General features: G+C 39.6%; 12 protein-coding genes, 1 long non-coding RNA gene and 5 pseudogenes across 20 annotated transcripts in view; 11 read left to right on the forward strand and 7 right to left on the reverse strand.

Annotated features, from left to right (window-relative positions):
- LOC149097131 (uncharacterized) overlaps nucleotides 1–5,344 on the forward strand; it is a 5,667-nt gene extending 323 nt beyond the window's left edge. Inside the window, exons 1-4 of one of the 4 annotated variants that reach the window (XM_089280260.1) lie at nucleotides 1–80; nucleotides 2,977–3,119; nucleotides 3,681–3,806; nucleotides 4,130–5,344. The exon at nucleotides 1–80 is cut by the window's left edge and continues 323 nt beyond it. In XM_089280260.1, coding sequence (XP_089136386.1) covers nucleotides 3,013–3,119; nucleotides 3,681–3,806; nucleotides 4,130–4,235 — 339 coding nt within the window. In that variant the 5' untranslated portion in view covers nucleotides 1–80; nucleotides 2,977–3,012 and the 3' untranslated portion in view covers nucleotides 4,236–5,344. Of the gene's footprint in view, nucleotides 81–1,542; nucleotides 1,996–2,407; nucleotides 2,457–2,976; nucleotides 3,120–3,680; nucleotides 3,807–4,129 lie in introns of those variants that run through there. The other 3 variants (XR_016204329.1, XR_016204330.1, XR_016204328.1) reach the window with 3 other exon arrangements.
- Nucleotides 5,345–8,492: 3,148 nt separating this feature from the next.
- On the forward strand, nucleotides 8,493–10,097 carry LOC149097132 (E3 ubiquitin-protein ligase TRIM33-like). The gene is made up of 2 exons (XM_089279835.1): nucleotides 8,493–8,841; nucleotides 9,388–10,097. Exons 1-2 carry the CDS (start codon nucleotides 8,493–8,495, stop codon nucleotides 10,071–10,073), a joined length of 1,035 nt encoding a protein of 344 aa, XP_089135961.1. The 3' UTR covers nucleotides 10,074–10,097.
- Nucleotides 10,097–11,797, forward strand: LOC149097133 (uncharacterized). Its single transcript, XM_089280323.1, has one exon. The coding sequence runs from the start codon at nucleotides 10,101–10,103 to the stop codon at nucleotides 11,271–11,273; it is 1,173 nt and encodes a 390-aa protein (XP_089136449.1). The 5' UTR covers nucleotides 10,097–10,100; the 3' UTR covers nucleotides 11,274–11,797.
- A 178-nt stretch (nucleotides 11,798–11,975) lies between these two features.
- LOC149097134 (E3 ubiquitin-protein ligase TRIM33-like) lies at nucleotides 11,976–13,006 on the forward strand (annotated as a pseudogene).
- A 2,124-nt stretch (nucleotides 13,007–15,130) lies between these two features.
- On the forward strand, nucleotides 15,131–17,137 carry LOC149097135 (uncharacterized). Its single transcript, XM_089280198.1, has one exon. It carries the CDS (start codon nucleotides 15,211–15,213, stop codon nucleotides 16,837–16,839), a length of 1,629 nt encoding a protein of 542 aa, XP_089136324.1. The 5' UTR covers nucleotides 15,131–15,210; the 3' UTR covers nucleotides 16,840–17,137.
- A 2,381-nt stretch (nucleotides 17,138–19,518) lies between these two features.
- LOC149097136 (E3 ubiquitin-protein ligase TRIM71-like) lies at nucleotides 19,519–22,120 on the forward strand (annotated as a pseudogene).
- Nucleotides 22,121–30,393: 8,273 nt separating this feature from the next.
- Nucleotides 30,394–33,896, forward strand: LOC149097137 (E3 ubiquitin-protein ligase TRIM56-like). The gene has a single exon (XM_089279722.1). It carries the CDS (start codon nucleotides 30,431–30,433, stop codon nucleotides 31,490–31,492), a length of 1,062 nt encoding a protein of 353 aa, XP_089135848.1. The 5' UTR covers nucleotides 30,394–30,430; the 3' UTR covers nucleotides 31,493–33,896.
- A 1,547-nt stretch (nucleotides 33,897–35,443) lies between these two features.
- On the forward strand, nucleotides 35,444–40,439 carry LOC110052866 (E3 ubiquitin-protein ligase TRIM45-like). 4 transcript variants are annotated; one of them, XM_089279723.1, is made up of 3 exons: nucleotides 35,444–36,538; nucleotides 37,160–37,302; nucleotides 39,047–40,439. In XM_089279723.1, exons 1-3 carry the CDS (start codon nucleotides 35,512–35,514, stop codon nucleotides 40,136–40,138), a joined length of 2,262 nt encoding a protein of 753 aa, XP_089135849.1. In that variant the 5' UTR covers nucleotides 35,444–35,511; the 3' UTR covers nucleotides 40,139–40,439. The 4 variants fall into 4 exon arrangements, with proteins under 4 accessions (XP_089135849.1, XP_089135850.1, XP_089135852.1 ...); XM_089279724.1 differs by having other exon boundaries at nucleotides 35,444–36,465; nucleotides 37,093–37,302; XM_089279726.1 differs by having other exon boundaries at nucleotides 35,446–36,631; nucleotides 37,259–37,314.
- A 1,939-nt stretch (nucleotides 40,440–42,378) lies between these two features.
- On the forward strand, nucleotides 42,379–57,426 carry LOC110052923 (microcephalin-like). Its single transcript, XM_089279977.1, has 17 exons — nucleotides 42,379–42,620; nucleotides 44,262–44,523; nucleotides 45,798–45,883; nucleotides 46,739–46,774; nucleotides 48,033–48,264; nucleotides 49,135–49,191; nucleotides 49,760–49,800; nucleotides 50,524–50,614; nucleotides 51,373–51,582; nucleotides 52,522–52,740; nucleotides 52,997–53,655; nucleotides 54,156–54,193; nucleotides 54,346–54,508; nucleotides 54,963–55,040; nucleotides 55,442–55,582; nucleotides 55,990–56,080; nucleotides 56,651–57,426. Exons 1-17 carry the CDS (start codon nucleotides 42,561–42,563, stop codon nucleotides 56,740–56,742), a joined length of 2,556 nt encoding a protein of 851 aa, XP_089136103.1. The 5' UTR covers nucleotides 42,379–42,560; the 3' UTR covers nucleotides 56,743–57,426.
- On the reverse strand, nucleotides 57,317–58,550 carry LOC149097138 (uncharacterized). Its single transcript, XR_016204257.1, has 2 exons — nucleotides 58,082–58,550; nucleotides 57,317–57,753 (listed from the first exon to the last, which is right to left on the reverse strand). It is a non-coding gene; the product is annotated as an uncharacterized LOC149097138 (long non-coding RNA).
- Nucleotides 58,551–66,934: 8,384 nt separating this feature from the next.
- LOC149097139 (E3 ubiquitin-protein ligase TRIM71-like) lies at nucleotides 66,935–70,076 on the reverse strand (annotated as a pseudogene).
- Nucleotides 70,077–73,195: 3,119 nt separating this feature from the next.
- Nucleotides 73,196–74,394, forward strand: LOC149097140 (uncharacterized). Its single transcript, XM_089279917.1, has one exon. It carries the CDS (start codon nucleotides 73,277–73,279, stop codon nucleotides 74,219–74,221), a length of 945 nt encoding a protein of 314 aa, XP_089136043.1. The 5' UTR covers nucleotides 73,196–73,276; the 3' UTR covers nucleotides 74,222–74,394.
- An 8,166-nt stretch (nucleotides 74,395–82,560) lies between these two features.
- LOC149097141 (E3 ubiquitin-protein ligase TRIM71-like) lies at nucleotides 82,561–85,644 on the reverse strand (annotated as a pseudogene).
- Nucleotides 85,645–92,443: 6,799 nt separating this feature from the next.
- On the reverse strand, nucleotides 92,444–95,566 carry LOC149097142 (E3 ubiquitin-protein ligase TRIM71-like). The gene has a single exon (XM_089280073.1). The coding sequence runs from the start codon at nucleotides 95,331–95,333 to the stop codon at nucleotides 93,090–93,092; it is 2,244 nt and encodes a 747-aa protein (XP_089136199.1). The 5' UTR covers nucleotides 95,334–95,566; the 3' UTR covers nucleotides 92,444–93,089.
- Nucleotides 95,567–96,394: 828 nt separating this feature from the next.
- On the reverse strand, nucleotides 96,395–118,908 carry LOC110069285 (large ribosomal subunit protein uL15m-like). Of its 2 annotated transcripts, none has more exons than XM_089279869.1 (4): nucleotides 118,773–118,908; nucleotides 112,541–112,698; nucleotides 111,550–111,706; nucleotides 96,395–96,735 (listed from the first exon to the last, which is right to left on the reverse strand). In XM_089279869.1, exons 1-4 carry the CDS (start codon nucleotides 118,869–118,871, stop codon nucleotides 96,529–96,531), a joined length of 621 nt encoding a protein of 206 aa, XP_089135995.1. In that variant the 5' UTR covers nucleotides 118,872–118,908; the 3' UTR covers nucleotides 96,395–96,528. The 2 variants fall into 2 exon arrangements, with proteins under 2 accessions (XP_089135995.1, XP_089135994.1); XM_089279868.1 differs by lacking the exon at nucleotides 96,395–96,735 and adding an exon at nucleotides 108,579–109,891.
- Nucleotides 105,636–108,518, reverse strand: LOC149097143 (E3 ubiquitin-protein ligase TRIM71-like). The gene has a single exon (XM_089279867.1). It carries the CDS (start codon nucleotides 108,516–108,518, stop codon nucleotides 106,272–106,274), a length of 2,247 nt encoding a protein of 748 aa, XP_089135993.1. The 3' UTR covers nucleotides 105,636–106,271.
- Nucleotides 118,909–129,541: 10,633 nt separating the features above from the next.
- LOC110069296 (monocarboxylate transporter 9-like) lies at nucleotides 129,542–141,981 on the forward strand. Its single transcript, XM_089280603.1, has 3 exons — nucleotides 129,542–129,794; nucleotides 140,370–140,953; nucleotides 141,586–141,981. The coding sequence occupies exons 1-3, from the start codon at nucleotides 129,638–129,640 to the stop codon at nucleotides 141,970–141,972; spliced, it is 1,128 nt and encodes a 375-aa protein (XP_089136729.1). The 5' UTR covers nucleotides 129,542–129,637; the 3' UTR covers nucleotides 141,973–141,981.
- LOC149097144 (uncharacterized) lies at nucleotides 132,730–139,959 on the reverse strand (annotated as a pseudogene).
- Nucleotides 141,982–142,212: the final 231 nt, after the last annotated feature.

Here is a 142,212-nt window from a genome sequence, read left to right on the forward strand (position 1 = left end):
TTCGGTTCAGTCTTCACAACTTTTGCTGCAAGTTTCTGCCTGGGAGATTTACACTGGCCGCAGTGAGTCGCCAACTTGAGGTAAGTGACTTTTGTTCTGGCGTTTGCTATGGAAATTATGAAGTTGCCTCGGCGAGATCAGCTTATTTTCAATAGGAATCCTTTTTAAAGTCTTCCTTATTTGAAGCCATGCTGTGAGACATTTTATAAATTACATAGTTTTAATCTCGCTCATAACAATAACGCGTGAGTGGCTTTGTGGAGGTTGTTGTAAGTTCCACATTGTAAACAAATCAAGTTTTGTCTCGAGTTTCGTCGTCACGTTTAAAAAAAAAAAAATTTATTTGTAAACACTGCCGGGCGAGTTTTGAAGTTTTCTCTGTGTTAGTTGGCACAACCGCTTCCTAGACTACAAAAATTTCTTAAACCAAGATAGGTCAACAAACCATTTTAAGTCGAAGCGAACAGGATTTGCTAAATTTACTTTTGACGTTCCTATGTGAATATTTACATCTTGTGACGACAAAGTATTTCCACGTTTTGTTAGTTCAACTTATTCGGTTTGGCGAAATGCTTGGGGGGGAATTTCCAGGTTAATTTGGTTGAAGACTGGTAAAGCTACCGCCGATAAAATGACTGCAAAGCTACATGTAAATTAAGCCGTCGGCAAAAATACCCACTGTGATATTCAAATCTATGCTTAAGCGTGAATAATTGTTAAACTTTAACACTGCAAGCTTACACGAATTTTCTTCTTCCTTTCTTTTATTCGGTCATCCTTCATTGAGAAGGGATTTGCTGTTTGATACTCAGCTGTAATGATATGCATATTGTGTTTATCATGTAGATTTCCTCGTTTTATTTTGTTGTTGTCCAGTTAGTTCGGTTTGGTGAAATGCTTGTAGTCGAAATGTCGAGTAGACAATTATACATGTAAACCCTGTCGGCGAATAAAACTCTACTTCGATTTTGATTTGCTATTTCATTTTATTAGTGCCACTGCTTTTGGTTGGGGGTACATGACCCCTATTTTCCTAATGAGATATTATTCCCCAGTGTAGTATTTACACTTATGGAAATGTTCCATAAAAGTGAGATAGTACTGATTAAAAAAAAATGCTAAGAGCTTTACTCGGTAATGAAGAGTGAAAAAGACATTTACATACTTAGAAAAAATTTAGGGCGTACAAGTCCTTGCCCTGACCATTTCTTGGTAATAAAAATAACTTTTACATATATACATTCAAAATTTAGTTGGTGAGAGTGCATTCCTCACTCCACTGACCCTCTCTCTCTGCTCTCTTCCGCACACTAATTTTTTGATTGACTAACTTATTAACCGAATGTCACTGACTGTTTTCTTTGTTGTGCTTTACTTTTTTGCTCATCGAAGAAAGTTTCAGTTTCTTCCTGGCTGTTTCCTTTGTCCTGTCCAGTACCAATTCGTTTGTGATATAACTTTGTGAATTCTCTATTCTCATAAAATTTTATCTCATCGGGGTAATAGAATGCACTCTCAGAGTGTTTAATCATCATTTTCAGTCGATACAATTTTCAGGAAAAAAGCAGTGGTTTTCTTAATTTCCTTTTGCTTTGTTTTAGGACCTTTTAGCAGGCCGGTAATTGGCCCATAGGCATTACCAGAGAATAATTTTCAAGTAAAGAATTAGATTCATTTCAGTGTTAAGTATTTTTAAATTTTTAGAAACAATTTTGACAGAGCTGTTTCAACAGTTTCAGTTAAATTGTGTTCCAGTTAAACAGCACTACATGTAGCAGTGTTATAATGAGTGTGAACTTTATGGAGGGTTTTAAAGGTTTATTATTATTTTTTTATGATAACAGAAGACAACAAAATATACATGTGTATACAGTATAACCTGATGTTGGTGTTGGTTGTGAATTGCAATTCATATTAGTCATCCTATTACAGGTGAGGGGAAAAAGTTCAGAAAGTTCAGAACGTCTCTTCCACCAGCACACCTGCATTCTACAGGTGCAATCATTGAGTTGTTATATATAGATATATATATATATATATATATATATATATATATATATATATATATATATATATATATATATATATATATATACATACACACACACAGAGAAATGTAAAGTTATGAACTTAACATTAAAATCTGACATTTGAATGCCTCCTTTGCTAAAGTTAGTCACCATTTAATTGTTATCACTCCCTGTGAATTCATAGAGAATTACCACCTAATGTAGAAGTCCTGTCTTCATTAGTGAGGGAAAATGACACTGCAAAAAGTTACAAAAAAAGTTACAATGAAAGTAAAAAGAATTGTGAATGTTGAGCATGACTTGGTGTACATTGTACATCATGTAAAGGTATGTTGTGAGTGCCAAAGGCATAACATTTCATGCATTTGCCTTTTCAGGACAAATTATATAACAGTGACATTTTAAAAGATGTGATCAGAAAAATAATGAGTATTGTCCAGGCAGTACCAGTTTATGGACGGCATATGCAGACAGTAAGAGGAGCTGTAAGCATTACCAGGGAATTAAGTTAGTTTTATGCTTATGACTTCTTGTACTTGGATTTTGTGTCATTTCGTCACAAGAATAGGTAATGAAAGATGCATAAGTTGATGCAATTTATTTTCAAAGGCAAACTTAAAAGTCTGCCTATGGTGGATACCGGTTGTGTGTAAAGTGAATGTAAAGCAAACACACTGTTAAAGATGTACGTGCATGTTGATATTGAATAATCTGAAATTTCAGCGAGTTTGAAAATATATTATATCTATGACAGTTCTGAGGTGAGGGCTGTTACATGTACATGTAAATAGCTCATGCTCGATTTTTTACTTGTTATGATTTAGCTGCCAATATGTTCTGTAAATTAATTTTAATAGTCATCTGTTGGTGTGCAACGATAGAGATAGAGATATTTAACCAAATAATGTACAGTGTAAATTAATTAACCAAATTATGCTGTTTTCAGTTGACCATTACACTACTACATGTACATTGCAATGTGATGTTGAAGCGCACAAATTTACAAACATGCCCAGTGTCAACTTGTCAAATGTATGAACTGGCCAGCCAGTCTAGATTACAAAACTTTATGAAAGTTGGCCTTACCAGGTAAGATATATCTTAAAGCATATTTTTTAATTAATGATTTCTCAGACATTGTTTTCTTCAAGAAAAGATTCATACCCCACATGGAGGTTTTTTTCTTTAAGAGCTCCCTCCTCCTGTTACTTTAGAATTTCTAATAACTGGCCATGAATGGGTGTTGGGTGTGAATATCTTCTGTAACTGCACACTCAGATTAAGTCAGCAAGAACATCAGTATTTATCCTGACAAAGTCTGATTTTCAGTTATATGTACAACCAAACAGCCTGGACGGCCCTTTGATTGGCACTGTACACATTGTTGTACTGCAATGTTCCAGTTTCTTGTTTAAAGCAAATTGCATGTGCGTTCAAAAGCAAGTCGCCAAGTTCATAACAGTTATATATGTTTGCTTTGCATCTCAGGGCAGAACTGCCACTGTAAAAGTTTTGGTACCATCCCCCTAGCATTTGATTCACTACTGTAGACACTCCGTAAACAACTAGCAATGAAATACACTGTATATCAATGAAAGGAATGTCATCTGTTGGTTACAAATTATAATTGATATGTCTTTGTATGTTCAGTGGTGTTCAAGTAGCAGCAAAATACAGTATGATTACATCCCTGTTCCTGTCAGTCAATACACGAACAGTGTGCACATGGACAGCCTGGATTAAAACATCAAAGATTTTCAAAGCAACCATGGCCAGGTGAGATATTTCTAAAGAAATATAAATTCAAGGTCCTTATGACTGCTTACAGGGATTGATTTTTATTGTAAACAATATCTTACTGAGTGTATTTGTCTTGTGTACTAGTTGTTGTAGAACACAGAGACCACTGTTATGACAGAGATATTAATGTGTGAAAAGTTCCATAAAAAAATGCACTGGGAGCAAATTAAATCATCATAGATGGAGCTTCTGAGAGATCCCCAATATTAATGGAACATACATTGTATATACATGTAAAAGAGTTCAATAATTTATTCCATAAGATTGTAATGCTTTGTTTGGTTTCTCTATATTCACAGACAACTTGATGCCTTAATAATTTCTGCACTAAGTTCATTGAACAAACTGACTTGGAAGTTGAGTTCTGCAACCCATACTGTGTGTAGTAATATCATACAGCTGTAGCTGCAACATTGTGACAGATAAACTGTGTTACATTATTAAGAAACACCTATGATAAATGTATTAACTAATTATTTATAGTGTCTGTTAAATTAATCAGTTTTTCTTAGAGATCATTTACTCATCATGTCATGGTTTATTTAAATAATTGCTTTCTTGGCTTAAAAATGATATTTATTGTGCTTGGTTTATGTTGCTCTTAAATCAATTTTGTGATAACCTGCATTGGGCATGGCATAAATTAATATTTTGCCAACACGAAATGGAGAACTGAGTCTTAAACAAAGTTGCAGGATTAGTATTTTTTGTAGAAAGAAAGAGTTGAGAAATTTGTGACATTCTACCAACAGCCTTGCCATTTGCAATGTCCAATAAGGTTAATTTGTTCCCTAGTGTTGTACAAATAGTGTTCTCTAATTTATAAATTATTTCAATCTGTTGTTTAAATGATTGCTTTATAACCCCATGTCCAGCTTTGGTGCATGCAGGATACTATTGATGTATTGTTTATCCATTTTGCTGTAAATTATCTTTAATTGATGTGTCAATCAAAACATCTTTGATATGCTAGCTTTTTCTGACAAATGTACCTATGCCTCATAATTTTTGAGTGTGTTTGGTTGTGTAGTGCAGACAAAATACACGTACATAATATAACTTACTTATAGCTTACTTATAATTCTTGGTATAATTTAATCATAGCAAAGTTAATTAATGGAACCCAATAACAGCTCCTGTAGTCCACAATCTCAGTCGAGAAAAAGAACAAATCACATCGGAATTGAATAATAAAATTGTTATCAGAAGCCAATGCAAGTATTCATGATCAGCAGCAAAATATCATATTTATCGTTCATGCCAGAGTGATTTTGCTTATACTTGTACTTTGAGAGATGGTGCAAACCCTTTCAGCAGGAGGAGACTCCATACAAAAATGAGGAAAGCTAACTATCTTTGGGGATCAAGTTAGAAAACAAAACTTTTTAACTTTTTACATGTGTATACTACTTTGGTATTTTTGTGAGATTTCAACAACAAAAAAAATGTGTAAACTTCTTTTGTGCGGGAGTCCCCATGTTAACTAAGAAAGAATATAATGATTAATAACAATGTCTTGCCTTTCTCAATAAGAAAGAACAGGAAATGCCACCAAAAAGCACAGAAGACAGTTCTGTTATGTGATCAACATTTTTGGTGGCTTCCCTGAAATGCTTGAAATCATGGCTCTATTTTCATCATCACACCATCTTACACCTCGATCTGCTGATGTAATCCTAGTTCGGGCTGAAACTATAAAATCGCTCGCAGTTTACTTCACACACATGTACTTGTTGGATTATTTTCATCAGTAACAACATTCCAAAAACTAACTGACGAGCTCCGCCTTTAGGCTTGGCTAAATCTATATTATGTAACAGGGGTACCTCCCCTAGGTGTTAGGGAAAGATGAGAACGCCCGCTGAGCCTGGAAATCGAGCCTACAATCTTACCCCTCTAAAACAGTCAGTGGTCTGTTGGCAAGACTGACTAGTACCTCAAATTTACGTTTGGAAGTAGATCGTGGGATGAAAAAGATTAGCGACGTCAGGCCCGGGTTGTTCGAAAGGTGGATTACGCTATCCACCGGATAAATTACTATCCAGTGGTTAGGTTGGTTTGTTTTGTTAACACTTATCCACTGGATAGCGATGGATAGCGTTGTATCCACCTTTCGAACAACTGGGGCCAGGTGAATAGACCTCGACGACAGTTCAGAGGCATCAGTGAAATGCAAGAAATTATCTATAATCGTACATCCCACAACATTTTAGACATTTACCAAGTAATCTGACTTGAGTGCTGAAACGTTTGTCTAACTCCTTTTGATTTGTAGGTCAAGCCACCCTGACCACATTTCGTAGAATCCTCTTAGTCCTTAAGAACGGTGCTTACTAAATACAACGGTTTTTGCGCCAGGTTAGGACCACGAGGGAAAAGTAAATCTTTGCAAGGGCTATTGGAATCCACAAAGAAAAATAGGGGTAGCCAAGCATTTTTTTTTTAGATAATTAGTCTTGAATCTCAACAAAAATGCTGACATCAGCATTTTTCTGAAAAAAGAGGGAAAGGATATTTCTTCACAGATTTCCTTAGAATTTGCCTTTACATACAGAAAAGCACACATTTATAAAGATCTTAAAACTGCATGGTAAATGGTAAGATAAAAACCATTTTTGGTACGTTTTGAATGACAAAATCGTTGAAACAGCGCTTTTAACGTCTCTGACAGCCTTCCTCTGGTTCAGCTAAAATACAGTCTAAATACCTTTTCCTCACAACCAGAAACTAATCACGTGTTGAATAGGCTTGCCACTTCCATTTCATGTAGGGGCAACCACGCGTTTTTAAGAGTTATTGATCTTTTCTGAAAACTTTTACGGTGCTCGTTTCATTTTTTCCTGTCACCTCCCTAGTAAGTAAAACATTTGCGTATCTCGCACTTGTTTTGCGCGCGCACTACGCCATCTGCCAGCACATGCATGTACCGGTTAGCTCAGTGGTAGAGCACCGGACTAGAGTGCGGGCGGTCGCGGGTTCAAACCCCGGCCGGACCAACACTCAGGGTCTTAAAATAATTGAGGAGAAAGTGCTGCCTTTGTAATGACATCTGCAAATGGTTAGACTTTCTAGTCCTCTCGGATAAGGACGACAAACCGTAGGCCCCGTCTCACAACTCTTCATAATTAAATCTGCGGGACGTAAAAGAACCGACACATTGATCGGAAAGAGTAGGGGACATAGTTTCCGGTGTGGTGGTCTATCTCTCATCTGATGGTTAAATGCTCGGAGATGTTAGCTGCATAAGCTCCTCTGAAATCCGAGGGGAAAAAAAGTAATGTAAAATGTATGTATGTATGTTGGATTTATGTATAGTTTTTCAGCTGAAAGACGTTAACAGGAAAACTGGTGCCGAGTCAACCTGTCGGAGAATTCACCCTCCCTTAAGTCTGTCGCATACTATACCGTATTCAAACTGACAAGAGTTCGATGGCTTAGCGGTGGCTTACGCGTGATGCATAAGCCCACCAAAAATTCATCGGGGACGAGAGAGGGAGGGTCTGGCGCACAACTACGGTCAATTTGACTGAAGGTCAATTCGTCATGTTTTCAGCGTTTATCCTGATGTCTCATTCATCTCAAATAAAATGGACTCATTTCCAAGACAAATACGTATGGCCAATGATTTGAGAATTAAATCATTTATCAAATCAATAGTCAACAAGTGCGACAAAATGATATGGTGACCACAAAGCGTTGCAAATTAATCGCGAACAAAAGTACCCAAAGCCCAAAAGAATTCTAGACGCTAACCTAGTAACGTGACGACTTAGTTAAAGAGAAAAGGGTCCCAGGGATAACACAATTTAGAAGAAACCAGCGCCGCCAAGTCAAAAGTTAATGGTACCAAAATAATAATGAAACAAGCCATCAAACCTCCCGATCAATAATAAGGCCAGAAGCAAAATAATTGATATTTTTTCATATAATTGTTTATTTTTGTTTAGCAGTTTCTGTCTTCGCATGTCACCGTGATCTAAAGATAGCTCAAGTTAAAGGCGCGCTAGCAAAGCATAACGCGTACTTTATAAACAATATATTCTCTTCAAGGTATATAAAATATCCACTTTACCTTAGTTTTCAATTCAAAAGTAACATGTTCTAAAAGTGACGACAAAATTCGTGTTTAGCACAGCGAGATAGACATGAAACAGGAAAGAGCAGGCCATTTTCGATATATTTAAATTCTAACTTGGCTTCGAGGCCGGCTTGGAGGAATGAAACAAAACAAATCACATCAAGGTCGAGGGATGAATAATCATTTTTTTTTGTTTTATTCACCCAGTCCTCGGAGCCATACACAATCTTAATATGTCAAAAATTGCCTATTGCAAGTTATCGTATCTCCTAATCTCAGTTTCAGACATTCTGCCAAGCACCTGATCTTTAAAGTTAACATGTCTAACTGAGCCATTTTGATCGCAGTTCTTAAACTCCTTGGCGCTTGCTGTGTCATTCTTAGTTAAAAAAGCGTGTCAAAACATGTCTCATACCATTGTCTGAGTGGCCGATATTATCATGCTAAAAAAATACAACTAATTACAAGACTTTATTCGTGGTCTGCCTGTAACATGTGGTAATCACAGACACTGGCCAATTCGTCCAGCCGTGTAGAGTACATTTCCTTCGGTTTTGTAGAACCGTCTTCGTTTTCCTTTAATTATGGATATAAAAACCTTGCTAAACAATCTTCATGAAGAATTATCCTGCTCTGTGTGCAAGACCACATTCACAGACCCAAAAATGCCGCAATGCTTACACAGGTTTTGTCTGAAATGCCTTAACGGGATTCTACGAACGAGTGGCCACCATGATATCATAAAATGTCCAGAATGTCGAAGAGAGAGTAGAGTCCCTAGAAGTCAAAATCTGAAGGACCTGCCAACCAACTTTCGGATCAATAGTCTGCTTGATGTGTTAGCCATCAAAGAGTGCGATACAGTGGGTGTGAAATGTGGAAATTGTGACAAGAAAAGCACACAGAGTTTTTACTACTTCCAGTGTTGTGAAGGTGAATTAATCAACATGACACGAGCGTGGGACAAAGAAAAATTCTGAGTCCCCGACAGGAATCGAACCCATGACCTCCCGAACACCGAGCGGGCGCTCTATCCACTGAGCTACGAGAACTCATGGAGAGCAAGGTCATTTAACTGAGTTCATATATGATAGGTGTCCTGCATACTGCTAGGATCAACGCTATCGAATTCATCGTGAGTAGTGATTAATTCACCTTCACATTTCATTACCGAGCTTAAAATTCACCATCTTTATTAACTTATCACTACTCACGATGAATTCGATAGCGTTGATCCTAGCAGTATGCAGGACGCCTATCATATATGAACTCAGTTAAATGACCTTGCTCTCCATGAGTTCTCGTAGCTCAGTGGATATAGCGCGCCCGCTCGGTGTTCGGGAGGTCATGGGTTCGATTCCTGTCGGGGACTCAGAATTTTTCTTTGTCCCACGCTCGTGTCATGTTGATTACTTCACCTTCACATTTCATTACCGAGCTTAAAATTCACCATCTTTATTAACTTATCACTACTTCCAGTGTTGTGCGAAGCCAACTGCGTAATCCTCCATAATGGAATCAAAACTAATAAAAAGCACCGAGCTTTGGCGCTGAAAGACTTTCAGGATGAGGACTTTGAGAATGTCTTAAAACGCCCAGCATTTTGCCAAGAGGAACACCACGAGAAAGAAGAGCTAAAGTTCTTTTGCAAGATCTGTGAAATTGCTATTTGCAACGCTTGTGCTTTGTCAGACCACGAAGGTCACACCAAGATACTGTTGGATGAAGCTGCAAATAAAAGCAAGAAACAAGTCAAATCCTTCATTGAACTGCAAAAGAAAGAAGCAAAACAGAAGAGGAACAAAATAACTCAACTTGCCGAAGGCTGCAGCCAAATTCAGGAACAAGCTGCAACCGCAACAAGAAACGCGCAGAAATTTAAAGAAATGATGTTCACACTCATCGAAGCGAAAAAACAGGAAATATTTAATAAATTAGAAAAACAAGAAAGAGAATCAATCCAGCGGCTGGTAAATCAAAACGGTAAGATTGACCACCAACTCAAAATGTCCGAGGCAGCAGCTGAACAAACCGAAACCCTTTTCCAACAAGGTACAAGCGCTGAGATTGCACAGTTAGACAAGTCATTCGATGCAATTTTTCAGAAGGGAGCAGCGTGCAAAGAAGAAGAAAGCGTAAACCAAGCCCTCGAAAGCCTTCGTTGACTCATTTTCCTAGAAAACACAAAATTAATGGACAAAATAAACAGTGAGGGAATTGGCTTCTTTAAAACTTTCCTTACCGCAGAAGGAAACGGAATCAGTGAAGTAATTGTTGGCCTTGAAGCACAGTTTGTTCTGTCAACAAGAAATGCTAACGGAGAACAATGTTATAACGAGCGTAACTCTGTAACAATAGAAATCAGAAATAAGCAAGGACAGGACTGTGCGACGAAAGTACAAGTCCAAGACAACAAAGATGGAAGCTACAAGGTGAAATATTTTGCCAAACAAACCAGAAAGTGTGATTTATCAGTAAAGGTAAATGAATCTCACATCCATGGTAGCCCATTTGGGGTTCAAGTCAAACCTAAACAATTTAGACCCGCCTTATCATTTGGACAGCAAGGGTCGGATTCTGGAATGCTTAGCTTTCCTTGGGGGGTGGCAGTAAATGAACGAAATGAAATTGCAGTGACTGATAATGGTAACAACAGACTTCAGATATTTAGTAGTGATGGAACTTATTTAAGATCGTTTGGTACAAAGGGAAATAAACAAGGGAACTTTAACTTTCCTTCCGGGGTAGCTTTTGATGAGAAAGGAAACATTGTAGTTGTAGACAGTAGTAACCACCGTGTCCAAGCTTTTAGTGAGCAGGGTGAGTTCCTGAGCCAGTTTGGTGAAAAAGGGAGTCTCGATCACCAGTTCAAGCATCCTCACGGTTTATCGTTTGACAGGGAGGGCAATGTTATTGTTGCTGACCGAAATAACAAACTAATTAAGGTATTTTCTAGTAATGGCCAGTTTACACGAAAAATTGGTCTAGAGGGCTCTTTCACTGATCCCTTTCACTGTGTCCAGTATGAAAAACATTTCATAGTCTCAGAGAGTGATGAACATTGTATAAAGGTTTTCGACCTTGAAGGTCGTTTTCTGTACAAGTTTGGAAAGAAGGGAGACGGGGACGGGGAGTTCGATGTCATTCGTTGCTTGTCTGTTAACAAGGCAGGACACCTGATGGTCTGTGATCTATGGAATCACAGAGTTCAGGTGTTTGAACTGAATGGAAAGTTTATAGGAAAGTTTGGAACAAAAGGCAACAGTATGGGAGAGTTTAAGAACCCAATCTCTACAGCAGTTCTTAGTGATGGTAGGATAGTTGTGACGGACTATGAGAATCATCGTATTCAAATTTTCGAGTAGATATGATTTCTCTATCCTAAAGTAAGAAAGTGTTGTTGATATATATTTGCCTCAATATTATCTTTGTCTAAACTAATATTATCTTTGTCTAAAGTAAGCAAATTACCTCAAAAGAGTTTGTGGATAGTTAGATTTATCTTGTATTTCTGCCAATTGTCAAGGAAAGCGACGATGTATTAGCAATGAGCACTTTAATTGGAAAACTTAATAATACAAAGTGACATTTGTATTTCCTTAATGACCCGTTGTTCAATAACCGTCATCACTGTAACGTGCCATCTAAGGAACGTGTACTAGATTACACTGATCGGATAGAGAGTTAAACGAAAATGTTTTTAAAAAATTTGTTATTATCATATTTAGTTTCTCTTAACAAGTGACTCAGTATTGTTGAATTGGCTGTAGTTTAGTGGTTTATATTCTGGAACAGAAGTAAATGTTTGGCTTATTTAATTGCCATTAGCCTAGTATGCTAATCTGTAGAAGTAACGAGAAAAAGTGTAAATAAATTGTAAAAAAATATATTCTATATCTTGTTGATTAACATTTAATACGTTTTATCTACACCCATTATATACAGTATCCAAGCACTTCGGAAAAAACAACTTGGAAGACTTTGAACACCGTTTGGAAGGCAAATTTTCCAAAATGATTGACGTTGAGACTAGCAATAAATCTGCGTGGTTACAATTCAAGGGAGTGAAGAGCAAGAGAAAATTTGCCGTTTGCTCAGATATGTACGAGAAGCTTCGGCGATAATTAAGTAGTTTCGTAAAATATGCACCAGCCTTAAAATGTAAACAAAAAGAAAGGAGTTATCCACTATCGTGCAACTTTGCAGACAGTTTCCCGAGCAGTCTGTGAAAGGTTGGTGGACATGCAATTTTAATTTGTGGATGAAGCTATTTTCGACACAGGTATTAAAATCATTCCATTATTTTATAATCGTTAGAAATAAGACAGAAGTATGTCAAAACATATCCAATACCACTATTTGATTGGTCACTGTTCTCAGGGTAATAAATTCAATTCCGATCACAAGATGCCAGTCATACTTGGACGCGTTCTCACCGCCAGCCCTTTTCGTTGTTTTCGTTTTCCGCCTTTAATCATAAATAGAAACAACTTGTTAAGTAATCTTGAGAAAGAAGTAACATGCTGTGTGTGCAACAACGCATTTACTGATCCAAAAACGTTGCCATGTTTACACACGTTTTGTCTTCACTGCTTAAGTAAGGAGATTCAAACGAATGGCGACCATGATCTCATAGCATGCCGAAAATGTCGAAAAGTGACTAGAATCGTTAAAGAAGGCCTTCACGAGCTGCCCACTAATTTTCGAATCAGTATATATGTTAGGCATCAAAGAATCCAACGCTGCCGCTAGGCAATGTGGAAATTGCGACAAGAAGAGCTCCCAGTGTTTCTACTGCTTCCACTGCTGTGCCTTCTGGTGTGAAGCCGACTGTATAAGTCTTCATAATGGCATCAGAGCCAATAAAGAGCACCGCGTGTTGGCGCTTAAAGACTTTAAGGACAAAGACTTTCAGACCGTTTCGAAACGTCCAGCATTCTGCCAAAAGAAGCACCGCGAAAATGACGAGCTGTTGGAGTTGTTTTGCAAGATTTGTAAAACTGCAATTTGCAAGTCTTGTGCTTTAAGGGACCGTTCATTTTTTATGAGGGAGGGGGGGCTGGTGGGATTTGGGAAGCACCATTTAAAAATCGCATGACCCCCCCCCCCCCCCCTCAGCTTACCAATTTTTTCACATGGCCCCTCCTTATAGCGGTCATTTTTTGGGATGACCCCCCCCAAAAAAAAAATTGAACAAACAATATTTAGATTTCAACTTTTTTAATATTTCTCTATTATCCCCCTACTTCACGTTATTGTGCTCACTATGAAGACAATATTTACAATCTCTGTACGAGAGAGAGCTGTTGTTTAAAAAACAAATCAAAAGAAAGAGAAGTCAATTTCGGATCTCCTAGTTATGGCTCGCCCTGAGCGTGTGGCATTTGGCCTCTCATTGGCATCTTCCTCATCTGAATTGATGAATGCAAGAATGACGTCTCTTGTGTCATCTTCTCCCCCAGAGTCAATGGCATCACTGTCATACTCATCATTGTCACTTTCATCCGTTTCACTGCTGTCAGCACTTGCCCTGTTGTCATTTTGTGTCAATGTCCTGGCATTTCTCAGTGTTGGTTGGCCAGCTCTGAGAGGACTCTTCTGCTACAAGCATGAATGTCTTACAATTGCCTTTACTTTCTCACTCTTGCTGCTTTTCAAATGCTGATTCAGCCCGTGGTGGTTTGAGTACTTGTTTAGTTCTGGAACACGTAGCTTTTTAAGCTTGGTTAGATCTTCGCACAACTCAGTCCAAGGATAATCCTCCTCCCTACTTAACTTTGCCTTTTCTTCTGCTCTCTTTTTCCTTTTAAATTCCAGCACTTCAAGATGCTGAAGATAATCCACCACAAACTTCGATTTGACAATAAACTTATCTGCAAATAGAGCAACGCTCTCTGGGTCAGATAAAACCAGCCTGCCACTTCCATGCTTCTTCTTTATATTGTTAACTGAATCCAATCGGGGAAAGAGCGCATTACTACATGAGCATCATGAAAGAGGCTCGTTCCAAAATGCGCAATAATGGCGAAAGCGACGAGTCGTTTAAGAAAAGGTTTACAACTGAACGATGCAGGCAGTTTGACATCTTACATGCAAAAGAAGCAATTTTTCTAGGTGCGGATGGCTGTTCAGAAAGGGCGAGTGAGTTTTTCATGCAAGGGTACCAGTTGAAGCCCATTGATGGAAGAAAACTGAACTTCTCCATCAAAGAGCACAGAGCAATGGTGGAAAAGTTGAATGTCATATTGAAAGATGTAAAGGAACACAATTCCACACTCTTTCAGTCCAATGGGCTTGCTTTAAAGCAGGGCGAAGAATTTGCCCACAGTTTTAATGTAAAACAGATCAAATGTACAGAAGCTAAGTTGACGAAGGTCACGCAGGACATGGAAGAACTAGAAAATAAGAAGAGCAATTATAACAGCATATTCAAAGGCATACTCAAACAGCACATCAACAAAAGGAGAAGGAAAAAAGAAAACCGCAGAAAGTCAAATGAAAGAAAGAAGAAGCGGACTGAAAACAACGTCCAACGAGTTTATGGAATCTGTGTTGAAAACCCGCTAGGAAATGATCTTCCACAATGCCTTGTGTACCCTCCTAGAACGGCCGTCCCGGAAGAGTGTCTTAAAGTTGAGGATGTTGCCACGTCGATATTTAGAAGAGATGGGCCATACATCGCACAGCTCTTGGAAGGGAATTATTTCACCGATGCTGCAAGCAGCAGAATCACCACCAACCTTGAGCGGAAAGTCAGAGATTATGTTTACACTTTCATGTACCCTGAAGAGTACACTCTGACGGAAAGCATTGCTGCTTCTTGCAGCATTGGTGAAAGAGACTCCCATAGCAGCACAAGCGGCGACGAAGAACTCGACGACAGCGGAGATGAAGATGAGTGCCAGTGAAAGTTGCATTCGAAAATAACAGTGTTAAATACTTCTTTTCAGTAGCTACAAATGCTTTTTGTCGCCAAACGTTTTTTTAAAGCAGAAGGAAAGTTTGTAATAAATTTTATATCCTGCCTTCTATGTTTATTCTATAGCAATCTTTTTGATATTCAAACATTATGCCATTTTAAAGTTTTACTAAAATATTTCACGTGACCCCCCCTTTTTCCCTTATTTTTTTGGGATGGCCCCCCCTCGAAGGCCATTTTTTTTCGCATGCCCCCCCCCCCCCAAATCCCACCAGCCCCCCTACCTTATAAAAAATGAACGGTCCCTAACCGATCACAAAGGTCACGCCAAGATACTTCTAGAAGAAGCGGCAGATGAGCGCAAGTTAGAAGTTAAATCTTTGATGAAATCGCAAAGGGAAAAAGCGCAATGGAAGAGAACGAATGTACTCACTAAACTTGACGAAAGCTGTAGGCAAATTAAAGAACAAACTGCTACAGAAAAACAAAACGCACAGACGTTTGCTGAAAAGATGATCACACTCATCGAAGCGAAGACGCAGGAAATAATTAATACAGTTGAAAAGCAAGAAAGGGAATCACTCGAGCATCTGAAAATTCAAACGAGCGAAATTGAAGACCAAGTGAAAAGGACCGAGGCAACAGTTAAAAAAACTGAAACGCTTTTACAACAAAGTGTAAGCGCTGAGTTAGTACAGTTAGAAAAGACGTTAGATGCAATCTCTCAAGAGGAAGTCATGGGAGATGAAGGGGAACGAGTTGACAGTGCCCCTGAAGGCCTCCGCCAGTTTATTTTCGTAGAAAACACAACCTTAAAGAAGGAAATGAACACTCAAGGGATCGGCTCATTCAAAACAGTTCTTAAGACCAGTGCATATACATCAAGGGCTGCGGGACCAGGAATCACTGAAGTGATTGTTGGGCTTGAAGCCCAATTTGTTTTGACATCAAAAGGTGCTGAAGGAGAACAATGTTATGACGAGCGTGATTGCATAAAAGTGGAAATCAGAAATCGTCAAGGAGAGGACTGTGCGACGACAGCCCGAGTCCAAGATAACAAAGACGGTAGCTACGAGATCAGTTACTTTACCAAAAAAATCGGAAAATGCGACGTGTCAGTAAAGGTGAATGGAGAACAGATCCATGGCAGTCCATTTGTGGTTACAGTCAAACACAGACAGTACAGACCCGTATTATCCCTTGGACAACAGGGCTCGAATGCCGGAATGTTAAGTACGCCTTGGGGCGTGGCAGTGAATGAACGCGATGAAATTGCAGTGACTGATAATGGTAACAACAGAGTTCAATTATTTAATAGTGATGGGACCTACTTAAGATCGTTTGGTAGAACGGGTGATAAAAATGGAGAATTTAACTTCCCTACCGGGATAGGCCTTGACAAGAATGCTAATATTATAGTGACAGACTGTAAAAACAGGCGTGTTCAATGCTTCAGTAGCCAGGGTGCACACCTAAACACGTTTAGTAGCTATGAATATCTTGATCACCATCTGAGCAGTCCTTATGGTTTATCCGTAGATAATGAGGGAAATATTTTTGTCGCTGACAGACGGAATAAACTAATTAAGATATTTCATCCAAATGGTCAGTTTTTGCGTAAGATTGGCGGGACTGTCTTTACCTTTCCCTTTCACTGTGTCCAATATGAAAGCTATCTCGTAGTGTCAGACAGCGAGGAACATTGTATTAAGGTTTTCAATACAGCTGGAAAATTTCTTTACAAATTTGGAAATAAGGGGGAGGGAGAAGGAGAGTTCATTACACCTCGTTGCTTGTCTGTTAACAAGGCAGGACACCTGATGGTCTGTGATCAAAGGAATCACAGGGTTCAGGTGTTTGAACTGCGTGGAAAGTTTGTTGCAAAGTTTGGAACAAAAGGCAGCGGGATAGGAGAACTTGATAGACCAATGTCTACAGCAGTTCTTAGTGATGGTAAGATAGTTGTGACTGACGGTGGTAACAATCGTATTCAGATTTTCGAGGAAATATGATATCCACTCACCTAATACTAATGCGAGTTTTTCTTACAACATTTCAGATAATCATACCATAAGGCAGTTTCCTATATATGCAACCGTTATTTTAGTAAAAACTCCTTAACTACTAGAAAATAATATGCAGGTTAAATGCATTTATTCGATGTTTGAATTTTTGTATGCAGGAAATTTAGTAAAAGCGTTTGGGGTTAAGAAATATCAGATATTTTTGGCCCATTTAAATAGCTCTTATATACTTATTTGTATTAACTGAGGAACAAATGTAAATTGAAAAAATGTTTTCAAAACCTTACTTGACTTGTGAATGGTTTATAAAGACAATTATTTTAACGGTAGGAGCATACAACCCGATATGGATATGACTTAATTATTTCTCATCGCTATTCGCATCAGTCCCTTGGTAAGCGAGTATAAATAAGATGTCTGCGTCTCATTTCAGCCCAGTTCGCGTAAGAATCCTTCGCTTCGTAACCTCACGTGTTGAACCCTCCGGATGATCAAGTTCTCGTCCACGCTGTTTCAGTGCACAGTTCCTGATACTAAGGACTTCTTTACATAAGCCCGGTAACCGGGACGAATTTTCTTGTCTTTTCATGTGGGAAATTTCACAACAAAGTGTAAGCGCTGAGTTAGTACAGTTAGATAAGTCGTTAGATGCAATGTCTCAACAAGAAGTTATGGGAGATGAAGGGGAACGAGCTGACAGTGCCCCTGAAGGCCTCCGCCAGTTTATTTCCGTAGAAAATACAACATTAATGAAAGAAATGAACACTCAAGGGATCGGCTCATTCAAAACAGATCTTAAGACAAGTGCGTATCGATCAAAGGCTGCGGGACCAGGAATCACTGAAGTGATTGAAGGACGTAAAGCGCAGTTTGTTTTGACAACAAGAAATGCTGAAGGAGAACAATGTTATGACGAGCGTGAGTGCATAACAGTGGAAATCGGAAACTGTCAAACGGACAGGACTGTGCGACGAAAGCCCCAGTCCAAGATAAAAAATACGGCAGCTACAAAATCAGATATTCCGCCAAAGAAGCCGGAAAATGCAATGTATCGGTGAAGATAAATGGAGACCATATCAGTGGCAGTCCATTTCCGGTTCAAGTCAAACAGTTCAGACGCTATGGACAACCAAGAATATTCAGGTTCAGACAGAGCAAAATTTATATTTAAAATGCTAGGAATGCACCCAACACTGAGATTTGATAGAAAATAAAGTACAATAAAATCACGCGGTGTTCTTCAATAAGCTGTTTATACTATTTAAAAGTATATAAATATGAATACCTTACATACCTTTCCTTGTTTTGAAAAATGAATCAAGCAAACATTAAAGATAAAAATAAAATAAAATAAAAAAGTTCAGGGCATTTATGAATACATCATTGTTACCGTACTAGACATACACATCTGTGTGCTGCCTTGCGCAATTATAATTATAAGAATGTAATGAGAATGTTTTCTGTCTGAAACCAAAAGAAAATTACATTATTCAGCTTGGGCATGAAAATTTCACATTCTGACAAAAAAGGACCGTATTAGAACTGAAGAAACATGCCTATAGATCTTGCGTTTGATACGGCCAGAGACACGCTCGTCATGTCCTTTACGGGTCTACTGATTTCGAGATTTTAATTTGCTCTCATTCAGGTTGTTGGACGGTACTTAAAGCATGTTTTGTACTCCTCAACTCCTGAACGAGGGCAATTAATGAAAGTTTCCCAGTTTGGTTGAGAGGTTACAGATTAAGGTATACTTTTCTGTTTACTGCGCCCCGCATTTATGAGTTTAATGCGCCCGTCTTTCAGACGCCACCCTCTGTTCACTAAGTAGTGCCTTGGGATTTCATTTCGTCTTATTCTCAGCATTTATGTCCTATAAAGTCTCATGGTCTCATCCACCTCAAAAATAAGTTACTGAATTCATCCAAGACAAATATATGAAGTCAACAATTTTGAGTATTAAGTTTTTATTAACTGAGTTAATTCAAAATTAGCGAGTGTGAAGAAAAGCAGGCAAGCAAGACGCAAAAGCTCATTAACGAAGCCCCAGGTTAAGAGAATAAATAATAGATGTGTTTTTACCTCGCATAACTGTTTAGTCTAACTCCTATAATTCCTTTCTTTTAGACTTAAAATAGCTTATGGTTCATCACATACCTCTAAATGGCTCAGTGATCTAGGTCGGCCTGCCACAAAGTCATTCGACTCAAAAAGCACATTCTGAAACTTTTAAAAACAACACTGGGATGCTTAACAAATACACTCGGATTAAACAACTAGCTCTCTGCAAGTAAGCTAAAACATCAAGTTTACTTCAGTTTGCTATTCAAAAGTACCATATTGACAACAGGTCAGCTCTTCCGATTATAACTGTCGTTAAATTAAACAAGATGAGTGTATTGTATGGTAAAATGGGCCCCTGTAAAACAGAACACAACTATCGATTAAAGGGCGTTTTAAGAACGCTTCAGACATTTTGCTGCGCAATCTGATCTTGAAGAGTGTTTAACAGCTTGAAATAACAAGTCAAGTTAACTTAGTCGAAGATCATTGAGCCTTTGGTGCTTGATGTAATTATTCTTAGCGTTATACCAATATGTCAAACTGTGTCTAATACCGCTTCCTTATTGGTCAAGATTATCAAAAACAAACACTCCATCAGATCACAAGACTTCATCAATTAGTGGAGCTTTTACAACTCCAAACCTTCGTCGCTTTCCGTAATTAATCATGGATATAAAATTCTTGCTGACTAATATTTATGAAGAAGTATCCTGTTCTCAGTGCATGACAACATACACCAATCCAAAACAGCTGCCATGTCTACACAGTTTTTGTCTTCACTGCTTGAACGGGATTCTACAAACGAGTGGCCGCCACGATATCATAACATGTCCAAAACGTCGCAGACAGAGTAAAGTCCCTAGTGAAAGCCTTAACAAGCTACCTACTAGCTTTCGAATCAACGGTCTTCTAGATGTGTTGGCCATAAAAGAGCATGCTACGACTGCTGTGAAATGTGGAAATTGCGAAAAACAAAGCTCCAAGAGTTTCTACTGTTTCCAGTGTTGTGCATTCTGGTGTGAAGCCAACTGTATAAGCCTCCATAATGGAATCAGAGCCAATAAAGAACACCTCGTATTGGCGCTCAAAGACTTTCAAGACGAAGACTTTGAGAATGTTTTAAAGCGTCCAGAGTTTTGCCAAAAGAAACGCCGCGAGAAATACGAGCTGAAGTTCTTTTGCAAGATTTGTGAAATTCCAATTTGCGACGCTTGTGCTTTGACAGACCATGAAGGTCACGCCAATATGCCTTTGGAACAAGCTGGGCATGAACGAAAGTTGCAAGTAAAGTCTGTGATTGAGTCCCTAAAGGAAAATGTGCAAAAGCAGAGAAACAATATCGCCGAAATTGACAAAACCTGCTTTCAAATTAAAGAGCAAGCGGCTAACGTGAAAGAAAAGGCGCAAAAGTTTGTTGAAGCAGTGATCTGTGTCATTGAAGCAAAGAAGCAAGAATTCTGTAATCAAGTAGAAAATCAAGCGGCTGAGTCAATCCAACGTCTTGGAGTACAAAAACACGAGGTTGAAGATCACACGAAAATGACCGAGACAGTAATTGAACAAACTGAAACACTGTTCAAACGAAACACAAGCGCTGAGATTGTACAGTTGGACAAATCAGTAGATGCAATCTGTCAGGAACGAGTCCTGGATGATGAAGGAGAAAGAGATACCTGTGCCCTTGAAGCTCTTCGTCGATTCATTTTCGTGGAAAACGAGACATTAACAAACAAAATGAACACTGAAGGAATTGGCTCTTTCAAAACATATTTCAGCAAGACAAGAGCGCATCAATCAAGGGCTGAAGGAAAAGGAACGAGTGAAGCTGTCGTTGGACTAGAGGCACAGTCTGTTTTGACAACAAGAAATGCTGAAGGAGAACAATGTTATGACGGAGGTGACCGTGTTACAGCGGAAATCAAAAATGTTCAAGGACGGGATTGTGCGACGGAAGCGCGAGTTCAAGATAATAAAGATGGCAGCTACAAAATCAGTTATTTTGCCAAAGAAACTGGAAAATACGACGTGTCAGTGAAAGTAAATGGAAAACAGGTCCATGGCAGCCCATTTGTGGTTACAGTCAAACCCAGAAAGTACAGACATGTATTATCCTCGACTGCTGGAATGCTATGTAAGCCTTTGGGAGTTGCAGTGAATGAACGTAATGAAATTGCAGTTACTGATAATGGTAACAACAGGATTCAAGTTTTTAATAGCGAAGGGACTTACTTACGAACTTTTGGTAGAAAGGGTGATAAAAATGGAGAATTTCACTTTCCTTGTGGGATAAGCTTTGACAAGAATGATAATATTATGGTGGTAGACACTAATAACAGCCGTGTCCAATGCTTCAGTGAGCAAGGTGAGCACCTAAACACGTTTGGTAGTCATGGAAATTTTGATCATGAGTTGAACTTTCCCCATGGTTTATCCATAGATAGCGACGGAAATATTATTGTCGCTGACAGATTTAATAAACTAATTAAGATATTTCATCCAGATGGCCAGTTTTTACGCACAATTGGCGAAAAGGGTTCTTTCACCTTTCCTTATCACTGTGTCCAATATGACAACTATCTTATAGTATCAGACAGTGATGAACATTGTCTTAAAGTGTTTAACGGGGATGGAACATTTCTGTACAAATTTGGAAAAAAAGGGGGAGGGAGACGGGGAGTTCAATAGGCCTCGTGGCTTGTCAGTTAACAAGGCAGGACACCTAATGGTCTGTGATCTATGGAATCACAGGGTTCAGGTGTTTGAACTAAGTGGAAATTTTGTCGCAAAATTTGGAACAAAAGGCAGCGGGATAGGCAAATTTGATTGTCCATTGTCTACAGCAGTTCTCAGTGATGGTAGGATAGTTGTGACTGACTACGGTAACCATCGTATTCAGATGTTTGAGTAAATATGATATCCACTCACCTGTGACTTAATACTAGTGTTACCCTCAGGATAATCATACCATAAGGCAGTCTCCTATATATGCAACCGTCATTTGAGTAGAAACCACCAAGTACTAGAAAATAATATGCAAGTTAAATGCATTTATTCGATGTTTGAATTTTTGATTGCAGCAAATTTAGTAACAGCGTTTGGGGTTAAGAAATGTCAGATATTTGTGGTCCATTTCAATGGCCCTTATACGCTTATTTGTATCAAGTTAAGACAAAATGTAAATAAATTGGAAAAATGGTTTTCAAAACTTTGCTTGAAATGTGAATGTTTTATTTATAAAATAACTGAGATATTACGCACGCTCTGATTGGTCAATAGAGCTGTTAAACCTATGTTCTATTGTACCGGTAAACCACGGTTCCCGATCTATGGCAGCTCTAGGCAGGAACTAGAGCACTCGGAACTCTAGCGATAACAAATGTAATAAACAGTTTTACCTTTAACTGCCTGAGATATCTATAACACGAATATCTTTTTATTCAACATATACATGGGTATTTGCAAGGAAAAACAGGACCAGAAGTTGGACGTCATATAAAGTTTTTTGTCTTTTCCACGGCAAAACTTTTACGCCGACTCCGGTTACGCTTGAGATTAAGATTAAGGACGTTTTAAACACTTATTTCGGTGCTTTCCACGGTCTGTTGAGGACGAAGTCAGCTTGTCTCGACTGATGAATTTGGGTTGTCAAAAAAGCAGGGAAAAGATTTCTCTCTATCAGAAATTTTGAGTTTAAACTCAATGCATGCATGCATTACACGATAAATGAATTTGATGTCCATAAACTTAGCTTTCAAGCAATAGTTTTCATTTAGCAAAATACAGAGAAACACGGACTTCATAGCCTTCAGCATAACTAAAAAAATTCTGAATAAATTTCGGAACCAGCGTTCCGGCTTCTGTTACTAACCTTTATTCCATTCGCAAAACTTTGAAAGTGATCATTAAACACTGCGTTGAATCGCTTCGCCAAGTACGTGAAGTTTGGACTACTTGCACACTTTTCGTACAGCCTTTTACTTTCGTGAAACCGATTCCACTTACGAATCCCTACATTTCCCCGTCAGAATACTTTTGAGTTAAGTTTCGATGAAGGTACTTGTATCGGCCTAAAATATTATAACAGTTGGAGCTTTTGCTAATCAAATTAATGCTTTAGAAACAGCAAGACATGAACTATGAGCTACCCAAAGTATATTGATAGATATCATCGCGTTGACCTGTATGAGGGAAAAGAAAATGTACAATTTTCGGCCATTTTCGACGGCGCAGGCAGCTAAAATGGCGATTTTCGGACTTTCCTCGATTTCGAAAAACCTAAAGCGCTTCAGGACCCTTGAATAGTATTTTCGAAAACAACTCACTTAGAGGTTATTTGGGCAAAATATGAAGAAATCCGAAATTTCGTGACTGTCATCTCATTCTCGGTATTTACAGGAATGGGCTCTTAATATGCTTTTTGCCTTTCATCGATGCCTTTCATGAATTTGATGAGAATAAGCAACTTGATCACGAAAGTACAATAAATTTTCCTCTCATTGACATACTTTTTCCATAGTTATTTCATAAAAGCGATAGACCTCTCTTTCTATGGGTTTACCGGCGCAATAAACCACTTGGGATGCTGGGAGAAGACTCGAAAAGCATGTAATTCACTCGCCTAACGGCTCGTGATTTACAAGCTTTTCTCGTGTTATCCCAACATCCCGCGTGGTTTATTGCGCCAGTAAACCCATAGAAAGAGTGGTCTATCGCTAAACAATAGATCGTTTTCGCCGTCCACGCAATAAAAAATAACGCGAAATCCATCCAGTGGAAAACGCTAAGAAATTGTGATGTTATAGAAGATAACTAAATAAGTCACTACTCCAATTTTTAGGCCTGTGCGTCTCCCCAAACTTCAGGTATTCGTCGAAAAGTTTCGCAGAAATTTACAGAGTCCAGTATGAAAACGCCATGTTTGTAGATCCGTGGTACACCGATATGGCGGCCAGAAAATAGTGTAAACATCTGGAACTTACTTTGGCTATCTAGGCGACTGATTATCAGCATTGAACAAACAAATGTTTACATAAGCCCTTTTCCTGATGCTCTAACTTGTAAAAAGGCTCAAAAATCATGAGATAAGTATATATTTTTCACCAAACTCGATCGTAGCCTTTTGTCACGCACCTCCATAACCCTGAATTTCAAAATGCTCTGGTTTCCAAACGAAGCACGCTATGGAGCTGCGAAATTGTTAACAGATATAAATATACCGCCTCTTATGCCTGATGAGGATAAAAGTTTTAATGGCTCCTTAGTTCTGGATTTTAGAAAGTGATGACGTCACTTGAAAACGAGCTATTATTTAAACGGTAGGAACGTATACAACTCGATATCGACAGGACTTATTTCTCATCGTTATTCCTGATCTCCTCTTGTATCTTACCAAGGAAGACGGTTGAAATAAAAAAAATCATGACATGAAATCAAAGGTACTACCAAGATAACTTAAATTTCTTTTCCTTTGTGCTGCTCTTGGAACCGCGGATATAAACTACTCACCCTCGATCTCCATGTAAATATGTTTTAATGTTCACAGTTAAATTGCTCGAATATATTTCATTTAATTCACTGATTACAAATGTGAAAGAAAGACTTTCGGTAATGTTGCTATGGAAATAAGATTGACGTCATTGCTAAGACCGTCTTGAATATCAAATGTAACGCTAAAGAATTATCAGGCTCTAATCATTTCTGATTGTGTCAGAATTCATCATTTGCTATTGTAAACAAATGTGAAGATCATTTGTGTTTCATACGGACCGTTATTGACTGTTACAGCCTTTGCAGCCCGGAGAGGAGGAGGTTCCCCCTTATATGGCTATATAGGTATATGTGCGGCCCCAAGGGGTAGGGCTGTCAGCCGTTTTGGTCATAAACAGGGTATCGATTTTGGTCATTTTGGTCATAAAGAGGTTATGGTTTTTTCGCTCTAGTCTTGAACTGGGTATGTTTTTTTAGAAGAAGCTGCTTTTTCAGGTCATCAATAAGGTAGAAAAAATCGCAGATTTTGGTCACAAATAGGGTAAGGGTTTTGGAAAGCGGGCCGCACAACCCCCACCCAATTTTTCTAGGAGTAACCCCCCGGGCCTTGCAGGCCACAGCAGAATAATATTGTTATTTTGGTTTCAGAATTTCCAGCAGTACTTGTGGCATGTAAAAGGCGCCTGCACCTTAATCTGCCATCAACAACACTGATGAGAGGTTCATCCAACATACTAATATGTCTAATATATCAACACTTACATTGTGTTACACGCATCAATCCCATACAACATGAAGTAAAATTCATCAACTTAGCGTGACATCTTTGAGAACTAAAAGACTTTAGAGACGAGGAGCTTAAGAGCTATTTAAAGCGACCGGCATTTTGTCCAAAGACAGGTCACGAAAAATTTAAAAAAAAAATTTAAAAAATTTTAAAAAATTAAAAAAAAAAAAGGTCACAAAAAGTAAGAATTGGAATTAGAATTCTTTTGTGAGGCAGTTCTTGTGGAATAACCGTTCATCACGGTCACGCCGAGACAACTTTAGAAGAAGCCGCAAATAAACGAATGGTACACGTAGTCTGTCACTGAGTCTCGGGGAGAGAAAAATGTAGAGAAGTAGAGGAGTAAAATCATTAAACTTGACGGAAACCGTGCTAAAACTCAAGAAAAAGCCAAGAACGCGAAAGAAAGCACAGAGGAGTTTGCTAACAAAGTGACTCGCTGTTATCAAAGTCAAGAAGTAAAAGCTCTGCAATGAAGTTGATAGTGAAACAGAAGCATCACTTCAACGTCTGGAAGTAAAAAAAAAGGCCAACATAGGCAAAGGCTGAAATCATGCGACCAAACAAATCTCCAGAAAAAATATTTTAACAGGAATTAAACCAAGACGATTTAGATAAATGGAACGTTCCCGCAGATTTCATTTCCTGGAAAATAAAAGGTTATCAGATATTGTCAGCATTGAAGGAGTCGGGTCCCCTTAGACTGAAAGGAATCAGTCCAGCGCCAACGGAAACGTAAACAGTGAAGCTATCGCTGGTCTTGAAGAACCGTTTGTTTTGACAAGAATCGCTGGAGAACACCTCACGAAGATAGTGATTGGGTAACATCAGAAATCAGGTACTTTGAAAGGGATGTCAACGAGACGAAAGCACCAGGCCAAGAAGACAATAATAACTTTACAATAAGCATTTTGCGAAAGAAACCGCCGAAAAAAAGCGTTAAGGAAGATGAAGATTTTCACGGCATTCCTTTTGCCGGAAAGTTCAAACACGTAAAAACTATCCCGGCATAGTCAATCGAACCCGATCCAACTGTATTTCAATCCGGAACTCAATCAAACTAAATCGACCTAAATCGAACTAAATCGAACTCAATCCGCATGAGTTGAGTTCGATTGAGTTCGGCAATCGAACCAAGTCGAACATTAACTCACACAAAAAAATAATTGGACAAGCGAAGTAAATCGAACGTTTGATTTCTGAACTCTTGATATTTTGTAGAACTGGTGTCGAAAATTAATAGCAAAGTTTTTCGAGGCTCGAATTACTTCAGTATGACACGCGTTTTTCGCGTTTTCGAGACGGCATAACAAAATCTTTGTTCAAGCGAATTTATTCACCGAACAATTGGACGCAATCCATTGCATTGTGTTCGATTGAGTTCGGCTGCCGAACCCAGTCGAACACAATCTAATGGATTTAGTTCGGCACGGTTCCATTTGTTCGACTGAGTTCGATTGGTTCGGAAATCGAACTCACACATAGCTCGGTGTTCGATTTGGTTCGATTGCCGAATTCAATCGAACTCGATCCATGGATTGAGTTCGATTTCCGAACGTTCGATTGACTATGCCGGGAAACTATTGGACAAAAAGGTTTGTCTGATGGGCAGTTTCACTTTCCTTGGAGGGTAGCAGTAAATGAACGTGATGAAATAGTAGTAACTGACATAAATAGAAAACGCGTGCAGATATTTAGCAAGGGTGGAAGTTACCTAAGATCCTTCGGAAGAAAGGGTAATAAGCAGGGATATTTTTCCTATCAAGCTGGGATAGAGTGTGATAAAAATGGCAAAATTATTGTTGCGGACAGTGCTGCTAGCAAACGGTTAAAATTTTCAGTGACGAGGGCATTTTCCTGCGCCAGTTCGGCAGACGAAGTCTTCATCGCCCTCTTGCTTTATCTTTAGGCAGTGATGGGAATATTATTCTTGCCGATAAGAAATAAATGAAAGGTGGAAAGTGGGTGGTGCCATACCTTTATATTGAAACTTCTTGATAAAGGCATTTAGAGCGTTTGTTACATACAACAGAGTTTGAAACTTCACGGCTGAAAAGATGATTAACATTTTCCCCGTTTTTAATTTTTCCAGACATTTGTATTCCCGTTCAGCTTTTCTTGCAGGTAACGTCTTGATGGATAAACAGTGCATGGCATTTGTCTAGTGACAGTAAATGTTATAGACGATAGGAATTAAACGAATTAGGTTGCAATACATACTGTACAAGAGCGTAAAGGTCTTAAAATCTAGAAGTGAAAATAAATTGTTACAGTACAGTCATTTTCTTCAACATTGTTTGGCTTGTGATGCACATGCAAATGTTTCATGGCCATCAACTGGAAGAGGTTGTTGTTCGATTGAATCATAATCTGTTTACTGAACGTTTCTCGTCCTGTAAACGGGTCCAGTGCCGAGTTATTTCCTCTTCTGAATATTTTATTTATTTTTGTTTCATTGTCCCTCACGACGCTACTGCCTAAAGTCGGACACCTCTCACAACAACTGGCTGGATAATTAGCTGATCAACGAGCTGAATTTTTTTTTCTCTTGGCGCTAGATGATTGTCCATAGACCTCATGATTTGTCTGCCACCGAACAGTTGTCACGCTGGACATTATTTGTTTCTGCCCCGTGCAAGGGCCAGGGCAACGTAACAGCACAGCGTATCTTTTACGACCTATAAAGCCTGTATGCTGGCTGCCTGTATGTTAACTGTCACGTTATTCTCCCTTTGGGAATGCATCTATATAGGGCCAATGCCATCAATCGACGTACATAGAATATTAGCTTCACTTCATATTATAAACTATACTATAGATAGGACCCTGCGCGCGCTCTGATTGGTCAAAAACCCATGTTTCATCAGAGTATAAAATATAGAAAAAGCGTGTTTTATTGTTTTTCGGCACATTACCTCTTTATCATAAAGCAAATGAAGAAGCCTAAGCCGTGTATTACACTGGGATAAAACACTCCGGACATTAGAGAACACTCCAGAATGTGGCGAGCGTGGCCATGTTCTTGGGTGGATTAAAACATCAGAGAGAGCAACTGGAACTCAAGTTTTATTCGTACACGACGAAAACTTCTACCTCACAACATGGACTCGTGCAACTCAATATGGTGCAATACATAGCCTCAACCTGGTGTTGAGCTTACAACTACTTCCGGTCTACATAAAACACTTCCGGTTTACATAAGTTGTAGAGAACACTCGCCTGCGGGTCGTGTTTACTACATTTCCCTCGTGTTCTCAAATGCCCGTCGTGTTTTATCACAGTGTAATACACGGCTTAGGCTTCTTTATTTGTTAAGTTTATTATGAACTTCATCGTCTATTATGATAAACTCCTTCGCGAAAACAACAGTCCTGCGACTAGGCTCAAATTGCATTGCACATAATTTGCAGAAACTTTCAAGTTGTGTATTTTGCGGATAACTTCCAAGAATTTGCGACCCTTGACGCAGTTTATGAAAAAATATTCAAGCTAATCATTTTTATTGAATCAAGGCAGGAGTATTTTTTAAAAGGACTCATTTATAAGGGAAGATGCGGCATTCTGTTTTGCTATTTATTTTGGTTTCATGCTCGTCTAGTTCATGGCACGCAACATGATTTTCTTATGCAGTCAGACACAGTTTTCTAAAAGAATTGGCGATTGCTAAGACTGCTAAATATATTTGAACTACTAGTGAAATAACTGGCTAAACTATCGTCATGCAGATTTTCCTTAGGATTTACCAAGAACATTAGTTCGTCAATAATCCCGCGCAATTCCCCGCACAATCGAAGGTTTAATTCTCCCGCACAATGTGCCTCCAAATTCACACGTTACTTTTTTTTTCCTGCTCCCTACCAGAAAGCCAACTAACTTGGAGATAAGATATTTAATTCAAGTTACCGAAAGTCTTATCTCTACAACTTTCAGTTGGAGATCGATATATTTTACGCGGTGCAAGAAACAAGTCGGCATGTTTTTAATGAGCTACGAGTCCAAAAACGTTTTCGTATTTAGCTCGTTTTATTGCAATATGATTTGTTTTACTGCAATGTTCTAAATAATAACAGCAGTAGCCACATACCGTCATTGACTGCCTATTTTTGCCAGTGTTTTCGTAGATTGAACTCATACCGCAATCGACTCAGTTGTTATCTCACGAGAACGTTTCAAACGTGAACGTTGCTTACCGGGCTGGCTTTTAAGCGATATAATTCGTGGACCGACCCTTTCTGAAAACGATCGACATCTTTGTATGTGAGATGAATGTATAAGGCGCGATTCTTGCCAAAACTTTCTTCGCAAAACACCGCATTCTCTCACGAAGAGCGAGCAATGTCGCGTTTCTCGTCCCCAGTTTCATGCTCTACGCATGGAACGCCTGGGACCATGACCCCCCTTTTGGCGACCAAAACACTAGCATTTTAAGACTCGGGTTCTCCTACGGAAGCCCGAGTAAAAAGTAGTTCTGTATATCTTTGTAGCTCACTTTCGCACCACTTTTGACGTAAGCAACAGTTAAAGGTCTGATATTTCTAGATTCCTGAAGAGAAGTTCCCTCAGCCTTTGATTATGTCCTGTTGCCAGGGTATTACCGGTGTTAAATTCCTTTAGCCGTTACAAGCTCGAAGCATTAATTCTCGATATTGAATTTCAAATATTTGCATTAAGGTTAATTATAAGAATTTGGTAGAACATCAAAACAAGATCTCCTAGGTTTGTGTATGGACACAAAAAGACCTCAAGTGCTGATTATTCGATAGCTAAAAAGGAGGCGTTTCCTTATTAATTACGATCGTGGAAAGAGAAATAAAGGATTAAGACAAAAAAGCCTCGATATTAGAGGGCATCTTTAAACACTCTATTGTCCAAATGAAGAAGGAACGATTCGTTCTTAGGAACAATTCGCCATTTAAAATAACGTGACGGGGACGCCTGCCTATATTACTAGAAATTCTGAGGTTTGTTTTCCAGGGGTAGCATTACAGACATTATGTCCCGTAATGTGATCTGAGTAGTCTGTCTGCTTTAATTTGTAGGTCAAGCTCTATTACGGATCACAGTTCTTAGAATCTTTCGCGATTTATGCAATCCTTCTTAGAAATCAGACAATATGTCAAACATGTCTTATACTGTTATTTGATTGGTCAATAGTATCATACTAAAAAAGGCGATCATAATTAAGGCCTCATTCTTGAAAGCGTTTTCGACGCACAACCCTTTTCTTTTACCCCTTTAAACATGGATATAAAAACCTTGCTTAACAATCTTCATGAAGAAGTATCCTGTTCTAAGTGCAAGACCACATTCACTGATCTAAAGCAGCTGCCATGTTTACACAGTTTTTGTCTTCATTGCCTGAACGAGATTCTTCGAAAGAGTGACCACCATGACGTCATAACATGCCACAAATGTAGAAGAGAGAGAAGAGTCCCCAGTAGTGGAAATCTCAATGACCTGCCGACAAAGTTTCGAACCAACAGTTTGCTGGATGTGTTGGCAATTAAACAGTGCAATACAACAGGAGTCAGATGCGGAAATTGCGACCAAATAAGTTTTCAAAGTTGTTATTGTTTCCACTGTTCTCTCTTCTGGTGTGACGTCTGTGTTAACACGCACAACAGAATGCGAGCTTTCAAAGAACACCGTATGTTGGCGCTTACCGACTTTAAAGACGAAGACTTTGAGGACTTTTTGAAGCGTCCAGCATTTTGCCAAAAGGAAAATCACGGGAAAGATGAGCTGAAGTTCTTTTGCAAGATTTGTGAAACTCCAATATGCAACACTTGTGCTTTAACAGATCACGAAGGTCACGTCAAGATACCTCTGGAAGAAGCTGCAAATGAAAGCAAGTTACAAGTGAAATCTGTGATTGAGTCGAAAAAGGAAAACGTCCAACAGCAGAAAATTAAAATTACCAACATTGAGCAAACCTGTATTCAAGTGCAAGAGCAAGCCGCTGCCGTGAAGAGAAACGCACAGACCTTTGGTGAAGCGTTGATCTGTGTCATCGAGGCGAAGATGAAGGAAATCTATGATGAAGTAGATAATAGAACAGCAGAACTACTCCAGCTTCTTGCGGCACAAAAAAGCGAGATTGAACGTGAAATGAAAATGACCGAGACAGTAATTGGAAAAACTGAAACACTTTTAGAAAGAAGCAAAAGCGCTGAGATTGCACATTTAGGCAAGTCAGCAGATGATATCTTTCCCGCGCAAGAAGTCGGGCGTGACAATGAAAACCATCTATATTATGTTAGACTCGTTAATCCCGTAACACATGAAGTATATTCAAGAACTTAGCGTGACATCTTTTTGAACCAAAAGACTTTAGGGACGAGGACTTTTTAAAAGTTATTTGAAGCTTCCGGCATTTTGTCGAAAGAAGAGAATTAGGATCCCCTTGTGAGGCAGTTCTTGTGAAGTAACCGTTCATGACGATCACGTTAAGACAACTTAAGGAGAGGCCGCAAATAAACGAATGGTGCAATTAAGGTCTGCGTTTAACTCTCAGGGACAAAATGTAGAGAAAAAGCGGAGAGGATTAAATTACTTAAGTTGGCGGAAACTGTGCTAAACTTCAAGAAAAAGCCAAGAACGCGAAAGAAAGCGCAGAGGAATTCGCTAATAAAGTGATCGCATTTATCAAAGTCAAGAAGCAAAAGCTCTGCAATAACGTTGAAAGTGAAACAGAAGCATCACTCTAACGTCTGGAAGTTAGAAAGGCCAAGATAGAAGATGTAGTAAAAATGACCGAGACAGGAATTGAAGAAATGAAAAAATTGTGAGCACAAAGGCTGAAATCATGCGACGAAAAAAATATCCAGACAAGGTATTTCAAGAGGAATTGAACCAAGACGATTTAGACGGTTGGGACGATGGAACGTTCCCCAGCTTTCATTTCCTGGAAAATAAAAGGTTATCAGATATTGTCAGCACTGAAGGCATCGGGTCCGTTAAGACTGAAAGGAATCAGTCCAGCGCCAATGGAAAAGTAAACAGTGAAGCCATGGCTGGTCGTGAAGAACAGCTTGTTTTGACAAGAAAAATCGCTGGAGAACACCTCACGGAGATAGTGACTGGGTAGCATTAGAAATCAGGTACTTTGAAGGGGATACCAACGAAAGACGAAAGCACCAGGCCAAGAAGACAATGATAGCTTTACAATAAGCCATTTTGCAAAAGAAACCGCCGAAAAATGCGTTACGGAAGATAAAGAAATTTATGGCATTCCTTTTGCCGGAAAGTTCAGAAACGTAAAAACTATTGGACAGAAAGGTTTGTCTGATGCGCAGTTTCACTTTCCTTGGGGAGTAGCAGGAAATGAACGTGATGAAATTGCGGTGAAATGACATTGATCAAAAACGAGTGCAGATATTTAGCAGTGGTGGAGGTTACCTAACATCTTTCGGCAGAAAGGGTAATAAGCAGGGTTATTATATGGCTGTGCCTTACGAGGACTGGAAACTACCAAATTCACGAATTTGATTGGCTGAAATCGATATTGAAAGCGGTCTACATTTTCCCATCTAGACCGGCATCTAGATCGGTAATGTTTTGCGGTGAAAAAGTTGCAAACTAAAATATATGGCAAAAATATTGACTATTTTCTTCTAACAATATATATTTATGGAAGTGCCAAAAAGCCTGACGAGAAAAGAAAAGTAAAGAGGACGAGCGGACTTCATTGCAGAATCAAGTTCAGCTCATCGCCATTCGCAAGCAAAATGTCAGCTAGTACAAACCAGTTACATTTAACGAATTAAATTTTTCGTAAATGCCATATAATAAACATCTTATTGACCGAGCTTAGTCGGTCTGTATGGGAGAATCCTGACCTTGGTCGTGTGCACAGACCTCCCTGCGTTCGGTCTGTACTCAGGACCTCAGTCAAGATTCTCCCGTACTGACCTCCTGCTCGGTTGATAAGAGCTAAATACTTTTCCTATCCCGCTGGGATAGAGTTTGATAAAAATGGCAACATTATTGTTACGGACAATGCTGCTGGCCAAGTTAAAATTTTCGGTGACGAGGGCATTTTCCTCGGCCAGTTCGGCAGAAGAAGTCTTAATCGCCCTCTTGGTTTATCTTTAGACAGTAATGGGAATATTATTCTTGCCGCTAAGAAATTGATCGAGACCTTTTCTTCTAATGGCCAGTTTTTAAGTAAAATTGGTGGAAAGAGCACTTTCACCTTTTCTTTTCACTGACTCTTAGGGAGACCATTTTTATGATAATATTTCGCGTTTTAAATGAAGGTTGATTGACGATTGATCGATTGATCGATTGATTGATTGATTGATTGATTGATTGATTGATTGCTTGTCCAATATAACAAATACAAATTTACATTTTGTGTCCGAAACTTGTGAAAGGTGGGTGGTGCCATACCTTCATATTGAAAATTCTTGATCAAGGCATTTAGAGCGCTTGTTACATACAACAGAGTTTTAAACTTCAGGGCTGAAAAGATGGTTAACATTTTCCTCGTTATTACATTTTCCAGACATTCGTATTCCTCTTCAGCTTTTCTTGCAGGTAATGTCTTGATCTTGATGAATAAACAGTGCACGGGATTTGGTCTGTGACAGTAAATGTTATGGACGACAAAAATCAAGCGAATTCGGTTCCAATACATAATATGCAAGTGTCCAAAGCTTTTTTAAAAATCTAGAAGTGATAATAAATTGTGACAGTCATTTTGTTACACATTGTTTGACTTGTGATACACGTGCAAATGTTTCATGGCCATCAACTGGAGGATTTTGTTGCTCGATTGAATAATCTGCTAATTGAACTTTTCTCGCAGAGCTCATGATTTGTTTGTGGCCGAACAGTTGTCACGCTGGGTGTGCGTTTCTGCCTCCTGCAAGGGCCAGTGCAACGTAACAACCCAATGTATCTTTTACGACCCCAGGGGCGGGGGTACTCCCTTATATGGGCTATATAGGTATGTGCGGCCCCAAAGGGTAGGGTTTTTCAGCTGTTTTGGTCATAAAAAGGGTAACGATTTTGGCTATTTTGGTCTTAAATTGGGTACGGGTTTAGCACTCTAGTCTTGAATTGTGTTTCTTTGAAGAAGCTACTTTTTCATCATTATCAATAAGATCATCAACAAAAGCGCGTCATAACTTATGTTTAGAGAAACTGTACCAGCCGAAACTGTCATGAATAGGGTATCTAATTTTTGGTCTGGTCATAAATAGGGTCGCACAAATCACAGATTTTGGTCATAAATAAGGTAAAGGTTTTGGGAAGTGGGCTGCACACCCCTACCCAACTTTTCTGGGAGTACCTTCCCCCCCTCGGGTTTTTTGCGACCTACGCAGCCTGTATGCTGGCTGCCTGTATGTTAGCTGTCACGTTATTCTCCCTTTGGGAATGCATCTATATAGGGCCAATGCCATCAATCGACGCACATAGAATATTAGCTTCCCTTATTACATTATAAAGTTTTATTATGAACTTTATCGTTTATTATGACCTCTTTTATGTATTGCTCGAGATACGAAAGTAACTCTATATCTTTGTAGCTTACTTTCGCACCACTGACTTTTGATGTTAGCACTAATCAAAATTCTTATAATTCTAGATTTCTGACAAGGATTTCCTTACCTTTGTACATTAATTAAAGGATAGTGAGATTATGCCCTTTTGCCAGGGTATTATCGGTGTTAAATTACTTCAGCCGTTCCAAGCTTGAAGCATTAATTCTTGGTACTGAATTACAAAATTCTACGAATTTGGTAGAACATCAAAACAAGATCTCTTAGCTGACGATTTTCATTAGTCTTGTAACCCGTTTGCGTGTTGACACATAAAGGCCTCGATTGCCGATTATTCGATAGCTAAAATGGAGGCTCTTCCTTAATAATTACCGTCGTGGAAAGTGAAATAATAAAGGATTACGAAAGTCTCGATATTAGAGGGCATCTTTCAACACTCTATTGTCTAAATGAAGAACGAACGACTTGTTCTTAGGAACACTTCGCTATAAAGAAAGTGACGGGGATGCTGGCCAGAAATTACTAGAAATTCTCAGATCTGGTTTCTGGACGTAGCATTTCAGACGTTATGTCCCGTAATCTGATCTGAGTAGTTCAGTCTGTCTGCTTTAATCTGTAGGTCAAGCTTCTTGTGGTCACCGTTCTTAGAATCTTTGGCGATCTATGCAATCATTCTTAGAAATCAGACAATGTCAAAACATGTCTAATACTGTTATCTTATTGGTCAATAGTATCATGCTTAAAAGAGATCAAAAGGCTTTATTCTTGAGGCGTTTTCAACGCGGAACCCTTTTAGTTTTCCCTCGGCTTTTTATCATGGATATAAAAACCTTGCTAGACAACCTTCATGAAGAAGTATCCTGTTCTGTGTGCAAGACCATATTCACTGATCCAAAAACGCTGCCATGTTTACACAGCTTTTGTCTTCACTGCTTAGAAGGAATTCTACGAACGAGTGGTCGCCATGATGTCATAGCTTGCCCAGAATGTAGAAGAGAGAGTGAAGTCCCTGGAAGTGGAAACCTGCCGGACTTGCCGACCAACTTTCGCATCAACAGTTTGTTAAATGTGTTGGCCATTAAACAGTGTAGTATAACGGGAGTTAAATGTGGAAACTGCGACGACAGAAGTGCACAGAGTTGCTATTGTTTTCAATGTTGTGTATTCTGGTGTGACGACTGTATCACTGGGCACAACATAATCAGAGCTAACAAAGAGCACCGTGTGTTGGCGCTTACTGACTTTAAAGACGACGACTTTGAGAACGTTTTAAAGCGCCCAGCATTTTGCCAAAAGAAACATCACGAGAAAGATGAGCTGAAGTTCTTTTGCAAGATTTGTGAAACTCCAATATGCAACACTTGTGCTTTAACAGATCACGAAGGCCACGTCAAGATACCTCTGAAAGAAGCTGCAAATGAAAGCAAGTTACAAGTGAAATCTGTGATTGAGTCGAAAAAGGAAAACGTCCAACAGCAGAAAATTAAAATTACCAACATTGAGCAAACCTGTATTCAAGTGCAAGAGCAAGCCGCTGCCGTGAAGAGAAACGCACAGACCTTTGGTGAAGCGTTGATCTGTGTCATCGAGGCGAAGATGAAGGAAATCTATGATGAAGTAGATAATAGAACAGCAGAACTACTCCAGCTTCTTGCGGCACAAAAAAGCGAGATTGAACGTGAAATGAAAATGACCGAGACAGTAATTGGAAAAACTGAAACACTTTTAGAAAGAAGCAAAAGCGCTGAGATTGCACATTTAGGCAAGTCAGCAGATGATATCTTTCCCGCGCAAGAAGTCGGGCGTGAAGTGGAACAAGTCGACTATGACCTTGAAGATTTTAGTCGTCGATTCAACTTCGTGGAGAACGAAACATTAATAGACCTGGCTAACACTGAAGGAATCGGCTCATTACAAACATTGACCAGCGAGCGTCAAGCTAAAGCTCAAAGGAAAGGGAAAGGATTCATTATGAAGTATTTATGGGGTGGCAGTGAATGATGAAACCACGAAGGTCACGCCAAGATCCTTCTGGAGGAAGCTGCATACGAACGCAAGTTACAAGTGAAATCAGTGATCGAGTCGCAAAAGGAAAACGTCGAACAGCAGAAAAACAAGATCACCATCATTGACCAAATCTGTTTTCAAATTCAAGAGCAAGCCGCTGCCGTGAAGAGCAACGCGCAAAAGTTTGCTGAAGCGTTGATCTGTGTCATCGAAGAAAAGAAGCAAAAAGTCTGTAAAGAAGTGGAAAACCAAGCGGCAGAGTCAATCCGACGTCTTGTAACACAGAAAAGCGGGATTGAACACCAAGTGCAAATGAAAAATACCGTAATTGAAAAAGCTGAAACACTTTTAGAACGAAGCACAAGCGCTGAGATTGTACTGTTAGAGAAGTCATTAGATGCAATCTTTCAAGGAGTCATGAATGATGTAGGAGAAAGAGTCAACTGTGACCTTGAAGCCGCTCGTCGATTCATTCTGGTGGAAAACGAAACATTAATGGATAAAACGATCACTGAAGGAATTGGCTCATTAGAAACATTTTACAGCAACACTAGTGCGCATCAATCAAGAGCGGAAGGAAAAGGAACGAGTGAAGCTATTGTTGGACTTAAAGTGCACCTAAACCCCAAATTTTTTTTTCGCTAAAACAAATCTAGACTTTATTTGAAGCATTTGGGCGAAGAAATTTTTGAATTTGGTTGAATCCTCGATTTTCTATGCCCTTTCAAAGTCGCGATTAAGTGTTTCACGACCGCGTTTTAGGGAGTCTGGGGCGGCGGTACCTGATGACGTCTACCCAGGAACCAAACACAATAGCGCCTCAGTCAACTCTCTGTATTTGCTCGAGAAAATAGAACGCAAAACTAATCGTTCCGATGTATTTTGGGACTTAAACGTCCAAGTTTTGTCTCAGAATCATTTCTTTTTCGTCACTGGAGTCAGAGTTAAGTTTCGATTCGGAAGGCTCCGAAATAAACTTCGATCGAGCACGTTCGACGACTGTGAACTCACCGCTTAGAGCTTTGAGAGCAATTTACAATATTTCAAGCGACGACGGGGAAGACGTTTTTGCGGACGAGCTGCTTGTATATTAGGAATGGAAAGCTAGATACGAAGTGGAGGAGCAGGCAAACGAAAAGCAGGAAAGAAAACTCAAGGACTGCTTTGGATGGTAATTTCGTCAACTAAACATAAGATTCCCACGCGTGTTTATAGCCCGTTTACATTTGTCCTTACCGAGAATGTATTTTGTCAAGGTTCTGTTAAATCCAGTTTGTGTTTTACTTTCAGTTGAATGCTTCATGTTTATAAGAGCGACGTACGTGTTGCAGTTTTCGAGACTTGATGACCTCCAAAACATTGGCTTCGATCGATTGAAAATCGTATTGTTTGGACCTGTATTTTTGAAGCTGCGGGAAGCAAGGCGGAAGGAAACATTTCATACAATTACCGATTTCACATTGTCACACGTTTTAAGTCGTAACTCCAAATAACCAATGTAAATTGTTCTCAAAGTTTGCAGTGAAATTCGTCAGATAAGCGAAAAGGATGTGTTCCCTAAGCGGTCCGCAGATGTTACGCGGTCATATTTTCGACGCTATTGCACAGAATCTTTGTCGCACTGCTGATTTCCAAACCTTCGAAAAACTCTGTGAGTCTAACAATTTTGTTATCATGTAATTCTAGAGGATTAATCTTCGACTTTCATCTAAATCGAAAGAGAAATAAGTGTTGGTTAGCAGCGTACAGTTGCGATCTATTTACATATCGGTATAAACGCTTCTTGATCATGACCGGATCACACAACTTTGCCGGTTATGTTATAAATATTGCGGGATTGGAAGATATAGGTTGTAGGTAGTATTTCTACAAATTTCTGGTTAGCTTTAAGCAGAAAATTTATGAAAATAGCATTCGAAAGTCTGCGGAACAAATTCCAGTGAGCGTTCTTCAATGGTTCTCACAGATTCAGTTCGCTTGTTTGACCGATCATCGTCAGTAAATTGTACAGTATATCTTTCTTTAAATCTGGAATATTGCTGCAACAGCCGATAGTACCTCTGGAAGGCGTTTCAGCGCACTTTTCGAATGTGTATTGCACCACCCTGAAGGAAATGAGAGGACGTGAGATATCCAACCTTCCTGGGTAGACGTCACAAGAGCCGCTGGACCCATTCTCCTCAAACTCGGTCGTGAAACAAAATGGCGGTGTTTTGGAGCTATTTTCGAGATTTCGTCGTGGCACAGAAAATCGAGGATTTAACGGAATTCAAAAATTTTTTCGCAGAACTATTTCAAATAATAAGTAGATTCGTTCTAGCGAAAAAAAAAAATTGGGGGTTAGGTGCACTTTAAAGCAGGGATTGTTTTGACAACACGAAATGCTGAAGGAGAACAATGTTATGAAGCGCGTGACTGTGTGACAGTGGAAATCATAAATCATCAAGGACAAAGCTCTGCGAAGGAAGCGCGAGTCCAAGATAACAAAGACGGCAGCTTCCAGATCAGCTATTTTCCCAAAGAAACTGGAAAGTGTGATGTATCAGTAAAAGTAAATGGACAGCAGGTCCATGGCAGCCCATTTGTGGTTACAGTCATACCCAGACAGTACAGACCCGTATTCTCCTTTGGACAACAAGGCTCGAATGCGGAAATGTTAAGCAAGCCTTGGGGCGTGGCAGTGAATGAACGTAATGAAATTGCAGTGACTGATAATGGTAACAACAGGGTTCAATTATTTAATAGTGGTGGGACATACTTAAGATCGTTTGGTAGAAAGGGTGATAAAAATGGAGAATTTAATTTTCCTTGTGGGATAGGCTTTGACAAGAATGATAATATTATGGTGGCAGACTGTAATAACAACCGTGTCCAGTGCTTCAGTGAGCAGGGTGAGCACCTAAACACGTTTAGTAGTCGTGGAAATCTTGATCATGAGTTGAAGTCTCCCCATGGTTTATCTATAGATAGCGATGGAAATATTATTGTCGCTGACAGATTTAATAAACTAATTAAGATATTTCATCCAGATGGCCAGTTGTTACACAAAATTGGCGAAGAGGGTTCTTTTACCTTTCCCTTTCACTGTGTCCAATATGAAAACTATCTTATCGTGTCAGACAGTGATAAACATTGTCTTAAAGTGTTTGATAGAGACGGAAAATTTTTGTACAAATTTGGAAAAAAGGGGGAGGGAGACGGCGAGTTCAATAAACCTCGTTGCGTTTCAGTTAACAAGGCTGGACACCTGATGGTCTGTGATCTAAGGAATCACAGGGTTCAGGTCTTTGAACTTAGTGGAAATTTTGTTGCAAAGTTTGGAACAAGAGGCAGCGGGATAGGAGAGTTTAATGTCCCACTCTCTACAGCAGTTCTCAGTGACGGTAGGATAGTTGTGACTGACTTCAGTAACAACCGTATTCAGATTTTCGAGTAAATATGATATTCACTCACGTGTGACTTAATATTGTTTCCCTTGTAACATTTCAGATAATAATACAATGAGTCAGGTTTCTTTATATGCAACCGTTATTTGAGTAGAAACCCATAAATGCTAGAAAATAATATACGAGTTTAATGCATTTATTCGTTGTTTGAATTTTTGTATGCAGCAAATTTACTGATAGAGTTGGGGGTTAAGAAATATCAGATATTTTTGGCCATTTAAATGGCCATTATGTGCTTATTTGTACTAAGTTAAGAAAAAATGTGAATAAATTGAAAAAGTGTTTTTAAAATTTTGCATGACTTGTGAATGCTCTAAGGTTACAGTATACCTTCGGGTCGGCAATTTTCTTCAAATTTGGATTTTTGGGTCAAATTAGTGGTCGAAGAATAATCTCTAATTTCTGAAAAAAATTTTTGAAAAAGGCTAAATATTGGCGGAGAAATGGCGGTTTTACGTTTTCACCGGAAGTAAGAGTTTACCTCTTGATTGACAGCCCTATAGCGCGTATGCAATCAACTGTGACGATTTTCGCGGGAATTACCTATATGGATGTCACGAATTGACTACTCAGTTGATCAGCATTGTTGTTCTGACTACCCAGCATCTTTGGTATTAGGCGTGTCTCTATTAAGTTATAAGTAAACATACACCACGTTTAAACCATGGACCAGTTCGAAAAAGCGAAAACAGCGAAGAACGAATGAAAATACATCAATGAGTGAAGAAGCGAAAGTTCGCCACGCGGATGAAGCTATAGTTATCGTATAAGGCGGGCAAATATTCGTGGTAACAGAAAAGAAAGGTTCTGTAAAAATTTCGGAACTTGACAGCAATAACAGGGATGCTGACAGAGACTCTTCTGATGAGTCCGATATCGACGAATCGTCGGACTCATTGAGACCATTTGAAATATTGTCCATGCACAATTGCCCACACACAGTTGCCCTCCGCGCTTTCTTTTGTTTGTTTCCTTCGCTCAGCCACTCTAGCGTTCGTATCCTTTTTAGTCTTCTCCATTTTGCCAGACCAGCTTCAAGAAAAACCGAGCTACAGAAAAATTATCTCTCTGCCTTCGGTTCCTTGAGCGCATTGCGAAACACAAGAGTTTTTTAGAGATTCGCGCGTAAATTTCACCAGGAGGTTAACGGTAGTAAAGTTTCCCTGCACTGATTGGCTTAGTTATCTGAGAACCCAGTTGAAGGCGTTTGTGGGCGGAGTTTGTTTGCGAAGCAGAAAATTTTTCTTAGCGCTGTTTTCTCGAATAAATTTTTTCACTTGAAGCAGACACTTTAAAGAGTTATAACTCAAAGGGAATTTGTTCAATTGCTCTTAAATTGTTAATTTCGAAATACTTTTTCTTCGAGAGCGATTTTTGTACGATCATGATTCCACATTTTTTAAATCCTATTTCGAAAATTTTCTGTAACTTTTTACTGCAATCGAATATGCTAAAACGCAGACACGTTTTTTAAGCGCTTTGGGCCCTGAAACCGAGGGAAAAATTAAATTGGCGAAAGACGAAATTCGCTTTGACTTGTAGCTTTCGAAAGGTGATTCGGGCGCTCGCATTTAGTGGTCGTGAAAAATTCGACAATTCATTTTTTTTCAAAAGTCTTGGCAGTAGTTTGATAGCCAGCTCCATAAGCTTTAATTTGATATAGGGGTTTAAGTATCTACAGCTTAAACTGCACGCGCTACATCGCTTGCGCGCGAGACACCCCTGAAAGTATACTGTAACCTTAAAGGTTGTAATAACAGCAAACCGCTTAGTGTTTTGAAACCGTAATACCGCGAGTTAAAACGAAAATTACCGCAAAACCGCATCACCGCAAACCCTTACGCCCCCCTCTAAGTGGCCCGTCAGGCCAGGCTTATCCTGGTTTCTGTAGCATGAAGCAACTAGGAGTATTTTTACTCTCCCTGAATGGTATGTTAGTCCATCGCAAGGGTACCCCCAGCAATAAATTGCCTGGTACCCCCATTTGTACACCAGGGTGGAGACTCTAGTGACACAGTTTGGAAAACTTACTAACCTTACAATCAAGCATATAGTCTCTCTTGCAGAAACGAGAAAAAAAAAAAAAAAAAAAACATGTTGGGGGAGTGAGGGGCAAGCGGTGAGACCCTCAAGGCTCACAATAGCACAACGCAAATAGACGTTCGCCAGCCCAGACTGTTGCTTTGTCATGGCTACAGCATGTGTCCCCAACAAAACGTGTCAATCGTTTTATGTAAACACCGCTGACAGGAAGAGCGGGCTGATACAAATGAAAGGCGGGCTTTCTTGAAAATACTTCGAAAAACCGTCTGATTTCTCTGTTCGACTTCGTCTAAACTGCTAGGTATGCTCTCTGATTGTTGTTTGAATGACTGCAAACGTGCTAGATCGCATTAGAGTAACTGCAGCGCAATGGAACGGAAGAAAGTCTCGCTGAGTCTGAAAACGGGCACTTCGAGGAACAGATCGAAGGTGAGCTAAACACTTCAGTAGATTTCCTTCCCTGATCGCAGAATCAAATTGATTGAAAACGGAGTCTTTCATAGACTTAGTTGTTTTACTAAGATAAATTACGCTACGTTTTAAAAGTAAACTGGGTATCTTGCAACTCGTACTGCAGAAAGCCAGATCGAATCTTGTCTATGAACAATCTACATGTGCATGTAAACAATCCATGCATTAAGAAACAATCAATCTACGCTTGCTCAAGGTGCTACAATGTACAGTACCGGTCGAAGGAACTGCAGCATTACTGTAATGCTAGTGTAATATATTATTGTGTGTTTTAGCTTAGTAAGTCTAATGTTACCTTTGCCTACCAGAAGATTTCGATGTCTGTAATTTAATATCTGTTAATAATAGAAAAAGAGACCCCAAGTGAAATCTTGGCACCTCCAGAATTTTACAAAAAACTTTTAGTTCCCCACCTAACTTAGGTAACTAGTGGAAGGCACAGTAGCCAGCTTAATGGTTAATGTGCCAGACTCTGACTTGAGCAGCCTAGGTTGAAGCCCTGGCCAGAATTATCTACATTGTGTTGTGTTCTTGGGCAAGACACTTCACTCTCACAGTGCCTAGGCCTCTCTCCACCCAGAAGAATAAAATAATGGGTATCAGCGATCTGTTAGGCTAATATGAGAGAATGCTGAGGAGCAACTTGTGATAGACTAGCATCCCATGATTCCCATCTACGGGGGTGGGAAGGGAGCAATACAGCTCTAGCTGCTTTATACTACTGAAAGAAGGGTTGCAATGTAAACACAGAGAGCTACAAGTATGATTGTCAAGCCATTTGAACTAAAAACTACAAGTGTAAGGCATTGATAGTTTTACTCGCAAAATCTACTTGTACACTGCACATGTAACTCAAGAAGACATTATCGGGGGATAAATCCTCCCTCCATCCATTGCCCACTCTAAACACTTGATTTTGGAAAGAGCAGCTTCCTCTGCAGTTTAGACATCGTTCTCTGTCCCTCATGGTAATCCAACTGGGTGTTTGTACTCTCAGTCACCATTCCCTCTGGCACAGTGATGTTACTACTACTTGCTCCGGTTTTGGTTGTAATACATGTAAATGCTTTTTTATTTGAGGGGGTTATAAGCACTCTGCCCAACCTCCAACCTGCAGGGCTGGTATGTTTTCTGTTTATTTCTGCAAACTGGATTTAGGGCATCAGCAACCCGCCCTCGCATCTCCAGAATATGGCATACACTGTTAAAGTAGCAGTCCTGCAACAGGCATGCTCTTGGTAGAAGCTTGGTTAGGACAGTCTATTTGAGATGGGAGCGGCCAGTCAGAGCATTTTGAGGGTTATGTGTAGGAGATTATCCCAAATTCTACCCTGTGGCTGATCCTAACCCATTTTACGTGTAGAACAGGATAACGTTTAAATCTGTGAAACTTCTAGGCATTTTCCCAACAATACTGTCCCAAATTTCTGCATAGCCTGCTAAAGCAGTGATTCGACTGATAACAGGTGTAAGGGTATTAATTTTTTTTCATAAAATTAGGTAAAAAATTAGGATTTCATTCATTTTTTTTTTGCCACAATATTTTTTAACATGTTAACTTTGTGATCCTGTTCCATTATCATCCTGATGGCTATCAAGGAACCATCAACAGCAGGTAGATGCATCACTCCCAAAGGCACAAGCGAAAGGAAGGGCATTTTAAAGGAAGGCATATCAAACAAACCTAATCTTCCTGGGTCACCGCTATCAAAAAGTGGAAGTTATCTGAATACTCTGGAGAAATCAAAGTTCCAAAATGATGGCTTGGACTTTCACTGCTCGTTTGAAACTGACGGAAGCTCTGAGCAGGATATTGACATTCCCTGCACCCAACCAGTATCACACGACAAGATACTTGAAGGTACAATTATTCACACAATGTTATTACAGTATAAAAAGGTCTTGCACAGTTAATGCAGGGGCTTCATTAGCGTTTTCAGCAGGGGGAGGGGGGGGGGGGCAACTGGTTTTCATGGGTGGGCAAAACCTTTTTGAATTGAACTTCTTTATGAGAAAAACTTTCCTGTAGGTGGTCAAACATGGCAAGCAAAATCATCCTCACAGCCACTCAATTTGCCTGGTGCTTAGACAGCTCAGCTCTTAATGAAACCCCTGCTAATGACTTGTGACTAACAAGGTTTTTAAACCAACAATTAGAAAGAGAGAGATCTTTCTTGTAAATGTAAATTAAGTAATTTGAATTGAATATCCAGAAACATATACATGTAGATGTTCACTAGTCTCCTACATTTACAGACTGCTCAAAGTCACATTAAATGCTCCCTATCTCCTCCGCTGTAGCTTTACACTGACATACATTCTTTTCCTTTTGTTTGCCATATATTTGTTGGACCAATCGGGGTCTAGTTATTGTATAATGTACGGTACATGTATATGTATACACTGCACCAATCACAGCATAGCTTGCCCCTAATGCCGTCCTCATGTTTTCTTTTTCTGGGAAAACCCTGACTGTCCATTGATTGGAAGACATTTTTGGTACAAACCTCAACTGCAGGGTAGTGAAAGTGGGACTGTGATTGAATTATTCAAGAAAGGAATATATAATTATGTATTAAACAGTTTGAAGTAGCCATGTGGGGATGGGGAGCTTTGTATGACTTTGGCCTGAGCAGATGTAAAGAAGACTTGGTGTCCACTTAGTAATACACCTTGATTTATTAGGGGGTTTCAATGAGGGCCAGACACTGGGCAAATTGGCCATCTGTGAGGATGATTTTGCCCGCATGGTCTGACCATCTAGGGGAAAGATTTTCTGATAAAGAAGTCCAGCTCAAAAAGTTTTGCCCGCCTGTGTAAACCAGTTGTCAGATGTTTCATTAATTAACATTTTCAGCAACAGGGCAACTGGATGTCACAGGCAGGCAAAATTTTATCCTCTGTAGATGTTCAAACCAGGCGGGCAAAATCATCCTCTCAGCCAGTCAGTTTGGCCGGTGCCCAGCCCTTAATGAGGCCCCCGAGCTGCCCTGCTGCTGAAAACATTTTGCCAAATCCCCTGAATTATTGACAGGAGTCTCTACCTAAACGAAGTGAAATACATGTACATGACACATCTTAGTGTATAATCATCAGTGAAAATTAAAGTAATAAATTTATTTCCCACATTTGTAGGTGTTGTTGCATTCATTGAGGCACGTTCCAACACTGAAAACAGATTTGAAGGAATCTCAAAACAGATGGAAATGCTGGGAGCAACAGTAAGTCACATACTGCAAATTCAAAACTGCGACAACCCTTGTTACATTCTATTTCAGCAGCCTTTTCCAATGGTTGCTTTTGGGGCTCGTCCACTTTTGGGTGTTTTAAAGTATACTGCATACATGTATGGAACAAGTTATTTTCAAATATATGGGTCAGCTTCAACATGCATACATGTACTTGTATTAGTACAGTAACTTGTTAAATGTTGATGGAAATATTGAGACACATAATATACATTAATATATAACTGTACAGGACAAAAATTATTGGCTGGTCTGGTATTGTGTAGTTCCAGAAAATATCCATACCTGCCCCATGGAAGGGAATTTTTCTAAGTCCCCCCCACCCCTCTCGAAATTCCATTTGAGCTTCATACATTTTAAATTTTTTGGTCTTACAGAACCCCCCACCCCCCAGGAAATTCCAACACCTTCTGTGGGGGGAGTATGGATATTTTCTGGAACTGAACATTGGTAGAGAAGATCTTTGCAGGCAAGAAGGACGTTTTGTAATTTTATTGTAGTTTTGTAACAGTTTTAACTAGTTTGTTTATAATGCAAAAACTTTTCATAGGCAGTCAGACAGTATAGTACACCTGTAGGTCAGTCAGTCAGTTAGTCAATCAGTCTATGAATTTGGTCATGATATTGATTCGACTGACAGAATTCAAGGAACTCACTAAACAATAATGAATGCAAGAAAACATTACATGTATTTCATCTCTGCTACATAATCAACAACAGGCCCCTACCGGCAACTGTGTCTGTACCTGGTCGGCTGACTTCTTAGGCTGCATGTATGTGAAGAGGCAATACTTAACCAAATTATATTGTATGTGTTTCTACTGTTAGGTGGTCAAGAAATTCACCCCAGAGGTTACACATGTGGTATGATGACAGCATTAACCTTTTTTAGTAATATACTTTTGATAAATAAATAAAGAAATAAATTTACCAGATTTAGGGAGGAAGCCACATAAGCCTCAGTTGGTTCTCATGCAGGTTCTCTATCTTGGTCAAATTGGATTTTGGAGATGTGGTTTTTGTGGAGGGAGGAAAACCAGAGAACACAGAGAAAAACCCTCGGAGCAAGGCGAGAACCAACAATAAATTCAACCCACATACAGTGTATGGCTCTGCGCGGCAATTGAACCCGGGCTTTATTGGTGGGAAGCAAGCACTCTCACCACTACCCCATTCTGGCTCTCCAATAATATGGTCATTTGATATCTTATTACAGTTGCTGAAGCAATGGTGGTGTAATGGTCTAATCATTTACTCATTAGTTACACACTAGGTCCGAGTATACAATGTAGTTATCCAGTGTTTCAATCCTTTTAGGGAAAATGCAGAACTTTTCACTAACACTACATGTACCTCTCTCAAGTAAGGAGTAAAAGATAGCTACATCTACAAAATTTTGTACCATATTCCCTTTATCGATTGCCACCCTCATTTAATTGAAATACACACTGTACAATGTACTTACATGTAGAATACACGCATACACTGTACTTACAGCTCCACCTTTGAAATCTGGGACCATGGGTACTAAAGGCATCCACAATCCAGTGTCGATTGATACCCTCAATTGATAACCTCAATTGACCCTCAATCAATACACATGTACTTGATCAACACTCCATCGACGCCTCATTTGACACTTGCTCAACACTCCATTGACATCTCGGTTGACAGTTAATTAATTTTCGATGGATTCATATGATTTGGTTGACACACAGACGAGTATCGACCGACTCTTGATCAAGTGTCGATAGAATGTTGACCGAGTATCGATCGGGATGTCAATTGAGTGTTGATCGAGAGGTCAGTTGAGGGTATCGATTAAGAGTATTGATCGACAAACATGCCCAGGATGCCTTTAGTACACATGATCCGAAATCTGGCATTTACATGTATCTGTGACAGTGATTGCATGTTTATTAAGTGAAAACCAATGTTTTACTATTGTGGTATTTGTAACCTGACAAATTAGAGTACTTCCACAGGGATACCTACACAAGACGTCATCCAACTGTCTCAGTAAATGCACAGTGTACTACATGTAATATCTCCAGGACCTGATACTTACACTGCACATGTAGAATTGGACATTTAATAACACCCTTTAATAATCTCTAAACAGATCTTTAAGGATGGCAAAAAGACAACGCGGGATAAGGCGATAAAGAAGGGTATCCACCTGGTGTCAGTACTTTGGGTGGAGAGCTGTCGGCAGAGCGGAAAACATGTATCTGAAGACCTTTTCCCAGTTGTTGAACCAGAGCAGGCTGTTACACCACTTATGGTTGGACGGCTCAAGAGGACAAAATCCATGCAGCCTAAAGCTTTTGAGGAGGATGTTCAAAACAGTGCAGGTACATGTAGGACAGGCTCAAATACTTAGAAATCAATGTATTTTTTAAATACGTCAAAATAGAAATTAATTCTAAATTGTACTGAACGATATCTTCTGATAAAATTCAAAATGTGTACAATCTTGATATGATAGTTTCCTTTTTGCAAGCTACTGTTTTATAAGCAAACATAGGTGATAATATTGGCACCACAGTATAAATGTATGTACATGTACATCAATTTATTTGCCATAACAATTTGCATAATAATATTGATATTTTATTTATAATGAAGGAAAAGAAAAAGCTAAACTTAAAGAAATTAATAGTAATATTTTTTATTACTGTATATCTCTCAGTTAGTATGCGTGCTGTGATTGGTCAATTTAGCGCGCCATATTCTCCTGTACAGTCTGCTAAAATTTAAAGCTGTTTTTGTTGCCAAAATTTTTCGTGATTTATTGCCACGTGTTCTTAACTTTTTCAGCAAGTAAAAGTTTTACACTTTCTTTTACTTCTAAAATTGTGTATTAAAACCTACTAACGACCTAAGAGTCACTTAACGATGATTTGTAATTGAGTCGTTTTGCTTTCGAGGTGTGTCAGAAATTTGAAGCCGTTACGCGTGAATAGAAATCCTTCCCGAGCCTGTCAGACACACAGTAGAGATATAATAAATATCTTACTAACCTCGTATTCTCGGTCCATACTGTAAGTTACGGATCCTCGTGTTCCCCTTCGATTTATGGCCCGCACGTGTCACGCTTGGGCCATAAATCGATGGGGAAAAACTCGGTCCGTAACTTACAGTACGGACCTCGAACTTGGTTAGTAAGAGGTATACATTCAAATAATATAAATCCTATCAAATGGTCATTTGTCTTCCTCTAGACAGGGGAGACAGAAGGAGAAAACGGAAACTACTAGCCGAGAATTTAACTCCAACAGGTAAATGTACCTTGCATGGCATATATACAGCACATTTACTAGATCACAATGATGTGTACCCAAGGCATCTGCGGTTTGAGTGTCGATCGATACCCTCAATTTCAACACTTGATCGACATCTCGATTGACACTTGATGAACATTTTGATCAATACGCGGCCAACACTCAGTGGACACTCAATTGAACTTGATTGACACTTGATGGATACTTGATTGATAGTGGGTCGATAGTTGGTTGAATGTCACCCAATTCATATGTGTCAATCAACACTCAATGGCATGTCTGCAAAAATTAATCAACTCTAGACCAAGAGGTCAATCAAGTGTTGTTTGAGGGCCGATTGAGGGTTTCTATCTAGGGTATCAATCCACACTCGACTGCAGATGCCTTTAGTACACGTGATCCCATTTAGCTGAGGCTAAGTGACCTACATGTACTCTGTCGGGTTATTCTGGTTTGTTTTAATAGCATGGATTGAATAGAAGAGTGAATATGCCCAGTTGTTGAATGTTGCAGTTCCTGTGACATGTCAGAAATTAAAATAATTTGTTCTGATTTTTTTTTTCAGCCATGGTTTTCTGTGCAGAAACTCAAGATCCATACAGCCCAGTAAGTTATACCCGACATTTAGTCTACATTGTAGCCATGGCCCATTATTACTCAATGTGTGCTTTGAAGGGAAACAGGGCCTGAAGAAGATATTTTCTTATATTAAGATTATACATTTACGATAGCACTTTGTTGCCTGGTTTACTAAGTACCCAGCAGTGCATCGCAACTTTTTTTATCTAGGGTCATTACATGTACCTGCTCCCTAATGGGGGTGGTCCTTTTTGAAAGGTTTTGCTGTGTTAATAAAAGGATCACGGTTACATGAAGGCCAAAGACTTGTTTCCTGAACCAGGCAAGTGGGAATTCTTGACTTAGGGTCATGCTCCACAAACTCAGCACAGTTAGTTCTGTGCTTTAGAAAAAATGTTAACAGGGCTGGACTGTTCTCTTTTTTTTTTTATAATGCCCAGGTCATATCACTCAATTACATCTTCTATAGGAAGGTTTGCATCACCCAGGCTGAATGGAAGTCTAATTAAAATAATATGGTTATCAAGAATTTTCTAGAAAAAAAAAACAACAAAAAAAAAACCCAGCTATATGTAGCACTGTAATTACTTTCAAGTTTCCCTGCTATAATTCAGTTCCACTTTACCTCATGTGCAGACACATTTCTATCATTTCTAGTACATGACTGTATTGTTTGTTGAGGTTTTGAAATTCAGGTGACAGTTCCCTCTGATTGTTAGTTTTTATTGTTTGATGTTATTTTTTCATCAGATTGCCGTCAATCCTCCGCTTACTCCGCACATGGTACCAGACACTCCCTGTCATGAAATACCTTCTCCTTTAACCAAAACACTTAGTTATGGTAAGTTACAGTACCGGTTAAAGGGACTGCAGCATTACACGTGCGTAAAGCGTGTGTACTACACGCAGTGACCTTACACCTAGCACCTTACACGCACCCAACACGCAAATACACGCAAATGGGTGTAACTGATTACACGCAGAAGACTTAATATTGCAGTAAAATTACACACAGTTGCAGTCGTTAAACTGGAAATCATTAAGTGCATGTAAATGTAATTCAATAATTTATCCTCCCTCTCTTCTCTTCATAAACAGGTTAACTGGAGTTTTCTTCAGCTTAACCAGAGTGCTATTTAGGCTCACCTACCTCTCCCCCATCACAGTCTCCTCCCCTGCATTAAGGCTTGTCCAAGCACAAGTACTAAAATGCTAATAAGCACAAATATTACTACTACCACTACTACTAATGATAATAATACATGTGATGGTATTGAGTGGCATTTTTGTTTTAGAATTGGTCTGATGCAAGCCAAGGGGAAATGTGATTTTGTGACAGTAGTTTGTTCTAGTGACATTACCGGTATTTCATATTTCACTGTGTCATTAAGCCATGAAAGGATGTTTTGGATGTTGCCTGAATTTGTCAACAGTAACACAGCAAGTAGTAGCTCAGCAGCAAATGATGAAGAACCAAAGCTACGCTATTAGTGCTCAGTTTTGATTTAAGGGACACCTCCCGAAAGTATACACGTAGTGTCTATCAGCAAACCCCTGTGAGCTTAACTAACTTAACTTGTACTATTTATTATGACGTAGGTGGAGACTCTCCAAAAGAACCAATTGAATCTGACTGCAAAGAAACTGACCAATCACTAGACAGCAACCAAGATGTCCCATCAAGCATCAATAAACTGAAAAGAAGGCTCCTGAAGTGCACTCCGTCCCGATTACCCACCCCACCCGCGGAACAAAAGAAGACGCCAGCAGCTCAGATAAGAAAAACGCCTACGGATGTACTACTCACAGGTAAAAGTTTGTCCAGAGGTGGTAAATCTAGATCAGTTTTAGGAAAATTTGAGACAAGAAGCCCCAATGGTTTGTACATGTATGCTTGACTCTGGATCTGTGCTCTGGGTTACGTGTAGATCCCTGGTTGGGGTCATCGTAATGGGTTCTTGTGCAAGGCAATATTATTCAACCCGGAATAAGCAATGGCAGTAGGGACCTCGACGCAGACCTTACTTACCCCTTAACGGCCTTTTTTGGTGTACGTCCTGCGTTTAGAATCATCAAATACATGTATTACTTGATGCCTGCGACTATTTTTAGCCAGGCGAGTGTAACATGTCCAATGTACATGTAAACTGACAGGAAGCATCCACAGTTATGCTAACCTTTCGCTTGTTACTAGTCTCCCAGCGTACGTGTCATGACAGATGCAGGGTAAATTCAACGAGAGTTGTTTCGTATCTTGTTATCTATAAAAAAAACGGTTTTCTCGTTTGCTTTGCTTTAGGATTACTACGCTAAGTAATTGGCCCAAAAAAAAAATGCCGCGCCACTTTGTCATCCAATCAGGAGTAAAACCCAAAACTAATCGTGACGCGTTCGCTCACGTTTTCCCGCGCTTCGCGTCAGCTACATGTGTCTACTTGCAATTTTGATTGGTTCACTGGATTGGCTATGTCCCTCGTGATTGGCCTGAGTGATTCTGTTACTTTGGTTATACAGAAGAACCCTGCCTTGTAAACGGCCACCTCGATATTACGGCCAGTTTATTCTGTCCGAAGAAAATCTCAGTCGGCCATTTTTAATTATTTATAGGACCCCTTTGATACGGACACCCCGTTAATACGGCCAGATATTTGTGGTCCGTTGGTGACCGGACTAACGGGGTTATTGAAAACCTCTCTAAAATTCTTGTACCTATCATAGAGTTGATGTTATCTTTGATGACGAACACAGGTTCTGAACAAGGCAAGAAAAGGAAGAGACAATACTCCACAAAGGAATTACAAAATGGCGATGTCAAGGAGGCTGTTGCGAAGCAGAAAAAGAAAGCAAAACTTGGAGGGCAAGTACTGAATGATTCTAACGACACCGGTGAGTCAAACACAAAGCAAAGCGCAGAAAACACACTGGTAACGAAAAAGGATGGAAGGAGCACGACAACGCAGAATTCAGGTAAGGAACATTAAATCTCGGAGTACTCTACTGCAAAATAGGTGATTGCATTGTCGCAAAATTCCAGTCTTGGCTATTCCGGATTTCTATCATTGCGAATTTAGAAGGGATTGTCCTGTACGATAAAACATGCTATGGGGAGTTATTCAACGGCTAGAACATTTAGCAAAGAACACTGAAACGCCAGCCTCCCGATGATTTTGTTTGGGTGCGATATTTTGCTATTGTCTTAAGCTTAGTTTCTCTATTTTGATAGGAATGCGTATAAAGGACACGGAAAGCACCACAGGACACCCCGTTGGAAGTAAAAGCCAACTGAAAGTTTCAGAAAAGAAGAAACCGCAGGTTAAGACAATGAAGAAACTCCCTGCAGAAAACAAAAATGGGTTGGATTCAGATTCGGGTGTTTCCATAACAGATGAAAGCAATAACCCTTCTATCGCATGTAATGGAAAGAAAAAGTTCTCAAAAAGGGCAAAGTTGTTAAGCCAGGTGGGGCAAACGGTAGAAGAGTTCGAGGATTCTGTCGCAGTGGAAGAAAGTGGAACTAAACGTGAAGAAAAAAGCGCTGCAATTAAAGAAGTTTTAGTGAAAAAGAAGCAGAATTTACAACGGGAAAAACTGGTCAATCAGGTTAAACTAGACAGTCAGAAAAAACCGGTGAATCGGGTTCATCACTGTGAAGATAAGGAGGAAGGTGAGGCCATTATGAAGAGCAGTGCTGTGAACGGAAATGGAGGAAAACGAAATGTCGCGAGGAATGTGAGAATAACCAGTGAAGAAGGTCGATCTGAGGACGATGATGCTGATGTAGAAGAGGAGACATGTACAGAGGAAGATGTACAACGATCCCACGAGGAAAATAAGCCGAGAGCTGAAAGAAAACAGCGAACCAAGCTTGTGAAAAAAGTCAGGGTAAGGCCAAGTTAACATTAGTCACAGTCAAACTGAATGACAAAAATGCTGTGAGTAGAAAAGCCTCATTGAAAAATCAACCTTCTTGTTAACCCTGGACCAACTTGTTGTCCTCTAATTAAACAATCGGAGCCAAATACTGCAAAAAACTATGCGAAGATGTCATTTGCCGGTGGAAGGCTGCGTTAAAATTCAAGGATTCAGGATTCCGAACCGCTTAGATGCTTGAGAAACCAAAAAATGAAAGCATATATTCTCTCAAACAAAATTCCCATTAGCGGTTGATGTGCAGCTACCACTGTCAGACCATGTATTGGTACTGTTGTGTACTAGCCGATTATTGAAAAAGGCTCGTACCAAATCTGAATTTTGTAATGGCTTTGTTCAGTTCATTAATGTTCCACAGTGTCTGTTTATCTTTGACGTAGTGTTTCTGGGTATATGATTTCTGTGAATAAAGAAACAAATTGTACCGTTCTCATCATTTTTTCTTCTTGCAGCCCAAACGATCGGTAGTTATGACAAGTATGCATTTTGGGTAAGCATATTGTTCCTCTACTTCTTTCTCAAATTTTTGCTGGAAGCTTTCTCCTCACCTTTTATTCGCACTGTTATACTCTGTAATGTGCTTGATTCTGTTATCTGCAACACTGTGTTATTCCAATCGTTTATACTTGTTTTCTCTTTCAGTGAGCAGGATATCGTTCTATCCGTTGTCCGCAAGTTGGGAGGATTTTTCATCGAAGATCGAGTCTCGTCCTCCACTAGTCACGTGATCGCTGGAAGTCCTCGCCGAACGTTGAACGTCCTAATGGCCATTGCTCAAGGATGCTGGCTTGTATCGCCTATGTGGGTAAGGAAGCTATGAAATGCCTACACCACTTTAGACATACATGTAGAACACGAGTGCATCGCTTCAACAGGGTTGATCGTGCACGCGGGAAGGGTGGGTGCATGCAGGAAGTTGTGTGGAAGTACGACTCGAAACTTTCTTGTGTTTGGTCTTTTCGAAACGTCTTTCGTAATCCCATGTGCCAAAAGGGGGTTAGGGGAGGATGGGGGTCACAACAACTTGATTCACCGTTGCTTAGTGAAAATGCCGTAATGTTTTCTGTCTGGCCTCCCTTTAGATTTCGAAAGTTTTGGAATACATGTACGATGGACCAACGTTTGATTCAAGTTGAACTTTCGTACAACATCTTCCAACAAGTTTCATCATGTCTCGTTAGTCAGACCATCATGTCACAGCAACGTTGAAAGAAATTGTTATAGAGTACAGAAATTAAGAACTTGCGTTTATTTTACAGATGATGAAATCTCTAGAGGTCGGTTACTGGGTGGATGAAGAGCCCTACGAATTATCGGACGCATTTCCTGCAGCACAGGTAATCAATGTCTGTTTTTTTCGAGTTTGTTTTCTCTGTTAAAGATTAAAAAAACTGGCAAGCTTTGTCTTCCAAGGTCTCCCCAGAAGTCATTTTTAATGCGTTATTTTTTTTTCTGGAAATGAAGCGAAATTCCATCGTGGTGAATGAATATGTTTTCAGTCACAGCCACCCTGCGTAGCAAGCGTTTTCGTTCGAAGAGCGTTTTTCCAAATTCTGGCCTCGCGGAAATTGGAGCGTGTGAAAAAATATTGACGAAGCAGGGGACCCGAATCGTCAGTTTTCTTTAGATGGGTCCATGATACGCCAGACCACTTAGAAGATATTTTGAAGTTTTCTGTTGAAATAACTTAATGAATCGTTTTTTGTTGTCGTTGTTTTTCATTCCCTGTACTTGTCAGCTTTGCCGTCTTGAACGTGTTAGCGCTGGGTCAGGTTACCACCAGGAGCTGTTTGTGGAGTGTCCACCGATATTTGTCTCCGAGAATTGCTCCCCTCCAAGCGACTCACTGATGTCCTTGATAAACCTTTGTGGTGGAAAGGTAAAGCAGACCGTGGCGTCTCTTAGCTTAGAGAGGTTTTATGACTCTCGTATAAGTAAGACCACTTAATAATTACTTTTGGCCAATTACAGTAAGTGTAAATGACTGAGTGAACCAATCACAATTCCAATTAAAAGCATGCAACCCGTGCAAAGCGCAGGAAAACACGTGTAAGGCAAGTTGCGGTTGGTTTGGCTTCGCTCTTGAATGGTCGAAAAAAAAAACCAACCCTGTTTTATCTCTGCGCGTTTTAAGGATAAACCAATTGGAAAGCTCAGCCAAGATACACCAAACAAATGCTCTCTGCAGACAATCGAAACCTATTTCGACTTTTCAGCTGATTTTTTAAGCGTCAGTCTCACATCAAGAGATCGCAATTGTTGTCGTTTTCTTTTCTCTTAACCCAGGTTAGTACCTCTGTGAGAAAGGCAGGAATATGCATTGGTTCAATGACAAGAAGAACACAAGCGGTTAATATCACGGAACAATGGCTTCTCGGTGAGTCTTGTCAATCTTTCAGTCTCAATAAGCTTATCCTAGACAGCAAAACATACATCTATTCCTGTGCAGAGTACATTTGTGGGTTGCTAGGTAACACAGCCCATGGTGACAGGTACCTTGACGTGTCGAAGCTAATGTGGCAGTCTCAAGGAGACCACATGCACGTAAAGAGACGACATGCACGATGTGTGTGGTCGCAAGAAGAGTGGGCTTTAGAACGAAAAGGATTATCTAGTGTGCGTGTTGTGAATTTGAAGCAACCTTTAATTTTTAAAGTGCTGCATCGCGGGAGTCGTTTATGGAGACAGGCAAATTTAATAGCTCAAGTAAATTGGATACTAGAACACCAGGAAGGACGACATCTCGCATTTCAACTTTAATAAGATTCTGTTTTCGAGATGGATGTCTCCCTTTCTTCTTCATCGTCCCCCGCCCCTTCATGGCCACCCATTGCATTGTCTGAACAAGTAAGTAATTATTCGCAGACAATTTAAATTTGTAGAATGTATTCGAATGTATTCTAGCGAACAGCTGAAGGACGAAGCGGAAACGCTTTTTTTCTTTTAGATTGTATAACCCAGCACGATGTTCTGCCTTATACCAATTACGCACTCAATTCCCCGGCGAAGCGAAGACGAGAAACAAGTCCCAGCTACTGAAGACAAATCTCGCCTTTCAAAGTTTCACCAATAAGTCGGTTCGGCTTCTCGCAGTGAGTCTAGAGTCCAGTTGGTATGTCACGCTGCTGAAAGCACTGCTAATGCTTGGCGTGGACGTTGTTACTTTGCAACGCTTGTCAAACATATCACGTGGTGATATCGTTAGCGGGCAACGTCTGGTTGGATTTAATTGGTTGCAACATCAGGTCGATTAAACTTCATGTCAAATTTAAGTGAAGGTTTCAATGGTTTATCTTTTGGAGGTGGAGCGCAAACAAATGAATTTATCTCCTTGAAAAAGCTTAGTCTGTGGATGGCTTTTCAAGAATCTAGTCAACAAATTACTCTGTACAGCGGACATTTCGATTTTGAGAATATCGATTTCGTGGTTCTATAAAATTCAACCCAACTATTGTAATCGGAATACGTCGGAATTTGTTGGCTGGGTTCAGAAGCTTTCGTTTTACACAGAACTGCGTAATGCTAAGTACATGAAATACTCTCTGCGTGTCTAAGCTATTGTAATCAGTTTTCAGGAAACATCAGTACGTAATATAGAAATAGATATAACAGATTTTGAAGTCAAATCCATGGATAGCAAAATTTTTGATCAGTAATAGACGAGAAACTGTTTTAACCCAGATAGTTTTCATTGTATCATTAAAGACACCAATCTTATCATGAGACTTGGGTTGACTTAGTCCTCTTTGCCCCTCGTAAGACATAGGGCTACCACCATCGCTCTCCATAGGACCCTGTTATTCGCGTTCTTCTCGGTCCCACCCCATGTCCTCCCGATGTTATCCAGTTCCTTTGTCACTGTCCGTCTCCACGACTGTCACGGTTTTGGTCTTTCCTGTTTCCTTTTACCTTGAGGGTTCCATGCCATGGTCATTCTGGTGGTGTTTTCTCTCTCGTTCTTCAAGGTATGCCCAATCCATTTCTTCTCGTTCAGTTCTTGCCCACAGTTCCTCATTGGTGATGACATCTGGCCCAAACGATACCGAGAATCTGGCAGAGTTATGAGAATTAAGGGGAGGGGTGGATAGGGGTATGCAAATCCATCGATCCGTGCCTTTTTTTTTTTTCACCAAATCCGTCGATCCGCCAATATTTTTGTTCAAATCCGAAACTACAACCACATCCAGAAACAGAAGTGTAAAGATCAAAGGTGAACTGGTAAATGTGAATACCATTGTTAACTTCGCACAAATAGTAACGAAGGCAACATGCTTGATGACTATATCACATGCAGTAAAATTCCAATAACCGTCTCACACCTGAGTTTAAATGAGCTTCGTTCGAAAAAGGAATAACTTTGATGAACTCATTAACATACCGACCAAGGCTGAAGAAAGATTTGTAGGACCCAAGTCTCCAAACATCAAGACAGGCACAATCCGGAATCCGCGCCAAAATTCACAGCTGATCCACGATCCACTGTGTTTTCAAAATCCGCGCATCCGCTCGATTTACCGCAAAAATCCACAATCCGTGCGCTTTTTGAGGCCAAATCCGTCGATCCGAAAACCTATTCACTCCCCTCGTTAAGTGCTTTTTTTTCGTTAATTTCCCGTGCGTAAAACGAGTTTTAAGGAAATAACGCCTTAACCTCCTCACCCCTCCCCCTCCACATACTATGACAAGTAAAAGAAAAAGAACAAACGCACACACAAAAAAACAAAAAAACTGCTGAATGTGAATGTCGTTTAGCCGAGAAGAACATGGAGGAATGTAGTTACACACGTTGCAACGTAGTTTAGTCGAACAGAGCAATGAATTGTCGAAAATGTTGTAAAATAATGGCAGCCAAAACACGATATGTAACAGATGTCAAATTTAATGTTGACCTACAATGCAAACGTCTCCCGCAGAATAACAGGGGGACTGACGACTGACAGGTTTATACTGCAAAGAGTATCTGCTTTTTATACTTGACAAGCTCAAGCAGCTGTATAAAAATACCCGTGCGAATTCTTCTTTCGACGTGAACAGCATAGTATGACTGAAGTATCAACCAAAACGAAGAAAATCGATGTAAAAGCGCGGCGCACAGCCGCCATTTAGTTCCAAGCCGATTCGAAGTAACAGACCGCCTCGTTTGTAAGCGCATTGCACGATTATTTGAAAGATTGTAGATAGTAACATAACAAAAGAGTAATTTTAAAGAAAAGAAAACAAGCTACAGAATTTTATCAGGCGTGTAAACAGTTGCGTTGGCCTAGTGTGTGCTTTAAGACGTTTGAAAACAAAACAGTTGGTTCTTTCAAGTTGTGTGGTCGCACGCCAAAGTTCTCGTGTCCAATAGTTTGTTTGTCCAATTGCACCACAGGGAAAAATTTTGAGGAATGTGCAAGCTGTAAAGCGTCACATAATTGATTTTATAACATCCTTGACCTCACAGACACGGACAAAAACTAGTTGTTTGTTTTACACAAATTATTTAAAACGATTTGTCGCTGCCTGTTCCATTGTGTTTATTTGCATTATGAGTTAATTTCGCTGCATATGTTTTCATTTTCTAGCGTAACAAACGGCCGAATTTACTCAACCACGTAAACACGGCATTGACAAATGTAACATGGAATATTAATTTAAAGGGAATTACGTTATCGTTTAAGTTAGGGAGGCTCCGGAAAGAAAAAAAAAAGCTCAACATGCAAAGTTGCGCTTAAGATTTTTTTTCAAGACATCTTTACCATCTGTTGTCAATCAGAACCAGACGCCGAAGAGAGTTCGTTTTGACTGAGTGAACTTACAATCACTCTTTCGCCCATTTATCCCTGAAATTGTGCTTTTTTAAACCTTCATCAAGAGAAAAATATATAGAAATTGTTTCTTATCGTAGCATTGGCTATTACATTTGACAAATGACACCAAAAATTAAGGGTTTTTTAATAGGGTAAAACGAGCACCACAAGAAATAGTGTCAATTGCTAAAAGATTTTTTAATAGGATTCAATTTCGGATATACTCCAATTCGGGAATAAGGATTTTGTTGTTTGATATATTATTTCATTTAGCGACGTTTTTTGTTTGCCTACGGATTTCCTTGGTGGGTTTATCTCCCCAAGTCAGGCATTTTTCTGTAGCTGTTGAACATGTGGGATGTTGGCATTCATGTCTGTTTTCCTATCCACATGTGATCACAGATTTTGATACAAAACGTGAGAACGTGGCCAAGCGAAGCAAAGACAGTCTTTGTGTGGAAAATTACCTGTAAAATAGCAGGGGGAATGTCCTATTTTTATTTTAATTATAGTTAAAGCGTTGTCAAAAGCAATGCAAGCATTATCAGCGTTTATCCATGACGAATTCTTTGCAGCGAGAAACGACGAAATAGGAAATGTGTTCAACAGTTGAAGAATGCCTAAAAACCGAAAAGTCTGCTTTGAATTAGCTAGCATACTATTTCAGAGTTGAGCTAACGCGTGATAAATGAACTTGTTGCCTTTGTTTGAATGGGAATCACCACATTCTTATGAGAAACCAGGATTTCTTTGTGTTTTTTTCTGACATCAGTGACGAAAGACCGTCGGCCCGTTCATTTGCTGTTGAAATCGCAGTCAGACTTCACGAATCAAAGCAGAATGTAGTGGAATACAATATTTTCAACGTCTGGTTCTTGTTGACAACGAAAAGGCTTTCAGATGCGCAGAGAAGGGAAGGAAATCACGAAAAAAATTTAATTCGCTCTTTCATGTGCAAAATCGATTACGATAATTGTCGGGTTGTTACAAGGAATTAAAAATCCATTAGGAAGGCGTGCCAGCAAAGTTTTAAAAAACATCAGGGAACAGACGGGGAGAGTTGTAAATCGCTGAAAGAAAAATGCATTTTAGTTGTTGTATCTTCTTAAGCCGCAGCCGAGGTTTAACTTTTGACAGATGGATTTGATGTCTTGCATGTGTATTATTCTGTGTGACATTTGGTTTGTTTCATGTACAAACACGCTCATTCAAATGCCCCTAAATAAACGCCGTAATGCAAATGATTTCTTCATATGTTGTCGGGACAAGACACACAGAGTCGCTTGCAATGGTTTTGCTCTTTACTCGCCAGGCTATTTTACAACTTGGAAAACATTCAACAACTACATAAACTTGTCGGTACATTCCTTCGGTCGGTTTATGGTATAAAAAATAGGCTTAGCGGGCTCACAAATCTGTATTTGGGTTAAGTCTTGTTTGAACAACAGACAAGAATCAAATACAAAAACAACTCGTCATTTGCAAGTTAAAAAGTCGCCGCAATTCCACACTCGCGCCACTACAAGCCGAAAATCTTCTAATACTGTTTAAGATCTCGTAACACTATTTTATGCGAACGAAACTATTCCCAGATGTAATTTTCTGGACATTTTCTAATTGGCGCATTCTGGAGTCAAATTTTGAAGCTTTCGAAAAGTTTCGGAAGCCATTGAAGAGTCTCTTGCTGTTCAAATAAGCATTCCAGGACCTTCTTGAACTTGCACTGCGCTCAATTTTCCGGTATTTTCTGCGTATTTTGATCAAGTCATTCTGGCAATCTTTGCATCTGCTTGGCTTTCCTGCAAAAACAACAAACAGAAGATAAGCTATCTCTGGCCTGGGAAAACGCGAGCTCCTGAGAGATTAACACAAACAGGCTCCGTGCAAATGTGGTAAAAGTGGTATGTGTCGAATTGTAACATCTGTTGAACATTTTTACTGAGTTTCCTTCAATCTGCTTTTAGATTTTGACATTAACGAGGACTGCGTGCCCACTTCAAAAAGCCATATGGAGCTGGATTCCTTCAGTGAAAACAGATTAACTTCGTTTCATGTTATTTTCCTCCGCTACTGTGAGGATTTGAAAGTAAACTGTTCCCAGTCTTGTTCAATATTCGACAGATTTAATTTCCATAAGTGTACGCGAGAGCAGAAAATTACGTTTTGCGGTTACTTACAGTCCTAAAAACAGCAGCCCGTTTTGAAACGAAATACCTTTCCTAATAGGCAAAAGCCAGAAGTTTCTTAAATTAATGAAAACAAATTTTCCAGACTACCAGTCTATGGACATGGACGGACAATCAGGAAACCTTTGACTCTATCAGCTTTCTAGTTGAGTTTCCGCTGTTTCGCGCGAGTATATGAATATATCTGTTCGTAGATAGATCTACTGGTTTATGTAAAGGATTTTAAGTGTCTTTCGGTTGCTTCTTGTCGAGACATCTCGGCACAGTGAGATTGTTTTAAATTAATCCCTCTGTTTTGTAACCCAGTGTTCAACATTACGTGTAGTTTCCGCAGGACACCAGAAGGAAATATCACGCTTATCAGCCACCCCCATGCCCATGTTGCTGGTAAAATGCGAATACCACGAAGTTAATTCCGATATTACCCTCCTCGCACTATGTTTATCTGATATTTGACTTAATTAATACACTGCCATATCTTAAATAATTTCCAATACTGAATCCCCCTTTCCTCTCATGAACCCGTCAAGCGGGGTAAATAACCCGGTTAAATGACTCCCGTTTAAGGCTTCCAACCGTTATTTCGTGACTAAAGTGACATATTTTTGTCGATATGAAACAACTGAGGAACAAAAGTCACAAAACCTACATACCTCACTACTCAACGGTTGTAAGATATTGTGCTCAGTGGTACCCTATCTGTTCTGTTCGTTGAATCCTTCACGAAGTTGTTCGTCTGTAGATGCGGCAGTTCCAAAGCTGACTCGAGATCTTGAATATAGTCGATAACATGTTGGAGGATCTCGACCTTGCTCATTCTTCTTCGTGCAGGGATATCCGGCACCATCGCTCTCAGCCTCTCATAACAGTCGCTCATGTTGTAAATACAGCCTTGCTCGACTTGTGAACCACTGGAACTCCGAGCGGTAGCTCGTGAAATGCTTGATGCCGTTGTGGAAGTCGAGCGCAGTGAGTCTTCGTCGACGCTAAGGCTGGGTTTCGCGGACTGAGGTTTCATGTTTGTGTTTTGCGTGTTGGAACGCTTGGTAGAACTCACAGATGCGCACCGCTTCAAGGACAGTGAAGGTATTTGGCCGCGCGCGGAAGCAACTGTGTTTTGTCCAAGAGCTCTCTACGCGGGTTTCTTACTTGCAGCTGTGTAAACTTGGTGACAAATTTAAACCAATCGCAGGCGGGCCGAGGGAGGCCTGGCAAATAGCTAAAGAGAAATCAAAACATGGCTTGAAACACGTCAGGTAAACCAACACAACGTCCAATCACAAGCAAGATCCTGTCGGAAACTGGCTTTCCGAAATTCACTTTACGCGCACACAGTATTAGTGTTCTATTTAAAGACCTCCAGGTGTTCAATAAAGGATATAAATAAGCCGTATATGGTGGTTAAAGTCATCAAAGTGCGCTCAGCTCTAGCACGGGTTGATCTTGTCACAGAGATGTTATTTTAACAAACTGATTTTTGCAAAGCCTGACGTAATAAGGCATATGTTATCGTCAAACGCGCCCTCGAATTGCCTTGTTTATTGTTTGGCTAACCGTAATACTACTGTCGGTGAGTTTGGGTAACATTTTTAGTAAAAAAGCTTCAAGTTTTAGTTGTTTGTTTTCAGTACCATCCTGTATCCATTCAGTTTAATTTACTTACAATAACCATGCGCTCTTCAAGAACGTGTAATTGAGCTTTTTCACTAAAATATCATCGTCTTTAATTTCAAACACTTCTCCACGGGAAAATCGTCAGGACGCAAATTTATAATTCCACACTTCACTCGTTAAAGACTACTGTTTATGAATGTACTAACAATTTCGGGAAATTGTTTATGCCAAGGAGCATAGGCTTAGAACTACAAGGCTGTTAAACATGCCTAAAAGCTTTTTGAAACCGTATTTCTTCCTTTGGTCAAAACATCTGTTTTAATTTTGTCTAAAAGTTCTGCTATATCTGTTTCACCTTTTTGCTACATGTGTTATTTTACTAGTTCGTACCCTTTGATAGATTAAAACAACGGAAATGCTTTCCTTTCTAAAGCTGAACGAAAAATATGCTTGTCGCCGATGACATTCTTTCCTCGTCTGTTTGCGAAAAAGAAAGAAACTAAGTCTTCTCTCATCAAGTGTACGTTGACTTTAACCAAGAAAAGAAGTTTAATAAGTAATACCAGCATTCCTAAAAAGAAATTAACCCAACCCTATTTTGTCGCACAAACAGATTTGCTATCTTGCTTGAAAGCCCTTTGTTTTTAAATCGAGGCAGTACAGCCTGATGAAAAGCAAATCTTATCTTTCCCCTTTGCTCAGACGTAAGATCTGGGAGCCTTTTACCAATAGTATCATAATAGCTTTAAAAGACATAAAACATGCGCTTGGCCAGGACGCACTTGGAGGGCAGCTGTCGTTTTTTATAAGCTGTGAAACGACACTTTTAAAGCTGCGTTTGTTTTCTTCTTTCCTGATGCCGTGACTTACGCCTCCGAAACAAAAACTCTGCGTTTGAGCGCAGTTTCGTTCACAAGGCGTCTTGTGAACGTTTGCTTTTGGTCTCAGTGCAAAAAAGCCATCAGACATAGCTGTCTCGGAGTTCATTTCGATCGTTAGATCTCTAAACGAGCCAGTGTCTTTTTTCTTCGCCTTATCTTGCTGCTTGATCAAACTTATCAAATACGCGTGTTGGCGATTAGCTGTTTGACTGGTTTATGTAGATTAATGGGAATTTACGTCTGGGATGAGAATTTAGCAGCTGGTTTGGCTGTCGCCACGTTCACGCCCCCAATGTCAAGATCAGGCGATGTCGTCCATAAATAGTTTCCGGTTATATTGGACAGACAGCCATTTAAACGCGTAATAGAGCCTGCAGTCCTGGGCGCCAGAATTTTCTACGCGCCAGTAACTATAGAAAAATCACGCACAATCTGGTTGAGAGGAAACTGTATAATTTATCACACAGTGGAAGCTGTTTTCAAGGGCATCTTCATGAAGCTAACGCTCAACACTGCACCTTTTCAGAAGTTCTAATGTTTAGACAAACTTCACCTCCATAAAAACGAAACTTCTATGTTAAGGATGGTGGACTGAGTAAAATCTGCGCTGGAGCTTAGTGGACTGACTGACTGACTGACTGACTGACTGATTGACTGACTGACTGACTGACTGACTGACTGACTGACTGCCTGACTGACTGACTGATTGACTGACTGACTGATTGACTGACTGACTAACTGACTGACTGATTGACTGACTGTCCGACTGGCTTACTGGAAGGGTGATTTATTAATCAATTTGCCAGTGGGCATACTGATAGCAAAGAATACAATTCTGGGAAAATGGGATTGTCCTAATGCAGTATCATTGACCACAATTGTCACTGCAATAATTTAAGCATAAAATGCTTGCAAAATACCCATTTTTATTCAAAAATGTTTGGGTGACACTCTTCAAATTTTATGTCTTTTGCTTCCTGGAGTCTTCTTTTCCTTCCTGGATGAGAGATTTGGTTTCCGTTCCATTAAATTTGCTGGTACCCACTTATAAATCTGGGTGGGGAAAGACACTGTGAGAGTAAAGTACACAACACGATGATCCCGGTAAGGGCTCGAACCTGGAACACTCGATCCGGATTCCAGCGCGCTAACCATGAGGTCTTCAGTCGCAACGAAGGACGGTCTGACTTGTTCCCGGACATCATAGAACGGACACTAAGCTCTGCTCCTATAGTGTTTATTAAAGAGGTTCAAAGGTGCTCTCCAGTGATGTAACATTTTTAGACGTCCATGGTTGTGTGACGAAAGTTACCAGAGCCATGCAAAAGTCTACGAGTCGATATTTTTCAAGATGAATTATCAGCTGTCTTTGAAATATCTTCTGATTTCTGATTGGTCTTAACACATCACGCGACCTAATCTACCGTTACATTTTGATAAACCCCTCGCCGCGCACTTAGTATTAAACTGGATTGGCATGACATAGGAATGGAAAAAACGTAAGTAAGTGTGTGGTATTATATAACGTGACATGCAAGTAAGTGAATATAGCTAGTAAGCCACATGAGTGTATGGTACTACAAAACGTGACAAAAGAGTAGGAAATCATAAGAGTAAGCGTGACATCTGTGAAACCAGTTGAAACAATTATGAGGAAACAAATTAAATCGAAAGCACTACATATTGGAAGCACATCGCTTACATGGTTAAAGGAGGAATCAGACTATGGGAAAGTACGCAGTGAAGAAGGAAATAAGAAGGTAAAAATTGAACGCTTTTTTACTGGAAATAATTCAGTTCAAATCCATTTTACAGTAGGAAATAGGAAAGGAGTTCAGTGGAACCTCGATGCAATGAATTACCAAGTTGTCCTTTATAACAGGGTTTGTTGCACTAGAGTTCTTTTCAACACATCTTACTAATAATTGCCTAAAAGAATGTAATTCAATTGAAATGTGAAACAACAGTAAAGCCATTGAAAATGCAAGCCATTGAAGGGCGGGTCTATTACCTCAAGCGATTCTGCTTTTCTATACTCCTCGTCGCTTTTGATTTTAAAGCTTGCTACTGACAAAAATTGTAACAAGTTCATATTGCATCAAAATTAAAAGAATGGAAGCTATTAAGTTCACGTTCAAGACTATATCGCTCGTTACATCCGGGTTTTCTTTATATATTGGGCTCAATATCATGAGGCGGAGTTCCACAGAAATTCACAAACCAAAATTATTATATCTCTCAGTTAGTACGCGCGCGGTGATTGGTCAATTTAGCGTGCCGTAATCGACTGTACGGCCTGCTTAAATTTAAAGCTGTCTTTGTTGCCAAAATGTTTCGTGGTTTATCGACAAGTGTTATTAACTCTTTTAGCAAGTAAAAGAACAAAATTGTACATGTATTAAAACCTACTAACATCAAATTGAGTCGTTTTGCTTTCGAGGTGCGTCAGAAATTTGAAGCCGTTCCGCGTGAATAGGAATCGTTCCCGAGCCGTCAGACATCCAGTAGAGATATAATAAATATCTTGCTAACCTCGTTTTCTCGGTCCGTACTGTAAGTTACGGATCCTCTTTTTTTCCCTTCGATTTATCGCCCGCGCGCTTCGCGCTTAATTGGGCCATAAATCTTCCGGGAAAAACTCAGTCCGTAACTTACAGTACGACCCTCGAACTCAGTTAGTAAGAGGTGTTTAGTCAACTAACTGTTGCACACCAAACCCCTACCACAATGCTATGTGTCATCATTAACTCTCACCAAAACGTTGAATAAAAACATTTATTGAAAAAAAACTCTTATCAGACGTTACAAATGTTTATATAATAGCAACTAAGTTGTCACGTAATTGTACAAATGTAACACAATGCACAAAACTGAAGTGTTTAATTACAGCAATACAAAACGTAAACTTCTTTTGGAAAAGTTAATTCAGAACAAACTACAATTTACAACTGCTAATCTTTTAAGCTACCTCGGTGACAAAAAACGCTTTTTCTTACACAAGCCACTGTCGTTTTATTTCAGCAATGTAAAAGTGTAAACTACTAACTACAAAATGTTTTGTAAACAAACAATAACATTTACAATTTAGCCTTTAAAGCTGTCTCGGTGAGAAAATAATTCAGGTTTTTTTAGTCCCCAAACCCTCTTTTTTGTAGCTCAGTTTACTCTACGTGTGAAACTAAAACTATCAAATAAAATAAACCATATCATTATATTTAATGACTGTATTTCTACTCAACGGAGAGGTTCTGGATGGGGTTTAAAACGCAAATAACAACATTTTACTTCCTTAAGTTACCATTCAGACCCAAGTCTAACAAGATAATCAATTAAAAACGAACTTGTTAAATCAAGACTAAGATGGTCTCTAGCAAAGTAATTAACATGGTCAGAAATATTTATAAAACATTTTCTTGGTATAATCAAATGAAAGAAATCTGAATCATGACATGTTTTCGTATTACGTCATAAAGGTGAGTAGATTTCAGATCTACTCAAAAATCTAGATGCGATTATTATCAAAATCAGTCACAACTATCCTATTATCACTAAGAACTGCTGTAGAGACTGGGATATTAAACTCTCCTATCCCGCTGCCTTTTGTTCCAAACTTTGCGACAAACTTCCCACTCAGTTCAAACACCTGAACTCTGTGATTCAATTTATCACAGACAATCAGGTGTCCTGCCTTGTTAACAGACAAGCAACGAGGACCACTGAACTCCCCCTCCCCCTCCCCCTTCTTTTCAAATTCATACAGCAAATTCCCATCCCTATCGTGCACTTTGATACAATGTTCATAACTGTCTGACACTATAAGATATTTGCCATATTGGACACAGTGGATGGGAAAGGTAAAAGTGCCCTCGACACCAATTTTCTGTAAAAGCTGGCCACTTTGAAAAAAGATCTTAACTAGTTTGTTATGTGAATCTGCAACAATAATATTTCCGTCGCAGTTAACAGACAAGCCAAGTGGATTCCTTAGCTGGTGATCAAGATTTCCTTTGCCTCCAAACTGGTTCAGGTACTCACCCTGTTCACTGAACAATTGAACACGGTGGTTACCATTGTCCACCACTAAGATATTCTCATTCTTTATATCAAAGGCTATCCCAGCAGGACATTGTAATTCTCCCTGTTTATCATGCGTTCTACCAAACGATCTTAAGTAAGTTCCATCACTATTAAATACCTGAATTCTGTTGTTACCCATATCAGTCACTGCAATTTCATTACGTTCATTCACTGCCACTCCCCAGGGCTGACTTAGCTTTCCAGCAGCTGAGCCTCGTTGTCCAAACGATAACACAGGCCTGAACTGCCTGGGTTTAACCTCAACAGCAAAGGGGTTGCCACGGACATATTCTTCATTTACCTTCACTGATAATTCAAATTGTCCAGTGTCTTTGGCAAGATAGCTGACTTTGTAGTTGCCATCGTTGTTATCTTGGACTCGTGCTTTAGTTGCGCAATCAAGGCTTTGATGATTTCTGATTTCCACTGTTACGCAGTCACGCTCGTCATAGCATCGTTCTCCTTCAACATTTCTTGTTGTCAAAACAAACTCTGCTTCAAGTCCGACAAACGCTTCATTCATTCCTTTTCCATCCGCAGTTGAAAGAAGCGGTCTTGTCTTGGAAAGTACGGGTTTGAAGGAGCCAATGTTTTCAGCACTAACATTCTCGAGTAACGTTTGATTTTTCACGAAATCAAACACGAGAAAATTTCCCTGGTCACGACTGCCTGAGTTTTCTTGGACAACTTCCTCATGAAAGATTTTGTTTAGAAACTTGTTTGGCTGCATGATTTCGGCGCTTGCGCTTTGTCTCAAAAGTGTTTCAGCTTTGTCTAGTGTTACCTCGGTCATACTCACGTCATCTTCAATCGCGCTCTTTTTGGTTTCAAGACGTTGGAGGGATTTTTTCGCCTGGTTCTCAACTTCATTAATAATCTCCTGCTTCTTCGCATCGATCACTTGAAATATTGTCTCGGCGAACTGCTCCACTCTTCTTTTCACAGTGGCGGCGTGTTCTTGAATTTTAGCACAGTCTTCATCAAGTTTGGTGATTTCATTCTTCTTCATTTTCACTTTTTCTTTCTGAGATTCAATCGCAGATTTCACTTGTAACTTGCGTTCATTTGCAGCTTCTTCCAAAAACATCTTGGCGTGACCTTCGTGATTTGTCAAGGCACAAGCGTTGCAAATGGAAACTTCACAGATCTTGCAAAAGAATTCCAGTTCTTTCTTTTCGTGTCCTGGCCTTCTGCAGAATACTGGTCGTTTTAACACTTCCTCGATGTCTTGATCTTGAAAGTCTTTAATCGCTAACACACGGTGTTCTTTATTAGCTCGGATTATGGTGTGCCCAGTGATACAGTCGTCACATCAGAATGCACAACACTGTACAAACTCTGGGAGCTCTTTTTGTCGCAGTTTCCACATTTGACTGCTGTAGTGTTACACTCTTTGATTGCCAACACATCTAGGAGACTGTTGATACGAAAGTTGGTCGGCAGGTCCTTTAGGTTTCCACTGCTAGGGACTCTACTCTCTCTTGTACATTCTGGGCAGGTTATGATATCATGGCGGCCACTCGTTCGTTGAATTCCTTCCAAGCCGTGAAGGCAAAAACTGTGCAAACATGGCAGCTGTTTTGGATCAGTGAATGTGATCATGCACACAGAACAGGATACTTCTTCATGAAGATTGTTTAGCAAGGTTTTTATATCCATGATTGTAAGCGCAACACGAAATGGGTTGGGAATTGAAAACGCCTCAAACAATGAAGTCCTGTGATCGGATATGGCTTTTTTAGCCTTATCATACTGGCCAATCACGAAATGATATTAAACCTGTTTTGACATCTTGTCTGCTTTCGTAGAATAATTATAACAGAGCGCCAAGGATTCCTAGAAATGTGATCAGCAAAGCTTGACCTACAAATTAAAGCTGCCATGCAACTTGTCAATGTGGGTTGTTTTGGAAAAGGTTTTGAAATATTACAGGACACATCTGCGACATTATTTTGTGTTTCGCATAGTTCGTAATCGCTCTTGTACTTAGCTGACTTTATTTTAATAGGAAGGTCAAAAACAAGTTATACAGAAATTTTTTAAGCACACCTTCTGAAACAAATGAAAAGATATACAAAAGGTATAGAAATAAATTTAACAAAATCAAAGCAACTGCAAAGAAAAATTATTATCACCAAAAATTTGAAGAAGCTTAAGGTAATATTAGATCTAACTGGAAATTAATTAATGAGGTTATACATAAAATCAAATCCAAAGTCAGTGTATCTGATCAATTTATAGATGATGACAAACAAGTGATTAAAGACCAGTATGAGATAGCTACAAAGTTTAATGAATATTTTGTAAATATAGGTCCCAACTTAGCTAAGAAAATACAAGATACTCATCAAACTTTTAAGTCATATATGGACCATAGATGTCCTAACTCAGTGTTCCTAGATGCAATTCTAGAAAATGAGGTATTAAATGAAATCAAACTATTAAATGCAAGTACAGCTAGTGGCTTAGATGATGTTTCTCCAAAAGTAGTTAAGGCGATTACAAATTATATTGTGAAACCTCTTACGCATATTTTTAATTTGTCTTTTCTTACTGGAATTATACCTAACGCACTTAAAATTGCTCGTGTAACACCAGTGTATAAGGCTAACAGCAAAGAGAATTTTTCCAACTACAGACCAATCTCAGTTCTGCCATGTTTCTCCAAAGTTCTTGAAAAGCTAATGTATAAAAGAGCAATCACATTTCTCAGCAAAAATAATATTTTATCCAACAATCAGTATGGATTCAGAGCTGGGCACTCAACCCAGCAAGTAGTCATAGAGCTTGTTGATAAGATATCACAGGCAATTGAGAGAAATGAATACACGGTTGGATTGTTCTTAGACCTCTCTAAAGCACTTGATACAGTAAATCACCATATACTATTAGGAAAACTTGAGCATTATGGCTTTAGGGGGGTTGCATTAGAATGGTTTAAAAATTATCTCACAGATAGGAAACAAATTGTAAACTATAAGTCAGTAAACTCAGATACATTAGTTATAAGTTGCGGGGTCCCACAAGGATCAGTTCTAGGTCCTTTGTTATTTTTAATATATGTAAATGACATTTCACAAAGCTCAAGTTTTCTCTCATTTTTGTTGTTTGCGGATGATACTAATTTATTCTTTAGCCACAAAGATATAAAGATTTTAGGTGAATCAGTAAATCAGGAACTCTGCAAAGTTGCAAACTGGCTTGCTTGCAATAAGTTATCTTTAAATGTGAAGAAAACACATTTTATGATTTTCAAAGCAAAGAACAAAAAGATGAACCACAATATAAATATTAAAATTGGTAACGAAATTATCGAACTTGTTAATAATACTAATTTCTTATGGTTGATTATTGATGATGATCTGTCTTGGAAGCATCATATTATTAAAGTAACTTCTAAGATATCAAAGCTGTGTGGGATTATGGTTAGAGCAAGACATTATTTACCTATAAGAACATTACGAACTGTATATAATGCTATGGTTTACCCATACTTGAGTTATTGTAATGTTGTATGGGCAGGTACTTATCCTTCTAGATTAGATGCACTATACAAAGTACAAAAGAAAATTATAAGAATTATAACTTTTTCTAAGTAGCAGCAAGAAAGTAGACAATTATTCATATCGCTCCAATTGTTAAACATATATGAGTTAAACTCTTACCAAATAGGCTTATTCATGTATTCATACACCAAGGGAAGCTTGCCTAGTGCTTTCTCAAACTATTTCTGACTGAATAATACTATTCATCAACATTATACCAGGTCTTCTGGAAAATTTCATATGAAATTCAAAAGAACAAATTATGGAAGATTCTCTATAAAATATAAAGGTCCTATGATTTGGAATACCTTGCCAGATGTTTGAAAGAATATAAGGTCTTTGCAGATGTTTAGAAAGAAATTGAAAACTTTCGTGCTTAATCAAATTATTGATTATTGGATAAATTTAAACTCATTATCTTTATTATTGCTGTTTTGTGGACACAGATTTATATGGCCACCATATATTATGAAATGTTATTGTTGAGTTATGTTATATAATAGGGGGATCTCCTTAGAAAAGCTTGTATGAGCTTGCAGGGATCTCCTGCTACTCTAAAATGTTATTTATTATATATCACACTGTTGTAATAGATGAGTGGCAAATAAATAACTGAAACTGAAACTGAAACTGGAAAAGATACCTTATAGTTGTTTAAGGACACGCTTATCAGATTTTGAACAATCAAGGACCTTTGTAGTACGCGATTTAGTTCATATGTAAATATTTAAGACAACACTAAGGAAATAATATAGAGAGACGAGTTTACATACCGCAACGAGATCCTAATAAAAACCCGTTACGTTGCGTAATCAAAGACCTCCCAAAGAAAGCTACTAAGCTTAATGATTATTAACCGAGAAAGAACGGACGCTCCAAGAGTAACGACTTCAGATGCATTTTCGGGGAAATAATGGAGAATGATACGTATAACAAATACAAATCCGGACAGTTTATCACACTATTCACATGGAATTAAATTCATTAATCACAACAGCCAGTCTAAGAACTTCTTCCCTTTTCAAACATCCTAAAAACTGTCAGAAAACAATTGTTATACCTTGCACTACAGACACAGGATGTCATTGAAGACTGCACGACACCTCCAGTACAGAATGAGTATTTAATACAACGCGTGGAAAACCGCACATTCTACTAAAACGCACCCTCCCTACCACCCAACCCCCAACTTAATTTTTTAAACCAGAGAATTTGCGGTCGAACGAGAGGAAAACGCTATTTGAACAAAACTATATAATTTTCTTTAATAACTTTTAATCACTTCAGAGTAATTGACCAATCACATTTTAAACCTTAACACAATAGCAAAGTATGTTAAGCTCTAATCCACTTCATTTTCAAGCTTGTAAGTTTGTAGTCTGGCATTTTCAAGTTTAACAGGGGGGATTGGGCCGAGCATGGGTAGAGTATAGACGTGTTTTTGCTAGCTCCGTTCAAAATTCGTATATGGAGGCCTCTACATGGCAGAAAAAGGAGAAAAGTTCAGACGAAAAACTCATGTAGAGAGAACTGGGCCAACTTGGAGAAGTGTATCCAACTCGTCGGAAGAAGAATCCCTTTCACCGTTGGAGAAGAAAGCCAAAGTCAAGTTGCACATGTCTGACACGGTGCAATCGAGCGAAGAAGACGAAACCGCCGCTGCCGTGGAGTTGGCTAATTCTGTAATGCCGAAGCTAGACCTTGTTCTGCAGAAGTTAGACAACATGGAAAAGAAATTGGACATCCTTGAGGGTTTTGTGAAAGTGGTCGATGGAAAGGTTAACAAGTTACAGGATAAAGCTGAGCAGTTTGAAAGCTTCAGCAGGGACGCCACAACAAAACTGAAGGTGTTAGATGAAGGAATGTCGTTCGCAAATACAGAGATAGAAAATTTAAAGAAGAAAGTAAAGCTTCTGGAACAAACTATCCAAGAAAATACAGTAAACACCGAAAACAAATTCAAGGGAAAGATCGAGGCCTTAAGAAACGAGAAGTTGTATATGGAGGTGTATCAAAGACGGGAAAACCTTCGCTTCTACGGCATTGCTGAATCTTTCCACCTCTCAGAAGAAAATGTCAAAGAGGTGTTAATTGGCTTTATACAGAAGGAACTTAACATCAGCGAGGCGGATTCTTTTGAGTATCAACGAGTGCACCGCATTGGCAAGCGCGACCCATCGCAAGAAAAACCAAGACCAATAATCGCACGTTTTTTGCGATACTCCGACAGAGAGCGAGTCATGTCAAGTGCAAGAAAGCTGAAAGGAACTGGTTTCGGAATATCGCCAGACCTTCCGAAAGAAATTGTGGACCGCAGAAAGGAATTAATGCCTAAGTTCAAAAAAGCAAAAGAAGACGGAAAATCGGCGTTCTTCAAAAGATCAGAGCCGGACAAACTTTTTATTGAGGGTATACGAATCTTCTAATTTCTTTGGAACATAAACTCTCTATCTAGGTATTCATAACATGTAAGCCTCATTCACACTTGTTCTTAAAAATGGAGCTGCATGCGTGTCATCTAGTTAGCGCAATGCGTGCAAGACCTATTCCATTAGTAGCGCAATTAACAGCTTTTATCGCTGGCTACTGTTTTATATACATGTTCAATTGTAGTTGTAGGTGTTATAAATGTTTTTCTTTTGTTTCTTTTTCCTTTTCAATATTAATTAGTTTTACCTTTTTTTTGTTCAAGAGACATGCAAATTTTTTCATTAGCTCATCTACTAAAGATTACTATCTCATTCTCTGCAACTGCTCGCCTTTTCACTTAAATATGTCCTTAAAAAGTTACAAAACTTAATTTAAATTTTGGTATCCTATCCTTAAATGTTCGGGGGATAAGATCTTTTGATAAACGAAAAGCACTTTTTCATTGGTGTATGAAGGATAAAGCTGATATAATTTTTCTACAAGAGACCTACAGCACATCCGAGGTGGAAAACACCTGGAAATCCCAGTGGAGAGGAGACTTGTTTTTTTGTCATGGTTCTGAACACAGCAGAGGTGTCTTAACACTAGTCAAAGAAGGGCTTGACTGTAAATTTGAGGTATGTAAACAAGATAATCTAGGTCGGTATATCATTCTAAAAGGTCTTGTTCAAGGTCAATCTTTTTTATTTTTGAATATCTATGCGCCAAATAAGACCAACGAACAATGCATCTTTTACGACGAAATACAGAACGAATTCGACAAATTGGAAATTGACACTGATTGCAAAATAATAATAGGTGGTGACTTTAATGTTATCCGCGACCCAGATTTGGATGGATCGGGAGGATCTCCAAAATTGAAAGAATCGTCCAAAAAGATAGAAAATCTATGTTTTTCTCTTGACCTAATAGACATCTGGAGAATCAGAAACCCAAAATTAAAACGTTTATCCTGGAGACAGAAAACTCCAATGATTCAACGGCGGTTAGATTATTGGTTGATATCAAATAATATACAGGAAGAGGTTGATAAGGTCGATATTATCCCTGCTATTAGATCTAACCATTCCGCCATTACGTTGTACATTAATGGTATAGAGAACTCAACCTATGGACCGTCTTTTTGGAAATTCAATGCAAGTTTGTCAGAAGATAAAGAATATGTAGACCTAATTAGAAACAAAATCGGTGAATGGGTAGACGAAAGTAGAGAAATCGAAGACCCGCGGGTTACCTGGGATTATTTAAAATATAAAATACGCTATGAAACGATTGGTTATAGTAAGAAGAAAGCAAAAGAGAGAAGGTCAGAGCTGGTAAATTTGGAAATTAGATTAAAAGAGTGTCAGCGAAAATGTGACGAACACCCAAGTGCTGAAAATCTCTGTGATTTAGAAGTTCTCAAATCAGAATACGAACGCCATTATGATTATATAACACAAGGAGCAATCATAAGATCTCGGGTGAGTTGGTATGAAGAGGGCGAAAAGAATAGCAAGTATTTTTTAAATTTAGAAAGTGCTAAAAAGAAAAAGACATGTATACGGAAATTATCCGTGGATAATGATTCATATATAACAGACCCAAAAGAAATAATGAAAGAGATTCATGATTTCTATGAAAAACTCTATGATAGAGACTCGTATAATTTAGGTGAGAATTCAATTGATCGTTTCCTTAATGAAGTGGATACTAAAAAATTGTCTGATGAAGAGAAAATGACTTTAGATAAACAACTTACTAGATCCGAACTGTACGAAGCATTGAAGACATTTCCGAAAAACAAAACACCTGGAAGTGACGGTTTAACTGTGGAATTTTACTTGGCGTTCTGGCACGTGGTTGCAAAGTATCTCGAAAAGTCTCTAAACTTCTCTCACCAACACGGGCAACTATCAACTTCGCAAAAGCAGGCAATGATTACCCTATTGGAGAAAAAAGAGAAAGATAGACGATTTATAAAGAACTGGCGACCTATCTCACTGATCAACGTAAATGTTAAAATTGCATCCAAAGCGTTTGCTAGAAGGCTGGAGCCAATCCTGCCAGAACTTATTCACCATAATCAAAATGGTTTTATCAAAGGAAGGTCTACATTTGATGCAGTTAGAACAATCGATGATTTACTTGAATTGGCAAAACTCACAAATACAACAGGTATTCTAATGGCAATTGACTTTGAAAAGGCATTTGATTCTCTGGTCCATACATATCTATTTAAAGTATTGGAAAAATTCAATTTTGGACCGTATTTTTTACAATGGGTAAAAACATTTTATACAAACATATCCAGCTGTATCTTAAATAACGGCTTTACTACAGATCTTTTCTGTATCCATCGTGGTGTACGACAAGGTGACCCTCTATCACCTTTATTATTCATCTTAGCTTTGGAAGTTCTCGCATGTCAAATCAGGCAGGATAAAACCATACAAGGAATAATGGTCAAAAACGTGGAGATCAAACTCACGCTTTTTGCAGATGACATGACTTGTTTTCTAAAAGACATAAATGCATATTCGCGACTTTGTACAACTTTAAAGGTTTTTTCATTGCATTCTGGTCTCCGAATTAACGACGATAAAACAGAAGTTTTTGGTATCGGCCCACATAAACTAGTACAAAATGACTTTACTCACAAAGTGCGAAAATCAATCAAGATATTAGGTACCGTTTTTGACTATCACAAAACATCACGAGACAAAGCAAACTTCGACTCAATATTCAAATCTATTAAAAAAACGCTGAGTATGTGGAAGTGGAGGGGTCTTACCCTGATTGGTAAGATTCAAATAGTTAAGACCTTCATTATTCCAAAATTTTTGAGTAAAGCGACTGCAATCTCAATATCAAACGATCTTGTCAAGGAGATAAACAGACTGATTTTCGGTTTCATTTGGAAAGGTAACGATAAAATTAAACGGACCGCGCTTATCAATGATATTGAAAATGGAGGACTAAAAATGCTTGATATTGAATCCATGATATCGGCTCAAAGAGTGATGATCTTAAAAAAGTATCTAGGAGAGAGCAACAGCACTTGGAAAACTATTTTAGATGATTTCTTTTTTGGAAATATAGGTGGAAAACTCATCCTGTTCTGTGATTTTGAAACTAGTAAACTACCGGTTCATCTTCCAATATTCTACAAAGAGTGTCTAGAGGCATTTCGTAATTTAAAGAAATCCAAGGTAGCCACCTATGAGGATGTTGTAGACCAAATTATTTGGAATAATAGGAATATTGTGATACACGGAAAATCTCTTTTTGAAAAACATTTGTTTACTAAAGGAATTGTTAAAATTGGTGACTTGTTATCCGATACGGGTAAATTTCTTGAAAGCCCTAAAGTGTTGGAAGCGAATCTATCTCCAATCCAGTACTTCAAATTAATAGGAATTGTAGATGCCATACCAAAAGAATGGAGATTAATTATCAAAGAATCACATATTCAACATCAGCAACTATATCCTCAACAGCATTTGGATACAGTGTATATTTATATCGACGAAACCAAATCGGATCTGTTAAAAGCCTCTTCAAAACTTTTGTATAAAGGATTTAAAACAAAGAAACAAACTCCTCCAACCGCCAAAAGGAAGTTGAAGGACAAATATCCAGAGGTTATAGAAGACTGGAAAAAAATTTATTCTTTACCATTCACTGTCACACTTGAAACAAAAATTAGAGAGTTCCAATATAAATTATTAAACGATATAATTTTCACAAATGAGAGGTTATTCCGTTTTAAAATGATTGAATCACCAATGTGCACCTTTTGTTTGAAAGAGGTCGAGTCTCTCGAACATTTGCTCTTTTATTGTGATACAACAAAAGACTTCTGGCGGGCTTTTTCTTCTTGGCTTTCAAACCAGAATGTATCTTTGGACACTTTGACATTTGAAAATATATTGTTTGGAGTGTTCAACAACAACGAAGACTTTATTATCCTGAATCACTTGATACTGCTAGGAAAGTTTTTTATTTATAAATGTAAATTAAATAAAATTAAACCAACATTAACAATATTTTTAGCAAAGACAAAAACCGTTTATTACATTGAAAAAAAAATAGCTACCAAAAATAACCAACTTTATAAACATTACAAAAAGTGGGAAAAACTAATGTCATCTCTTAATAATAGTTGAGCTTAATTTGTAATTTCTCCTTCTCAGCATGTCACTAACTTACTTTCTTTTTTTTTTTTTTTTTTTTTGTATTTGGGTAGCTGCACTATTGTAAACAACGCATTGTATATTCTTTAGGTATAATTAGGCTACGATTAGTAATTATAATTTGTTGTATGTAATCTATTGTAGTTATGACGTATTGTAAGTATTGTAACTAGTGTTATGTCTTGTGTTGTATTGTATGTATTATAACCCAAAATGTTGAAAAAAAATAAAAATTACAAAAAAAAAAGTTTAACAGGATGTGCCAAATAGCCTCTGTTGTTTTCTTCGCTTGTGTTGTATTCCATTAACTTCCTGGGTGGGCGAACTCTTCTTAGAATCCTGCGCTCTTCAAACTTCTCTGGTTTGAGTAACAGGGTAGACCCAGTTTGTTGTAATAAGTACAAGTGATTTTTCCACCCTGTAGTTCGATAGCTTTTATGACTGTTTTCGACACTCCGTTTACTTCAATATCAAATTTATCCTAGGCTGTATGCCTAAACAACCACAGGTGTTGTGTTAGTTAACTATTTCACAGAAGGCGTATAAGGCCTGGGCTTATACCTTGTTTCTGTAACACAAAGAGGCTAGGAGTATTTCTACTCCCCCCCCCCCCCCCCCCCCACCTCACTTCTCCTCACCCCCACGGATGGGATGCTGGTCCATTGAAGGGAGCAGCATTTCCATCATTTTATTCGTTCTACCCATTTATCTACATATCTGAGTTGGGAGGAACACTGATAGAAAAAGGTGTTTTCCCCAAATTGGGAACACATCACCATGATCCGGGCCTGGGCATTAACTCGTTCTTCTCAATCAGGAGAGTAATACGATTAGTCCACTGCACTTCTAGTAAACCATGACACATGGGTTAAATACTGGAAAAAGTTGAAGAGTAAGCCAAGCTTGCATTCATGATCTCCCACTCCCAAGCTCAGATATTTAAAATGTTCAGGTACTCCCTCCCCTCCCTCCTCCCCCACTATCCCTATCAACAATACAAGCCACTGGGATTATATCTTGGTCCGGTAGATGTAGTTTCACCTGATCGTAAGACCTTCTGGTCCAGGGGGGAATAACACAAATTTTTAAAAGAAATTTGAAAAGGTTTTTTAGGAAATTCTTCTTAATTAGTTAGCTTTATGTATACATTTTTAATGCAGTTCTTAATTTTTTGGCTAGTTACTTTTAATATTTCGTTTATGGACTTTGATGTTATTTTAGCTTTTGTATTTTAATTTTATAGAGCACTCGCCTGAAAACTACTCTTAGTGATGGTGGCCTCCTCTTAAAATATGTATTCTATTATTATTATTATTATTATTATTATTATTATTATTATTATTATTATTATCATTTTCATGTTGTAGGTGAGTAAACAGTTTATAATTTTCTGTTGAAGGATAAGAAAGGCTTACCGCTCCTCTGTCAATGGTCCAATAATTGTATTTTTAAACGGTGAAACAGTTTGGGAACTCGAAAAGTAGCCTCCCCATATAAAACTTTTTGGGTGCCCTTCCCTCTCCTTTCTCCCTGGGGCGTCAAAGTAAAACCAAAAGAAATTGAAATGAGAGATCACAGTGAACGAGTGAGAACTGGAAAACGCATCTGACCAACTTGATAACCCGGGATCGGTGATAGGTTTTGAACTGGATTTGCGGAGGTTGAAGGTGGAACCTGCTATTCAAATTGACCAATCAAGGGTCAGTAGTGGCATGCGGAGTGTAAGAATACAGTCTGTTAATAACTCAAAAATCCAATTTACAGAAAAAGATTTCTCGTCACATGGTCCTCATCCACCGAACTTACACCCGCTTCCAGTGTTACGTGCATAGGCGACATCTTTCGACCATCTTTCGACCTCCTATGCGAACGGCTGAAAGACCATTTAACTGTGAAACGGGCAATGTTTCCGGTTATTAACCGAACAAATGACAAATAAACGATACTTACCGACCTCAAATGAGTGAGGAAGATTGTGGCCTTTACATGTTTCCCGATTAACAGGATAAGGTTACATGCGTTTTTCTGGTCCAGCCTCGCTTTCTTGCTAGGTCACGTGACTACCTCATAATCCGCGTGCAGCTGTCAGTAAATGATCAAATTGCGTATTTCTGCCAATAGCTGGTTTTCACATGACGTCACTAAAATTCGAACTACAAAACTATTGATCTTCCTGAGATTTTACTTAAATGATGTATAAGAGCAGCTGAAAACTAATATTCACACAAATTTTCGCTCCGAATGGGTACTTGGTTTTGTGATACACTACGCTTGAATTTCTAGGCTTTTGCGTGACGCGGCATTTACATGACGACCTAGAGAGCTGTCATGATGGTTAAAAAATGTCTTAGAAAAAGTATTATTTCAATGCTTTAGAGTTCCTCGAGGGATAAATTCACGCTTTTGTAGCAAAACTCAGTGACAGATGTTTCTGTTGGTTTCCGGCCGCCATGTTGGTGCCCATACGGTTGGGCACCAACATGGCGTCTCCATACAAATCTCTATAAATTTGGGTAAAAAATTTCTCCGCATATCTCGCATAAGAAATATTGCTGTGACCAGAATTTTTGCCAGAGTCTTTGTATATTTACCTTTTTTCATTTCTCAGATTCTGGACTTTACCTACTGACCGGTTTTGATTTTTATTTTGATCTATTTTGAATTGGGTGACACTGAAAACCAGCAATTTTGAGTAAGTTTGACAAGCTTTTACAAACATTAAATTTAGTAATATGTAATATCAGGAGCTCCTGGTAATATTCTATTCCAGCCTCGTTTTCATACTAGGAAATCACGTGACCACTTTATAATCAACAGTTGTCACTAAATAATCAGCTTACGAATATCTTCCAAGTTTGGCGGTTAACTGATGGTTATTGATGAGGTTATAAAAAATTTAATGTAGCAGCCTCGTTTTCCCTCCTAAAAACCCGTCCTAGCAAGTTGCAGAGTTGCCACCAAAACTTTTCATGTTTACTAGACCCTAATGAACACTCTTAGACTGGTGCCTTGCTTTCAGCACGAATTCCCACGGGATTACATTTGCTCCCAGACTATAAAGTAGGAATCAAACTATAGGAAAGTAAGCGGCGAAGAAATACGAAAGAAAAAATTGAACGCTTTCAGTTTTTGCTGGAAATAATTCAGCTCAAATCCATTTTACAGTAGGAGATAGCAGAGGAGTTCAGTGGAACCTTAATGCAGTGAGTTACCAAGTTGTCCTTTATAACAGGGGTTCGTTCTAATAGAGTTCTTTTCAACACATTTTACTGAAAGTGCAGAATGATCATCGCAGTTAATTTTCCAATTTAAGCAATTGGAAAGAAGAAGCCTGAAAAAATCAGGGCTTCAACGGGATTCGAACCCGTGACCTCCGCGATACCGGTGCGATGCTCTACCAACTGAGCTATGAAGCCACACATTGGGAGCGAGGTCAATTAGTTGAGTTCATATCTTCCCGTGAGGAGTGAAATGATGTGAAGTTTATATGAAATAATTCATATATGAACTGCGGTTGTAGATGAAAGTGAAGAATGATCATCGCAGTTAATTTTCCAATTTAAGCGATTGAAAAGAAGAAGCCTGAAAAAATCAGTTGGTAGAGCATCGCACCGGTATCGCGGAGGTCACGGGTTCGAATCCCGTTGAAGCCCTGATTTTTTCGGGCTTCTTCTTTCCAATTGCTTAAATTGGAAAATTAACTGCGATGATCATTCTTCACTTTCATCTACAACCGCAGTTCATATATGAATTATTTCATATAAACTTCACATCAACACATTTTACTAATAGTTACCTGAAAGAATATGATTCAATCGAATTGGGAAACAACAGTAAACCTTAAGTTATGAAGCCATTGAAAGGCGGATCTATTGCCTCAAGCATTTCTGCTTTTCTATACTTCTCGTCGCTTTTGATTTTAAATTTTGTTACTGACACAAATTGTAACAAGTTCATATTGTATTAAATTAAAAGGATCAGTGGAAGCTATAAAGTTCACGTTGAAGAATATATCGTTCGTTACACCCGGGTTTTCTTTATATATTGGTCTCGATGTAAGGCGAAGTTCCACAGAAATTCACGAATCAAAATTATTCAACAAAGTTGTTGCACAGCAAAGCCCTGCTACCATGCTATGCGTCATCATTAACTCTCATCAAAACGTTGAATAAAAACATTTATTTAAAAAACTTGTCCTGTAAAACGTTACAAATGTGTATATAATAGCAGCTAAGTTGTCACGTAATCGGACAAATGTAACGCAATGCACAAAACTTTTTCTTACACAAGCCACTGTCGTTTTATTTCAGCAATGTAAAAGTGTAAACTACTAACTACAAAATGTTTTGTAAACAGACAATAACATTTACAATTTAGCCTTTTAAGCTATCTCGGTGACAAAATAATTCTGGTTTTTTTCAGTCCCCAAACCATCTTTTTTGTAACTCAGTTTACTCTACATGTGAAACTAAAACTATCAAATAAAATAAACCATATTATTATCTTTAATGACTGTATTTCTACTCAACTGAGAGGTTCTGGATGGGGTTTAAAACGCAAATAACAACATTTTACTTCCTTAAGTTACCATTCAGACCCAAATCTAACAAGATAATCAATTAAAACCGAACTTGTTAAATCAAGACTAAGATGATCTCATTAACATGAACAGAAATATTTATAAAACATTTTCTTAGTATGATCAAATCAAAGAAATCTGAATCATGACATAATGTTTTCGTATTACGTCATAAAGGTGAGTAGATTTCATATCTACTCAAAAATCTGGATGCGATTATTATTAAAATCAGTCCGGCACAACTATCCTACCATCACTGGGAACTGCTGTAGAGACTGGGATATTAAACTCTCCTATCCTGCTGCCTTTTGTTCCAAACTTTGCGATAAACCTCCCACTCAGTTCAAACACCTGAACTCTGTGATTCAATGCATCACAAACCATCAGGTGTCCTGCCTTGTTAACAGACAAGCAACGAGGTTTATTGAACTCCCCCTCCCCCTCCCCCTGCTTTCCAAATTGGTACAAAAAATTCCCATCCCTATCGTGCACTTTGATACAATGTTCATTACTGTCTGACACTATAAGATATTTGTCATATTGGGCACAGTGGAAAGGAAAAGTAAAAGAGCCGTTCCCGCCAATTTTCTGTAAAAGCTGGCCGCTTTGAGAAAAGATCTTAACTAGTTTGTTATGTGAATCTGCAACAATAATATTTCCGTCACAGTTAACAGACAAGCCATGTGGCTTTATTAGCTGGTGATCAAGATTTCCTTTGCCTCCAAACTGGTTCAGGTACTCACCCTGATCACTGAACAATTGAACGCGGTGGTTGTTACTGTCCACCACTAAAATATTCTCATTCTTTATATCAAAACCTATCCCACGAGGACAGTTAAATTCTCCCTGTTTATCACCCTCTCTACCAAACGATCTTAAGTAAGTTCCATCACTATACTGAATACCTGAATTCTGTGGTTATCAGAATCAGTCACTGCAATTTCATTACGTTCATTCACTGCCACTCCCCATGCGCCGACAAGCCTTCCAACAGCCGTGCCTCGCTGTCCAAACGATAAAACAGGCCTGAACTGCCTGGGTTTAACTTCAACAGCAAAGGGGTTGCCACGGACATATTCTTTATTCACCTTCACTGATAATTCAAATTGTCCAGTTTCTTTGACGAGATAGCTGACTTTGTAGCTGCCATGGTTGTTATCTTGAACTCGTGCTTTCGTTGCACAATCATTGCCTTGATGATTTCTGATTTCCACCGTTACGCTCGTCGTAACATTGTTCTCCTTCAGCATTTCTTGTTGTCAAAACAAACTCTGCTTCAAGTCCGACAAACGCTTCATTAATTCTTTTTCCGTCTGTACTTGAAAGAAGCGGTCTGGTCTTGGAAAGTAGGGGTTTTAAGGGGCCAATGTTTTCAGCGTTTGCATTCTCAACTAAAGTTTGATTTTTAACGAAATCAAACACGAGAAAGTTTACCCCGTCACGATCGGCTGAGTTTTCTTGGCCAACTTCCTCCTGAAATATTTTGTTTAGCAGCTTGTTTTGCTGCATGATTTCGGCGCTAGCGCTTCGTTTCAAAAAAGTTTCCGCTTTGCCCAGTGTTGCTTCAGACATTTTCACCTCATCTTCAATCTCGCTCTTTTTTGTTTCAAGACGTTGGAGGGATTTTTTCGCCTGGTTCTCAACTTCATTAATGATGTCTTGCTTTTTCGTATCGATAACTTGAAATATTGTCTCGGCGAACTGCTCCACGCTTCCTTTCACAGTGGCGACGTGTTCCTGAATTTAAGCACAGTTTTCGTCAATTTTAGTGATTTCATTTTTCTTCACTTGCACTCTTTCTTTCTGAGATTCAATCGCAGATTTCACTTCTAACTTGCGTTCATTTGCAGCTTCTTCCAAAAACATCTTGGCGTGACCTTCGTGATCTGTCGAGGCAAAAGCGTTGCAAGCTGAAACTTCACAGATCTTACAAAAGAATTCCAGTTCTTTCTTTTCGTGTCCTGGCTTTCCGCTGAATGCAGGTCGTTTTAACACTTCCTCTATGTCTTGATCTTGGAAGTCTTTAATCGCCAACACGCGGTGTTCTTTATTAGCTCGGATTATGATGTTCCCAGTAATACAATCGTCACACCAGAATGCACAACACTGGAAGCAGTACAAACTCTGGGAGCTCTTTTTGTCGCAATTTCCACATTTGACTGCCGTAGTGTTACACTCTTTGATAGCCAACACTTCTAGGAGACTGTTGATGCGAAAGTTGGTCAGCAGGTCCTTCAGGTTTCCACTGCTAGGGACTCTACTCTCTCTTCTACATTCTGGGCAGGTTATGGTATCATGGGGGCCACTCATTCGTAGAATCCCGTTCAAGCAGTGAAGACAAAAACTGTGTAAACATGGCAGCTGTTTCGGATCAGTGAATGTAGTCGTGCACACAGAACAGGATACTCTTCATGAAGATTGTTTAGCAAGGTTTTTATATCCATGATTGTAAGCGGAACACGAAATGGGTTGGGAATAGAAAACGCCGTAATTAAACGGTGAAGTCTTGTGATCGGATATGGCTTTTATTAACCTGATAATACTGACCAATCACGAAGTGATATTAGATATGTTTTGACTTCTTGTCTGCTTCCGTAGAATAATTATAACAGAACGCCAAGGATTCTTAGAACTGTGATCAGCAAAGCTTGACCTACATATTAAAGCTGTCATGCAACTTGTCAATGTGGGTTGCTTTGGAAAAAGCTTTGAAATATCACAGGACATGTCGAAATTATTTTGTGTTTCGCATAGTTTGTAATCGCTCTCTTACTTAGCTGACTTTATATCAGCCCATAAATAGCAAAAGATACCTTAGGGTTGTTTAAGAACACGCTTATTAGATTTTCAACAATCAAGGACCTTTGTGGTACGCGATTTAGTTCATATGTAAATATTTAAGAGAGCGCGAAGGAAATATATATAGAAACGAGTTTACATACCGCGACGAGGTCGTGCTAGAGAAACGTTACGTTGCGTAATGAAAAAACATCCCATAGGAAGCTACTAATCTTAATGGTTATTAACCGCGTAAGAACGGACGCTCGAAAGTAACCACTTCAGGTGCATTTTCGGGGAAACAATGGAGAATGATATGTGTAACATATAAAAATCTGGACAGTTTGTCACGTTATTCCCTTGTAATCAAATTCATTAATCAAACCAGCTAGTCTAAGAACTTATTCCCTTCATAAACATCCTAATGAACCTTTGACTATAGACACATGATCGCATTTAAGACTGCATGAAACCTCCAGTACAGAATGGGTATTACAACGCATGGAAAACTGAACATTCTACTAAAACGTTCCTCTCCACCACCCCTCCGTCCACTCTTAATTCTTTAAAAGAGAGAACTTGAGGCAGGGAAGGGTGGACAACGCTGTTTTTTGTACAAAACTACACAATTTTTTAAAATAACTTTTAATCACTTTAGAGTAATCGACCAAACACATCGTTTAACCCAGCATTTCTTAAACTATAGCAAAGTATGCTAGGCACTAATCCACTTCATTTTCAAGCTTTTAAGTTTGTAGTCTGGCATTTTCAAGTTCAACAGGATCTGCCAAATAGCCTCTGTTTTCTATGCTTGTGTAATATTCCATTAACTTCCTGGGTGGGCGAGCTCTTCTTGGGATCCTGCGCCCTTCAAACTTCTCTGGTTTGAGTAAGAGGCGTAGACCCAGTTTGTTGTAATAAGCAGAAGTGATTTTTCCACCCTGTCGTTCGATGGCTCAGTTTATGGCTGTTTTCGACGCTCTGTTTACTTCAATATCAAATTTAGCCTGGAGCAAGAGGTATCCTGCCAATTGAGATGTTAAGTATGCCTAAACAGCCACAGGTGTTGTTTTAGTGAGCTATTTCACGGAAGGCGTATAAGGCCTGGGCTTATGCCCTGTTTCTTTAACACAAAGAGGCTAGGAGTATTTCTACTCCCGCGCCCCGCCCCCACGGATGGTATGCTGGTCCGTTGAAGGGAGCAGCATTTCCATCATTTTATCCGTTCTACCCATTTATCTATATATCTGAGTAGGGACCGTTAGCCCTTCGTAAGAGAAATGTAAAAAAAACACTGCATTTGGCAACCCAGTGGTATTTAAAATGATGCCAAAAGCTGATAGGCAAAGATAAAAATAACCAAAAGATGCTCTGTGACTGACTAGCATTCCTCCAGTTGCACCACTTTGAGCTCCCTCATTCTCAGGAAACCGGAACTACCGCAAGCACAGTCTGGCTTCTTTCGCCACTATTAATTAGTTGTGTCTGAAACTACTGTCCAGGGTAGCACTTTTACCTTATTAATACAGAATTGGCTCTGGTTTGACAATCTGGGTTAAGCTCTGGACGGTGACGTTGTGTTTTGGCCTTGGCTGAGATGCTTACTTCTCACAGTTCCTCTTTTGTCGCAGGTGTTTAAGTGAGAAGTGTTAAATCAAACTGCTTTAGTTAAAAGTAGCCAGGTAAAGTCAGGTTCAAAAGTGCTTAATTTACCTCCTACCTGTTTCTTAACGCAACCCATGCAATGTGATATTTTAGCGTCTGAGGATATTAGCCTGAATTACTGAGCATCTGTCCCTGTATTGTGTACAGTCAATTCTCGCCCCTTCCCTTAAGGTCTGTAATTTGACCCGGAAAATTGTTACTGATAAAATGCATGTAGTCCTTGAGAAATCCTTTCAGTGTTTTCGATTTGCTATTTCTTCAGTTGTTCATAGTTGCATATGAAAATTCACCATCTAGCGCCATGTCACCAAATCGGTGTGATTTGGCTATGAATTATGACACCGTTCAGAGTATTTATTACAATATATATGGTGAAAACAGCTGAGAGGACCAAAAACTGAAATCAACCAATTACAATTACTTATTGCAAGTCCAGTATTTTCCAGTATTGAACCAGCTTAAGTCCGTTACATTTTGATAAACCCCCCGCCGCCGCATCCCCTACAAAAAAAACTAAGAAAGCAAGCTAACGCGAAAAAAAGTCCCCCAAATCTTAACGTAGAAGTAAAATGCAATAAAATTTTCGTCTGTTTTAAAACCTCCAACTCTTGGTATGTGTTGTTTCGGTTGTACTATTACTACTTCAGAGATTTCTGTGGCTGATTTGATAGGGAGGCTCCGCGCGAAAGGTGTATCATTTTCTTGTTGGAGGTATCTAAAAAGTTTAACATTTTCTGTTGAAGGATAACAAAGGGTTATTGCTTCTCTGTCAATAGTCCAATAATTGTATTTTAAACAGGGAAACAGTTTGGGAACTCGAAAAGTAGCCTCCCCATAGAGAACCTTTTTGGGTGCCCTTTCCTCTCCTTTCTCCCTGGGGTGTCAAAGCTAAAACCGAAAGAAATTGAAATGAGAGACCGCAGTGAACGAGTGAGAACTGGAAAACGCATCTGACCAACTTGGTAACCCGGGATCGGTGATAGGTTTTGAACTGGATTTGCGGAGGTTGAAGGTGGAACCTGCTATTCAAATTGACCAATCAAGGGCCAGTAGTGGCATGCGGAGTGTAAGAATACAGTCTGTTAATAACTCAAAAATCCAATTTACAGAAAATGATTTCCCGTCACATGGTCCTCATCCACCGAACTTGTACATCCGCTTTCAGTGCACGTAACACTGAAAGCTGGTGGAAGTGTTAACCATATCACGTCCTTATCCATGATTTACTCAGGGACGTATTTGCCCGTGAACTGGTATATTCAGGTGAAATGGGGGAGTGATCTGTAGTGCCTTCGCTACTTAGTTACTATCAAATTGGCATTAATGCATGAGATTGACATGACACAGGAATGCAGAAAACGTAAGTAAGTGTGTGGTATGATATAACGTGACATGCAAGTAAGTGAATATAGCTAGTGCCTGACATGAGTGTATGGTACTACAAAACGTGACATAAGAGTAGGAAATAATAAGAGTAAGCGTGACATCTGTGAAGCCAGTCGAAACAATTCTGAGGAAACAAATTAAATCGAAAGCACTACATTTTGGAAGCACATCGCTTACATGGTTAAAGGAGGAATCACACTATAGGAAAGTACGCGGCGAAGAAGGAAATAAGAAGGTAAAAATTCAACGCTCTTTTACTGGAAATAATTCACCTCAAATCCATCCAGGTGATCTGACCGTAAATAATTAACCAATCATCTTCAAGGAGAAATTATTTTTAAAGCCGCACAGAATTCTTTGCGCGCCTAGTGGAGTTTGTCCTGACCTTCGGCATGTAGTCCATCGACACATCTATAGGGCTGTGAGGATAAACATGGCAGTTTTCAGTCGGAAGGCTTTTTTTCTCATCATGCTTTGGTTGTGAGTGGAGTTATAACTTTACTACCGAGTATTCTTAAAGATTTTAAACTAAGAAAAGTTCAGTACTCGATTATCTAGACCAACAAAGTCAGTGAGTTGGCTTGTGGGCCTTCTGCATGGACACATGGCATGTTCTCTCCCGCAAGAGGTGGTTGAGCCTTCTTTCCATTGATCCATACATTTTGATGGCGTATTCAGCTTTGTTGGTTGAAGGAACTGTGTGCAGAAGACGCAAGGAAGCCATCTGTGCTGCTCCAACTAAAGATGGATCTTGTACAATCGGATATCTTTCCTCCGGATTCTCATTGGTGTCGTCGCAGAGATCGTTAATGGCAAGTCCTACATCAGTTGCGAGACTTTGTTCAACATTTCTCGCAGCTTCGTTGTTCCAGGCTCTCTTCCACAGGCCAACAATAGTTTTATTCTATGAGGTTTTTTGTGTCTTACTACTTATAAAGTTTTCTCCACCCATTTTCCGCCGCTTGCTCTCTAGAAAGATGGTTTTTCTTCTTAAGCGCTCGAAAAGTGCAGGTAATCATGGCGCGTTTGCGGGACAAATCTAAAACCTTCCAAGGTCTTGTTTTCAATCCTAACAGGGATAAATTACTGCTTTGGGCTTTAAAATAGAAAGGAAAAATACAAATCAATGTTTAGGTGGCCTCAGTATGGAGGATCAAGTAGTACAGAGTCCGTAGAACTTAGTCGTGAAGAAGGTTTTCTTCCTACAACCGCCGCGAAAACATGAAGATCAGAGCGCTTTCAGATCGCAGATTTAAAGCAGCTTTTCGGACTTAAGAAACAAAAATGGTAATGTACATTATTACTTCGAAGTTGAATTCAACTTTTGGAACGATTGGTAAAGCCACAGGCGTTAAAATGTCTGGAAAAGCGGTCGGTAAAAACTCAAGCTTTTGTGTTAGCGTAAATGAGAATAATTTGCACATGTGGTCATGCATGCAGCGAAGCACTTGTGCAAAATTTTGAACAATTTTTTGCTTTTAACTAGGTTTCTTCGCCTCAGCGTGAATGAAAATCTATTGTTATTGACCTTCCTTTCGCATTTCTTTCATTTGGTTCCCTGTATTTGGGAATTTTAGGTTTTAAAAGTGAACAGTAACTTGCACGCTGGATTTCTGCATATTTAATTTACGGCGACCTCCAGGCGCTTTGTTTATTTTGTTTATTCGCTTCGTTCAAATATTTCCGCGTCTTATTAAGCTACTACAGAAAAGCTGGGAAAAGAACCGAAATGGCCACTAAGTAACACAGTTGAAATACGACTGATCTCAAAATGATTGGCTTGTTTTTGTCGTCTTTTTGATTTACGACTTTCATCTTTCTTTCCAGCGCCGTCATATTTTCGTCGCGCGGCGAAGAAATTACTCGATTTCTTGTTTTCAGATTGATTTTACAAGAGTTCTTTGCTTTTATTTTTTGTTGTTTTCTCAAATGTTAGCCGTTGCAAGGATGAAATTCGGTTGTATTTGGTTTCGTTTTGTCCCCCAACGTCAATAATTAACTCATTTTCGCAAAGTCAATTTTCTCTGCTTCTGTGAGACATTTTGCCGTGCGGTAAGGAAATGATATAATTTCTTGTTTCCTCGCCAGTTTTGTACATCAGGCTGAGTTCTTTTTATTACTATTTTTTAATATTTCGACCCTTCATTTGTTGAAATAAACAATGTCTTGAAACCTGATCTTGTGTCTGTGGTTACTCCGCATATGGTTTAGGGGTGGGTCGGGGGCAATTTCATTCGGGCGTCAATAGGTTAGTGCACATTTGATTGTTTGAAGTTGTGTAAGCTGTTCATAAACTGCCCCTGCGCATTTTTGGACAGTGTCATAGTCGTCATTTCCCAACGAAAGAGCAACTGTTACACTGTGCTCAGTAAATTATAAGGCTCAATGATTTTCACTCTGACACTTTTCTCCCCTGTGAAATGGCGTGACCATTTCAGCCATGGGAAACCATCATGATGCTGTTGGTTGGTGTTGTAACTGCACTCTGTACACCTGACTGAATAAGAAATAGTGTAATGTAATTCTCAATGTCAGCATAGCCCACAGCTACCTCTCCAAATTTATTAAAGGTCGGGCCAATCTTTTCTAGCAATTCTTGGCGTGTGCCATTCAGATTATTAATTTTTTTTCTTTACTGAGTTGGAGAGCGGTTGATCGAATGGTCGACCGAACTAGTGTTGTGGCCGACATACGATAATAATAAAATGAAAGACTAAATAAAAGCAAACTAGAGATCGATGGAATACGGTACCTTTAATACTGTATAGAAAGTACACTATTAAAAGCAAATTGAAATAAAACACCAAGTGAGTTTCAAGCTTACAATGCGATGCGCCAGCGCTGCATGATGTGCGATTCAAGTATTCAAATCGCTTCCATCCAAGTATAGAAAAGATTCACCGTCGAAAGAGACTTCCCAACTGTCCAAATCAACACTTCTCATATTTACAGCACAATTCCGAGTTTCAAGCGTGGTATAAGACAAGACAAAATAATTGTGAAAAGCATCAACACTCGCTTTGCCAGTGACCGCCATCATTCAAATGCAAACTCACGACTAGGCGTGGGCTGCCTTATGGGATACGGCAATAAAATTTTCTCTCCAGTCTCGCGCAATGACGTCACCAGATCACCTGGATTTTACAGTGGGAGATAGGAGAGGAGTTCAGTGGAACCTCGATGCAATGAATTACCAAGTTGTTCTTTGAACAGGGGTTCGTTCTACTAGAGTTCTTTTCAAAACATTTTTCTAATAATTACCTAAAAGAATATAATTCAATTGAAATGTGAAACAACAGTAAAGCCATTGAAAATGCAAGCCATTGAAAGGCGGGTCTACTGTACCTCAAGCGTTTCTGCTTTTCTATACTCCTCGTCGCGTTTGATTTTAAAGCTTGCTACTCGGAAAAAAATTGTAACAAGTTCATATTGTATTAAAATTAAAAGGATGGAAGCTATTAAGTTCACGTTCAAGACTATATCCTTCGTTACACCCGGGTTTTCTTTATACATTGGGCTCGATATCATGAGGCGAAGTTCCACAGAAATTCACGAATCAAAATTATTCAAGTATGCTGTTGCACACCAAACCCCTACCACAGTGCTATGTGTCACCATTAACTCTCACAAAAACGTTGAATAAAAACATTTATTAAAAAAAACACTTCTCTTATCAGACGTTACAAATGTGTCTATAATAGCAGCTAAGTTGTCACGTAATCGGACAAATGTAACACAATGCACAGTACTGCAGTGTTTAATTACAGCAATACAAAGTGTAAACTTCTTTTGGAAGAGTTAATTCAGAACAAACTACAATTTACAAGCTAATCTTTTAAGCTACCTCGGTGACAACGCTTCCTGTTACACAGGCCACTGTCGTTTTCTTACAGCAATATAAAAGTGTAAACTACTAACTACAAAATGTTTTGTAAACAAACAATACCATTTAACTCAGTTTATTCTACATGTGAAACACAGACTATCAAATATAATCAACCATATTGTTACATTTGAATAACTGTATTTCTATTCAAGGGAGAGGTTCTGAATGTGGTTTAATCGCAAAATACAACATTTTACTTCCTGAACTTACCATCCAGACCCAAGTCTAACAACCAATTAAGACCAAACTTGTTTACCCATGACTATGGTCGCTTAACCTGGTCAGAAATATTTTCGATTTGTAAATCATTTTCTTAGCATTATAAAAATAATGAGAGAAATGTGAAACATAACGTAATTTATTCGAATTATGTCATAGGTGAGTATATATCATTTCTACTCAAAAATCTGGATGCGATTATTATTGAAATCAGTCACAACTATCCTACCATCACTAAGAAATGCTGTAGAGAATGGGTAATGAAACTCTCCTGTCCCGCTGCCTTTTCTTCCAAATTTTCCTACAAAATTCCCACTCAGTTTAAACACCTGAACTCTGTGATTCAATGTATCACAGACCATCAGGTGTCCTACCTTGCTGACGGACAAGCAACGAGGAGCATTGAACTCCCCGTCCCCCCCACCCTGCTTTCCAAATTTATACAAGAAATTTCCATCCCTATCGTGCACTTTGATACTATGTTCATGACTGTCTGACACTATAAGATATTTGTCATATTGGACACAGTGATGGGGAAAGGTAAAAGAGCCGTCCCCGCCAAGTTTCCGTAAAAGCTGGCCGCCTTGAGAAAAGATCTTAACTAGTTTGTTACCTGAATCTGCAACAATAATATTTCCGTCACAGTTAACAGACACTCCATGTGGATTCATTAGCTGTTGATCAACATTTCCTTTGCCACCAAACTGGTTCAGGTGCTCACCCTGCTCACTGAACAATTGAACTCGGTGGTTTCTACAGTCCGCCACTAAAATATGCTTATCAAAAGCTATCCCGCTCGGAAAGCCAAATTCTCCCTGTTTATCACCCTTCCTACCAAACGATCTTAAGAAAGTTCCATCACTACTAAATACCTGAATCCTGTTGTTACCATGATCAGTCACTGCAATTTCATTACGTTCATTCACTGCTACTCCCCAGGGCTGTCTTAGCATTCCAACAGCTGAGCCTTCTTGTCCAAACGATAAAACAGGTTTGAACTGTCTGGGTTTGACCTCCACAGCAAAGGGGTTGCCACGGATATATTCTTCATTCACTTTCACTGTTAAATCAAATTGTCCAGTTTCTTTGGAAAGATAGCTGACTTTGTAGTTGCCATCGTTGTTATCTTGGACTCGTGCTTTCGTTGCACAATCATGGCTTTGATGATTGCTGATTGCCACTGTTACACAGTCACGTTCGTCATAACGTTGTTCTCCTTCAGCATTTCTTGTTGTCAAAACAAACTCTGCTTCAAGTCCGACAAACGCTTCATTTACTCCTTTTCCGTAGACAATTGACAGATGCGGTTTGGTCTTGGAAAGTACGGGTTTGAAGGAGCCAACATTTTCAGTGTTAATATTCTCGAGTAACGTTTGATTTTTCACGAAATCAAACTCAAGAAAGTTTACCCCGTCACGATCGGCTGAGTTTTCTTGGCCAACTTCCTCCTGAAATATTTTGTTTAGAAACTGGTTTGGCTGCATGATTTCGGCGTTTGCGTTTCGTTTCAAAAGTGTTTCAGCTTTGTCTACTGTTGCCTCGGTCATGCTCACGTCATCTTCAATCTCGCTCTTTTTAGTTTTAAGACGTTGGAGGGATTTTTTTGCCTGGTTCTCAACTTCATTAATAATCACCTGCTTCTTTGCATCGATCACTCGAAATATTGTCTCGACGAACTGCTCCACTCTTCTTTTCACACTGGCGGCGTGTTCTTGAATTTTAACACAGTTTTCATCAAGTTTGGTGATTTCATTCTTCTTCATTTTCACTTTTTCTTTCTGAGATTCAATCGCAGATTTCACTTGTAACTTACGTTCATTTGCAGCTTCTTCCAAAAGCATCTTGGCGTGACCTTCGTGATCTGTCAAGGCGCAAGAATTGCATATGGGAACTTCACAGATCTTACATAAGAATTCCAGTTCTTTCTTTTCGTGTCCTGGCTTTCTACAGAATGCTGGTCGTTTCAACACTTCCTCGATGTCTTGATCTTGGAAGTCTTTAATCGCCAACACGCGGTGTTCTTTATTAGCTCGGATTATGTTGTGCCCAGTAATACAGTCGTCACACCAGAATGCACAACACTGGAAGCAGTACAAACTCTGGGAACTCTTTTTGTCGCAATTTCCACATTTGACTGCCGTAGTATTACACTCTTTGATTGCCAACACATCTAGGAGACTGTTGATGCGAAAGTTGGTCGGCAGATCCTTTAAGTGTCCACTGCTAGGGACTCTACTCTCTCTTCTACATTCTGGGCAGGTTATGATATCATGGCGGCCACTCGTTCGTAGAATGTCTTCCAAGCAGTGAAGGCAGAAGCTGTGTAAACATGGCAGCTGTTTTGGATCAGTGAATGTGGTCATGCACACAGAACAGGATACTTCTTCATGAAGATTGTTTAGCAAGGTTTTTATATCCATGATTGTAAGCGGAACACGAAATGGGTTGGGACACAAACAGTGAAGTCTTGTGATCGGGTATATGTATGGCTTTTATTAACCTGATAATACTGACCAATCACGAAGTGATATTAGAAACGTTTTGACTTCTTGTTTGCTTTCGTAGAATAACTATAACAGAACGCCATGGATTCTTAGAACTGTGATCAGCAAAGCTTGACGTTCAAATTAAAGGTGTCATGCAACTTGTAAATGTGGGTTGTTTTGGAAAAGGTTTTGAAATATTACAGGACATATCTGCGAAATTATTTTGTGTTTCGCATAGTTCGTAATCGCTCTTGCGCTTAGCTGACTTTATTTTAGCCAATAAATTGCAAAAGATGCCTTAGGGTTGTTTAAGGACAGGCTTATCAGATTTTGAACAATCAAGGACCTTTGTAGTACGCGACCAAGTTCATATGTAAATGTTTAAGACAACACTAAGGAAATATATAGAGAGACGAGTTTACATACCGGAACGAGATCCTAATAAAAAACCAGTTACGTTGCGGAATCAAAGACCTCCCAAAGGAAGCTACTAAGCTTAATGATTATCAACCGCGAAAGAACGGACGCCCCAAGAGTAACGACTTCAGATGAATTTTCGGGGAAACAATGGAGAATGATACGTGTAACATATACAAATCTGAACAGTTGGTCACGCTATTCACTTGTAGTTAAATTCATCAATCACGCCAGCTAGGCTTTGAACTTCTTCCCTTTACAAACATCCTAAAAATTGTAAGAAAACAATTCTTATAATAAATATAATGAACGTTACACTACAGACACATAATGGCATTTAAGACTGTATGACACCTCCAGAATAAAACGAGTATCACAACGCATGGAAAACTGAACATTCTACTAAAACGCACCCTCCCTACCACCCCACCCCCAATTTAATTCTCTAAACCAGAGAATTTGCGGTCAAAAGAGAGGAAAACGCTAATTTTTGGTACAAAACTACACAATTTTTTTTTAACAACTTTTAATCACTTTAGAGTAGTCGACCAAACACATTTTAAACACAGCATTACTTATACTTAAACAGTGGCAAAGTATGCTAAGCACTAATCCACTTCATTTTTAAGCTTGTAAGTTTGTAGTCTGGCATTTTCAAGTTCAACAGGATCTGCCAAATAGCCTCTGTTTTCTACGCTTGTGTAATATTCCATTAACTTCCTGGGTGGACGAGCTCTTCTTGGGATCTTGCGCCCTTCAAACTTCTCAATGACTTCTCTGGTTTGAGTAAGAGGCGTAGACCCAGTTTGTTATAATAACCACAAGTGATTTTTCCACCCTGTCGTTCGATGGCTTTTATGGCTGTTTTCAACGCTATGCTAACTTCGATATCAAGTTTGGCCCGGAACCAAGTCGTACCCTGTTACGAAACATGTTCAATTTCAGGACACAGGCATGCTATTATTACTTTAAGGTAGCTATGTCACGGATGGCACACGTTAATACTAATAATAATATCTTTTTTGTTAATTTAAATTCACATCAAACTTAGATGGTAAACTGTTATTTTGAGGTTTTGAGTACACAGAAAAATATCTGGATTCATGGCAGCTAACGACAGCATGATTGGTCCCTAGAGCAACAGTGAGTTTTGTTTTCCAAAAATTCGCCTCAGAGAAGATTGAGGGTCATTTCCCCAAGGAACTAATAGTTCCAAGGCACATGGCCTGATACATGTATATTGTCACAAGATATTCGTAGTTCAATCTTCTAATGGGATTGGAGGAGTGAGATGGCTCATTAGTTATGACGCTAAACTCCAATTCCTGGAGTATGAATAGAGTAAAGGTGTGGCTCTTCTTCCCCCCCCCCCCCCCCCAGAAAAAAAAATGCCAGCTCATTCTAGGTACTCTTAGCATGTGTGACAGGATGTATGAGCAAATCCCAAGAAAGCAGGCACCGTATCTACTTTTGCGTGGAGAGAGGTTTGTGTCCAAACCTCCTGGCCCATCATGCCACTGCTTAAGCCATGGCCAAACAGTGTGCAACAGCGGGTTCGATTTCAAATCACAATAATGATTTCAGACCAAAATTGCACGCCACTCAGTTCAGTTGCCACTTTATTACATCCGTTTTAAAATTGCAGAATTTAATAGCCGAAATACAAGAACTACAAGATTTTGGTCAGTACCAAAATTTGCCAAACAATGGCTTTTTTCCTTTCATTTTACTGCAATGTGATTGGTTATTTTGAAAAAGCCTTGAAATCTGATTGTTTTGTTTTAGTATTCCATTCTCATTGGCCAGGAAGAAGATGCAGTTTACACTGTTGAGCAAAAAATAGACAGTCAAGTGTGATTTGTGAATAAATCACTCTGCTGATGAGAGCCAATCAGATTTCAAGGATAACCGGTGATTTCAAAATGGATGTACTAAAAACCGAAATCTCTCACTGTTCACAAATGGCTGACAGTCCTTACAGAAGCACCAGGACGACATAAAAAAGGACGCTGCTTAGACAGGTTTCAAAACTTTACAGTAAATTTTTAAAGGAAAAAAATAGAAATAGTTATCATTCAAATTTTATATAACTCCATACAACCTTCTGTAAAATGCTTCGGTCATTGGTGATAAAAAAATTATCCTTTTGAGCCGAAACATGCAGTACAGGTTAAACCAGGCTTGAAAAGAGTATAAGTTTCAGGACTCTGTTAAGCAAAAACATACTCGATATGGTACAATTTCCAGATGATTGTTGCAATGGCTGAAAAATTGTCCATGAGAAAACTGTCCTCTGAGTTGCGATTGACAGTGACTTCTCATTATGTGTGGTGAACTGTGAGTTTACAGTGGCATGCTCTGATATATGCTTATGATGCTTCTCTTTGATTGCTATCATCCCCAACAGACAAGTCTTTCAGGGATCGCAGTGATCGCAGTGATCCGGAAGATAGGGGTTGCAAAACAAAACAGGCAAAATAGAAAAGAAAAAGAAAAAATGAAAAGAAAAGAAACGAGCTATAAAAGATCATAAAAATGACTGAATCACTGACACAACTCATTTAAAACTAGACATGAAAAACATATAAACGAGATAATCGTTTTAGTGCAGAGAGATACAGCTAATTGAACCTAATAGTCAGTGCTTAGGTCTGTTGGGAGGGAATCAGGACCTAGACTTCGAGGATCTTTTCTGTTGAGGTAAGGACTTCGGAAAATATGACCGGGATCGGGATTAACCGATAGAAACCGTCGGGATTACGGGATTGAGGTAAAATTCCGGTCGGGATGGCGGGATTGAAGAACCCTATTGGGGACACTCTCTCACTACGAGAGCCAAGGAGGGACTTCCGACTTCCGACTTCCGACTTCTGACTTCTGAGTTCCTACTTCCAACTTCCGTCTTCCGACATCTGACTTCTGAGTTCCGACTTCCAAGTTTCGACTTCCGACTTCCGACTTCCGACTTCTGACTTCCGACTTCTGACTTCCGACTATCGACTTCCGACTTCTGACTTCTGAGTTCCGACTTCCGACTTCCGACTTCCGACTTCTGACTTCTGAGTTCCGACTTCCGACTTGCGACTTCCGATTTTCGACTTCCGACTTCCGACTTCCGACTTCTGACTTCTGACTTCCAACTTCCGACTTCCGACTTCCAGCTTTAAAATTTAAAGGACTGATTTTCGACGTACAAGTTATTTACCTGGAGATCGAGTCCATTTTAATCAAATCAGAATCGTATAGACTCTTATTCTTAGGCATCGTAGCTTGATTAAGAATGAGTTTGAATACAATGTTTATCACCGCTGTTTGTGTTATATTCTTAGCCAAATCAGACGTCAGGTTTCGGGTCAGATTTCAATATTTGTATTATTATGTCTCGGTAAGTTAGTGTTAACTTAGTTCGTATTTGGGGTCAAATTATTGCCTTAAACCAAACAATTCCAGCTGAAGTGAACACGAGATATCCGAAATTTATGCCCCTGAGCGAGATGATGAGCATCCCCGTCTCTTTCAAAAGGGAGTTCCTCTCCACCCCGAACACTATTTCTGAGGTAATGTAACGCAATACGCAGTTAAGAATTCATAATTCTGTTGTTTAAAAGAGCTCGGTCACGCGGTGAGACTATTCACTAAGCAATCGCTATTCACAAGAATAGACTATTCACTTTGAAATCATATCTGTCAAAATTCAATTGTTTTTCACTGCCACCCAATGAGAAACAGATCGCACAACGAGATATGTTGTTATTATTTACATCATAAGCCGACGGACCATTATATTCTTAAAAGGGGGAGGTGGGGATCGGAAGTCGGAAGTCGGAAGTCGGAAGTCGGAAAGCGGAAGTCGGAAGTCGGAAGTCCCTCCTCGGCTTTCGTAGATCAGGCTGCCTTGTAGGGTTCAATAAAGCCAGTTTGCAGCAGGGTTCGACCATTACGAAAGCCGAGGAGGGACTTCCGATTTCCGACCTCCGACTTCTGTGCTGCGACTTCGGACTTCTGAGTTCCGACTTCCGACTTCCGACTTCAGACATCCGACTTCCGACCCCCACCTCCCCCTTTTAAGAATATAATGGTCCGTCGGCTTATGATGTAAATAATAACAACATATCTCGTTGTGCGATCTGTTTCTCATTGGGTGGCAGTGAAAAACAATTGAATTTTGACAGATATGATTTCAAAGTGAATAGTCTTGTGAATAGTCTATTCTTATGAAGAGCGATTGCTTAGTGAATAGTCTCACCGCGTGACCGAGCTCTTTTAAACAACAGAATTATGAATTCTTAACTGCGTATTGCGTTACATTACCTCAGAAATAGTGTTCGGGGTGGAGAGGAACTCCTTTTTGAAAGAGACGGGGATGCTCATCATCTCGCTCAGGGGCATAAATTTCGGATATCTCGTGTTCACTTCAGCTGGAATTGTTTGGTTTAAGGCAATAATTTGACCCCAAATACGAACTAAGTTAACACTAACTTACCGAGACATAATAATACAAATATTGAAATCTGACCCGAAACCTGACGTCTGATTTGGCTAAGAATATAACACAAACAGCGGTGATAAACATTGTATTCAAACTCATTCTTAATCAAGCTACGATGCCTAAGAATAAGAGTCTACACGATTCTGATTTGATTAAAATGGACTCGATCTCCAGGTAAATAACTTGTACGTCGAAAATTAGTCCTTTAAATTTTAAAGTTTGAAGTAGGAAGTAGGAAGTCGGAAGTCGGAAGTCGGAACTCAGAAGTCAGAAGTCGGAAGTCGGAAGTCGGAAGTCGAAAATCGGAAGTCGGAAGTCGGAACTCAGAAGTCAGAGGTCGGAAGTCGGAAGTCGGAACTCAGAAGTCAGAAGTCGGAAGTCGATAGTCGGAAGTCGGAAGTCGGAAGTCGGGAGTCGGAAGTCGAAAGTTGGCAGCCGGAAGTCGGAAGTGCGAAGTCGGAAGTCGGAAGTTGGAAGTCGGAACTCAGAAGTCAGAAGTCGGAAGTCGGAAGTCGGAAGTGCGAAGTCGGAAGTCCTTCCTTGGCTTTCGTACTGATCACAGACGGGGGAATCTCAGTTCTCAGAGATTGAACAGTGAGTGCAATTGTCTCACAGCTGAGTGTAATGCTCTTTCGACTGAAAACACAGGAACTGTACAGTAAGTGCTTGCAAATCCAGTGTGTTTCTTTTTTTCCCTCTAGATCTATATAGAGGCGTAGAAAGAAATTTGAAGCCGTGCTGAGGAAGAGCTAAAAATTTCAGGCGAAGCCTGGCCACTTTTTTAGGTTCAAATTTGAAAAAAAAACGATAAAACACTGTCCTCTAATATACTATTGAGTGAACATTCAGCCTAAAATTTGATCGTTATGCCCAGGTTATTCCCGCGCAACCTTTCATGCAAATGTAAACAAAAGACGCAAAATATCTGAGTCAACGAACGGCGTCACCGACAGCAACAACAGCAACAAAACCTGTTGCTTAAGATTAAAACAAAAATATAAATATCTTCATCGACCACTCCCCAAATGGGGCTTTTCAGGGCCAATGGAAATAAATGATGAAACAAATGATGCAAATGAACGTGACGAGGTTAAAAATCTCAACTGACAAGAGGCAGACCAGTTGGCTATTTACAAACGCGGCCGAGGAGTTGAACTGAGGTCTACCGCGAAACAACACCAGCTTAGTAGTCAGGGCGGGACTTGAACCCACGACCTCCGGATTTCAAGTCCAGTGCCCTACCCACACTGTCACGCTGCCTTATTTTACCACAGAGTTAGAAATATAAAAGCGAAAAGCGTGAAAAGGAACTGGCTTGCAATGGTTAGTGGGCTTTTTTAGGCATTGAGAGATTACATACCTTATCACTTCAATCCCTCCTCCTTATTTCACTGGGAGTGTCTCCACTGAACACATGGTAAGTGCTTTAAAATTTGAGTTTGCGCAGGCGCGATGTTATCTCATGCAGTCCCTTAGTGCGTGGTGATGGATAGAATTCCAATCCAACTTCAACCAAAAAGCAAGTCTCGTTTAATTTTTGAATTTCAAATGATGTAAATCAAATGGTTAATTATGTACGCTAGTAGATGGCGCGTACAGTTGCTTTACATAAACGTTGCGTTATTCTAAAGAATGTTACAATAAGACAGCCCGTTCACACGACGCCGGAGAAATTTGAAAACACAGCTTTAGTTTTTCTTCGGTTAGGCCTTCCGTCTACACTAATCCGTCACAATAACGTAACGGAGGAATTTTAGAACGCCTGCTTTTTGTTTTCGTGTGGAAGAAAACTTTTTGAAAACGGTGCTTTTCGAAAACCATGGCTTCACGATAATCATGTGATTTCCCTGACCGGGCTTTCCTCAAACACAAATCCAATATGGTCAATGATTCTTGTATTTTCAAATTCCTCCGGCGTAGTGTGAACGTAAAACATTTGATGCCTCCGTTTTCAAGTTCCTCCGGCGAAGCATGAACGGGGCCTGACATGATTGTCACGAACTATCACTTGTCGAAAGTTGAAAACTGTACTGCCAAGACTCAGCAGATCCGACCGAAATTCACAAGTTTATTCAAAGATCACAATTTTCGTCTACCCTCTCGCTCTGAATGTGAAAAATCGCAAGCCAACGCGCAGCACTCACCCCGGGGGAGTCCCATATCTCGTCGTACCTTTTAGGGGTTACAAAGCGGTTTTGCTTCTTCTTAGGGTGTTCAGCCTCAAAAGCTCCACAGCGGGAGCTTTTACGGTATCTTTTAAGGTATTGCGCCAAAAAAAAAAAAAAAGAAAAGAAAGAAAGAAAGAAAGAAAGAAAAAATATATGACAGAAGGAGATAATGTGTTGTTTTGGAATTGGTACGTACGTCTTAGGGGTGAAACAAATTTCAAGCCACACCCACAAAACAGGATCTGGGTACCTCTTGGGGGTTCTTTTCAAAATTTCTGACGAGCACTCCTGTCCTCATGGGAATACCCCCCCCCCCCGGCACCCCCTGTAGCTTAGCGAAATTGGCCTACATCCCGATTATGACTCCTGCCTACAACTATTTCTATTTCCATTCACAGATCCGGCGCTCCTCACTGCTTTGTCGCTATGGTTTTGCGGCTAGTCAGTGACTTGGATAAAAAATTAAAGCCTGTTTGACTAGAGTGCCCAAAAGCGTCAATGTCACTGTTTGTAATAATTTATTGACTCATTGACTGATTGACTGACCGAGCGACTGACTGTCTGACTGACTGACTGTTCGACTGGCTTACTAAAACGCGACTTATTAATTAATTTACCATTGGGCATACATAGCAAAGAAGACAATTCTGGGAAAATCAGCTTGTCCCAATGCAGTCTCATTGACTACAATTGTCACTGCAATAATTTTAAGGATAAAATGCATGCGGAAAATGCCATTTTTATTCAAAAATTTTCGGATGACACTCTTCAAATGTTATGTTTTTTGCCCCCTGGAGTCTCCTTTTCCCTCCTGTATGGGCAATTTGGTTTCCTCTCCATTAAATTTGCCGATAGCCATTTATACATCTGGGTGGGGAAAGACAGTGTGAAAGTAAAGTACACAACACGATGATCCCGCTCAGGGCTCGAATCCGGAACACTTGATCCGGATTCCAGCGCGCTGACCATGAGGTCCTCAGTCTCAACGAAGGACGGTCCAACTTGTTCCCGGACATCTTAGAACGGACACGCAGCTCTGCTCCTGTAGTGTCTATTAAAGAGGTTCAAAGGTGCTTTCCAATGATGTAACATTTTTTGACGTCCATGGTTGTGTGACAAAAGTTTCCAGAGCCATGCAAAAGTCTGCGAGTCAATATTTTTGAAGATGAATTATCAGTTATCTATAAATATTTTGTGATTTCCGATTGGTCTTAACACATCAAGTGACCTAATCCACCGTTACATTTTATAAACCCCTCACCGCCGCACCCCCTATACAACAGAAAAAAGTAAAATAAAAACTAGGAAAAAAACTAACGCGAAAAAAAGTCCCCCAAATCTTACTGTAGACGTAAAATGCAATAAAATATTTGTCTCATTTAAAACGTCCAACTCTTGGTATTTGTTGTTTCGGTTGCACTTTTACTGCTTCAGAGATTTCTGTTGCTGATTTGATTGGGAGGCTCCGTATTACTTTTATGTTGGGGGTATTTTCTGTTGAAGGATAACAAAGGGTTACTGCTTCTCTGTCGATAGTCCAATAATTGTTTTTTAAACGGTGAAACAGTTTGGGAACTCGAAAAGTAGCCTCCCCATATAGAACTTTTTTGGGTGCCCTGCCCTCTCCTTTCTCCCTTAGGCGTCAAAGTAAAACCAAAAAAAATTGAAATGAGAGATCACAGTGAACGAGTGAGAAATGGAAAACAGATCTGACCAAGTTGGTAACGCGGCATCGGTGATAGGTTTTGTATCGAATTGGCGGAGGTTGAACGTGGAACCTGCTATTCAAACTGACCAATCAAGGGCCAGCAGTGGCATGCGGAGTGTAAGAATACATGATAATTACTGACCTGAAATGAATAAAGAAGATTGTGGACTTTGCATGTTCCGCGATTAACGGGATAATAATTTAAACGATTTTAGTGTAGTCGCTCGGCTCTCGATAGTGACTTCCGGTAAAATTTGGCCGCTACCGCTTAGTTAATACTCGAAAGATGCAAACATTTGACACAGTCGATTTATCTCTCACAGAATGACTTCTTGATATTCCTAGCCTTTGTTTGATGTCCAATAAATCCGTTTTAATGACTAAAAGTCGAGCTCGACCGTAAAGAAGTCCGTTGTGCTTACATTTTTTTTTTGCGTAAGCCAGGTTATATAGCACGTGGAAAGCATCTGTGCACGTAACACTGAAAAGCTGGTGTAAGTGTTAACCATATCACGTCCCTATCCATGATTAACTCAGAAACGTATTTGCATGCCTGCGAATGGGTATATTCAGGTGAAGTGGAGAGGTGGTTTGCGGTGCCTTCGCCGCTTAGTTACTATTAAATTGGCATTAATGCATGAGATTGACATGACATAGGAATGGAAAAAAGCGTAAGTAAGTGTGTGGTATTATAAGACGTGACATGCAAGTAAGTGAATATAGCTAGTGCGTGACATGAGTGTATGGTACTACAAAAACGTGACATAAGAGTAAGAAATAACAAGAGTAAGCGTGACATTTGTGAAGCCAGTCAAAACAATTATGAGGAAACAAATTGAATCGAAAGCACCATATTTTGGAAGTACATCGCTTACATGGTTCAAGTAAGCATCAGACTATAGGAAAGTACGCGGAGAGGAAGTGAATAAGAAGGTAAAAATTGAACGCTTTTTTACTGAAAATAATTCAGCTCAAATCCATTTTACAGTAGGAGCTCAGTTGAACCTCGATGCAATGAATTTCGTAGTTGTCCTTTATAAAGGGGGTTCGTTCTACTAGAGTTCTTTTCAACACATTTTACTGATAATTACCTAAAAGAATATAATCCAATTGAAATGTGAAACAACAGTAAAGCCATTAAAAATGCAAGCCATTGATAGGCGGGTCTATTTAATACCTCAAGCATTTCTGCTTTTCTATACTCCTCGTCGCTTTTGATTTTAAAGCTTGTTACTCACAAAAATTGTAATAAGTTCATATTGTATTAAAATTTTAAGGATGGAAGCTATAAAGTTCACGTTCAAGACTATATCGTTAGTTAAACCTGGGTTTCCTTTTTATATTGGGCTCGATATAAGGCGAAGAAATTCAGGAATCAAAATTATTCAACTAAGTTGTTGCACACCAAACCCCTACCACAATGCTATGTGTCATTATTAACTCTCACCAAAATGTTGAATAAAAATATTTATTATAAAACTTGTCTTATCAGACGTTACAAATGTGTATATAATAGCAGCTAAGTTGTCACGTAATCGGACAAATGTAATACAATGCATAAAACTGCAGTGTTTAATTACAGCAATACAAAATGTAAACTTCTTGTGGAAAAGGTAATTCAGAACAAACTACTATTTACAAGCTAATCTTTTAAGCTACCAATAACATTAACAATTTAATCTTTTAAGCTACATTGTACCTCGGTGACAAAATAATTCAAGATTTTTTAGTCCCCTAGCCTTTTTTTTTTGTAACTCAGTTTACTCTACATGTGAAACTAAAACTATGAAATGAAATCAACATTTCATTATATTTATCAACTGTATTTCTACTCAACGGAGAGGTTCTGGATGTAATTTAAAACGTAAATACCAACATTTTACTTCCTTAAGTTAATATTCAGACCCAAGTCTAACAAGATAATCAATTAAAACCAAACTTGTTTAATCAAGACTAATATTGCCTCTAGCAAGGCAATTAACATGGTCAGAAATATTCATTAAAACATGTTCTTAGTATCATCAAATGAAAGAAATCTGAATCATGACATAAGTTATTCATATTATCTCATAGGTGAGTATATATCATTTCTACTGAAAAATCTGGATTCGATTATTATCAGAATCAGTCACAACTATCCTACCATCACTGAGAACTGCTGTAGAGACTGGGCGATTAAACTCTCCTATACCGCTGCCTTTTGTTCCAAACTTTGTGATAAACTTTCCATTCAGTTCAAACACCTGAACTCTGTGATTCATTGCATCACAAACCATCAGGTGTCCTGCCTTGTTAATTGACAAGCAACAAGGTTCATTGAACTCCCCGCCCCCCTCTCCCTTCTTTCCAAATTTATACTGAAAATTGCCATCTCTATCGTGCACTTTGATACAATGGTTATTACTGTCTGACACTATAAGATATTTGTCATATTGGACACAGTGGATGGGAAAGGTAAAAGAGCCGTCCCCGCCAATTTTGTGCAAAAGCTGGCCGCTTTGAGAAAAGATCTTAACTAGTTTGTTACTTGAATCTGCAACAATAATATTTCCGTCACAGTCAACAGACAAGCCATGTGGATTCCTTAGCAGGTGATCAAGATTTCCTTTGCCACCAAATTGGTTCAGGTGCTCACCCTGCTCACTGAACAATTGAACGCGGTGGTTTAAACCTTGCACCACTAAAATACTCTCATTCTTTATATCAAAAGCTATCCCAGCAGGAAAGTTTAATTCTCCCTGTTTATCACCAAACCTACCAAACGATCTTAAGTAAGTTCCATCACTACTAAATACCTGAATTCTGTTGTTACCCTTATCAGTCACTGCAATTTCATTACGTTCATTCACTGCTACTCCCCAGGGATCCCGTAGCTTTCCAGGAGCTGAGCCTCGCTGTCCAAATGAAAAAACAGGTCTGAACTGCCTGGGTTTGACCTCCACAGCAAAGGGGCTGCCACGGACATATTCTTCATTCACCTTCACTGATAATTCAAATTGTCCAGTTTCTTTGGCAAGATAGCTGACTTTGTAGTTGCCATCTTTGTTATCTCGGACTCGTGCTTTAGTTGCACAAACATGGCTTTGATGATTTCTGATTTCCACTGTTACACAGTCACGCTCGTCATAATATTGTTCTGCTTCAGCATTTCTTGTTGTCAAAACAAACTCTGCTTCAAGACCGACAAACGCTTCATCGATTCCTTTTCCATCGGCAGTTGACAGATGCGGTCTAGTAAGAAAGCGTTTGAAGGAGCCAATGTTTTCAGCGTTTACATTCTCGAGAAAAGTTTGATTTTTCACGAAATCAAACACGAGAAAGTTTACCCCGTCACGACCGGTTGAGTTTTCTTGGCCAACTTCCTCCTGAAATATTTTGTTTAGAAGCTTGTTCGGCTGCATGATTTCGGCGCTGCCGCTTCGTTTCAGAAATGTTTCAGCTTTGTTCAGTGTTGCTTCGGACATTTCCACCTCATCTTCAATCTCGCTCTTTTTTGTTTCAAGACGTTGAAGGGATTTTTTCGCCTGGTTCTCAACTTCGTTAATGATCTCCTGCTTCTTCCCATCGATCACTTGAAATATTGTCTCGGCGAACTGCTCCACGCTTCTTTTCACGTTGGCGGCGTGTTCCTGAATTTTAGCACACTTTTCATCAAGTTTAGTGATTTCATTTTTCTTCACTTGCACTCTTTCTTTCTGAGATTCAATCGCAGATTTCACTTGTAACTTGCGTTCATTTACGGCTTCTTCCAAAAACATCTTGGCGTGACCTTCGTGATCTGTCAAGGCACAAGCGTTGCAAGCAGAAACTTCACAGATCTTACAAAAGAATTCCAGTTCTTTCTTTTCGTGTCCTGGCTTTCTACAGAACGCTGGTCTTTTTAACACTTCCTCTATGTCTTGATCTTGGAAGTCTTTAATCGCCAGCACCCGGTGTTCTTTATTAGCTCGTATTATGTTGTGCCCAGTGATACAATCGTCACACCAGAATGCACAACACTGGAAGCAGTACAAACTCTGGGAGCTCTTTTTGTCGCAGTTTCCACATTTGACTGCCGTAGTGTTACACTCTTTGATTGCCAACACATCTAGGAGACTGTTGATGCGAAAGTTGGTCGGCAGATCCTTCAGGTTTCCATTGCTAGGGACTCTACTCTCTCTTCTACATTCTGGGCAGGTTATGACATCATGGCGGCCACTCGTTCGTAGAATCCCGTTCAAGCAGTGAAGACAAAAACTGTGTAAACATGGCAGCTGTTTTGGATCTGTGAATGTGGTCATACACACAGAACAGGATACCTCTTCATGAAGACTGTTTAGCAAGGTTTTTATATCCATGATTGTAAGCCGAACACGAAATGGGTTGGGAATTGAAAACGCCTTAAAACAACAGTGAAGTCTTGTAACAGGATATGGCTTTTATTAACCTGATAATACTGAGCAATCACGAAGTGATATTAGATATATTCTGACCTCTTGTCTACTTTCGTGGAATAATTATAACAGAACGCCAAGGATTCTCAGAACTGTGATCGGCAAAGCTTGATCTACAAATTAAAGCTGTCAAGCAACTTGTCAATGTGGGTTGTTTTGGAAAAGGTTGTGAAATATTACAGGACATGTCGAAATTATTTTGTGTTCCGCATAGTTCGTAATCGCTCTCTTACTTAGCTGACTTTATTTCAGTCCATAAATTGCAAAAGATACCTTAGGGTTGTTTAACACACTTATCAGATTTTGAACTGACGATCAAGGACCTTTGTAGTACGCGATTTAGTTCATATGTAAATATTTAAGACAACGCTAAGGAAATATATATAGAGACGAGTTTACACACCGCGACGAGCTCGTACTAGAGAACCGATACGTTGCGTAATGAAAAAACATCCCAAAAGAAGCTACTAAGCTTAATGGTTATTAGCCGCGAAAGAACGGACGCTCGAAAGTAACGACTTTCGGGGAAACAATGGAGAATAATACGAGAAACACATACAAATCCGGACACTTTATCACACTATTCACATGTAATTAAATTCATTAATCACACCAGCTTGCCTAAATACTTCTTCCCTTTATAATTCTAAAAATTGTAAGAAAAACAATTCTTATAATAAATATAATGAACCTTGCACCACCGACACATGATGGCATTTAAGACTGTGTGACACTTCCTGTACAGAATGAGTATTACAAGTTTACAACGCATGGAAAACTGAACATTCTAGCAAAACGCAACCTCCCTACCACCCCACCCCCAAACTTAATTCTTTAAACCAAAGAATTTGCGGTCGAAAGAGAGGAAAACGCTAACTTTTTGGACAAAACTGCACAATTTTCTTTAATAACTTTTAATCACTTTCGAGTAATCGACCAAACAGCACTACTGAAACAGTAGCAATGTATGTTAAGCACTAATCCACTTCATTTTCAAGCTTGTAAGTTTGTAGTCTGGCATTTTCAAGTTCAACAGGATCTGCCAAATAGCCTCTGTTTTCTACGCTTGTGTAATATTCCATTAACTTCCTGGGTGGGCGAGCTCTTCTTGGGATCCTGCGCCCTTCAAACTTCTCTGGTTTGAGTAAGAGGCGTAGACCCAGTTTGTTATAATAACCACAAGTGATTTTTCCACCCTGTCGCTCGATGGCTTTTATGGCTGTTTTCGACGCTCTGCTAACTTCGATATCAAGTTTGGCCTGGAACCAAGTCATACCCTGTCACGCAACATGTTCAGTTTCAGTAAACAGGCAAGCTATCATTAATTTAAGGTAGCCATGTCACGGATGGCACACGTTAATATTTTTTTGGTTTTTGGTAATTACAATCCATCTCGAGCTCACATGGTAAACTGTTATGTGGAGATTTTGAGTACACAGAAAAATGTATTGATTGATGGTAGCAAAGGACAGCATGATTGGCCCCTACAGCAACAGTGAGTTTCGTTTTCCAATAATTCCCCTCAGAGAAAATTGAGGGTCATTTACCCAAAGAACTAATAGTTTCAAGGCATGTGGCATGATACATGTATATTGTCACAAGATATTCGCAGTTCAGCCTTCTAATGGAACTGGAGGAGTGAGATGGCTCGTGACACTAAACTCCAATTCCTGGATATGAAAACTTAAAGAGTAAAGGTGTGGCTCTTCCTCCCCCCCCCCCCCCCCCCTTCCCCTCCCCAGAAAAAAAAAAGTCAGTCCATTGTAGGTACCCTTAGCATGTGTGACAGGAAGAATGAGCAAATCCCAAGAAAGCAGTCACCGTATCTACTTTTGCGTGGAGAGAGGTTTGTGTTCAAACCCCCTGGCCCATCATGCCACTGCTTAAGCCGGCCATGGCCAAACGGACTTGCAAGTCGCAAGTAGCCGCAAGTTGAACTTGGGTGGAGACTTGCGCTGTTTGGCAAACATTAATGGACTCTCAAGTGTACTCGCAAGTACACGCAAGAAAAACATTTCAAGGCTACATGCCTGTATTTCATTGGCTAATAGGTTGCTTTAACAGAGAATGGACGTCACTCAACTTGTGTTGACTTGGGTTGGATGGCCAAACGGCGAAAAACTTTCGTTGACTTGCATTCAAATTCCATCTCGACCAAACTGAGCGCAAGTCATTGCAAATAAACGCAAGAGCAAGGCCTGGCCAAATGGAACCGCAAGTAGACCCAAGTTTTCAAATAGCGTCTACTTGCGAATCCGTTTGGCCAGGGCTTTATATCCTATTTTTGTAACCAGTATAGAGGGACTAGAAAAATTTGTACTCCCCCTGGATACAATATTAATCCAATACAAGGTTACCTCCCAGCAGTCATTAGCAGTACCCATTTTTACTTAAGGTAGAGAGATGCACTGTCAGAGAAAATTCTCTTGCCCAAGAACACCACACAATGACCCCAGGCAGGGTATAAAACTGGGTCTTCTCAATCTGGGGTACAACTTAACAAATTCTCAAATTGTCTGTTCTCGCCTGTTGCCGCATGGCATAAATTAGAAATTCACGAGTCTGTCCACATACTGACAATGAAAATTAGCCAATGAGCTTGCGAGAATTTCTGCAGTTATTGTAAAAATATGATTGTACCACTGCTCTTAGCACTAGTAAACAGTCATACAGGAGGGTAGCAAAGGGGTTTATGCATAATGTTATTATACATGATGAGGGCAAAAATAAGTCCATGGTGAACGAAAAGTAACTAAAAGACAAACGGGATTTGTGAATTTGTAATAAATTTATCATGAAAAGTATATGGGACACACAAAGTTTGTTAAAAGTTGTGCTTGAAACAGAAACTTGGCAAACCCTTCCCTCGTACCTTGTGACCCTCATACCTGGGTTTTGTGAAACTCATTGTAATGAAAAAAGATGAAGAGCTTACCCCTCCTAATAACGTAACACCATCCTTTATTCTCCCAGCGATTGCTCCAGATCTCCAAAGGTGAAACATCGTGATTGGTTCTTTGGGATTAATGCGTCCACTGTCTACAAAGAACTGCAGCCGGTTTAAGTTTAAAGGTGAATAGATCTTCTTGTACCTGTAGGTTTTTGAAAGCAAAACACATTCTAAGTGTAATAAGGGTGATAATTTATGATTGAACTTGGTGAACTTGATATCTGACTCATTCAGTGCCTTCATGGGTGACGTCTACAGGTAATAACGGTATACCTGTCAACTCTCACATCTCAGGAGTGAGATCTCGAGCCAGCAGGTTGAAAACGTCAATCTCATGCTTGCTCATGTCCACAAACCAATAATTGGAATTCATTTCTTGCACCTAGCTAAAGAATCTTATAGAGCTATTACAATCTTATTTAAATAACACAATTTCGACAAAAACTGTGTAGAGTCGAACCAACGTAAGAAAAAAAAAGGACATGAAAATAATGGTCCACTTCTTTAAATTCTCAAGGGAAAAGTAATGGCAATGGGATTGTTTAACAAAACAGGAAATGTTCAAAACATCTGAAGTCAGAAATCTTCAGAATGTCTTCAGATATCTGCAATTATGGTTGGGTTTTCTTTGAAAATCATGGCAGTCCCACAATAGAAACCTGAAGCCAGTGAACCAGAAAGGTTGGTAAATATGCATACATGTACTTGTGACAAAATCCCCAGACGGTCATTTCCAATTTTATACAGGTCTAAAGTCTATTCCAAAACGAGTCCTACTTCAGAACCCATCTAATGAAAAGTAAATAACTCTTACTCATATTTTGATCATTTTTAGGTAAGTCAAAACTAATGGCTTACTAAATATTATAGAACATGTTTTGAATCAGGGGCAAATAGCAACATGGAAATCACCTATTATTTGCAATTTTCCCAACAAACTTGCACTAAAAAAAAATGACTTTAAGATCGTACTTACACATTTTTAAAACCATGCTTAGGAACCCGAATATAGAACGGTGTATTTCCTCCTTCAAATCCAAGCCTGGGTTTTGTGTCTCTTTGACCCTGTCCTTTATGACCACGCCCAGAAGTTTTTCCCCGTCCAGATCCTCTACCTCGACCTTTACGGTGTTCCTTTTGAATAAAATGAAGAAAAAGTTTCTAATTGTCATGAGAATGCCCTAGTACCTGTGGCAACTTTGAGGGAAACACTTGATGTAAACAATACATTTTCTACTGTGAAATATCAAATTTGCATATCTATGTGGATGGAAGTGGTTGGTAAGAAATAAGATGGGCTAAAAAAAAGTTTTCGCAGATTTTAATTTCAGCGCATAAATTCCTGTAGTAGTATTTGGCAGTAAATGTACTTACTTGAGGCGTTTTGATTTTGTCCCACAAGACAATGTAAACTAAACAGTTGATAGTTTAGAAAAGGAATTGTTTCATAAATTTAATAAAATAATATGGAAGGGGAATTTCTGCTTTGAAAAATTCTGTGCTGATTTATTGGCTTCAAAACATGTAGCCAAGCCATTAATGTAACTAAGGTAAACAAACTGATATGAACAGCTGCTAAATGACAAACAAACTTGATCCAAGAAGGTGAAAATGCTTGAAAGTGCCAAAAGCAACTCAATGCAACATGACTTGCATGACTTGACACAACTCAATTCTTGGCTATGATCAATTAATAAAGATCATTATCTGCTACATACAATCTTAGTTGCATGATTCAGTTGTTAGTACATGTACATGCCAATTTAAATGGATGGAGGACTACTATGGTTACAATAATTATTAAGCACATTGTTGGTTCTTTATCAAAAAAACATCCATCAGATCTGAGATATCTCAATATTTTTGTCTGTCAGACATACCAGTAATAGTGAATACGAAAATGCACTTAAAGATCATTTTACAGAACAAGGGTTAACTTTGTTAATGCATTACCTCTGTGTAGGGTGGGTGAGAGATCACATGAACTCCACAGTGGGGTTCTAAAGCAAATGGCCCTTTGAGAAGACTAAAAAATTACCTCGTTCCGATTCCCTGAAGTTTTTTGGCCCACATTGCATTTCATTATTTGCATATTCTAGGTAGATACCAATAAAGAACCTTTTTTTTTTATGCAACATCTCAAAACAAACAGGGTGACATATATCACATATATGGTAAATTTCTATTCTTCATACAAACATATATCTTTTAATGGTTTGAAATGGTAAGGAATAAACATCAAGGAGATTCCACTGATGAAATGGAGGGTAACAATGGCTTAGAAAAAAAGATATCATCCTTTAGGTTCATGACACAGGCTTCCAGTCACAGGAAGCTCTGGAATCAAAGGTGTCCATGAATAAAACAAAACCACACTACGGACAAGTTTTAAATAGACTTTTACATCTACAATATGGAAATATCACTACTTCAACCGAAGCTAAAGTTGTCACTTACTGCATTAATAACATTCTTGTCTAGAGGCATTGTTTTGGTCTTTTAACCTTTTGTGTTTCCAAATTCCCAGAAATGTAGAGTGACAAGAATACAAATTTAATTAGAACAAATATAATTTTTGAGAAGACTTTTTGAATATATCAAAGTAATACTTTTATGAACATGATCTTTACAATGTCAAGTCAAGGGTAGAATGAAGGTAAAATGGGTGATCTCTCGGATTTCAATTTTTTTTTTTAGGGTGGCATCTCGGTTACAGAGGGTCCCCAATGGGTTTTTTGCAATCTGGGATTAGGCTTATATGAAGGCCGGGGTTCAGGATTTTTAAGGAAAAGGAGGACGAGATTCGGGATTGTAATTATGACTGGGACACAGGATTAGCAATTTTACAAGGTACACTGTATGAATTGTGAATTGTGACTTTCAAGAGACCAAAACTCAGGAATTCCGCAAACAAAAATGTACAAAGAAAATCAAGCTGCCCTCTTAGTTACGTCAGAGTTAGCCGAACAATGACCTAGTCAACTTGTAACACAACTTTACATGTACATCCACTTTTTCCACAATTCAATACTCTGACACATACTCTTAAGTACATGTACGCATCAGACCGTTAAAAATGGTAATTGAACTGAGTAGAGTGCAATTTGGTCTGAAATCATACGTGTGATTTCAAAGTCAAACAAGCATACAGCATAAATTCAATTTGAAATCACAGATTTGTATGATTTCAGACCAAAATTGCACTCCACTGAGTTCAGTTTGCACTTTATTACATGCGTTTTAAAATTGCACAATTTCTAGCCAAAATACAAGAACTAAAAGATTTTGGTCAATACCAAAATTTGCCAAACAATGACTTTTTTCTTTCATTTTCCTGCAATGTGATTGGTTAGTTTGAAAAAGCCTCGAAATCTGATTGTTTTTTTTTTTAGTATTCCATTCTCATTGGCCAATTTGCTCGAATTTGATATCCATACAGACTTTAATTTTATAAAACTCCTTCTCCTTCTCTAGTACACTTTGGCCACTGGTGATTAATGTAATCATTTTGAGCAGAAACATGCAGTACAGGTTACACCAGGCTCGAAAAGAGTACAAGTTTCAGTACTCTGTTAAGCAAAAACATACTCGATATTGTACAATTTCCAGATGACTGTTCCAATGGCTGAAAAATTGTCAGTGAGAAAACTGTCCTCTGAGTTGTGATTGAGGGTGACTTCCCATTATGTGTGACCTGTGAGTTTACCGTGGCATGCTGTGATATATGCTTGTGATGCTCTTCTTTGATTGCTATCATCCCCAAAAGACAAGTTTTTTCAGGGATTGCAGTGATCCGGAAGGTAGGCGTTGCAAAACAAAAGGGGCAAAACAGAAAATAGGTAAAAAATGAAAAGAAAAGAAAAGAGCTATTAAAGATCCTAAAATGACCTTTCTCACCGACACAACTAATAGATCGTTTTCATGTGACGTCATCACTTTCTAAAATCCAAAACTAAAGAGGCACCAAAGTTTTTATCCTAATCAGGCACAAGAGGCGGTACATTTATATCTGTTTACAATTTTACAGCTCAATAGTGTGCTTCGTTTAGAATCCAGAGCATTTTGAATTTCAGGGTAATGGAGGTGCGTGACACAAGGCTATGATCGAGTTTGTCGAAAAATATATATACTTATACCATGATTTTGAGCCTTTTAGGAGTTAGAGCATTAGGAAAAGTGCTTATGTAAATGCTTGTTTGATCAGTCCTGATAATCAGTTGTCTAGATAGCCAAAGTAAGTTCCAGATGTTTACACTATTTCCGGCCGCCCTATTGGTGTACCACGGAGATACACCAACATACTGGGCTCTGTAAATATCTGTGAAACATTTCAACGAATATCTGAAGTTTGGGGAAATGCACAGGCCTAAAACTTGGAGAAGTGGCTTATTTAGTTATCTTCTATAACATCATAATTTCATAGCTTTTTCCAATGAATGGTTTTCGATTTATTTTTTTATTGCGTGACAGTGAAAACGATCTATTTAAAACTAGACATGAAAAACAAGTGAACAAGACTATCGTTTTAGTGAAGAGAAATACAGCCAACTGAACCTAACAGTCAGTGCTTAGGTCTGTTGGGAGGGAATCAGGACCTAGACTTCAAGTATCTTTTCTGCTGAGGTGAAGACTTGGGAAAATATGACTGGGATCCGGATCAGCCGATAGAAGCCGTCGGGATTACAGGATCATGGGAAAATTCCCGTCGGGACAGCGGGATTGAAGAACCCTATTGGGGACACTCTGTCAGAGTCCTGCTGCAGAACGGCGTTGGTAATGCTACCTGACAAATAGGGGCATCTGACATACAGGGGCGTCTGACATATAGGGGTGCTATAGCAAAATACCAAAAGTTTATGATTACATTGTACCTCTGCACGTTTAATCACGTTTAATGTGTCGCACTACTAAAAAAAGGGTTATTAAAATGACAGCTTTTGATTTCTAGCAACTATTAGGGAAAGGAAAAGACTAATAATAAATTGGTTCGCTGAGTTGAGGTTCAAAGAATGGAGGTGTCGAGAAATCTAGATCCACTGTAACGAAGGCTTTCTTTGTCAAAATTTTATAACTTTCAATATGAGTAATTCGGAATATTTTTCAGGATTTCATAATTCTTAAGAGATTGATAAATGGTTGAAGTCTCCTACATGTATTGCAACCCAAGTTCAGTTAACTTTAATTTGAAAAGGGCGATCTGTTTCTGAAATTGTCACAGAATTGTTACAAACAACTTACGCCATGCGCGGATCTGGGCTGTTATGTTTTCAAATTGGCAAATTCATGGATGCTTCATGTTTTCAAAATTGATTAATCTATCGCATAGTCTCCTTCGCAGCTGTTATTGCAAAGGAATCTACATCGTCTCTATCACAGGAAAAATACAATAGATCCTTTCCAATGTCACACAATAAAAAATAAATGAAACACCATACAGTACTTGTGGATAAAGAAGATCAGTATTTTTCCTAGGGTTAGGTCTTTGCATTTGCCCAAACTTAAGACATTTGTATAAATGTTTTGCAGAAATTTACAGAGCTCACAGTATGGAAACGCTGTGTTGGATTACCTTCGTGGTCAACTGATTGTCTCAGTTTCAAATGTAATATGGGTGAGCACTAGCTAAATACAGTAGCTGGAAGGTGTGTGTGATATAAATGAGAGACTTTTCACATAAAAGCATCGCGGCTGCATACAAGAATGTCCGTTGGTGGGAATGACTCAATACAGAGTTTGTATGGGTGTTCAAACAGGGTTTTGTGAGGGCAGTAGTAAGAAGAGCTGTCCGCTAACGAGAGTGTTCAACTTCAAAAGATAATGAATGGCAACAGCATACATTTGTAGAAAGAAACTAGGATGTACTATCAACTCTTAAAAACTGACATCCCTAATGTCTCACGCTCCTATTTGCCAGATGCCCCTATATGTCAGACGTCCCTACTGTATATGTCAGATGCCCCTATTTGTCAGATGCCCCAATTTGTCAGATGCCCCTATTTGTCAGATACCCCTATATGTCAGATGCCCCTATTTGTCAGATGCCCCTATTTGTCAGATGTTCCAATATGTCAGGTCATCCAAAGGTAATCCAACATGGAGTTTCCATACTGTGGGCACTGTAAATTTCTGCGAAACATTTACACAAATGTCTTAAGTTTGGGAACACGCAAAGACCTAACCCTAGGAAAAATAATGATTTTCTTTGTGTTTCTTGACTTTATCCACTGTATGGCGTTTTATTTATTTTTTTATTGCTTGACATTGAAAACGATCTATTCTATTTTTCCCATGATTGATACAACATAGATTCCTTCGCAATAACGGCTGCGAAGGAGACTACCCGATAGATTAATCAATTTTGAAAACATGAAGCATCCATGAATTCGCCAAAACATAACAGCCCAGATCCGTGTGTGGCGTAAGTTGTTTGTAACAATTCTGTGACAATTTCAGAAACAGATCGCCCTTTTCAAATTAAAGTTTACTGAACTTGAGTCGCAATACATGTAGGAGACTTCAGCCATTTATGAATCTCTTAAGAATTATGAAATCCTGAAAAGTACTCAGAATTATTCATATTGAAACTTATAAAATTTTGACAAAGAAAGCCTTTGTTACAGTGGATCTAGATTTCTCGACACCTCCATTCTTTGAACCTCAGCTCAGCGAACCAATTTATTATTAGTCTTTTCCTTCCCCTGTAGTCGCTAGAAGTCAAAAGCTGTAATTTTAACACTTTTTTTTTTCTAATAAGTCCTAAGCTGTCATTTTAAACCATTTATTAGCAGTGTCACACATTAACCATGCAGAGGTAATCATAAACTTTTGGCATTTTGATATAGCGCCCCTATATGTCAGACGCCCCTATATGTCCTGAAGACGCCCCTATTTGTCAGGTAGAGTTACCAATCTTAGTGCTGCTGCGAGCTTAAAGCTTTTCGCAACTTTTTTCTTGCAACGGTACAAGTGGCATAAAGCAGATGCTTGGTGTAAAGAGGGCTTACGCAGAAAGTGTTCCCATTCATTCCCACAGAAGATCTATACTGAAACCACGCAGATCTGGAGCAAGGTTTGTTCATGGATGTTAGCATTCAGTAACGCTGCAGCTTATATTTGTACACTAATCACTGTACAAATAACTCTAAAATCCTCTAAATTTTAAATGATTTGTGAAAAAGTTAAACTTCAGGGGATTGAAAAACACCTACCGGTTTAAAAGCCTCCGGCAAATCTCTGATGTTATTCAAAGCAACGCGAGGAAATTGCCTCAAAGCAGTAAGGTTTTTTCTGATGTGACACGCCGCCATGTTGGTTCCTCTGATTCTGGTTTGGTCCCAGGTTTCTTTCGTTCACTGGACGTCGTGTTTGGGAGAAAGACTTGGGTCCAGTTTTCGCGCGTCAGGCTAAAATTTCCCAGTAAGCACCCTTCACGTAAGAACCATTATTAAAATCTCAATACTGTACTGTGAATGATGATTCATGGACTAGAAAGTTCGGGTGACACTCTTCAAGTGTTATGTCTTTTGTCACCCTTTCTTTTCCTGTGGAAAACTAAAAGAGTTTCTGTATCAAGTCTCAGTTTCTTGCCAACTTGCTCTAGACCCACCAGTTCTATGTTCGCGGGTACGCCGTGAACTAGCATAACGTACGCTTGCATCATAGTTAGTAGAAGGAACAAAGCAAAGCCTTTCACTGATTCAGTTGACCGTCAATGCAAACACTGTGCGGACGGCTACCGTCTGGTCTGTGGTTCCTTCGTGTGTACGTGGCATCCTGTACGATGGAGTCAACTCCAAGCATTAGAACCCATGAGCTACAAGTCAACATTTACGCAAGTTCCTAAGAGTTGACAGCTGTGGAAGTGTGGTTAAGATGCTATCGTAGGGCGAGTTACCATCTGTGGCCCCTTTCTTGTTTGTTTGTTTGTTTGCCTTTTTCCAGTTTCGCAAACAGCCGACGAGACTTGCCTGGAAGGTTTAGGCTTCATGATGAAAATTACAGAGGCGATGACCAAATCATGCCAGTAGCGCTAGCTGATCTTCTGGTCTACTTCAGTACCCCCGATCGAACTGCTGGAGAACGAGAGCGGCTCGACTTCCAAAGGACAAAAATTGAAGAAAATTCAAAGTATCTATGGTCTAACCCTGCTGCAAACTGGCTTCATTGTACCCTACAAGGCAGCCTGATCGGAGACGGGGGAATCTCAGTTCTTAGAGATTGAACAGTGAGTGCAGTTGTCTCACGGCTGAGTGTAATGCTCTTTCGGCTGAAAACACAGAAGCTGTACAGTGAGTGCTTGCAAATTCAGTGTGTTTCCTTTTTCCCTATAGATACATATGTAGACGCGAAGAAAGAAATTTGAAGCCGTGCTGAGGAAGAGCTAACAATTTAAGGCGAAACCTGGCCACTTTTTTAGGTTCAAATTTGAAAGGAACGTTAAAATACTGTCGTCGAATATTTAGCCTGCGTCGCAGACAGTCTAAACCGCCAGTATAGTACTATGAAAGTGAAGAATGATCATCGCAGTTAATTTTCCAATTTAAGCAACTGGAAAGAAGAAGCCTGAAAAAATCAGGGCTTCAACGGGATTCGAACCCATGACCTCCGCGATACCGGTGCGATGCTCTACCAACTGAGCTATGAAGCCACACATTGGGAGCGAGGCCAGTTAATTGAGTTCATATCTTCCCGTGAGGAGTGAAATGAATTATTTCATATAAACTTCATATCATTTCACTCCTCACGGGAAGATATGAACTCAATTAACTGGCCTCGCTCCCAATGTGTGGCTTCATAGCTCAGTTGGTAGAACATCGCACCGGTATCGCGGAGGTCATGGGCTCGAATCCCGTTGAAGCCCTGATTTTTTCAGGCTTCTTCTTTCCAGTTGCTTAAATTGGAAAATTAACTGCGATGATCATTCTTCACTTTCATCTACAACCGCAGTTCATATATGAATTATTTCATATAAACTTCATATCAGTATAGTACTATATCGGGGATTTTATGACACGACCGGCTGCAACGCAAGCTACGAATATTCAGCTGGGTGAACATTCAGGCTAAAATTTGATCGTTTTGCTCGGGTTATTCCCGCGCAACCTTTCATGCAAATGTAAACAAACATGAGAGGCAATATATCTGAGTCAACGGACGACGTCACCGACAGCAACAACAACAACAAAACCTGTTATTTAAAATTAAAATAGAAATAAATATCTTCATTGACCACTCCCCCAATGGGGCTTTACAGGGCCAATGGAAAAAAAAATGATGTAAATGAACATAACGTGGTTAAAAATCCAAACTGACAGGAGGCAGAACAGTTGGCTATTTACAAACGTGGCCGAGGAGTTGAACTGAGGTCTACCGAGAAACAACACCAGCTTAGTAGTCAGGGCGGGACTTGAACCCGCGACCTCCAGACTACAAGTCCGGTGCCCTAACCACTCGACCACGCTGCCTTATTTCACCACAGAGTTAGAAATAAAAGCGAAAAGCTTTAAGAAGAACTCCTCAGCTGACCCATTCTAACTGGCTTGCAATGATTAGTAGCCTTTTTAGGCATTGAGAGATTACATGCCCTCCAAATTCAATCCCTCCCCCTTGTTTCACTGGGAGTTTCTCCACTGCACACGTGGTAAGTGCTTTAAAATCTAAGTCCGCGTAGGCGCAGTGCTATCTTATATAATCCCCTCGTGCGTGGTGATGGACAGAATTCAAATCAAACTTCAACTTATAGGCAAGTCTCATTTACTTTTCTAATTTCAAATATATAAAACTAATGGTTAATGATGTACGCTAGTAGATAACGCGTACAGTTGCGTTACATAAACGTTGCGTTATTCTAAAGAATTTTACTATAAGGTAGCGCGTCAACCCGACGCCGGAGAAATTTGAAAACGCAGCTTTATTTTTTCTATGGTTAGGCCTTCCGTCCACACTAATCTGTCACAAAAACGTAGCTTTTCGAAAACGCTCTTCAAACTGGAGGAATTTTTAAACGCCTGCTTTTTGTTTTCGTGTGGAAGAAAAACTTTAATTTTTGAAAAAAAGGGGCTTTTCGAAAACCATTGCTTCACGATAATCATGTGATTTCCCTGAACGAGTTTCCTCAAACACAAATCCAATATGATCGGTGATTGTTTCGTTTTCAAATTCTTCCGGCGTAGTGTGAACGTAGAACATTCGATGCCTTCTCAGAGTGAAACCTGCGTTTTCAAGTTCCTTAGGCGTAGTGTGGACGGAAAACATTTGATGCGTTTTCAGAGTAAAACCTCCATTTTCAAGTTCCTAGTGTAGTGTGGACGGGGCCCGACATTATTCTCACGAACTATCACTTGTCGAATCGAAAGTTGAAAACTGTACTGCCTAGACTCGACATACCCAGTTCTTCGCAAATTCACAAGTTTATTCAAAATTCACAATGTTCGTCTACCCTCTCGCTCTGCACGTATATAAGCGCGAGCTGACGTACAGCACTCCCCCCGGGAGGCTCCCATACCTCGTACTTTTTAGGGGGGTTAAAAAGCAGTTTTGGTACCTCTTAAGGTGTTCAGCCTCAAAAGTTCCACAGCGAGAGCTTTTACGGTATCTTTTAGGGAATTGAGCCAAAAAAATATGACAGGAGGAGATAACGTGTTGTTTTGGAATTGGTACGTACGTCTTAGGGGTGAAACGAATTTCAAGCCACACCCACAAAACAAGACCTGGGTACCTCTTGGGGGTTCTTTTCAAAATTCCCGACAAGCATCCCTGTCCTTTTTATGTGGGAATACCTCCCCCCCCTCCCCCCCCCCCCCGTAGCCCCTATAGCTTAGCGAAATTGGCCTACAACTATTTCTTAACATTCGCCTTAATCATAGCCTGAAATATCAGTTATCTCCCCGGGTTTAGGCTGAGGGCTAACATTTCAAGCTACTTTGATCACGGAATGTTACAGGGCACATAAACTTATTTGCTTTGTTGATAAGGGGAATCACGTTTACAGTCTGATGCTAGTTATCTGGTAATCATCGACTGTCTAGCAACAGGCACTTCTGATTTCTATAAACCACGCAACTTAAAACTACGATAAACTGTCACACCTTACGACTGGAGCTTTCTCGACAAGTGACTGAGTGAGTTTAGACAATCGATCAGTTTACTGACTTTACGGCTATGCTGTTGCCAGTTGCTAGTTTCTTGGACTTATTAATCAAAAAGTCTTCAGGGAGGGTGTTGCGGCTATTTCGTTTTCCCTTGTGTCTTGCTTCTTTTCTGTTCTGTATGTTAATGCAATTTCTCACATTCTGCATGCTTTTATTTCTAGCTTCGTATGTAAATCTCGTCCCGTATATATTCATGTTATCTTCCATTCTCATTCGAGTCAGTATATCGTCCGTTACCTTTGTAACATTTTTGGTTCCCTGAACCTCGTTTTCCAGCATTTGGTAAGCCGTTTTAGTTCATCGTCTTTTGTATTCCTGTTAGGGTTCTGCTCTCTTCGGTCATTTATTTTGTAGTAATTCATTTTGTGTTTATTTCTAGGAATTTACCTTCTTACTTAAGAAAGTTATAAAATTTGCTGGACCTAAGTGGAATTCATCTAAGTTGCATCAGAAGTCGGCCCTCTACCTCTTCAGGGGCTAGAAAAGGTAATTGTTCCCACATGCTTTTTTTTTTCGGGCGGTTACGGGCGGCAAAGGAAATTGGAGGGGTTTTCCGCACGGGCGGTTACGGGCGGCATAGGCGTAAATGGTTAATTTAAGTACATAAACAAGCCATCCCAGTCCATGTGGCATTTTTTTTTTTTACGAATATCTATACTAGCAAGGATAACAAATGAACACAAACCCTTTAGTCATCAATTCAAAAGTTTTTGTCAAAAGTAAACTACAAACACTAAAATGGAGAAAAATAATTCAGTTTTATTTTGGAAAAATGATCAACAAATGCAGAAGGAGAGCAAGGCTAGTAATTTATATTACAACAAGGTTATAGGCATCTGGATTGAGAAACAGTTTAATTTCCAAAAAATAGTACTTTTACACTCATTTGTTCAGAATCTTTAGAGATTGATAAACCTGAGGTGGGGCATCGATTAGATTTTGTTTGGAAAAATGGAAAAGTTGCCATTACAGACAGATATATAGTACCATATCTGAATAAATCTTAATGAAGTGCGGGGTTGCTGAATTAAAAAAAGAGGATAAAAAACATTTTCCAACATTAACTAGGCACCTTTCTCAAACAGCTCCTTAGCAATTTTAACAAATCATGAACTGCAAAGCTCTCTCTTGAAATTGAATGTGAAACAAGACAGGATTTGAGGGGAAGGTCCAGTAAATATCCAAGACCATTAATATAATTTGCTACATTCCAGTCGGGAAAACCAGTGCCATTCTTGACAAATCTTATTGAAGCACTCGTAAAGTCTGCAGCAGTTTTTTTTTTTTTCGAATAAAGGTAAGGTGTGGAAACTTGCAACAAAACATGTCCATGTAGACTTGGTCTGTCCTTGGAAACTGGTACTTGTTCCCTCATCTGGGCTCGAATGGTGATTTTCAATTCAAAACAATTGACAATGTTTTCACGTACAAATAGAGAGCAAAACTATCAGAAAATACCAGGGTATTAACTTCATTTCTCAGCTGTTGCATCACATTGTCAGGCAGTCAATAGTGATGTCTTCAACTTCAACAGTAGACAGTCCACCATCGCTTGGAGGTAGTGTTTGAGAATCACATCCAAACCATTCCAGATGCCTTAAATCTGCCAGTCACCTACAACATCTGCCACACCAACTAATTCATGGTTCCGCATGTCCAGCATACCATTTGTCCACATCTGAATTGGTGACCAGTTTCGTTCTGTTCTGATTGGGTGATTGTTCCGGGAGGAGGTCAAACTTTCAAGAGCTCTATTGTAACTCTATTTATTTTTGAGCAGACAGAATGGGAAAAAAAGATGTATATGTCATAATTTCTGTTTAGAATTCCCTATTCTTCCATTGCCAGAAATGTATAGTAATATATGGCAAACCATACATAAAACATCTCGCCACAACCGTTCTATGCGCTGATTGTGTACTGATGATCCTGCCAGGCAACTTCCCACGTTTGGACCTCTATATATACTCCTCCATCAGCTCCCACACCCTAACATTCTCTCTTTCTCAATCAGTTCTGGATGGCCATCCAAAGTTTGTGGCAGACAGAAAAAGCTGCCTCTCAGTGCCGCTCTTGTTGTTGGTGGAACACTGGAGAAATACAATACACCTAGAAAAACCATCAATAGCACCATAAACCACAAATCCCCAATTAACAAAACCGTGACAGTGTCCATCAAGATGCCACAAACTATTTGGTCTAGGCATAGAGCGGGCCTTACGATATACAACACTGGCCCATCCTACCCTTACATTAGCGGGGTCTACACGAACAATACTTTCTCTCACTCTCTGTCGCTGGCCTTTCAGTCCAAGTGATCTTAACCGTCCACTTATCATTGAGCATACAATCAAGGAGCCATGTTTAAGCACAAACCGTTGAACTAAGCCATAAGTACCGGAATCTGTTATGTCAGTAAAAGCCGTTGTTATACCCCACAACTCAAATACGTTTTCCGATTGGACGAGAACGTGTCACGTGCCATGGGTCAAAACTCACTAACTCCCTAGGGCGAACAAAACTCACTAACTCTCGTGATCAGGCCGTGCACCTTGAAACCGTGGCAAATTTGTGTGCCAGTCGACCTGACGGGCAACGTTTCTCACTAGAGAAGGCATTCATTATTCAAGAAAAGGGATTTATAATTCGACAAAAACATATCAGATTAACAAGGGGGAAAATCTGAACGTTTTGCGCCTTCAAGCTTTTGATTTGATGCCAAAAATGGGTCGCCCTCGTTCGGCAACTTGCTCTTCGATCGCAGTCGCCACTCGCCAGGTAGGAAAATAGTTGTGGCATTTAGAACAAAATATGCTGTTCCTCGTCAAATCGAACCCAGAATTCTAGAGTTAAGCATTAGAAGAAGGCAAAGCAATTTAAGTATTGCCTTTATTTTTGTTAGCTGCGAAGAAAAAGACTGTTATGGTGTCGTTTCGGTAGGACAGCTCGGTTTGACTGCCGCTCGTACTGCAAGCACAGCCTCCATAGTCGTCAAGCAAATCATTTTTTCGTAGTTTTTCTTTGTATTTTTGAGTTGGGAGGTATAACAAAACACTTAATGACTGGCCCCTCGGGAAACAGTGAGTTTTGTTTCCCCTCGACCCTCAATGTTCCCCTCGGCTTCGCCTCGGGGAACATCGAGGGTCTCGGGGAAACAAAACTCACTGTTTCCCTAGGGGCAAGTCATTAAGTGCTTATTGTTTCTTGAGTACCAAAGTCTACAACCCTTCTCCATATTGTCCATCTTGAAACAAGCAACACGTCACTTATTTCTTCCACTTAACTGAGCAGCCTAAAGAGCGCAATTGAAGCAACACATGTTCACTTATTTCCAGTTTTGGCCTTCCATTAGTGCGACTCACAGGCGGAGATTCCACAGTGTAAACAGCAAGATTAGTGCACTGAGTAGAGGATTTCGCATGATTCAATTCAATCTGAAGAAGCTGATAATTTCGCAGCAGCTCATAAAGCAATGCTTCATTCTCTGAATCACCTTGGTCAACAGCTAAAGACAAAATTTGCTGCAAAGCATAGACATCCTGTTCTAAACGCAAGCCAAGAATATCCCTCTCCAAAGATCCGGGCAAAGATGTACGTGGCACACTCTCGCCGTCATCAAGTATGGAAAGGAAAAAGGTAAAAAATAACTCCTACTCCCTCGAAAAATATAACGCCCGGACGGAGTATCAACCTCGTTCCCAGTGTCCTCCCTCTCTTCCTCCCTCGAGAAAGTACCCTGGTTGCGGCTGGTCACGTGTCTATGTCTACAAATCAAATCCGCACAGAGGGTGTGTCTTTGATTTAATTTTGTCAACACTGTCTATGGAGGTGAAAGATGCTTTGCCTTACCGACGTTATTTTGAAAGTTAAGGAAGTTATTTGTCACAGATCCTGCCTGACCGATGCTTCGTTTCTATCGAAACCTCTATGAGTATGAAATGTTGATTGAGAGGGAAGTTTGCTTAATCTCACTACTTTTTTAAATAACCGTCAACAGCCTGCTTCGGATTAGTTTAATCAGTTTTTCAGAGCATAAGAATTAAATAGCCGTCAAATTTTCGACGGGATGCATTCAATTTAATAAGAAGTTAGTCTCTCGACCGAAAATTGGACTTACCGCTAAACAATTTTGAAACGAAAGCCGTTGGATTTTGCAAACGCGCGGCCGATGTCGCTGTTGTCCAGTTCGTCATAAAATTTTTCACTGCAAGAGAATCGGATGACCGCAAACTTTCGATTGGGTGAATTCAATCAAATTCAGAGTTAGTCTCTTGGCCAAACACTGGACGTATCAAACTCTAAACGAATCCATCAATGCGCGCCGCCGTCGTGATTTTGCCGATCGAAAAATATAAGCTTAAGCTAAATCAAGTTTTAATATTCAGCGCGCAGACGTTGTTGATGTCAAGTTCTTCGTAGAATTTTTTCGCCGCAAGGGAATGGAATGACAGTCAAACTGTCGATGAGAGTAATTCAGTCAAATTCAAAACTACCTTTGTAGGCGAACATACGACGTATTTAACTCTAACGGAACGAATAAATACCGTTGTGATTTTGCCGAATGAAAAATAAAATTAAATTCACCGCGTGGTCCATTTATTGTGGTGGTCGTCATTTCCAAGTTCTTTGCCAAATTTTTTCACTGCCACAAATTCCAAAGACCGTCCAACTATCGACAGGGAAAATTCAGCTAAATGCAGAGCTAACCTTTTAGCCGAACATTGAACGCATTGAACTCCTATATCAAATGTGTCAATGCCTTCGCTGTGATTTTTGCCGATCCACAACGGGAGGGTTACAAATTCCACTTCCTACTGGGCTCAGTAGGCACGCTCTGTGCTGAGACAAACTTTAACTTTCCAGCCCCTCCCTTCAATCACATCTCTGGAATCTGCAAAAATCTAACAGACACGTGACCAGCTAGGGTACTTTCTCGAGAGAGGAAGAGAGAGGACCATGGGAACGAGGGTGGCGGAGTATGGGGGTTTGGACGCCTGCATGTTTACTTTTCTTGGCTTGCTTGCGGTTAGCACGGTTAGGTTTGCTTGCAGTTAGTGTCACTCCATTTTGCTCGCGGTTAGCTTCACTCCATTTTGCTTGCGGTTAGCTTTCATTTGTATGTTAGGGTAACTCTATATTAATTTATATTACTGTTCATTATATTTAGTTTAGATTTTTGCATTTCTGGCAGCTAGCAGCACGGTGGTAGAGTGGTAAGAAAGGTCACGTCGGCCCTGGTTCGACTCCAAGTGAGTGCAAAGTTATGCAGCTCTTTTTCGTCATAAAAAGTTGTAAGACTTAAGATTTAGTTGACACAGTGTTTCTTTGTGTAGGTACCCGAGAGGAAGTCACCTTCAATCTACGCCCGTGAGCTAGAAACACCCCGAAGAATCCCCGTCCGCCATCTTGTAAAACAATTTAGCCCCAGTCCAACCCAATGCTACAACCTTCGTAGAGGATCATGGGATTTGTTGACAGACGTTTTCGCCCTTCTCGAATGTGATCGGATTTGCCGCTTGACTGAGACCGCAAACTGTTCAATCTGGTCAAATTTCTTTTCGTTGATTGTGATCGGTTCTTTACTTTGGTTGAAGTTGATTAAATAGGCCCTTTGCACGATCCGGTCACATGGTACAAATCACACATGCTGGTGAGCAAGTTGCGTTGTGGGACTTACAAAACAAAGGCAGGTCCAGGTGGACTGGTACGAGTTGCATTGTTTTGGGAGTCCCACTGCGCAGCTTGCTCACCAGCATGTGTGATTTTGTACCATGTGACCGGATCGTGCAAAGGGCCTATTTCTTAGGTTGAATGAGATCACATTCGAATAGTGTGATCGTCCGGGTGAGTGTAGTTCTGAAAAGAACTGTTGTTGGCGACTGACGTTTCGACAACCTGAGCGGAAGTCATCTTCAGAGTCAAGTGAATGGTGTTTGTCAGTCGATGACGTTACAAGTCTGGTCCGTTGAACGTGATTGGTCAGTATAGCCATGATGGTATTGGCTGAAAGACTCGTGTAAAGTTTGTCATTAGTCATAGGTGGGTTTCGATCCGTCTATTGTTAGTCAAATAGGTCGGTTTTTGGTCCGTGTATTGTTAAGTCCCATTGCATTGACTGGGACTCTGCTCAGTGCTTAACCTACAGTACAAACTATTTTCAACGACTGACTCTGGAAAGCTGATACACTAACCTAGAACAAACGCCTCTTAACAGATGTCAACAACTACCGGCGCCTTACAAACGACTTATCCATGACAGAAACGAAACCGACAAATGGACTTCTAACAGACCGACTTAACAATACACGGACCAAAAACCGACCTATTTGACTAACAATAGACGGATCGAAACCCACCAATGACTGATGACAAACTTTACACGAGTCTTCCAGCCAATACCATCATGGCTATACTGACCAATTACGTTCAACGGACCAGACTTGTAACGTCATCGACTGACAAGCACCATTCACTTGACTCTGAAGATGACTTCGCTCAGGTTGTCGAAACGTCAGTCACCAACAACAGTTCTTTTCAGAATTTCACTCACTCGGACGATCACACTATACGAAGTATTATCCTGAATTTAATCGTGCCCGTTGAATGTGATTAAACATAACGTATATTTATATTATGGTTCATTGTTATGGTTCATAACATATATTTACGTTATGGTTCTTCATAACGTATATATTTACATTATGGCTCACGTATATATTTACGTTATGGTTCATAACGTATATTTATTATGCAGACACGAGTGTTTTACTGGAAAATACAAACAAGTTGTTCTGATGCTAACTAGGTGTATTTACATGACAAAAGCAGTAAGGTCTGTATCAAAACTTGGTCAACTCCTGCTTCGCTGCCATCCAAAGGCCAGGTCACTGAGCAGGCAACTGTAAAATGGTCTATTGAACAGCATGGATGATTGGAGAAGAAAGGCCGACACTCCACGATCTTGGCTAATTTGTTTCGTCTCTTTTGTAACATTGACCTTCAACATTCGAACTTACTACAGTTTTGGCTTATTGATGCCTTCTCTAATGGTGCAATTTCGGCAAAATAACACGACAACAGGTAGGCAAAGATTTTATTTGCGACCGTTTGAAGCACTTTGATCCTGAACTAACTCTCTATGGGAGCTAACCCTGCTAGAGCTCAGTCGCAGGCCGAGGAGAACATTTCTTTTCCCTCAAAATAGAGGCGTTGTTGGACATTTCGAAGAGTAGATTTGCCAGCACAAATTGTTAGCCACTACTTATTATTCAGATCACAGGCCGCCCAAGCTCACGATGCGAGGAGGTATTTATTCGCGTGATTTACAGCCGACATCTACTATTACATAACCACCGAGTCTGGTTGCGCGAAACGTGACCTTCGCCTTGCAGCATATGTTATGGCGCGTTTTCAGAGTCAAAATTAAAAACTAACTTTTCCACCTATTCTTACTTGCTAAATAAAATGTCACACATTTCCTGTTTTTGAAATTAGATTGCACCAGGAGCCATAACCGGGGACGGAGACCGCAAGTCTCGGGATTCGCGCGCACCTATGATATGGGACAATATTTCTATTTTTAGAACAAATTGCGCCATCCTGACGTCATATATCCGCGCGGATTCACGCACATGTCAGGGGCTCTCGCGTGGATGTTGTCACGTTGCGTGATCAAATGGTGAGAGTTAGAGATTCTCTTGCGTATTTTCCACAGCGATGGCAGGGAATAAGGCAGGGAATACGAACCAGGACGCTTATATGTAGTTTAATGCTCTGAGCTAACGGAAAAGGTGGGTTTTTCAGGGTCGAAAACAAGACTTCAATCTCGCGCTGGGAATGAATAATAAGATCTGCTCACGCGTATGCTTAAGAATATAGCGAGAAAACTCTCTACTCTGGTATCGAGTTAATTTTTGTGAGTTTCTCAGACAATGTTTAATCATAACCAAAACCTGTTTTGATGGTTTCTTATTGTCTCTGCTTGTTTGGTGAGTTTGCAAAGGTTTCTGAAAGGTAAGTCTGACGTGTACAATTAGCTCATTTGCATAGTGCAGCTCGTGCACTTTCAAGTCCGAGTCGGTGTTTTCAATTGTCAACAAATCTTGACAAAGATTTCTTTCGTTATCTTTTGTGTTGAGATGCTGCAACAAATTTCACGAATGCAAAAAAGGCTACTGTCATAATGTGTGTTTCTTCAACATAAGCATAGTGAAGTTTTACACTGCGAAAATGAAAATAGACAAGGAGTTTTTATAACTCGATCAACAAAATCGAAATCGTTATTCCAAGTTGATTGAAGAAAGCGTCATCGTAACTTTGCTGATTATTTCTGCTTTATTCACATATTTTCAGCTTAGCTCTTAATATGTTCTCACACATTTATCAATCTTAAACATATTTAAAAACTATAGAGCTATTGTTTGAGTTCGATGTACGCTTTCACACGAAAGTGCGGCGGAAGTACAATTTGTCATGTTTACTGACTGTACAAAACACGCATCGGCGGGCGCTCTCATTCATCGACAACAGAGAATTTGCTGGATTTTTACACGAATAAAACTGAGCAGTATCTACGGACGTAAAGTTATTAAGCCTCGATGAAACATCAAGCGTTGCTTACAATTCAAGCGAAACTCAAACTAGCAATTATTTTGTTTTACTTTTCGGTCGCGATAGACTGACAAATTCCTCGCAAGCGTGTGGCAAGAGGAGCTATGAAACTATGAAGTCCTGAAGCTCTGCTATATCTAAATATATCCAGCTAGTTTTTTGCTGTGTAATGGAAAAGCTGGTAATCTTCAACATATGTGAAATTTAAAGTGGAGTAATGTACAGCTCATGTGAAAGAAGCATCACTCGGAACACAACTTGGTCAGCGATATATATAAGCTTACAGCAGAACATACCTAAATTCGACACTGTCTTACTTTACTCAAACTGGAGCAGCTTACGACAAAAATACTTAAGCAAAACTCCAACAGACGTAAACGCGTTGAGTTGTGGGGCAAAAACATGAAACATTTCGGGAATTTCGGACGCCATTTCCCCCGCGCGACATCCGCAAAAATCCTCGCAGCATGCACGCGCGTGTGCCGCAGGTTATGGCGCAATTTGTTCTAAAAATAGAATTATTGTCCCATATCATGGGGACAACCCCAATACTGGAAATGGCGCGCGCTTACGGTCTCCGTCCCCGATTACGGCTCCTGATTGCACATCTCTTTCGACCTCCAAAACAATACATTTCGCGTTTCTTGAATACTAAAATCATAACATCCGGCATATTTTGACCTTTGAACAAAATTATCCGCGTTTCCTGACTTCTCTCGAATTTTAAGTCCGGTATGTTCTGACTTTCAATGTAATAAGTTACCAAATGTCGTATTACTTAGTTTAACTAAACATCCCATACTGACACCTGCTGCCGAGCCGACATTCTGATTTGCAAAATTTGTAAATGCGCTTGTTCTGACTTCTCGATTCTACCAGGCGTCTTCTCCGCGCAGGCCTGGATCCTACAATATTATATATAACATGTGACTCCAAGTTTCGCGCGTACTTTCGTCTGACAACACTAAGATCACTTGATCACCGCGAGGTCTACTAAACTTTAATATGTCAGATTCCCCGCAAAATATCTTGAGAGAAGCGGCGGATCGTCTGATTCAGACGGCCGAACATTTGGGAAGAGTAGCTTCCCTGTCATGGGCGAATTCTGCAGCTTCAAGTTTGCCTGCGACAAGCTCTGTTCTTGCTGCTGCAAGTGGCAACGCAATTTCAAATATTTCGTCCACAAACAGTGCACCACCGATCGCTTCGTCCGCTGCTTCAGAGCACGCCAGGTTATTTGGATACAGGCCTCCAGTTGCAGGCAATGTCAGAAGCCATGGTACCAGTGCCAGAGGTAGAGCTAGAGGTCGATCAAACTCTAGCGCCCCGTATCATTTCCACCACCGAGGCCTCACGTTGAGCAGATCGTTTGTTTGCTTGGCTTACAGCAATCAAACACATACACGTACACCAAGCCAACGGGTTGTGTTAGCGCTAAACAACCTGGGGGAAAAGCGCATAGAATTCCCTCGCGATGGCAACGGGGCTCAAGTACATGAAGCCATCATCAGTACATTTCCATCCCTGGCAAGCGGGTACCAGCTTCTCCGCAATTCCGAGGGTCGCGGAAAAGAGTTGTTAAAAATACCGATGCCAGCAAGTGGCTTTTCCGTTGACTACCTTAAGAGTGTCCTTGGCCACGCGAAAGGAAAAACAAAGACAGGTCTGCATGGACTCCCAGTGTGGTTTTTGTGGTTGCGTCGCATTATCAAAAGCCTTCAAATCATAATTTTGCTCCTACAAGCATGTCTTTTAGAGATTTACCTCTTTTGTAAGATATGATCGGAGGCTTTTTAAAAATTGTTTTCAGTAGAGGCTGATTTTCTATGAAACTCCAGTTTTCCATCACGATTTTGTTAAGTTTCTTTACTGCAGGGTGGTATGTAGTGACAAAAGGCAATAGTCTCTCTGCCGTTTTTTGTGTTTGCGGTTTAAGAGCCGATTGTCTTGAGTGAAAGATGACCTCTGACAGGGACCTTTCTATATATTTCTTCGGATACCCGCGTTCTTCGAGGCGTCGTTTGAAGTTTGCAAGGCGCTCTTCAAATGTTGTTTTTTAAGGGTTTGTTCTAAGCAGTCTTATTGCTTCGCCTTTGATAATGAGCCTCTTTTTACCCCCGTAGGCCGGCACGAGCGGCTTGTAGTGAGTTTTGATGTCCAGGATGGATTTTTCTGTGAATCTCTCTCCTTTGAACACTACTGTATCAAGGAAAGTTATTTCGTTCTCTGATATTTCGGCCGTGAATTTTAATTTATTGCTGGGTGGAATGTGTTAGGTTGCTCAATGAAACGATCTACTTCATTTCTTTTACAGTCCCAAAGGGAGAAAACGTCATCAATGTGACTATATAAAATGTTTAAGCAAGCAACCGGAACGATGATCCTGCTGGTGGTATACGCTGGATCAATAGTGATCTAATCGGCTTTACATATAAAATGAAGAATGCAAAAGCAAAAACCGACACAACCTAGGATGATTTTTTGAAGGTGTACTATATTTCGGCTGGCCAAACGAGCCTTCTTCAGATACAATGAAAATTTTACATTGGGACGTGGTCAATTGAACAAAAAGGCAGAACAATTGATCCTGATGGTCTGAACATCCGCGAAGAAACATATTAATTGTTTCCATTTGTTTTCTTTTATTATGTTTTTTTTATCATGTTATTTTATTTTACCGTATGCTTATCCTTAATTTATACTGTCAATTGCTTTTACGTACTTCCGGTATTACGTAAATATCGGCTACATAAAAACACGTCCCACTGTAAAATTTTCATTGTACCTGAAGAGGGCTGGTTTGGCCAGCCGAAATATAGTACACCTTCAAAAAATCATCCTACGTTGTGTAGGTTTTTGCTTTTGTATTCATCAACGTAACGTTTCCATTCTCTTGGCTTGGTATTGTTTTGTTGAATTAAATTTGTTTCGATCTCCGCCACGAACAGAACATAATCACCCACATCTTCACTTACTGTGTCCTGTTGAAGTCTTCTTGCAAAGTCGACTAATGTATGGCGAAGACTGCTCAAGAATTGCTCTTGTGCCGTCGACGCTATTTATAAATCCCCGGGAAAACTCCGACGGATCCTGGCACTAGGTTGGCATTATAGGATCTAGGCCTGCGCGGAGAAGACGCCTGGAAGAATCGAGAAGTCAGAACACGCGCATTTACAAATTTTGCAAATCAGAATGTCGGCCTAGCAGCGGGGTTTCGTTATGAACTAAACTGCTTGTTAGGTGTCAGTATGGGATGTTCAGTTGAGATGTTTAAACTAAGTAATACGACATTTGGTAACTTATTACATTGAAAGTCAGAACGTGCCGGACTTAAAATCCGAGAGAAGTCAGGAAACGCGGATAATTTTGTTCAAAGGTCAAAATATGCCGGATGTTATGATTTTAGTATTCAGGAAACGCGAAATGTATTGTTTCGGAGGTCGAAAGAGATGTGCAATCTAATTTCAAAAACAGGAAATGTGTGACATTTTATTTAGCAAGTGAGAAAAGGTGGAAAAGTTAGTTTTTAATTTTGACCCTGAACAACGGTTTGAATTTATACAGGTTTGTATAGGGAAAAACGGTAATCGACATTATAGCTGAAATTTTGATATTTTTGCAATAAAAATGACTTACCTCAATGCCTTGTTGTCTTTTCTACTGTCATCTCGCTTCTCAGCTCGATCCGAAGCTCTTTAAGCGAGTTATCGCTTTTCGTTTTCCCTCCACTAAGAAAGAGTACCGAAGTCTTTTAAGGTATCAGCCAACCCAAAATTGACCGTTTTGCATAGTTTTGGATTTTTATATGATTCGATAAATCTTAGGAATAGCTTTCGTTTAAAAAAAATCCACAAAAAAATGTTATTCGTACGGGAAGTTATTAAGCGAAAACAATTTTGCCATCTTAATTATTCTAATTAGCCGCTGACAACTCTTGTCATCGCATTGTCAAATAAGGAGAGGTTACGTTACAGCTAAGCGCATGTGTGTGTGTTGTGTTTCACAAAATACTCGCGACTCGCCATCTTGGAAGCTCTCAAAGTTGTCGTCTTGTGAAATCTATGAATGTCTTCAAAAAAGAAAAAAAGATCGTGTCCCTTTTCTTCGTCAAAGCCAAGACCAAAGAAAGGGAAGAAACCATTTAGCTGTGAATCGGCAGCAGACCTCGCTTCGAGCGACAAAGGTTCTTTCTTCACCCAAGACGAATGGCTACAAGAAATCGAAGAACATGAACGCAAACCGGATACGACCCTCAACCGCGGACCCTCACTACGGACCGGGTCCGTTGACTACCCGTGGACCGGTCCACGGACTACCCTTACAGACCCCTCTACGGACCACCCCCCAAAATAGAATGAAAATAAGAAAAAAATATTTCACTGATGGGTTGTCTAATAGATGACTCATATCGGCGAAATTTTGAGTGTTACACTGTGCAAATGAAATTAACACGCCCCCCGCCCCCCCCCCCCCCCAAAAAAAATATCATAGATGCCTAAAAGTTCTTTACAGCGTAAGGAGATGTTGATGGCAAAAAGAAGGAAAGTTTTTAACTTTCATTTGTGGCTCAATGGCGCTATGGGAGGTGTGTTTTTAGGTTCAAATAGGCGGTTTAAGCTTATTTGTCTCTGTAATTTCGCCTAGCAAATTATGAAGCCTGGAACGACTTCACGAATCTACGCGAGAATGGGCTGAACAAAATAGCAGAGGGGAAAGAGCACAAATTTCGAGGCTTCCCAGAGGCTTCCCGGAGGCGTCCTGGAGGCTTCCCAGTCTTTCATATACGGTATGACCACGGAAAAGGAAATGGCCATGTGTAATGATATAACTTGCGCCGGAGCCTGAACCCAAGAATGTTACATTTGCACACTGTAACGTTGGAAATTTTGCCGACACAAGCAATCTATTAGACAACCCTTAAGTGAAATATTTGTTTCTTATTGTCATTCTATTTTGGAAGGTGGTCTGTAGAGGGGGTCCGTAGGGGTAGTCCGTGGACCGGTCCATAGGTAGTCCGCAGACCCGGTCCGTAGTGGAGGTCCGCGGACCGGGAGTCAGTGTTTTCGGGTTACCCAGTGAAAAGCAGTCGGTTGAAATGAGTGTAAGCCGTTCTAAAATTCGGTTAGAAGAAGTCGAAGAAGAACAAGAAGATGTTGGATCGCGGTGGGCGAAGTTGAATGGTCGAACCATTGTTTCCTACCGCCGCGAAATTTTGTCTGTTTCTTGCTACCTGTCAAACTACTATTGTTCAAGAAAACTGATACTTTCTTTTATCGATCAACACTTTATTTGCTTGACGCCTAGGTGTCGCTAATCTCATGGCGGTCGAAATTCTATTTTTTTCTTGTTTCTCAAAATGAAAATTTGGGCGAGTTGTGCATGCATTTTGAACTCCAAGTCGGCAGCCCCTGGACCAATTTGGCTGGAATTTGGCCAAATTGTTGTCAGATAGCTTTTCTACAAATCCTGTCTGCGAATTTTAATTCTTCTTTTCATTTCAAAGTTATAGCCTATTTTCCACTGGTGGTGGCAATAATTTCTCATCCCCGAATAAATTTGGTTGTAAAAATAAAACGAACGCACATTCCAGAAATCTGAGACATGGTTTTTTAGGCAAACGAGTGAAGAAATGAAAGCCGTATTAATCGTTTTCTTCCGTTTGTTTTTGATGAGCGTGGAACTTAATGAATGAAAACACTTAGCCTTGCAAAAACCTCCTCATTTTTTAAGCGCATTAAAGTTTTGTACCTTTTAAAGGGAATTAGCTGTAATCATGATTATTCAGCTTTCAAAAAATATACGGTTTATAGGGGTTTGTGTTGAAACAAAGAGCGCTAGAACGATCCGCGCGCAGACGCCCCCGGTGGGTTGGCTGATGCGAGTTATCGCTTTTTGTTTTTCCTCTGCTAGGAAAGAGTACTCTTTCTTATGCATCAGTCAATTCCAGCAGTGCCCATCCCCCCCTCGGGCTAACCCCGGGCATTAGCATTTTTTTAAAAACATGGGCAAATTGCCCGGGGTGGGGACACATAAGCTGTCTAAATGCCCCGGAGTGGGGACGAAGAAAGAGGGCAAAAGCCCCTCCCCCGGGATCGTCGCCTTCCGACACCTCTGCAGTTTTTTGAATTAATCAGTGAATAAAACGGTCAACTGTTCGGTATTTTAATGCAACGGTAAGGCTTCAAGGACAATAGTACGTGTTAGTTGATTCTGATTATACTTATTTCTTTATATTTGTTTTTAACAGTTTGCTAGAGGATAGCTGGGATTGCGGCGGACGTGCCCCCAGCCGCGAGCGATGATAGGCGCCTGTATTCGCAGGCTACTTTTTCTGTGAAGAATCAAGACATTTTAAATGATGATGCGTTGCATTTTAAGCTCGCAAGATCTGTCTTGAAGATCGCATCATTTGAATTCGCAAACCTTGAGTATTTTAACTCCACTTTCATGAATTTAAAAAATGTTAAGCTAGTTTTGAATGCGAAATGCGAAATAGTCGCTTTCACGTCAGTGATTGTTTTGTGATAAACAAAATATAGTTCACCTTACAAGTAATGAAGAAATATGTAAAATTGAGAAAACATACTTTTAAAAACATCTTCAAGTTTCTCTACTCCCTGACGGACAAGCCATTGTTCGACAAACGTCTCGTCTTTCCCGATGAACTCATCCATGGCACTTTCCAAAACACGTGTGTCGAATGCCCAGGGGTCGCCCCGGGGTACGCAAATGCCCAGCCCCCGGGCCGCGATAAAATTGCGGATGCCCCACCCCCGGGACTGACAACGTGAGCAAATGCCCCGCGGTTGCCCGGGGGGGGGGGATGCACACTGCTGGAATTGACTGATGCATTAGTAGAGGAAAAACAAAAGGCGATAACTCGCTTAAAAGGCTTCGGATCAAGCTGAGAAACGAGATGACAATAGAAAACACAACAAGGCATTGAGGTAAGTCATTTTTTATTGCAAAAACATCAAAATTTCAGCTATGGTGTCGATTACTGTTTTTCCCCATACAAACCTTTATAAATTCAAACCGTTGTAACACAACACCACCATATGCATGCTGCAAAGCGAAGGTCACGTTTCGCGTAGCCAAACTCGGTGGTTATGTAAAGTAGATGTCGGCGGTAAATATGTCAAGTTTCACGCGCTGAACGTTCGCATAAAGATTAAAAAATAAATATATAAATAATAACTCCTCGCATCTTGAGCTTGGGCCGCCTGTGCTCAGATTCGTTGATTTTATTTGCAAATAAGATACGTGAGCTAAATGCGCCGGGAAGGAAAATCAATACGGCTTTGAAATAAAAACAAAGAGGAAAGAAACTGGCTTAAAATAGAGAGTCGTGTTCAAATAGCGGCTTAGGTGATCGACTGCGACCTGTGTGATATATGTAATTTTGACCATGCGGTTACAAGGGTCTGGGAATTTCTGGGTGGGGATATGCCGCTGGGACCCTGGAACCCTTAGCCCATACCAGAGCTAGTTCACCTAAATTTTGCTAACCTATACTAGAGTAAACTTCCCAAATCCCCCCCATCTATCGACACTATTGAGACTGATTTGCGTAAATTTAAACTTGCCGATTTGATTTTTTTGTATTTTTGAGTGGCAATTCCTGGTTTCATCAGATAATATCTTCAACCAACCAGTCAGTTTTGTGAAAAATGATACCCTATTCTAGACCCAAACGCTCTGATTTATATACCCTATCCTAGAGTAAACTGCTTGAAAACCATACCCTTCACAGCAGCACATACCTATATAGCCCATATATGGCAGTGCCCCCCCCCCCCCCCTCCGGGCTCCACGTTGGTGGAGCTCTGTGTTCCACCAATATAGCGGCCGGAAAATAGCGCAAACATCTGGAACTTGCTTTGGCTATCTAGACAGCTGATTATCTGAACCGAACCAAAAAACATTTACACAAGCACTTTTCCCTATACTTTAACTCCTAAAATGGCTAAAAATCACGAGATAAGTGTATATTTATCGACAAACGCGATCTTAGCCTCATGTCACCCACCGCCATAACTCCGAAATTCAAAATGCGCTGGTTTCCAAACGAAGAACGTTATTGAGCTGGAAAGTTGTGAACAGATATAAATTTAGTACCTCTCATACCTGACGAGGATAAAACTTTTGGGGGCTCTTTAGTTTTGGATTTGAGAATTTGATGACGTCACGTGCACACACTCTTTAAGACCCGGCGTAATAGAGCGTTTTCATTGTCACACAATAAAAAATAAAATCGAAAACCATTCGGTAGATAAAGTCAAGAAATTGTGATATTACAGAAGATAAATAAAGAAGACAGTTCTCCAAGTTTAAGGTATGTGCGTTGTCCCAAAGTTGAGATATTCGTCGAAATGTTCCGCCCAAATTTACAGAGCCTATTATGGAGCCGCCATGTTGGTGTTCCTCTGTGGTACACCAGTATGGCGGCCGGGAAATAGTGTTAACATCTGGAACTTACTTTGGTTATCGGTGCCAGTGATTATCTGCACGGAACAAATAAACATTTAAATAAGCACTTTTCCAAATACGACAATGTCTTGAATGGTTAAAAATCACGAGATGAATACATATTTTTCGACAAACGCGATCGTAGCTTTATGTCATGCACCGCCATAACGTCAAGGTGCGCTGGCTGGAAAGTTGTAAACGGATATAACTTTAGTACCTCTTATGCCTGACGAGGATAAAACCTTGGTGGCTCGTTAGTTTTGGATTTAACAATTTGATGACGTCACGTGAAAACGCTCTGTACGGTAACTAATACAAGGACTCTGCGCTCGAGCTCTGCGGGGGAGATTAGACTCAAACGGGGCGCTCGCTTGCAAGGAAGAGTCGTTCAACTTTTAGGTACCGGGTTCTAATTTCGAACTGGACAAGCAGCAACAACTAGCAACTCAGTTTGGGTTCCAACAACAGTTTACTCCTAATGCAAGTATAATCAAACGTAGGCCGGTTGCGTGACACCCTGATGTATAATTCATGAAGCACACGCAACATTTCTCTTTGATTTTTTTTGTTTTTCAGCGTGGACAGGTTCATTGTACGTATCTCTTGCCTACATGTTTGGACCATTGGTGACTCGCTTTATTGGAAGGTTTGGTTTTCGATTCACCGCCATTTCTGGGGCTCTTCTGTTGTCGATTAGCTTCATCGCAACTTCATTCGTCAACAATTTCTGGCTTTTCTTCGTTTTGTTTTCCATACCGACAGGACTGGGTAGCGCAGCATCTTACCACTGTGCTATTTTAGTTGTTCTTAGGCGCTTTGTCAAATGGCGATCTGTGGCGGTTGGTATTTTATCCTCGGCATCAAGTGTAGGCATGTTCGTCATGGCGCAAATAACAGAGGCGCTTCTCTCCAAATACGGACTACGAAATGCTCTCAGAGGATGGGCCTTGCTGTTCTTTCTAACCGCCTTCTTAGCATGCAGTTACGACTCCCGTGATCATTTTGAAAACGAGTATGACAAAGTGTTAACAATGGAAGAGAATAAAAAGCAACCTCCTTCAGTCGTTCCTTCGTCCGTGCTACGGAATAGTTCATTTATGATCTACCTCGCTTCACTTAGTCTCGTGTTCTTTGCAGTGCTAACTCCGTCAATTTATATGGTAAGACTTCAGCAAAAGAACTCTCAAAGTTAAGTTGCCTGCTATGCAATTCTTGACCTGACTAGCAGTTGCTGGCGTCCCTCATTTGCTTTTCGGAACTGAGCTTCTATTAGGGAGTCAATACATGCCACGATGACGACGGTCACGAAACAAAAGTTTTTAGGCCCCTCCCACAACACGCCAGAGAAAATTTGAAAACGCACACACTAATCCGTCATGAAAACGGAGCTTTTCGAAAACGCTCTTTAAACCTGAGGATTTTGAAAACGCCGGCTTTGTGTTTTCGTGTGGACGGAAAACAACTTTTCCAAAACGATGACATCACGATCATCATGTGATTCCTTGCTCGAGTTTTCCTCAAACACAAATCCAAAGTGACCGGTGACTGTTGCGTTTTCAAATTTCTGCGGCGTAATGTGGATGGGGACAGTGGGGCGAGTGGTTCGCTTTCGCGCCTTTAGTTCCGCGTCGTTCTTTGTGGACACAGCCTGTCTGCCCGCTCAACCTTAGCTGATAAGAAAGTCAGGTAGCTTTTAGTTTTCTGTAGCCTTTGAGGGTAAGCTCGTCGGCTTAGCTATTCCGAACAGTATTTAGACACGATGTAACCTATTCGCTTTCCTTTTCCCTTTCAGGTGAAATTTTGTGAAAGTGAACTCGGTATTCCTTCTGACCGCGCGAGTCTTCATTACACCTCCATGGCGATTGCCGCATTCTTCAGCAACCACATATTCTGCAAACTAAGCGAACTAAAGTGCAAATTTGTCAACATCTTCGACCTCCACCAATTAGCGACGACTTGTTTTGGTATCGGCTTGTTGTTGTTGCCCTTCATAAGGTCGTTCACAGCTATGATAGCGCTTTCTGTACTATTTGGCCTCATGGACGGTGGGCGGTACGGCTTGATGCCACTAGTCGTGTTAGAATGTGTTGGTCAGAAGAGGACAGACCAGGCGTGGGGTCACCTTAGCTTCAGTGTTGGTCTGGCGTCGTGCGTTGGACCCACGTTGATTGGTAGGTAACGTTTAACAATAGGCCTTATTCGTACTCTAGGTATAGGACTGGAAATAGCTTCAATTGAGGCTCATGAGGGGGAATAACATTGAAAAAAAATTCATATCAATTGCATTTGAAAAGACTCCCCACATTAGCCTCAATGCTAGCTAATTCCACTCCAATACCGACCATACCGAGAATATGAACATGACCTATCCAGTCAGCTATGCTAGTCACATCCAAATCTTGCGGAATAACTGATGTCG

Source organism: Orbicella faveolata, unplaced genomic scaffold, assembly GCF_042242905.1.
Source record: "Orbicella faveolata isolate gen_17 unplaced genomic scaffold, um_ofav_v1 contig_47, whole genome shotgun sequence".
Classification (NCBI taxonomy): Eukaryota; Metazoa; Cnidaria; class Anthozoa; order Scleractinia; family Merulinidae; genus Orbicella; species Orbicella faveolata.

Excerpts from the sequence above, each read along its gene's own strand:
- LOC149097132 (XM_089279835.1), top strand. The coding sequence starts at position 8,493 with ATGGATATAAAAACCTTGCTAAACAATCTTCATGAAGAATTATCCTGC. Across the intron at positions 8,842-9,387 it reads CTACTTCCAGTGTTGTGAAG|TGTTGTGCGAAGCCAACTGC; the intron begins GTGAATTAATCA and ends CACTACTTCCAG.
- LOC149097133 (XM_089280323.1), top strand. The coding sequence starts at position 10,101 with ATGGACAAAATAAACAGTGAGGGAATTGGCTTCTTTAAAACTTTCCTT.
- LOC149097135 (XM_089280198.1), top strand. The coding sequence starts at position 15,211 with ATGAAATCGCAAAGGGAAAAAGCGCAATGGAAGAGAACGAATGTACTC.
- LOC149097137 (XM_089279722.1), top strand. The coding sequence starts at position 30,431 with ATGGATATAAAAACCTTGCTTAACAATCTTCATGAAGAAGTATCCTGT.
- LOC110052866 (XM_089279726.1), top strand. The coding sequence starts at position 35,512 with ATGGATATAAAAACCTTGCTAGACAACCTTCATGAAGAAGTATCCTGT. Across the intron at positions 36,632-37,258 it reads AACATTGACCAGCGAGCGTC|CGCATCAATCAAGAGCGGAA; the intron begins AAGCTAAAGCTC and ends GCAACACTAGTG. Across the intron at positions 37,315-39,046 it reads AAGCTATTGTTGGACTTAAA|GTGCACTTTAAAGCAGGGAT; the intron begins GTGCACCTAAAC and ends ATTGGGGGTTAG.
- LOC110052923 (XM_089279977.1), top strand. The coding sequence starts at position 42,561 with ATGGAACGGAAGAAAGTCTCGCTGAGTCTGAAAACGGGCACTTCGAGG. Across the intron at positions 45,884-46,738 it reads TGGAAATGCTGGGAGCAACA|GTGGTCAAGAAATTCACCCC; the intron begins GTAAGTCACATA and ends TTCTACTGTTAG. Across the intron at positions 52,741-52,996 it reads CACGACAACGCAGAATTCAG|GAATGCGTATAAAGGACACG; the intron begins GTAAGGAACATT and ends CTATTTTGATAG.
- LOC149097140 (XM_089279917.1), top strand. The coding sequence starts at position 73,277 with ATGGCAGAAAAAGGAGAAAAGTTCAGACGAAAAACTCATGTAGAGAGA.
- LOC149097142 (XM_089280073.1), bottom strand. The coding sequence starts at position 95,333 with ATGGATATAAAAACCTTGCTAAACAATCTTCATGAAGAAGTATCCTGT.
- LOC149097143 (XM_089279867.1), bottom strand. The coding sequence starts at position 108,518 with ATGGATATAAAAACCTTGCTAAACAGTCTTCATGAAGAGGTATCCTGT.
- LOC110069285 (XM_089279868.1), bottom strand. The coding sequence starts at position 118,871 with ATGGCGGCGTGTCACATCAGAAAAAACCTTACTGCTTTGAGGCAATTT. Across the intron at positions 112,699-118,772 it reads TGCCGGAGGCTTTTAAACCG|GAACACCGTAAAGGTCGAGG; the intron begins GTAGGTGTTTTT and ends TTTATTCAAAAG. Across the intron at positions 111,707-112,540 it reads AAGCATGGTTTTAAAAATGT|GTACAAGAAGATCTATTCAC; the intron begins GTAAGTACGATC and ends AAAAACCTACAG.
- LOC110069296 (XM_089280603.1), top strand. The coding sequence starts at position 129,638 with ATGGATGATTGGAGAAGAAAGGCCGACACTCCACGATCTTGGCTAATT. Across the intron at positions 129,795-140,369 it reads GCAAAATAACACGACAACAG|CGTGGACAGGTTCATTGTAC; the intron begins GTAGGCAAAGAT and ends TTTGTTTTTCAG. Across the intron at positions 140,954-141,585 it reads TAACTCCGTCAATTTATATG|GTGAAATTTTGTGAAAGTGA; the intron begins GTAAGACTTCAG and ends TTTCCCTTTCAG.